The sequence below is a fragment of the Pezoporus occidentalis genome, unplaced genomic scaffold (assembly GCF_034315485.1).
Source record: "Pezoporus occidentalis ecotype Australia unplaced genomic scaffold, CSIRO_AGI_Poc_V1 ctg21, whole genome shotgun sequence".
In the NCBI taxonomy this organism is placed as follows: Eukaryota; Metazoa; Chordata; class Aves; order Psittaciformes; family Psittacidae; genus Pezoporus; species Pezoporus occidentalis.
This window is the reverse complement of record NW_026913964.1, coordinates 1839658-1961553: the sequence shown is the minus strand read 5'-3', so window position 1 is coordinate 1961553 and position 121896 is coordinate 1839658. Positions and strand designations below refer to the sequence as shown.

The following is a 121896-nucleotide window of genomic DNA, read 5'->3' as shown; positions in this document are numbered from 1 at the left end:
TCCCAAAGGCATGGCAAAGGGAGGGTAAGGAGCAGGAGGTGGGATGCTTGTTGGCTTCAAACCCAACAGCTTCCACCCACAGTTGGCCTCCACTGGCAAAACTCCTGCTGCTCCTCTGAGAAGGATCCTTCTTCTCTGCCTTAAGTGTATGCACATTTATATAGAGATAGACATCTGATAAACATTTAATATGAAAATAAATATTTCATCTGTGTGTTAAGGACCATCATCATTCCCATCTAGTCATCTCCTGCTATAATGTTACATCTCTTCTTGTCCATGACAGACTTGTTACCATTGCTTTTTCCCTATCTTGTGGACACCTCCTCCCCGCCTTCTGGGGCAGCAGCAGACAGAGGCAAGCCTCTTTCCTTCTTGCTGCCTCCAAAGTCTGGCTTATTATAGGGAACTTTATGAAGAAAATGTTTCCCCTTTCAGCAGCTGTTTCTTGATAGAAGAAATTACCTTCATCTTGAAAATACTTTACAAAGAGTGAAGTTTTAACATCCTCTTCCAGGGCTCTCAATTAAGAAATATGTTTCTAGATATCACTATTTTTATAGATATAGGCATAGTTTTTATTTATTTTTATTACCAACCCAACATTTCTATTTGCAGCCATTGATGTAATTCATGACACACTTTCGTGGTGGTTTGTTTGTTTGTTTTTCCTTAAAAAGAAATGCACTTCAAATGAGAAGGATGCCTCTTTGTCTGTCTGGTGTTCTTAACGGTACTCAAGATGATCGAGAAGTCCTGACACGGGTGGCAGCTTTTAAGCCCATGCCTTTCAATGGCCTCAAGAGCACCAGCGAGATGAGGGTGCTGTGAAAACCGGGGTACTAAAGGAGTGAAAGGACAGCCACACCACAGCTCGGGCAGGCTGGTGCTGGGAACACATGGGCACACTATCCCAGGTGCTCCTGAATTCATTTCCACCTCCGAGCAGAAGGACTGCGCAGCAAACCCACCGCCACCACCATTCCAAGGAGCTGGTGCTGCTTTCCTTGGACACCTCTCTCCTTGCAGGGGAGGCTATTCCTGGGTAGCCATTTATTTCTCTATCAGTTGAAAATGAACATAATTTTTCTCTCCCTGCAATATCACAAGCTAGAAGTTAATTATACAAAGAGAAATGCCATAGTCAAAATATACATGGTACGTATTATATTAGAGGGCTGGGGGGGGGGGGGGAGGGGTGTTCTCCTTTTTTCTTAGCCCAGGCAGGTGATTGAGATGCTACATGCTCCAGCCTTTGTCACTAAATGTGTGTCTGTGTCTCTGTATTAAAAATATATCAGTCTTGTGATGTTCTTGGAAAGAAATGGAAGGCGGCAGGGGAGGGAATGGGCAATAGTGAAAAAGTTCTTTGACTGTGTCATATTCTTGTGTGGCTTCAGAAAATACACATGTTCAATTCCAGCACTGACGGCAGCTCAAAGGTTCAGAGTTTAAATTTTTAACATTTTTCTGTTTAAGTAGTAAAAAAGGGAAACAAAAATGAACTCGAGCAGCGGCTCCCCCCAAACCGAAAAGCAACGAGCAAATGGAAAGAGAAAAAACCCACAAATTCCTCATCAGACTTCTGCAATTCCCAACTAGTGAAAATAAGAAAACATCTCCTTACAGCAGAGGGGTGCTTGGGAGGAAAGGAGACAAGCCCCTGTGGGGAGGTGGCCTTCAGAGATGACTTGAGGCTAGGTCATCTCACTGAGTGGGCTCAGTGGCTGGGTTTATTGTGGTTTGTTTTATTTCAACACTTGCCATTGTTGCTTCCTTTTCTTTTGTATCATTTTGGGTGGGTTTTGTCTGTTTGGTTGTTTCTTCACGTTGTGATGGGTTTGCCCTTCTTGGCACCCAGCTGTGTGACCGCCTGGGCAGTGGCAGCCTTCGATGGGCAGCCGTCGCCTCCCATGAAACCATGCTTCCAGGACCGGTGTCCAGTGAGGTAATGGAGGAGGGGTGTCCCTCCCCCTGGAGGCACCGTCCTTCCACTGCCTAAAACCCCTTGATGTAGCAATAGGCCTCCAGGGTGGCGAAGAGGATGTACAGCAGCCAGAGGCTGACGAAGAGAAACGTCGTGGCCAGCTTGCACCCCCGGGGGCCACCCAGCTCCCCCCCGAGGTGGGGCCGCCGGCGGTAGAGGAGGACACTGATGCAGATGAAGGCGAAGATGGTGAAGAGGGTGACAGAGAAGGCCAGGGTGCCCGCTGACACCTGGAACTCCTGCCCCTGCGACGCCCAGTAGATTGCTGCCACTGACCATGCTAGCCCGATGCCCAAGAAGACGTTGACAGCATTGCTGCCTGTGACGTTGGTGATGGAGGCATCGGCATACAGATCCTGAATGGCTGCGGCTTTGCTGGCGAACGTGTCTGCGGTTGGGGGAGGAGGGAAGGAGAAATCACTGGGGGTCCAACAGGATAAATGGTCAACCCTTCATGTCTGGGACACAGACCTCTCCTGATGCACAGCCCGCCTCCTGGGTCCAAGGACCCCATGTTGCCACCAAGCGGGGCACACACCTTGCCTTGGGACAGGGCTTTGTAGAGCCCCTTCCAGCCTGAACCCCATCCCATAACAGAGCTGCTCCCCTGCATGCAGGAGAGCCACCAGAGGACTTTCCTTGCACCCCATCCCCTGCCCGCGGCCACCCCACCTGGTACAGAAGTGCCAAAGGCGACAAAGATGACGGCAGTCACTGAGTCCTTGAGGCCAATGGTGCAGCCGAAGTGGGAGGCGAGGTCACCGATGACAGCTGTGAGCATGCCGATGATGAGGATGGAGACAATGAAGCAGGCCCAGCCGTTGCAGTACTCAGTGGGGGGCACGCAGGCAAACAGCACCTTCCAGAAGACGGTCAGGAAGTGCATCACATAGTCAAAGCAGGATGGCAGGCGCTCCTCACCAGACTCATCCTCATCCTCATCACCTGCTGCAAACAACATGGAAGAAGAGGTCCAGCACACATGATGGGGCAGGTCAAGATTACAGCCCCCCACCCCAGGGCTCTAGGGATGCTGCCCTCATGGGGCAAGGTGGCATGGTGCCAGCCATGGCAGTGGGCTCGGGGCATAGCAGGTCCCTCAGTGATGGGCGAGGCTTGTTAAGAGGGGTGCCTCCCAGGACACCTCAGAACCTGCAGGGCAGGGGAGAGGCACAGGGATGTGTTGTACCCACAAAGGGACAGCCCTGTCCCCATCCACAGGACGTTGCATAGGAATTAGTTAACCTGTGGAGGTCACTGCTGAGGGGCACCATGGAATTATTGTCGTCCAATAACTTTATGCCAATATCAGCCCAAAATATATATTTCTGGGGGGTGAAAACCAGCAGAAAGCTATGGAATTGGGAAACTGGAGAGACCTCTTGGTCTTCCTGCCCCACAGCACGGGCTGGTCACCAGCAGTGCCCCAGCAAGAAATTTCGCATCTCTGTGAGGGATCAGCAGCAGTGTTGCAGGCTCTCGGAGGAGTCTCCTTCTTAGCCTGGGGCAAGGTCATCCCCAAGGATGGAGGCATTGCCAGTCTTTGTGCTGATACAGGATAATGGAAGAGAAAGCAGGAAGGGAACACAGGGCAGATGCCAAGGGAAGGAGAGAGACATGAGAAGAGAGAAGCAGGCCTGGGAAAAAACATGGACCTGCCTATAATGTCTGCTCCACAGCTGCATGGCTCTGGAAGGGGTGAGCTCTCCCAGGCTCCCTGGACAACAGCTGGCAGGTCTCTGGGCTTTTCCCTCCACCAGCAGCTGCCTCATGGGAAAGTATCTCCTATCTGCATGTGGTAACCCTCTCCACTCCCGGAGACTCTACTGGCCATGGCAGACAGGACATCTTCCACCAGCAGGAGCTACCTGAACAGGACAACACGAGGCAGGAGCCAGGAGCCCAGTCAGGATGAGAATATGCTGCCTATACACAGCCCTTCAGACCACCGAAGCAGCAGGAGCACCACCAGCAAACGTAAAGTCTTTGAAAACTGGCCTTCTGGATGTCTCTGTGCCCAGAGATGGATGTCCTGAGCTCCTGGCTAATGCACCTGCAAAAGTCCAGCATACTTGGAGCAGAAAAGCTCTTTGAACTGGCTTTGCTGACAGGCACAACACACGCAACAGCTGAGCATCACTGACAAGGCAGATCCTGTCTCCTCAGCATAGACAGATCTCACCTCAGGCTGAATGAACCCTACAGATGCTGGTGTGGGTTTTCTGATGTCCCCTCACCTGCGCTGACGGTAATGGCCTCCATGAACTGGTCCCTCCAGGAATGTGTCCCTACAACCAAAGCCAGGTTTGTCTTCTTAATCAGCTTGTCCACAGTGTTCTGTTGGGGAAAGAAAGATGCACAGCAATAAACCAGCTGCTAGCCAGCAAAGCTGATCTTGCAGTCCTCGGTGGTCTCACAGACCCTTCCCAAACCGTGGAAGTGCCACAAGTACTCTCCTACCAGACAGATGAGGCCGTGACTGGAGTTGGACCCACCTTCTCCCTGGACAAGCTGACTCAAACCTCACCAGTTTGCCACCCCTTAATCCTTATGAGGCTCCTTACCTCACCCCTGCCTCACCAGAGACAGCTTTGTTCCTGCACTCTCCTGCACGCTGGCTGCTTCTGCTTCCAGCAGGGGTCCCTTGTCTTCCTCCCATCACCTCTCCTGTCACCAGCCACTTTCCCGGCATTTCTTGTAGGTTTCCCCTACCCTTTGTTCCATCACATACTCCCTTTCCTCTTCCAGCATCCCTTCCCTGCCTCCTCAGTCCTGATCTCCATGGCTGCTCTTCAGTGCCACATAGCTTTCACCTCCTGGAGGACCTCTAGGACAACTACTGACCTTGAACTCGTAGGACTCCTCAATGATGACCTCTAGTTTGGGATGCTCGCCGAGTATTGGCTTGCCCATCTCTGCAATCCTCTTGGCTTCCTCCTCTTCAACTGTTAGCTTCCTCTCAGCCACCTCTGTGAAAGCAAGGTCAACACAACTTTAGACAGCAGCTCTGGAGCATTGGGGCACCACGGAGGCTTGTCTGCAGAGCCTGAGCATGGGCTTCTGCAGCCCCTTCACAGCTTGCCAAACTCACACAGCAATATGGGGGCAGTGGTGGGGTGTTGGACCACAGAAATAAAGGGCCAAGAGTTTGGAATCTCAGTCACCAAAACCATACACAGCATAGTTTTAATTTATTAAAAAGAAACCCAAATAGCTGTTTCTCCAGCCTGCATTGGTGCTTTTGGATGGCATACACCCTTCCAACAACCCTGCAGCAGCCACATCTTTGGGGAGACCAAGGTACAAATTCATTCTGCCATTTGGCACAGTTGTCCTTTAAGACAGCTTTAATGCCCTGGCTTGTTTCCTGATTCCAGGATCTTTTTATTCCCCTTTGATTAGATCACTATCGGCACCCTGTGCCACTCAGTGCTTGATCTAACATTCAGACAGACACACACAGTCACAACCACAAGAGCACATTCCTAATGAACAATGAACAGGAAGAATTCAGGAAGCAAGTGGGGATTTTCTTTCGTATCACTGCATGTTTAGTTTCTTCTGGAGGAAACTAAACCAGGACTCCAAGTCATCAGCATGCCGAGATGGCCCTGTGTCAGGCTCATCTTGCTGCTGCCTCAGCAAACCCAGCCTAGGGAGGTTCTGGTTGTGTGGACGGGAAGGAGCACCCCAACTATCATGAAGGGTGTCCTGGCACTGTCCCCAGCCCCAACCTAGGTCTGCTTTCCCATACACCCAAGCACAGGCACATGCAACGGTCTCTCTGAAAAGCCTTGACATCCCAAGAAAGAAGCTGGATTTCCCAGATTTGCTTTCCTGTGCCTGACCAGTCAGGGTATATGGAGCTGCAACACGGGACCCAGCTGAGCCTGAGAGCAGAAGCTGCAGCTCTCCAGAATGTGGGGAGTGGAGTATCCAGAGGCAGAGCACCTTCTTGTGGCTAAGCAGAGGTCAGATGTTACCCAAGGTTTACTGTAGAGGTTACAAACACCCCAGGTAATGCCTAAGATGGGATGAATCCCTTGTGGGCTCCAACAGACCTCATACTCCACACTAGATATCACAGAAATTATAAAGTTCCAGTGAAATCCAGTTAAAAACTACCTTCTCTCCATCAGTCCAGCTAGATTGATTGCAAAAACTGTAAGCCTTGCCTGCAGAGTTTATAAGATATAGAACTCCTGTGGCAGGTGACATTATTATAAGCCATCACAGAAGCAGAAACCGCTGCATCCATCATTTGAAATCAATGACTTACATCAAAACCATCACTGCCTAGCTCAATGACAGTGTACTTTGGATTTAGGAATCCCAAGTTTACAAAAAAATGATAGATAGGGGAGCACAGCACCTGGAGGAGAAGAAGACAGGCAATGCAGGATGCTGAGGGATCTGGGACAACTGCAGGTAAAGTCAAGCAAGCACAGAGGGGAGGAGGCAGCTGAGCTGGAGAAGTGCAGAAACAGGGTGAACTTGGACAAAATGGCCTGCCTTATGCTACACTCAGAGGTATGAAATGATGGTTATCAAGATTCAAGTTACTTGTATTCACTTGAGCAGGTAGTTAGATGAAATCTGCATCTCTTTTTCCAAGACAGAGATTGACAAAGTCCAGTCTCTGCCTCTACCTGAAAGTGTATGAAGATGACAAGCTGTACCCATCATTGACAGTGCCAGTGTTAGCACATATAGCACATAAGTGCTTGGGGAGCTGCCTGAGCTTCCCCATAACCTGTAGCTCAGGGGAGGGAGATACCCTCAGCACTGCAAGGCCCAGCTTGGTAGGTGAGCTGAGCACATGTTGACGTATGCTGACAGCACTGAGCTGAGCTAAAGCAGCCAGCCCAGCAGGGCTGCAGAGCCCAGACGTGGTGATGGCCTGGCTCACCACTGCCTGAGCTGGGAAGTAACTGCATCTGGAAAGCTGCTGTCACAGCTGGCGGCTCAGTCCCCTGGGCTCTCGCCCACTGGCTGCAGTTGCACAGAGCAGAAAGCAATTGTCTGGTTTCAGAGGAGCTGTCTTGAAAATGGAATATCAGGCAGAATTTCCTCAGCTTAACAACTCCAGGAGAGCCGGTGCAACAAAACCTCAGTCCCTATTGCAACTGATCTGACAAAAACCTTTGGCATGGTAAGACAACATGGAGCCTCATGTAAATATTAACTATCTAGGCAAGGCTGAGCTGCAGGCAGGTCTGTAAGCACACACAGTGCAGAAAGCTTTCTCCTCACTGTAGGCAGAGGTATCCAACACAGCTTTACTCCAGAATCTGGCATCTCACTCGTGCTGGTTTATGTACCTGTGCCAGGCAGGACATCACACGACTTGAAACCCTCCTCTGTGGAGGAAGGTCTCCTGCATCTCTTATTACTGTGACCAGGTCCAAGGCTGTTAGCCATGCTGCATGGGAAGGCCTGCAGGATGTTCAGCTGCTAGCAGGTGGTTTTGTTGTCTCTGCAAGCCACACACATATCAGCTACTGATTTGATGAGCATGGCAATCACTTGCCAGGCAGCTCTTAGAGTAAATTAAGTAATACATCCATGTCCATGAATGGATAGATTGCTCTTGCAGCCTGACGCTGGATGCATCATGGGTATGGGCCCAGGCACTGCACCAAAGTGAAGGTGCTGGCACTTACCACAGCACTGAAGGGCGGTGGGACTCGTGCTATTTCAGAGAGCACCTTGCCAGCAGAATAAGCACCACCAGAGGCACCTTTAAGCCCTAAATAGGCCACTTGTGGTGAAGGGACAAGCTGATCAGCCTGCTGACAGCATATCCACCGAGACATGAATAATGGAGACCCTGCTGTCACCAAGCAGCTCTTCTGCAGCAAATACAGTGAACTGGGGCACAGAGAGAAGACACACAATTGCCCAAGAAGACACGTCAAGGATGTCCTATGGGGGCAGCTGACTGAATGCCACTGCCAGGCTACGCCTTTCAAAGTCAGCAGCAAACCACAGGAGAACAGGCATAGGCAGAGCGTTCAAATGGGTACCTTGGGGAAATGTTAATAGAGGAAGCTTGCAGATAAAGCAAAACTGAGGTAATTCCTTCATGCCCCATTAAAAAGAAGTCACAAAAACCTAACAAACTTCACAGGTGCATATAAAAATATTTAATCTGCCATTGTATTTTCACTGAGCCTCTCTCCTAACGTAGGAGATAAACAGATTAAGGCTCACATCAGTATTGTGCTCAAGCACTCATGCAAGTGAGACGTAGGTGCCAAATACCAGGCTAATGATGGTCCTCTGAAATTAAGGCAGTGGTATTTGTGGCAGGAAGGACAAGCTCAGGAGCCCAGTTGACAAATCTCTTGCCCCAGCCTATATTCACCCTACAGTTAAGGGGGAGACCTAAGCACCTCCAAAGAGCAATACAAAGCACCTACATGAATCAACCACTTCTCCCCACCTACCTTTTAGGACACCTGAACACTCTGTAGCAAGAGGCAATGCCAACCTCTGCAAAGCACTAAACCCAAATCAGAATCTGCTCCAGGCTTGCTGGATCTATCTGTTTCGATGGGATGCTGAGGACTGAGTTGAGCCCCATATGTGCAGACACAACAGCTGATAGGGAATCAACTCTTGTAACATCTCAGTGGCAGGGCACACTCCCGATGCTCCTGCCTTTCAGGGAAGAACTTCAGCCAGCATCCACGTGCACTAGCCTGCCTTTGGAGCCACAGGAGGCCACTTCAGCAAGCATGGGGCATGCTCTCACACCGTCTATGGTAGCCACAGGGCCCCACCTCCTGAGGGACCAGGTGGTAGGGCCAGGGACTCGGAGGGCTCTTCCAGGAAGCAGGGATAGGTCCTTGGTGAGGTGTGTCACCCTCCCCCCCACCTCCCCAGTGCAGTAGCCTGTAAAGAACACTACCAAGGGCTGTGATAAATAAAACACAAGGGGAGGGGAGAGACAGATTTTTATATTCGGAAGGTCAAGTCTGTCAAGGTGAACGCTGCCAAGCTGCAGCTTAATTATTAACTAGCCTGATTTCTGTTTGTATCAGCATCAGTACCTGCTTTTCAACACAGATTACACCCCAGGAACTTGGGTTGACAGGACTCCGTGCTAATTAAGCCTGATAAGGTCTGGCTATGCCCAGCAAGAACAAGAGCTTGCCAGGACATTCTGGGCTGCTGCCACTTCCTCCCCGGGAAGGGGAAAGTGGTGAGAGAGGGGTCCCCTACATCCCACCTACTCTGGCATATAGGTGTGTGCTATCAGCAAGTGCTAACAACCTATCAGGGCTACAGGAGCACACACAGGGCTGCTGTGCCAGGTGCTATACCAAGGTACTCTGCTCCTCATGCCAGGGAGCCCACAGGTTAGAAGAGATGCTATAAGCAGGGGAGACAACATCTGGTAGGATCAAAGGCTGGGTGGGAGGAATGAGAACGAAGTCTGCTTTGGGCCAGGCTGTAGCAATGGCCACAGCTGACTCTAGCACCTACCTGCAGGAGGCAAGCAGAGGGTTTTGGTTAAACCACTCTGTGTCCTCACTTTGCTTCTTTCAGGGTCAGTTCAGACCCTTAAAACTGGGACAGATAAGGGGGCCAGCAGCCCCCAGTTACAGTCCTACCACTGCCAGGCAGCGCTGGGCACATCCCTGCTATGCTCACTGCTCAGCTCTCTCAACAGCACAATGACTTACACAGCACGATGACTTACACTTGCAGCGCCATCCAGGGAATTGATCTGAAGCCGTTTTCAAAGTGCTTTCAGACCTACACATCATAGGCAGTTTCTTGGGCTTGAAATGCTGTAAGCAGATCTCCTCCTCCTTTTATTTCTCCCAGGAGAATGGGGAGCACTGAGCAGCATTCCCACATCATGCATTGCTCCTGCAGGGTACTTACTACATGGATGCTTGCCTATTCAACCTCCTTCAGACCAGGGGGACCAAATTGGAACTGGACATTGCATGTGGCCTCCAGGACACATCATATATCAAAGTTAGATAACGTGGCCACTGCACCCTTTGAGCTGAAACAGGCAATGGGAAGTCCCTGTAACATCATCAGAGAGGTAGATATACCCATCACCTAGGCAGTGCTGCAAGAATGCCAGCCACAGACCAGTTTGTATTCCCTGTCACTTGCTAAATAAATTGGATTAAAACCAGCAATATATTCATTGAAGATTGCTATGAAAGCCATTTCACACCCTTCTATCTCCATCCATTTCTAGAGAGGGCATGTATCTGCGTGAAGGTCACCCCTTCTGGGGACTGAGCTGCTAGGAAAAAATTAAAACAACAATTAAAATGGGAACTTTTTGTTGCTGCTCAATAAAATATAATCCTGACTAAACAAAGTAAGCAGTGAGCATGAATGAGTTCCTCTCTCCAGAGCGCTGTCAACCCGTCAGTCACAACTATGGAAGACTGCTGGCTAAAAGACATTTTGGCTTTTGAGGTTAGCATATGGATATGCCCTTTACTGAAACACATGCGCATTGCTTTAAAGATGTGGACTTCTTGAGCCCAAGAACTTGCAAGCAAAGACTCTACTCGGACTTTCAGTGACTTTTGCAAAGGTTGGGAAGACCACCAGAGCAGCTTGTTCACTGCTGGCAATAGCAGGGACAACTGGAGCAGCTATGGATTTTGGTATCAAATATTTCCCTGTATAAAGAATATACGGAGAGATCATTGCCAATGACAAAACAAAAGGTTATGCAACAGAGGAGTTAAAAAACCCAAACAGGTTTGACTCTCAAGTCATTCCACAGCCATTCAATACCACTGTGGTTCTCTGCAGCCCCAGCAGCAGATACTGGACACTTGGCCGACCAAGGCTTTCAAAAGCTTTGCACAGCCTTGCAAGTCTGGCTTGGAGAGCCTGTTTGGAAGAAGCAAATACTGAGCTGAACCTGTGCCAAAGGTACTCCCCTGCCCAGTTACTTTGCCTTGTGCGAAATTCATAGCCCTCTTTCCCAGGGAGGGTTCTACAAGGCAGGGGCGCAGAGCCAAGCTCTCCCATTTACCTCCGAATAAGGGCTTCTGGGACAAGAGGGGCATTTTCACTTGGGCTCGTCCACTGGTGCACCCCAGGGCTTCTGCCAAGGAGATGGAGCCACTGCAATGACCTGGGCCTGAGCCACTTGTGGTCCTGTGGGGGCTGCAAAAGAGGTGCCATGGGAGGGTGAATGCCCCAGGGCTGCAGAGGAGAGCCAGGGCACCCAGCATTCCCAGGGACACAGCCCTGGGGAAAAGGGACACTGCCTGGGAAAAGCTGTGGGAGCAAGGGGACGAGGAGCAGGACTGACAGATGATGCAGGGGTTTTTACCCAGATTCCTCTGTGCCTGTGTAATCTAAATCTAACATGACACAGACTAAACGAGGACATCACTTCTCTCCCCGCTGATTAGCTGTGATTGCTGCTGAGTGACACTCGCTCCAGCACGTGCCTCTGTGGCCAGCGAGTTCTGCTCACTGGCCGGCTGCTGGCTTGAAGCAGGAGCCGGGGCCAGCACCATGAGCTCAAACTTCAGGCCAAGCACACACTGCATGAACAGAGGGCAAACCAGGGCAACCCAGCAAGGGGGGCACCCCAGGGATCCTCCTCCCAGAGAGGACAGAAGCTTTTCTTTATTAACTGGAAAGTCCATAGCTGGTGACCAAGTCCTCCAATAAGAGCTGCCGAAAGCAATCAGGGTTGGATCACAACAGAGGGAAGAAAGGTATGTTATTGTAATAGAAATTATTTGATTTCTGGGGTTCTGATCAAATTAGGCAGCTACTGAATTAAAGCAATGAAATTACTGGGAAGGAGGCTGTGCTCAACTTATCTCCAGTCCTCCCAGACCTGAAGAAGTAACAAAAGAAAATGTCCACAGTTCCAATAAGTTCTCTGTAAACACCCTAAGCTGGTATTTGGGGAGCTGGGGATTTCTGCCTGCCACTAGCAATTTCCTAATTAGCCCAATATCCAGTGGGTTCAGACCATTCCCTGCACAGCAGATTTGGCATCCTCCAAAAACAAGCAGAGACTGAAGCTAGGGTGGCAGATGCTGTTCCTCTGATTTGCAGCACAGCTCAGGCATGATGAACGCTTTGGGTTCCAGCTCTGTTTGCAAACCTGTCAGACTCAAGCTCCTCTCTGCACCCTGCTGCATGCCCTTATCTTTTGACAAATGTTTCTTTAGTGCAAATTCAACTGTAATCGTATCAGGAATTGAAGGAATAAGAAAAATACAGTTGGCGTACATCGCACTGCAGTGGGATCAAGGGAGACTGGCGTAACTGGGATTTCAGGCAAGGAAGGGGAGACTCAGTATAAATGCATGTAAAATCTTGCCACAGGGAGAGATGAAGAGTGCAGAACCAAAGCTGAGGGTGAGGAGGGAAATGATGCTGGTGCTTGTCATGCCCTGGCAGCACTGCCCTGTCGCTGGTCACACTCCTGGGACCCCCATGGATGGGAGTTGGGGAGCACATGGGTGTATGCACTAAGGGGTGACACATGGCTTAATCCTCTATGGGAAGGGGACACCGTCACAGCCCTGCACCCTTGCCCACCCCAAGCAACACCATCCTGCACCCCAGCAGAAAAGCACAACCCAAGCCCCAGAGCTGCCCAAGGAGGGGGTGGAGTCATGGCCCCAGACCAGCCAGAGCTCCATGATCTGCTTTGCAACCCTGCCTGGGTCATTTCCTAAAGCCACAGGGAAGAATCTGGAATATGGGAAATGCTCTTAGATGTCAATCAATCACTGTCATTTCTTAATGCATTGCTCTTAACTAGTTCCTGCTGGACACAAATACCGTGAGCTGGGACTGTCTACAAATCAAACACAAACACAGGGGCTGACCAAAGGGGACAAAAATAGAGCCAGAGCAGGCAAAGGAAAGGAGAAAAAGCACTTACCTTGGGTGAGCAGCAAGGCTGTAGGGAGAGAAGAAAATAAGACAGGGAAAGAGAATAAAAGAGGGAATAAGTTAATATCCAGGGGGAAAAAGCTGTTTTGCAGATGATCACTGTCAGTGAACAATGGACATGGTGCAAGGCAGCGTGTGAGCTTACTGGGGCTGCATGTTGGGCACAGGCTGGGGAGCAGACGCTGCAGCAGTGAGATGGGGAGGAGGCTTGTGAGCACCAGGGTGCTGGCCCCCAAAGTCACACACACCCCCTAAGTGAAGGCAGAGGGATGGGATGCACGTGGGGATTAGTGAGGAGAGGAAGGGAAGAAGGGGAGGGGAGTGGTTATGCTTGCCATCGGGCCCAACACAACCCAAATTGACCTGAAGGCATAGAGCAGGCCCCAGCTCAGCCAGAAGTACGTGGCTGTGGTGGGGCTTGGCACAGTTGGGGAGCCCTGGTAAACCAGAGGATGGCTGAGAAGAGAGGGCAGCCAGGCGCTACTGGCAGCTCACTGCAAAGACCATCATCAGAGGAAGGTGTTGATAAAATGGGCACTGGCCTCCAGCGTGGAACAGGGCGTTCCCCAGGATGCCCTAGCTCACCTATGTCTATGCCACACACACAGGTACCAGTCCCAGAGGGTCAGGGGGAGAATAGGCACACATCACCGCTTTGAGTCTTCCTGGCTGTCTTTGCTCCGTCGCTGGCCTGCCCGACAGTGCTGCGCTGCACGTGCTGTGCAACCGTAATCGCAGCAGGATGCAACTGCCACCCAGGAAATGTGACCACATGGTCCCGTGAGTTAGGGAGGAAGGAAGGAGAATGGGCAAAGGTCCTTGCAAGGGATGGACCTTACCCTGAATTTCCACACCGGCACAGTCCAGCCCGCCAGCTGCTTTGGGCAGTGACCTCCTGGCCCTCCCCTGCCTTGATTTCTCCATTCCTCAGAGCTGTCACAGAAACCCAACTGGCTGGATTTCTCTTAGGCGTTACCCCTAGAAAGCCACAGCCTCCATCCCAGTCTCTAACTAACTACAGAAGGGTCTGTTGAGGAAAAAGTACCAAACTTCTTTAAGAGGTGCCATGCACCAGCTCTGTGCCTTACTTCTGACTTTTACCCGTCTTTCAAACAGCAAACCAGTCCCTAAAGAGTTGGTTGTGTGCAATCACCATCTTGTAATTAGTAACACTATCATGCACTTCTAGTCTCAGAAGCTTAAAACTCTGTAGAAAGACTGAGTCAGTATTAACAGCCTCATTTGACAGATAGTAAAGCAAGAAAAGAGAGGCTAAAGGGAACATTTTGCAAACTCAGAAATGGGCTGGAGTCCAAAAGGGCTCATTTTCCCAGACTTGCCAGTTCAGGCCTCTGAAAAGCAGGCACTTTTATACAGATACACCTAACTGTATCTGTGCTGTTTGAAAGTGATTTCCTAAGCGATTTGTCAAAGGTTGCACAGCACATCAGCAGCAGAGCTGGGGAAATTCCAACTTCCCTGCTCCATTGGGCAGCATCCAGGAGCGGAGATTTTCTTCCAGCCTGTGGAAATGCATTGGCTTTGTCAAGATCTTCATCCATCTATCCACCTCCCTAGCTGGACATACCGTGGGCAGTCCGGGAAGTCTCCCTTGCACAGATGGCAGATGGAGGTGCAGTGAAAAGGGAAGGGACAATGAAGAGGCTCCTTGCCGAGTATCCTTTCTATTTCAGGGTCGCTTCCTTTGGCGAGTCCAAAACTTTTGGGAGAACCATTCACGGATGTGTTCTGCAGCATGTACAGTGCCACAGAGCCATAAGAAGCAATAGGATGCTTGCTGTGTCCTCCACACGGTTGTGCCTGGAAGTCTGCTCCAGGTTTGTCACTTCCCCTTGTGGCATGAGTCTCCTTCTAGCTCTATCCTGCTGCAGCTCTATGCTGTCCTGTGGCTTCCTCACTATTCTATGGTCTTCTGGTTCTCCAGACAATGTAGGGAAATTTAATTTGCCTTTTGCAATTACAGGCATTAGTACAATGGGTCGAATTGGTGTTCAAATTTAATATAATGAATTATTACTGGGCCCCTAAGCTACTGTGGTTATTAAAAAAAAATGTATCATTGGTTTCTCATGTTCTTTAAAACCATTATTCTAGTGCTCTGGGATTTGATTTTATTTTTTCCCTCATTTGCTTTTCAGCCTGCAAAAGCTGGCTATTTTTCTCATTTTCACTTATGATACATGAATATTTGAAGAAGCCTATAAACCTATGAACGAAACATCAAGAATACAGATGCAGAAAGCCAAGGGATTATTTTATCTTTATATTTCTGTGTGAATGCTGTGCATGCAAGCAAGAAAATGATTTTGCAGACAAAAAATTTCTTCCTGCACATACATCTGCTGATGTGTCCTTAGCTCTGACCTGTAATATATCTCCGATCTGTAATGTTTCCTGTAGTCCATATCAGGATGCTGTACCTGTACCAGCCCTGCTGACAGTCCCCGTGCTGTTCCCATCCCACAAGCCTCCCTCCGCTTCCCCTCAGCCTGGGCTGTGCTCCTCTGTCCCTCCCCAGGGCACCTCTCCTGCTCCTGCACTCCTGCTCTGCATGACACACTTCCTGTGGGGCTAAGCCAGGCCACCTCATTGCTGTTGTCATCTCAGGTAGTTCCAAAGGCTTGACATGCATAGTCTTACAGGGAGCTGCTAAAATTAGTTCCACAATCAAATCCAAAATAGCAGTTCCAAGTATCCCTTACCTAATCCTTGCATGACATGAATGCAGACAAACCTGCATACCCACAGACGAGGTAGATGGCACTGACTCTCTCAGAAGACCCAAAGCCTTCATCTCTGGTTCCCAGTTTCATCCTTTACTGGGATTTCTCTGCCCTGCAGGCCTGGTTTTCACCAGGTGAAGCCAAAATTGCATGCACAAACTCTGCTTCCCCTACTACCCCTGGGACTGGCGAATTTAGACCTGAACTTAGCTACTAAAAGCTATTTACTAATAAAATATTTCATCTGCATGTTTTCAGTGTACTTTGGAGCCATATCCTGCTCTGACACCTGTGCTGGTGTGTGTTAAAGTTAAGGGGCTGAATTGCCTCCTGCTTTAACTCTACCAAAACCAAAGAAGGTTAAACCAAGAGGAACCAGGCTTGGGAAGGGAGCAGAACAGCCATTGGGGGCAATCCTGTAGTTTACAGCAACCCAGTGTGCTAAATGTGTATCTCAGCCTTTTTTTAGCCAGTGAAATACCTTTTTTTCTGCTGTTTACCTTGCAGAGATTTGACCATGCATGCACTGCATGCTTTATTCTGGATTAATTCTTCATTAACATAAATCTTTTCTAATCGTTATCCCTAAAGGCTCCAGGAAGCCAATGGGTAATCAGTGGATCCTTGTTAAAGGCCTGGAATTTACAGAGTGAGGCTGAAATGAGGAAGAGGAGGCTGGATTTTGATGAGACCCTCAGTGACACAGCAGGGCGGTCACAGGCAGCCAAAGGCAAGGAGAACACATTGCTTACTCTTTGCACACACCCAAAGGAGCTCAGTGACCAAGCAAACTGTGGGCTCAGTTCCCCAGAGAGGTAAGGTTCCCCCATCTTCCAGACATAACTGTCCACAGGCTCTGCCTCCACTCACTGAGGTGAGCAAACCATTTCCCTAATGGACTGTGAAGAGCTATAAACATGGTTTTTATAGGCTAAACAACACAGAGATTTTGCAGCATTAACCTTAATGCTGTTATTATTGCAGACTCCAAGAGACTTTTCTCCAGCAGGAGAATCAGCAGAGCTCAGCTTAATCATAGAGCTGTAAGCAAATTATTAAACCTTCGGGAAGGAGGTAACAGCAATCTGACATTTCTTTGCTATTCCCATCAGCAGCTGATGGAAGAAGGAAAATGCTAAGAAGCATCTGCCCACATTTCAGAAAACTGCAGCGCATGTGCTCATGTATCGATGCTGCTTAACTTTTACAGGCACTGACCTTTGTACCAAGTCACATCATTCCATCAATATTTGATACAGATAACTTGCTGGATCAATCCAAGCTAGGAATCTTTCTTCATCTGCAGTTTAATCCTCACTCTGTGACTCCTAGCCACATCCTTCCTCTGGAGCACAACGCCTTCCCATCAGGGGTGCTGAGACTGTGTTAAAAGGAGCTGTGTTGCAAGATATGTCCAGAGCAGTTGATTTGTGCTAGGAGGGCTGAGAGGACTTCAGACAAAATCTTCTCAAGCCAGGTCATGCCAGCAAGCTGTTCAACAGTGCTCACCAGCCATCTGTGCTCCAGTTTCCAGTGAAGTCGTATCTTGTGGGAGACATGCTTTCTGAAGCAAAATTTTGCATGAAGGATGTTGGTCCCTTTTACAAAGCACAACCATCAAGACTCAGCCTTCATGCACCAGCTCTGAGGTTGAACTGTCCACTGCTGTGCTGTGAGCTGAATTCTCATGAGCAGATGCCCAATTACCCTCATGAAACATAATTTTCCAATTTTTCACTATTGTCTGAAATCAAGTGAAATCTTCCGAAGTAGACCCACTTGCCATTCAGGCTTCATCAACACTAAGGTTAATCCCCGTTTAAGCAGCAGACTGAATTTACCCAGGTAAAGCAAAGCAAATTTTTCTCCTGTAATCCAGGACTGAAGAAAAAGTGTGAGAGCTGAAGTGTGAAGAAAATATGTCTCAAAAATCCTGCTGGGCTGACAGCAGCAAAATCCTCGTTCTGAGTTGTGAGCTGACACAATACCAAAGCTGCCATGAGAGCAAGAGTCAAGCCAACAGGCAATGTCTTGTCATAAAGCAAAAGACTCATTTCACTGCAGGAGCACTTTTAAAAGGTGCTGGAAAAAGGATGGCCAGGAAGGTGGCTCAGGGTGCTGGGAGCTTTCAAAGCTCTGCAGTGCTCAGGAGACAGGGATTCAGTTTATGTGACTGCACATACGGAGGAAAGGTGAGACAAGAAGGATTCAGAGATTAATTTCTTAGAAATGGAGAAAACAAAACCACCAGTAAATCTGGGAGATGGCCAGGAGGATACAGAAAAGAAACATCTGCCATCTTTGCCAAGCAAAGAATACGAGTCTCTGATTTCTTTTTACTCATTCACTTCAATATAACAAGCTTGCAGCAAGCACCATCTTTGCCAGGGCTCTCTGCATCTGATACACTGCCACCAAGTCAGTATTGGTCTTCATCACAGACTGGGCTGGCAAGATACCCATCTGAGATCTATTCTCATCTCTTTGAATTATTGGAGCACATCAACAAAAAGAGCTGCTGAAGTAAAACTACTTGATGTGATTTGTTCGGGTGATCAGAAAGGCTTTGAAAAACTCCAGCTGCAAAAAGCAGTTGGTGAAAAAGAATAAATGAGCTGTAAGACAAAGTTTGGTATTGTAGGTGTAGCACTTATATAACAGCAGTGAGTGGTCTGGTCTCCTTATGGCAAGGTTTAACAACCAAATGCCCCAAGGCTCAAAACAGCACAGCACTAATATAACTGGGGGTAAATAGCGAGGAGCAGCATCTGCAGATGGTGCAAGATGTGTCAGTGGAAAGGCTGTACCAGTGGCTGTTACATGTTGTGCAAGTCCTGAGCAACATGAAGACAGGAATTCATGTTTGAACCACCACATCCACCTTTCTGGGTAGAGATGTTTTTTTCTTCTGGTAAGGTGCTAACAGATGAAAACAGCAAGAGCAAGAGGATGAATTAATGCTGAGCTCTGGCCCTCACAGAGACTTCCCTGGAGATACAGTCTTCTGCCCCACAGCTTTTGTCAGGGACAAGGAGATGTTCCCTTGACTGGAGGTGCGTGCTTTTTATCGGCATGTGTATGGAGCAGCACAGTCAGCAATGCGAGCCATATGGTAGCAAACCCTCCTCTTGCCTGGATCTTCTTCTACTGTGTGTCTATCAGAAACCACTGCCACTGCAGCCAGCAGCAGCGTGGTACCCTCAGGGACAGCACACTGGATTTGAATAACACTGGGCTCAGGACCAAGTTCTGCATCTCAAAATAAACCACCCAAACTGTGCTCCTGGCTGGTTTGAAAAGCACCCATCTACTCATCCCTCCCTTCAGCTCTGCCTTCCTTTCAGGGCATTACATTTCATCACTGATTTCATCACTGCTACCTCACTTGTATCCTTAAGGTAAGCTAGCAGCTTCCCCCTGCATGCGGAGGTCCTGGGGCAAGAGCAGGCCCTTTGCACAAACCTATGGTAGTACAAGCATGACTGTGATGGACTGGCTGCATCTGCATGCCCCAGATTGTAGATTACTTCCAAACATGACAGTCAGCTGAGGTGCCCAACACTACCCTGCTCCCAACAGGGGCCAAAAGAGCAGTTTTGGGAAGAGCTGTCTGAGAACATCCAATACTCCTACAGGAACAGGCTAAGTGCAGCGTAACAACAGAACAACAACACACCATCAAGAAAATCACATCTTTTGTGGTGTTGGAAACAAATGAGTGGGTAGCTGAAACCCAGAGAGACTCTTCATCAGAAGTAACCTAGCCTGAACCTCCCAGAGGAGGCAAAAGCTGTGCTTTGCCCTTGCCACGAGTTGCTTGGGGTCCATTCACCACTGCAGCAAACCCAAGGGAAGTCCCAGCTAGGCACCTGTGTTTTGGGCTGTTTCCTCCATTTGTGGGTGCAGGGCAATGGCAGTACCCGCACACCAAGGTGGTTGCTCTGACCTTCCAGCCTGCAGGCTGTTTCAGTTGCATTCATGCTTTGCAATAAATAAACCATCTGGAATCTGCCCCTGCAATGGTGTGATGACAGCAAAACACATGTGTAGCAGTCAGCATGAGCATCCCTTCCCAGCACTGTACGTCAGGCTGCATGCTTTCTGATTGCATCCCAGCCTGCTGCCTCTCCGCCGGGAGCCAGCTGCTCTCATGTGCACCCCGTGAAGATGCTGGCAACAGCAGCTGCTCTCGATCACTCTTGATGGGAGCCTTGCATAGTTCCTTATTCTTCACCCCAGGCACAAGGTATGCTTGTTGGAGATGCCATGACATGCAGCACTACAGAGCTGGGGATCTTTCCAGATGCCCTGCAATTGGTGCAGCGACTGTGCCACCTTGTGCCAGCAACATTTACAAATGCGTTCCAATCTCCTGCCTCTCGGATTTTAATCCCACGGTGCTCTCACTCTGACTTTTCCCTTATGAGGCCAACCAGGGCTCTGCATCTCCTCTTCAGCATGGTCCTTTACTTCCTCCCAGTAAATAGGGTCCATCCGAGGGTGCACCCTGACCATCGGTGATTGAAGCTCCTAGCCTGCGGGCTCTGTGCTGCAGATCATTCGGTCCAGCTCTCATTTCCACTCTGCCTGTTGCAAATCAGGAAGTTCCACTGACTCCAGCTGATGCTGGTGTAAATGAGAGACACAGAATACAGCAATCTGGCTGTACTAATAAAAACAAGGACATCTTACAACTGAACCATGTTAGGAGCTATTTGGATTTTTTTCAAATATGTGTTTTTATTCAGCCAGATGCAACATGGCCTATATGGGAAAAAGAAATACAGGATTTCAGGGTTGGAAACTTTGACCTAGGTCTGAACAGATTCAAAGAGCTTAATCTCCTTAAACTCACAAGAAAACATCCAAGTGTAATATGGGTATAGTGAGCAGATTCTTCACAGAAGCTGTGGCATACCGTACAGTTCTGTCATCTGACAAAGAAAAGTAGGAAAATGACTAGAGGCTACAAGCCAAGGCCAAACAACTTCTACCTAGAAGCTGTGCTCACATGTTCACCCTTGAGGCAATTAACCGCTGGGATATACCCTCACTGGATATGGCAGGTTGGTCACTGCTTCCACTCAAGGGCAGTTGGACTTTGGTGAAACCTGAGGGCCTGTGCTCAACAGACACACAAATCCTAATGTCCCTCGTGGCCTACAGGCTTCCAGAGGCAGTCTAAAGGCATTAAACTATGAATCCTCTTTGGGTTTACATTTTACAAATCCAGGAGTGCTGTATGACATTGTCATGCTAATGCAAGCTGCATCTATCCCAGTTGTCCTGGAGAGCTCTGCATGGGAGCTCGGACTGGCCAGAGGGCAGCTGCTGTGCTGGCGAGATAAGAGATGGGAGACGTTTCAGCAAGAGAAAGCTGTGAGATGCATGAGCAACTGCCAGGAGCAGAAATCAGCTCACGGGTGCACACGTCTGTCTCCACTCTATATCAGACACTCAGAAGGTGGATCTGAATTCCCTCATGTAAAATGCTTCTGTTTAAAGTTTGGCCCTCCTGGGCCACCTCAAAGCTGGTGAATCCAATGGCAAGACCCGCTCAGGGAGAAAAAAGTCAAACACAAATTGTACAAAGACAAAGATATATGTAAGCAAGGCAAAAAACACAAGTCAGGGTTTACTCCCACTATAATCTTGCTCTGCTGGGAGATCCTGGGTCTCACCGCCGATGAAGAAGGACCTCAGCAGAGCCCTGCACCCTCCACATGACAGATTGCAATTGTTTGTGCCACATTAAGGGGGTTTTCAGTTGAAAGCCATGGAGGACCTTTTTTTTCTTTTTTCTTTTTTCTTTTTTAAAGCAAAACAAGATACCTCACACATTCCCTCTTCTCTCACGAGCTTTTCACTGCACTGAGTAGGCACCCAAGAGCACCAAGGCAATGCCCTGGCATGCAACAACAGAGGGGAGGACCGGGAGGGCATATGGGAAGAGCTGAAGGAGCAGCCATGCATTACACCCTTCTCTTGCCTTTCTCATTCCCCAGGGTCCTGGCAAAGGAGCAGGAGAGGGGAAAACAGCAGAGGTGTGCTCAGAACAAAGAAACATACCAAGACAAGGAAACCCAGTCAACATAATACAGCCTCTGAGGCTCAAGCATTACACAACAGTAGGATCATAAGTAAGCTGGGCTCTAAAAGGCAGAGATGACACCAGAACAGGGTGAAAGCAAGAATACAGGAGCACAGAGAGTAAAAACTGATCCATCTACAGGCGGAGGATAAAAGGAGGGAGGAGAAAGGAGGAGAAAGAAGGTTATATTTTCTGGATTTGGGGTTTGGAGACTTGACTTTGATTATTTCTTTTTTCATTTTTTTTTTTTCATAAAGGATCTCACACCTGATATTCCTCGTTCCATCCATCTCGGTTCACCAAGAGCAATGAAGAAATTCTCCTGCCTTTCGTATTCCTCCTCATCTACTATCTTAACCCTTACGGTCTTCCTGTAGGGACAATAAGAAAGACAACTGTGTACAGCAGGTCAGCTGGCCGGAGGTGAAGTGGCAGCAGCAGCAGCAGTGGCGGCAGCAGTGCAGGCTCCTGGCACGCAGCCCCTTCCCTGCCAGAGCGGTGCACGTCGGCCTGCCTCTTGGACACGGGGCATCCATCACAGCTGCTCCTTAGGGAGCGGGAGAGTGTTAAAAGGAGAGGGAGCTCATGAGGAGGTGAGGAGGGAGAGAAGGAAAGGGGGAGGAGGGCCTGGCTGATGGTTAGTGGAAGGCGACTTCTGCAATGCATTTGTTTTCAGTGTCAGATGGTAATGGAAAGGGTGTCGGCTGCCTGGAAATCACCAGGGACCACCCTGAGGTACCCACTGCATTTTAGCTGGAAGATCAATTGCTTCTACTACCCTTAAAATTAATAATAAATCTGTAGAGATTCTGGGCTGGAAGCCTGAAGAGGACAGAGAGAGATGGGCATTCACAGACACATTCCCCAGTGGGGTGAAGTGGGATTCTGCCAGCAGGCTACAGCTCTGTCAACTGCAAAGGAGGCTGATAGTTCTAATTTCCATTTTTAAAATGGCACATCTTACTGCTTTTTCTTCTTGATAGCATCTTCCTTTTCCCCCTGACATGTCCCACGGGTGAAGACACAGCTTTCCCAGGGAGCAGACAGCACTGCTGGGACCTGACAAGGGACACAATGGCACTAAAATACCTCTGAGGCTCAAACAGAAATACTCTGGCCACTGGAGTGGGGCTGGCCCTTCTCTAATGGCTCCCTCCAGCACCCCTGCAATGCACACAGCTACTGTGACCCCTCAGGCAAACCGAAGTGGAGCATCAGCTCTTCCTGCCCTCCCAGAGCCGCTCCGCAGCAGCTGGACTGAGGGCTGCACAGCCTTTGCAAAGTCCTTCTCAGAAGTTATAGGAGCTGCTTCTCTACCAGGCCTTGATTCCTGTCTTTTTCTAACATGGGTCTGACCAGGACACACCACAGGACCAGGGCTGGGTGATGATCTCCTGAGACGCTGGGTATGTTTCTAGCCAGCATCTTCCCACTGACACCATAAAATTTGCTTGGACCCTAGAGTGGGCATGGCAGAAGGTCCATCTTAAGCTACCACAGAAATACAGACAAGCAGGACTGCTTTCTGTCCTTCTCTCTCTGCACCCCTGGCCACTTTGCCTCTCCTACTCCCAGCATCACTCCCCCTGCCACCCCACGGGTACCATGTGACACAGTGTGCACGCACAGCAGTGTTTAGGGCAGAGCGGTTGGAGATAGAGAGACATCAGAGGAAGAGGAGGAGAAGAGGAAGGAGATGGAAAAGAAGAGGAAAGAACGTTAATGTTAGTCTGCAGGGCCAGTACTACACCTTTTTGTAAACTCATATCCACCATGCGGGGACTCATCAGCTCAATGAAGAAATTCTTGGTTTTTTCATACTCCTCATCATCAATTACCTTGATGTGAACTGTTTTGCTGTGGATGGAAAAATAGTAAGGGTCATAAAGAGGAGAAGGGAACAGAGAAGCAAAAGTGAAGGAAGGAGACGAATGGGTGCATTAGAGAGTCAAAGTTTTCTCACCCACTGAACAAGCTCAACATGGCCCTTGAGAAAGACTAAAGCCCCACTCCTGCAAGTGATACTGGCCAATTTTCTGTTTAACCCAAAGGCATGATGGCATGCCACACCGTGCAAAGCGAAGTCAGGCAAAAATATTGCTGATTCCCCAGCAAATCAGTGAGGGGCTCAGGAGTCACCAGCAATGAGGTCTGATGGCCAGCAGGGAAGCAGGTTTCCCTCGCCCTGCTACCCACCACACACACACACACACACACACACACACACACGCACGCAAAAGCAGATACACAAGCACACACACCCTGTGGGCACCATGCTGCTGCCTCCCTGACAGCAGCACACGCTGACCACACGGACTGGGAAGGACCCTGCAATCTGCAGCTCTGATATCATTCATGTCAGAGGGAACCCTAGGTGATGAGGGTTTATTAGCATCATCAATCTGCTCTGAGAGCTGCTGGCTGCTGGAGCAGTGGGGCAACATATCCTACATCTCTCCTTCAGCAAATTTCTTACAAGTTATTGAAGCATTTTGCAGAAGAGCTCATTGTGCTGTGGTTTCCTCTCATGGCAAATACATGCCTTATGCAGAGGTCCCCATCCCTTGGCTTTCACACACAAACAGAACAAGGGAAATGAGTTGAAGGCGCTGCCAACCTGATGCCTCCTTTCTGCTAGGGTTGCACTGACTGTCATGGGATGAAAGTGACCCCTGCTCTCCCTTCACTTTCTTGGTGGCTGCAAGGCTTCATTGCAATCTCACCCCTCACTTGTGACAGGAGGGGTTGATGTTTTTATTCTGGGCTGATCACACACCCTCTTAAATGCAGCACTGTTTGCACATGCGTTGATGAGCCCATATGATTACATACTGGTATAAATGCAACTGCTCTAAACAGGCATGTGCTTGCCACCTTGGGGCTCCTGGACTTCCAGTCAGACTCAACCCTAATCTGGAGCTGCATTTTTTAGACAAAACTCCAGTTCCATACAGAACACATTTCTCTTACCCCAAAACATGTGCCCCGATAGCCACCAGGCCAGCTGCCCCTCCTGCCAGTGAATACCCCCCTGCTTCCCACAGCTCTGTACCCATGCATAGCCATGTGACTGTGACCTCCCCTTGATCCCTGACCATCCTCAGCATTCAGATCATGCTGTGCACAACCAGTCTTGGCTGGGGATTGAAAAGAGGCGAAAAGCCGGACTGGCAATCACAGAGTCTGGAAAAATAGCCCCAAGCTTCAAATACCTATGCCCTTCATCCAGTAGCTCTTGGCACTTCAGAGAATGAGCAGTCCAGCCCTGTATCCTGGGGATGCTGCCACTGCCAGAAACCCCCTGAAAATCACCATTTCGCAATGGAGAATAAGAGAGTCAATTAATTGTCGTCACTGCAGCTTGCATTCCTACTGATACCGTTAATGACCAGAAAATTATCCAGTCATCCTACAATTTGATCCTCAAGTCATAACTGCTCCTGGAGTTTGACTGTGGAAATCCCATTCCCTGTACTGGCTCTTCTTTTGGTCTTAGTCCCAAAACCTGTCTTTCAACTGATGGCATACGGGATAGAGGGAAGACTTTGGACAAGCTCTGTTATATTCATCAGTGCAGGAATATGCAAGAAAAATTGCCTCCCATTCTTCTTTCTAAGCTAAATCAGCTTTATTTTTGTCAGTGCTTGCTCTAACCATACCCTGCACTAATGCTAGCAAGGCTCCATTCCCTGCTCTAGACCCTTTCAGTCTTCACTAATCCAGCCTGAAGGATGTAGGATTTTACATAATACGTCTCCAGTGTAAATGTTGGTGCTCTGCTAAAGCTTCATTGGGATGATTTTGTTGCATTTTCATTTGAGAGATTGACTGAGTTTGGCTTTTGAACCAGGTGTTGTGTGGTGATACTTCGGAAAGCTTGTTCGATTTGCTGAGTTAAACCTCCAGCTGATTCACAGCTCTGAGCTTTTCCTTGCTCATACACTACAAAACAAAAGGTGGGATTTTCAAAGGCAGCCTGTGCTTCCTGAACATGGGTTACTTTTTAAAATCCTATTTGTAATTACCGTTGCTTATGTTTTTTTCCATTCTAGGAGCTCCAAATTACTCAGTATTGTTTGTCTGCAAAAATGTGGAAAATAACCCCACAGACCCTGTTTCCCAGGAGCCAGGTTCTGTACCATGACAGAGCTATTCTCAGACTTCATGCAGTGAGTATCACACATGCACACCATTTGAGTTTGCTTTCATACAGCAACTGTCCTTTTTTTTTCCTTCCTTCCTTCTTTGCTTCCTCCCTCCCTCCCTCCCTCCCTCCCTCCCTTCCTTCCTTCCTTCCTTCCTTCCTTCCTTCCTTCCCTCCCTCCCTCCCTCCCTGTGGCTCTCCCATCTCCATGAGTGGTGTGTGCATGTACCAGAGCAAAGAAGAAATGCTTGTTTAATGAGAGGGAGTGCCCGGCCAATGATCTCCCCAGCCATGGGCTCTGTGTATGGAAAGCCCCTTACTGGTGCAATGAATACTCAAACCTGTGAAGGAATAACGACTCTTCTACCTGGCTCTGAAACAAGAAGTGAGGGACAGAACTTCCATAGACCAGAGCCGCAGGTGCCTTACACCCCTTGCCCAATCCGACTGAATCACAAAAGAGGATGTGCCCAACCACCTCAGCTTTGCTGAGGGGCTGTGAGTGCTCAGCAGGTCTACTGCAGCAGAAAAGCTTTGGGGACCTAAACGTGTGAGGACCTAGGAGCACAGAGGTGTGGGCTGCGTGGCAGTGGGAACCTGTGGTGGGGTGGTGCTGGATGGAGGGCTCCAGCCAAACCACAGCCACTGCCCACTCTTGCTCCAGAGCCAGTGCAGTGCCAGACCTCCCTGTGCAAGGAGAAAAGGAGTGTCCTTGTCCCAGCTGTCCCACACAATGGCCAGGGCTGATGGAGGGTGACTGCTGTGGCCCATCAGGCCACCCCTCACAGCATGCTGTGGATGGTGGGGGCTGCCCTTTTCCAGGCAGCCTAGCCACTGCAAGCATCTCTGTTCTTTCCAGGACTATGAAAGCAACCATAACTACAGCTGCATCCTGAGCTGTCATATATTGTCTGGAGGCCAAAACTCAGATTGCTCCTCACAATCTCATCTCTTACCTACAGCCACACTGAGAGCTACCTCCTCAGAATGCATGGAGAGTAGAGGAGATGGATGGGGAGAAGGGCTGGAATGTAACACTGCCCTGGGAAGACATCACGTTAATGTGAGAGATGTGACAGGAGGACACCGAGAGGCAGAGAGAGTGCAAAGCAGAAGGCTTGGGAACATTTTGCTGCAAGAACATCCTGACAGTTTCTTGAAATTAATGGAGGCAGAGGCAGACATGAGAGGGGCTGGAGGCGCAGCAGCCCTGACAAGCATGCTCAGTGCAATGGAAAATGAGAGATCTGAAGCCCACCTTGTTCAGCCAAGGAGCTTTCATTCCCCAGCCTCTGGTTGCCTTCCATGAGGAAAGGATGACACTTCTTAGCTTTCCCTTTTCTCTCTTGAGCTTGATCACAGCCAAGACATAACTCAGCTTGAAAGCAGAGAACAACAGGAGCCATTCAAAAGCCTCTTCTGGCAGCAAAAAGCCACTCTGCGATCCACAAAACCCCCACCACCAAGCCACAGCACAGTCCGATCTCAACCCCTGCATGGGTACACTGGTGGGAAGAGCTCTTTAATCCAGGCCTCGGTGTTTTCAGCAGACTGGGCAATGCTTTCTGTTTGGGCTAGGACACAACAGGGCAAGCCAAGAGCCAGGGTTCCCAGGGAACATGTGGCCATACAGAAGTCATGATAGCTGCTTTTTCTCTCCTTTTTCTCTGGGCTTGTTGCTGAGCTGCCCTCAGATAATGTCAGTCAGGACTCTCCTTTCAACATGCACTTAATGAAAATCAGTGGGTTTAAAACTTAGGGATGGGAAAGCTCCTCTATGGAGCAACATTAAGTAGGAGATTTCCCTGAGCAAGCAACAGAAGATGAAATGAATAGACATCGATCTTTTCCTAAAGGACTTTGTGCACATGATGTTGCTAAATTCCCCATCTGGGAAGTACAGAGGATAATCTGTAAAATCATTTTATTTGACAACATGTCCACTTCCAATGCATAAAGCAACAACTGGATGGTTATTTGATTAATGTGCTAGAAAATATAGAGTATCTCTCTGTGTGGAAACTCTCATTTGCAGAAATTATTGCTGAGGATGTTAAGAGGATATGTCTGCGTGACTTTGGAATGTGAAATAAGGCTCAGCATTAAAAACAGTGTAAGTCAGGAGATGTCACATAGTGTACAACACTGAAACAGGGCTGTGCAAGGGCAGGATTTACAGTCCCTGGTGGGATGCTCTTAGCCAGCGTGGAAAATAGCCAGGACAGCAAGGTAATCACCCCTGGGACAGTGAGAAGTACCAGGAGATCTTTAGTAACTCATTAATGTGAATCATTAGTACATACACTTTGAGTCAAGCCACGGTGTTCTTGACATATCTTGATATATCCAAATCCACATCTGATTTGCTGTAGCTGCAGGTCTTTGTGGCATGAAGTTCAAGCAGATCGTACCAGCCTGACTCTTACCCAGAGCTCTGCACTGGGCTGGGGTGTCAACATGAAACTACAGATAAGACCTATTCGCTCTGCCAGAAAATCTCATTGAGAAGTCAGCAGAAATGCTGACTAGGTAATATGCCAACATTTGAGGGGCTTAAATAAGTCTATGCACAGAGGGGAGCTGTCTTTGCCCAGCTCAACAGAGGAGATTTCCCTGAGGGGAGATATTTAACAGAGCAATGTGACAGTGCTGGCCTGCAAGGTAAAGAAGCCAGCAAGAGAAGCCCCGATATGATGGGCATGGTCATATGGAGTTGTGCATCAAGTAACCTAGACTGGGACAACCTGAGCCATTTTGAAGCAAAAGATTATGCTATCACATAGCACGAAACCAGGAGGTATTTGAGGGAGATAATCATTAGATCCCAAAGCGGATTCACTAAACACTCATATAAAAGAGATGCTGAGTGATCTCAGCTTCAACAGAAAATCCTGGTAATTTAAGAACCTACCCAGAGTATGACAAGACAGACAGGCTGCACATTTAGCTTAAGCTCATGCCCATGAAAGAAGATTTTTTGGCTCCCACAGAGTGGAACAGGTTATGAAGCGTCCAGCTGAAACTAATGGTGATGGTCACAGTTTGTTCTAGATGGAGGTTAGAACTGAAGATGCCTCTAAGGTCAGAGCAGACATTAGTACCAACTCCCTAAGCAGATGTCAACAGGAAAGACAAACTGTCAGGATAGCGTTTCAAACAGATCACAGGTGTGCAAATTGCTAATGCATGAGTTACAGAAGAAATGGTACTAACACAGAAACTGGAGACAAGCCATTGCAGGCCTGTTTCCAGGAACTGGCTGTGTCTTTCATGAGGATCTTGGAAGAACAGCTGTGCAAGAGCCATCTCACTTTGTGAAGCAAGCACAATGGGGAAGAGCCTGAACAGTTTCACTAGACCAGTCAGTTGTAAAGTATCATAGACTGAAGCCCGCACCAGAAACTGGATTTTTTCTCCTTTGTTTTCAAGTCAGCCTATGGGATAGCCAGTTGATAAACTAGTAATCATCTTATCATTAAAATAAGGTTCTCAGCAGTGATAATGACTATACAACCTATGTATTTACCCAGGCAAGCCTGAAGCCATCCGATCAAGTCATTGATACTTCTGTGCTTCAGTTTCTATATCCATGCAGTAGCTGTGATCCTTATTTCTCACATGGATTTGGTAGGGTACAGTCCCTACATGCTTTGAACTCCTAGTGTTGAAGTGTTACAGTGATGTAGCCATGAGAACAGTGAGAAAAGAGAGCTTGGTGTGGTGGTGGAAGCATCACTTATTCATGTATCAACTTATTCTGCTTCATCTGATGTGGTTCCCATTTAAGGGAACTGTGCAATTCTCTAGGGCACCTCCTCTTCTTTGCTAAAGTTCCTTTGCGCTATTAAGGAGCAAAAAAACCTCAGAAAATAGGGCTCAGAGCAACTGCTAGTACCCAGCTATCATTCTGCCTCTGGGCAGAGCCAGTCCCACCAAGTTAGTGCTGGATGGTAGGTGTTTGCCCAAGTGGTTTTTGAAAACTTCACAGTAGAGATGATTTTCTGGACAATCTTTCCCCGTATTTCAACTCCTTACCCTTAGAAAGTCCTTCATAATGTCCATCCAGACTGACAAGGTGTAACTTGCTTGGGAGGCGCAAGAAGCCTTTGGCGCCGGCTCCTGACTCACATAGCAAGGAGGGCTCCCTATGCCCCTGCTGTCCCACCTTACACTGGCAGGCTCTGGGACCTGCCCAGGTGTCCTAGAGTCCTTCTGCAAGCTCCTATCCCTGCCAAGTAAGCAGCACATGGGGAACCTCTGCTCCATTCCTGTGAGAGCCAGGGCCAGAGACATCCATCTCTATTGCAGCAGGTCACAGGGAGGGAGAAAGGTCCACTGAAGAAGGCACAATGCAAAAAGTGGCTGTACCTTGAGGTGGAGACAAGGGTGCCAGTCCAAAACCATGTGTGCCCTTCCATGCTCACCTCCCCAGGCCTGCATGGGACTGTCTGGGACCGTAGGAGCTCAAGGGCTGTGCCTGGCTGACTGTTGGCAGTGAAATTTGTTCACGTCACACCAGGTCTTTGTAAGGGATAAAGGAGAAATATTGACGAGAAAGGCATTTTCCCTTTGTGTATTCCCCATGTAATCTTGGCTAATTAGTAAATTGGCTCATGTTTCAATTAGAACTATTGAAAATGCTTTTGTAGCTGACACATGATAATTAAAGGGACATAGCCAAGACTAAAGCCATGCTTTTTAAGTCTTTACTTGCATTAGAAAACTTTAAAGTGCTACCAAGAAAAGATTTACAGTAATAGCAGGTAAAAAATTAGTCCAAATAAAAAAGATATTAAAATGTTAAATATATATATTTATATATTATATATTACATATATATAACATATTATATTATATATGACATATTATATGTATTATATATTATATATTACATATTATATATATAAAATGCTATAAAATATACACCCTGGATAGCAAAACTAAAGAGGTCACTTTGCAGTTGTGGTCATCTTCACTTTCCAATTTGGCTTTTTTCTTGCACAGCAGTTCAGCCCACACTTCCCACTGCCACCCAACCCTGCAAAGAAACATGAAATGATGCCTAGTTTTCCACACCTCCTTTATACTGGTGCAAGCAACTGCACCAGCAGTGAGAAATCAGAGCTCCTAAGCTGCAGGCAGGTGAGCCAGGCAAAACCAGGACACACTGTTATGCATTGCAAACCACAGCAACAGCAACAAATAGTACCTGTTATGTTATTCAGGGCAACTCAAGAGATGTGGTATAACCACGTGTCAGCCTTGGGCATTGGCACTGGAGCTAGTAGATGGCAAACGTCTCACACTCAACTCGGAAGCTGTGGAAAGCTGGAAAATCATGGCGGGGAAGCACCAAAGAACATTCCAGAAGCTTCCTTAATGCAGTCAGCCCTGCCAGACAAGCATATTTCCAAAGCAGTCTGAATTCCACTTTGTTCAAAGATGATTAAATGTTCTAATATGCAGGGTTCTTCAAGGAAAGATGCCACAATTCGGCTTTAAGAATTTTTGCAAAGATGGCAAAAACACAGTTTGTTAAACCTCCTTTCTCTGAGCTGCTGAACAGCTCAGCTGAGAAATTTAAGTTGAGCTTATGTATAAGCTATGTACAAGAGTAGTAGCACAGCTCCACAGGTTTTTTGCTTTATTAAATTTAATAAAGCTACATTTTTTTCCCCATTAAATATTTTCAGGTTCCATTGTAATCTTTAAGTTCCTCTTAAAAAAATATTATTTTTATATAAAACTTTTTATATATTTTTTTTTTTAATTATACTATGTGCATCACCTTCCAGGCTATTGGCTCCAAATACCGAAGCTGTGTGTACAGACACAAGCAGGCCCTTGCCTAGCCTGCTGCAGGTCAGCTTTTTCTTGCCAACCTTGTGAGACTTGATGCTTTAGGGCCAGGAGAGAGCAGACAAAAGTCTCAGCAGCCTGTGGAGCTATTTGTTTAGGTCAGTACAATAAGCACTTGTCTTTCGTGCAAATAATAATTCAACTTGGCAGCCCACAAAACCAGACAGTCCTGTTGGGTATCAGCCTGGTGTAGGTGCAAAGCAGTGCCAGCGCCCTGGGCATGGACCTTTCTCTCCTCCCTATGTTGGGCAGGTTCCCAGGGGAACAGCTTCCCTGAGAGCGTGCTGTGCCCTTTTTCCCTCAGAAAGGAATTTAAGAAAAGAGCAAAGCCTCAGCCACGACGCCACTGTGGTTACAGTACAAAAATTCAGAAAAAAGAGAGCGGAGAAAGAAGGAAGGGAATTCATTCCTTACTAAAGGTCTTTGAATTTTTCTGCGTCCAGCTTAGTCTAACACACCACAATGAGAGCCTGTGTGTCATGGTTGATGGACAAAGTACTGGAGATGCTTCTGTTTGCTCTAGAGAATGACTCTAAAACCTGAATGGGTGCAGGAGTGGGAGTGCCTTGGACAGGAGGGGGGTAGTCTGGACTACCTCAAAACCCCTTGAGATGTCTTATGCAAACATGAAACTGGCATTCAGCTGGATGTGACCTACCACAGCACTCCCAAATTCCATCCATAAGACATCCCTCACTGACTGCTATTAGCAGACCAGTGCTTCAGGCTACCACCCCTGGTTTTAGACATTTCACTGAAGGCATGGAGATTTGGAAGCTATATTTAGATGTCTTCTCTATTCTTCAGCAACAGGGTTGCCATGGAGATGCTGGCAAGGATGAGAAGGTGGAGATGGAGGGGGAGAGGAAGTTGAGGAACGAGAAGTGTCAGATTCAAAACAACCTTCACCAGTCCCAGAAGACTTTAAATTTCTCCTAGGGCAAAAAATTGCTGAAGCTTGTTAGCCCAAGGGAGCCCCCAGCACTGCCCATTGCTCAGTGCTTTGTCACAGCAGGTTTGAAGAGACCCAAGCATCTTGCCTTCAGGCACTGCTCCTCTAGGAGAACGTGCCTCCATTGACCTGAGCTTGCTGCCCTGGGATGTGCGCTTAGCACTGATCCCTGCCTCAGCTCATCATTCCAGTGAGTGCTGATAACAGTCTGCACCTTCAGGCCTTCCACCCTGCAACATCAGAAGACAACCAGCCACATTCTCCTCTCTGGGCATGGCTCTGGAGGGCTGTGTGCCACCCCCTGCTGTTTGTAGCTCAGCTGAGCTCCACAGTTTCTTTGATCTCTCTTCAAAATTCATTTCTCTGAATTCCCAAAGAATTTGCAAAAAAAACGGCTGACATGGGGTTCTCAAAACCAAACCTGCAGTGTTGTGTGGCACCCCAGGTTGTGGTGGAACTGAAGGTGGGTTACAGGCAGGGATTACAGTCCTCAGCCTACACTGTGCCAATCCTCTGGTGCCAATCCTCTGGATTGGCATCAGCCACAGTCACAGCCCAGATGTGCTTCTGCAAGCAGGGATTTGCACTTACTGCCCAAAGCACTGATCTTTCCAGCACAGACAACACAAGCAGAGAAAAAGGGCTCCTCTTAATGTGGCTGTTCTCAGAACTCTCTGTCCTACACTTACTGCACTGGCAATGAAATTTGGCTTTCCAAGAAAGGTCAGAGTAGTCCTCCCCCCCGCCCCACTTCCCAGCATGGGAGGTGGCATTATGTCAACACCCCATGCCTGCCTAGACCTCCCTCCTGTCTCCTGCACATGACAGCATCCCCAGATTTCAGTTCTCAAAGCACATCAAAAGCAGTGGGCAGTGAAGCAAATTTTTCGTCACAAACCTATCCAGACATCATCCTCACAAGTCCCTCTTTCCCCTCCCTTGCTCTGCTGTTCCCGCACATCCACCCCAACAGTGCTTTCAGCTCAGCAGGGCAGTGTTCAGCCCAGTCATTGGAGTTGCGCTACGTTCAACAGAGCAGCAAAGCAGCAATCTGTAGGAAATTAATGAGCTGCAAACAGCACTGTGCAGCTGCCAGCCTGAAATGAGCCCACTTTGCACGCTGCAGATACAATTATTATATTTGAACCAAAGGAGCTGGAGACAGAGCCAGAAATGGGGTGCTTTGGATTTGGTCACAGGCTTCTCGTGACCAAACTAAGGGAGAGCATGCCAAATTGCCACAGCACCATCAAAGTTGTATATCCTACCATTTACACAGAGCATCTTTATCCAAGGCCCTGTGCATTCAACCAGGCTCACTATTCTCTTCTGTACCACTAAAGACAGGGTAGAGCATACTCGGTTTCACCATTTCATTTCACTCATTGGGAGTGATTTAATTCTATATCTTACCTAATAAAAACACCCTGGGAAAACTGAACAGGACCATTCACTGCCTTCCAGTATTTAATTCCTCTGGAGGAGCTGCAGGTTCCAGGGAGAGGGCCAGCCCTGCTAGGCTTGCACTTCCAGAATCCAGAGCTTTGGACAATAAAAAAAAGCCACCTCCTTATTCATAAACTAAACAAAAATTATGTCATAAGCCAGCTTTCAGTGGAGTGTTTCAGAAGGGTTAAATATAGCAGCAGATAAACCTTCAAGCCTCACTTAATTTTGCCAATGACCCGGTTTCAATTCCCAAAGACCTGACTACTGGATGTCCCCCTACCTCACCACAGCCAGTCCCTTCCTAGGACAGTCTGGCTCAGCCAGGGACAGCAACAAGTGCTGCATCACCCATCAAACAATCCAAACACATCACAACCTGCACAGCCTTCATCCACCCAAGCGGGTCTGCTTTAATCAACAACAATCCTCTACCATCTTCCTGCTGTAATTTCCACCCTAACACTTAGCCCCATCTCAGCCTTCACAGGTGGATCCCACTTTGTGGGAAGTCCTTTTGGCAAAGCCTGATGACCGATTCAGGCTGGTCTCATACATTCCTCTCCATCTGTTTAGAACCGTAGCCTGATAACAACAAATAACCATTCTCCCAGGCTTGGTCTTCCACCCAGCTTGATGGTGGGTGCAACACCCTTCAACCCAGCATCAGTAAACAAGTCCTTGAGGGTTCAGTAACATGATACAACTGCTCTGAAAGCTAAAACCTTACTCAGACCTCTACAATGAATCCCTTGTGGTTTCAGATGCGTGGCTGTTTAATGACCTCCCCCTTTGTCCTCCCACCTTAAAAATGTAACTCCCTGACTCCATCAAGAGTCCTTGCCATCACAGCACTTAGACAACATTTTAGGACTTGAAATCCCAAGATAAGAGCTTCTGAAGAGAAAGGAAAAGCTACACTTGAATTTTTTTTTATCTGATTTTGATTTTTTCTGAAAGGAGGGCCCATCCCAGCTCTCTGCACAGCCAGAATGTAATTGGGTTGCAATGCCATTGGTGCCTGAGCATCACTCCCTCCCTGCTCCAGCCTCTGCTTTCTTCCAGCTTGCTTCACATGTGCCCTGCAGTGAGCGTCAGCACTCTTACAAGGAAACTGCTATACACCAGGGAGACTGTCAGGAGCAGGAGCGTTCTGCTCTGTTTACCGGGATGTCTGTCAGTGTTTATCAGTGGCTTATTCTATTTTTCAGACGCTGTCCCCAGCTCTGCTCCCTGCCCTCATGCTGCCCACCCCACTTCCTTAGCCACCCCAGAAGGGCACTGGAGTAAAATGTATGCTGAGAAATAGACTCTCTCTAGATGCTAAAAGCCTCCCGAACTGATGCCATTCACCACAAATTGGACCTGAGTGTGCAACTCATTGGTCTGAGGTTCTCCCCTGGCTTTACACTTGCGGGTAGGCAGTGCTCATCTTTGCTTTCCAAAAGCAGAGAGATGGTATTAAAGACTTACTGGGCTTCATAGATAGGAATCAGCTGCAGTATGTGGGAATGCAACACATGAGCAAAAGCCCCCCTGCCCCTAAACAGTCACCCAGTCTCCCCACTGCTGGGGAACACTCCTCGCAGCCAGGGCTGCTGCCTAAGCGATGCAGTGCTTGCTCCATACTGCAGCACAGCAGCTTGTTTCTGTCCTATGATCTATCTGCAGCAGCATTCCTGGTGCACAGAGGCTGCAAGAGCACAACAAGATGTGTCCTGGGCCCTCCAGGTCCCTACTCGTGACCTCCTGGGTGGCCAGGTGGCACCATGCTCACCAGCTTGGGTCATTGAACACAGAGTCAGGGCTTGAGCAAGAGTCAGAGGAAGACACTTAGGGCTTTCTGAAGTAGTCTTAAAAGCCCACTTGAGAGGGGTGAGACTTACAATCATGACAATAGATGAAGAGAAATGATGCTGCCTGGGCAAAACACCGCTTGTCCTACTCTCATAACAAGACTGAAGGCACGTTGCACTTCCTACAAGTGTAGAGGAGAGCCTGTGAACGGCTAAAAACTACCTTTTTCATGGTCCTAATGTTGAGAAGGGTCTGCAGAGCCAGCCCTGAAGCTGGAAATGCATGCCCATGGAGGTCTTAGAGATGGTCTAGAGCAGAGAGAGAGCCCACATCTGCAAAAGCTGGCTTTGTCAGGCACACTTGCCTACAGAGAACCAGGTCTCATTCCATTTCCAGCAAATTAGAAATTATCCTGGGTTGGGTTTTTTTAAATGTTTATGCACCGGTTGGTGCCTCCTGCAGAGATGGACTTTTGGAGATCTGTGACTGTGGAAAAAGGAGGAAAAAAGTGCTGCTAATGATATTGACACCTCTTTAAAAAGCAATGATAGTAACAGCCCTTACTAGCCTTCAGAGCTTCACATATGACTCTGCTCTGACGGAGTGTGACTGTGCAGGATGGCAGTGCTGGGCTCTATTTAATTTTAGCCCAAGTGTTCCAGATCAAATTTTCTCAACCTCCAAAGAAAGAGATGGCTTTTATTAGAGACAAGAGTTATTAGTTTACGGTCAAGCTGGACTCTTTCCTTTTCGTGCCTCAGCACAAATAACAACAGTTTTGAAGGCTAAATGAGGCTCTTCTGGCCATCTGTGAGACACATGGAAGGCTGAAAGATTGCCCAGTTGCAATTCAGGGTAAAATCTGGGGGGGTTGAGTATTTATCACTGCTGGGATTCAGTGCTAAAGGTGTATAGGGAGGACCACCCCAGGATTTGAGCCAAGAAATCCTAATAGTGCTGAGGCACACTAAACCTTCCTTTTTTTTTTTTTAAACCTTCCTTTTTTTTTTTTTTTTCAATGGCCAGCAAATCTGATTTGAAATGACACAGACTGAACATGTAAGATGGGGTTTTTTTGTTTGTAATTGTGGGGTTTTGTTGGTGGTTTGTTGGCTGTTTTTTCGATGCTTTGGGTTTTTTTATTTTCATAGTAAATGCAGATTTCACATTCTTTAGTGCCTCGTGTTCCTCAACAGGAGTATGGGCTCAATTCCAGTCCTTCCAAATATGAATTTAGGAAAGACAGCACCCAAGATGGCATTCACCCTGAGAATCTATGACAACATGTAGCTCCATTTCCTTCTTTTGGGGGCTATGCGCTTATATGTGGCATCACACTCCCCAGAATATTCATGGCTAGGAGTGCAGTGCTGGTCTTCAGCTGTGCTCAGATGAGTTTCTTCCTATCCTTCCAGGTGTTAAGGTTCTGCTAAAGTCAAGAGAGATTTGTTATCTTTAGTCTAATGTGAAGAGAATCCTGTCCTTTGGAGGCCCTGGCCCTCCGTAGAACCATGCCACAACCCAAAAGCTTGCTTGGTCATTAAAGACCACCTCCACATGCTGCATCTCTTCCATGCTCAGCTCTAGCAACACCAGGGGTTGCCAAGGGCTGCCTTGCCCAAGAGAGCTTTCCTGAGCAGGACATGTCTTTTGGCCATGGTGGCTCCTGGCAGGTCTCCATCAAGGCAAGATGTAAGGCACATCCTGGGGTCATCCTGCCCCCCCTTATGCAACCACTGCTGGCTAAAAATACAGCCACAGCCCCTGCCAGGCGAGATTCAGATTTAATGAGGCTTCCATGGCAACGGACTTCACTTCGGCGGGGACTGGGATGCAGGGCACAGGGATGCCTGGGGGGAGAGGTGCTCCTCAGCCAGGGGAGAGCTGCACAGTTAAAAGCTCGAGGCAGTAGGGTTTGAATTTTTTTTTCCCTCACTGGTGTTAATAAAACTGCCAAGCATTCAGTTCAGTTAGAAGCAGCCAATGAGGCAAGCTGTGGAGTATTTTTAACAGACAAACCTGGACCTATTTCTGTCATGAGGATAAATATTTACTAGTCAGCCTTAATTAAACTCAATCACCCACAGGCAGAAACCCTAAAATAAGGATAAATCAAAGAAGTCTGTTTCAGTCTACCAATACTATAAACCCCCTTTTCAGTAAAAATGAGCTTCTGCCAGAATTCACAAAATACGGTGGTAGAACTGGCTGATATGGAGCCAGGAAACCTGAGGACAGCTAAGGTCATGGAGGAAGTGGTACTGGTTTATGTTTCATGGATGATGTCCTCTGTGCCAGTGTAGGGGGGCAGAAAACCACTATAAAAAAACCCTTGTTGATAAAAAAATCTGGGCTAAAAAGATATAAGCCTGGCTTTCAAAGAATAAAATGGAGACTATTGCCTCCTGTCCTCCATACTGATCCTCCTACACTGTGTGTAAGAGTATACACACTGGCCAAAAATCCCACTTTGGTGTGCATAGCAATAAGTATTAGGTCAGCAGGGGCTGTCCTGTGGCTGATGGGTGTTTAGAGATCCACGGATTATTTCTGTGAAATGTGGCAAATACCTCAGAAAAGCTAGCCTGTTACTAGTCAGTTAAATTTCCTATTCAGAGGGTGACACCTTTGCTGGAAAATGCTCACTGGGATACATATCAAAGCCTCTGTTTCCATTATGAATGAACAGTATTTTTCCAAAATGCAGGGTTTGGCTTTTTTTTTTCTTCAGGAATTTATCCTTATTTCCTTCACAACCATGTACAGAGACACCACTTCCTATCAAAGGACTGAAAAGAATAAAAGCAACTCAAAAAATAAAGATAAATATTAACATTTTCACTGCAGTCATGAGAAACTGATGCATGGAAAAATAGCATGGGGAAAGGGAATGAACAGCCTTTGTCCAAATTTACATATTTGACACTGGGAACATAGAAATCAAGGCCCTGAGAATTGCAACTTCTTAATGAAAATTCTGGCAAAAATCAGATGCCTCTAAAATAAAGCACACCTAAAATAAAGCACCCCATCCAGGTGTCCAAACCTGGTTAGAACTCCCTAAATCTGAATGTTAAAATCAAAACCACTGTTTCTACTTCTTTTGGCTCAGGTTCTTCTATTCAGGCATTCTTCAATTCAGAGCAACCTACCCAGTACTCTTCTCTCCAGAATGAACCATTCGTGTTCATGCAAAAATTCATTACTTGGAGGCACTGAACCCTTATATAAGCTGATTCTGTATATATTAGATCCCATCAGTTATGTCTCTCCTGCTAAACCAGGTTCATGTCCTGTTATAAGCCTACTGAAACACAACGTGAAGCATTTCACAAACTCTAATAGAAAAATCACCTCTCCACCCCATGGAAAGTGCCTGCTGCTAGGATTAAACATGGCATGTGTTAACCTACACACAGTACCAAAAACGATGTCACAAGTTAAGATGCCAAAGCCACCAGGTAAATCTAGGGACCCATGCAGAAAACTGGCCACAGTGCTTGCTAATGCAGCAAGGTCTTCAGCACTGCAGCAGCCCTGGTCCTGACTTGTTGTCTTCAAGCTGGAAAGAAAATGCTGCCTGTTCAGGTATCCCATTTCCTTCCTTCCTGCTTCTCATGTCACAAGGCTGCCTGGCTGTAGCTTCACTATCAATATCCCCCCAAGCTGCACACAGAGGGGTTGGCCGAACCACCCTGCCTCTGTAGCACTGGATCTCACACCGGTTCAGTAAAGCCAGTCTTTGAAGCTCGCTATGGTACATGTGCCATCTCCTCTTTGGAAAGGTGATGGATGTACAGGTTAGCCTATACAGACCTGCTTTCTCAGTGAACTGTAGTCTGAACCACAAGGTTATATGTCCTCAAGATTTTTCTCCTTTCCCTTTGAGAGCTTTATAAAAATAACTTTTGATGTGAAATAGGCCTGGGCAGTCATTCTGCATTGTATAGCGATACAGTCGAAACCCCAGACTCATTACCCCAACGAGTTCTGAAATAAATGAGTGGACATCAAAGCTCTGTATGCCCTTCTCCGAGATGATGGATGGTGTTTCCAAGAAGGAGCTAGTGCAGCATCTTCTTGATCAAAGGATCCTGGGCTGTGGGAATGCAGCACTGGTGGGGAATGCGGAAGTCAGCCATATCCACACCTTCACTTAGATGAAGGGCAAGTTCCATTGAAAATTACAGCACGATCCAGTATCATTCCCCAAAATGCGGAGTTCAATCATAAATGGCACATAGTGAGAGCATAGGCCTCTTCCTTTCAAGCTCCTTAGCTTAACCTGTATTTCCTAATCAGAGGAATCACACTACTGTGAGGTGCCACCATTTGATCCTTGCTCTGCCTCTGCCAGTGTCCTCCTTCATGACTCCAGAAAAGCCACTACTTTTCCTGCTTGTAAAATGAGAAGTGCTCCTTTGCCTCTGAAGCACGTCATGAGCATGAATGCATTAATATTTCAAGATGCTTCAATATTATGGGGAAGAGAACGCTTGAAATGCATAAATAAACAGAAGTAAGGTTTTTTTAAGAAGAGGTAATACGCCTTACTAGCTCAACTAATCTTGCTGTATGAGCTTCTGAGCATAAGGGATTTGTGCCCAGAATGTACTCACTTTCAAATTTAGGTTTTGTGTTTAAGCCTGTAAAAGGGTTTGCATTGCCTCAAATTGCCTTTTCCTGGGAACTCATACCAATCAGCTGGGCTCATACATCCTCTCCCTAGAGACTTAGCCACTCTCATATCCTTAGGCCATCACAGTTTGCAACAACATAAATAGCTAATTAACTTTTTACTTAAAAGTAAGAAAGCAATCAAGCCAGCATCCTCATCAGCTTCTGGAAACATTTCAGCTTTCCGCCACAGCTCTGGCTTCAGACAACCTAGGATGCAACCTAAAATATTTGCTGAAACAATACATTCCTCCATTATTGCACCATATTTGTAGCTACAGTCATAAGGATGGCAGCACACAGAGACATAATTTGCCCTATAGTCACCCACCTCAATAAGATCATACCACCTGGTGAAACAAACACTAACTTAAAGGGAACGGCAAGACATGGTACTTACAAGGCCAAATCTTTAATAAGGTTCTTGAATATCTCTTCAGTCCTCAGCAGGACCGAGGAGAGCCTGCCTGAGAAAAGCTGTAAAAACAGACCGCAGTCTCACAGCAAGGGTCGATGTTAGCTTTTAAGAAATACAAAGGTGCTCCTAGTATCTTTAAAAGAGCAAGAGCCCAGGTGAGTCTACCAGGGACTTCAGAAAAGCACAGTATGTTTGGAGATGAGCAATCACACTGCAGGAACTGGAACCATGTAAGCCATCAGAGAACCCCCCATGCAGAGCCAGGACCCCACCCTGCAGAATGGAACAGAAGTTGCCCCAGAGGGAGCATCCCAAAGCACCACCTCTCCTGCCTGCCCTCCTCCAGCCATGCTGTCAAGCACTGTCTCTCCCAGACAGACTGGAAATCTTGCTTTGCTACATACACAAAAGAAGATAACGCCTTTTCTGGCTGCAAAGCAACTCTCACAGGCTTTGCACGTGGGCTGTTTTCACACCTCACAGTGAAGCAGAGAACTCTGGCAGGTTTCCAACTCACCAGGCAGCTCTGCAACTTGGCTTCACACATCCCCCATGTTTTTTGTGTTCTCCCCCTTTCCAGGATTTTTCCTTAGAGATGCTCTTAGCAGGGCAGTCTTCCTGCATACTGGCCCCATTTTCCTTATATTACCACCTTTCCCCGCTCTGCTCCCAGCAGTTCCTGTGCAAGGCTCTCTGGACCCCATGGAGGACCAACGTGGGACTAGACAATAGTGCAGAAGCAGGCAGGGAGCTGCCTGTAAGAGGGATGAAGCTGTCAAGACGGGATAAGCTTGGCTTCCACTGACATTCTCTCTTGGCTGGCAGGAGGGTATCCAGCAGCATGACAGGCAGGGACAAGTGGCACATAACCCAAATGGAGGCTGGGGTTGGCTCAGCTCCTTAGTCCATTTAAGAGTCCTGCTGCATCCCCAGATCTCACAAACCAAAAAGACAGCAGATCTGTCAAGAACGATAAAACCTATAAATGGATTCTTAGACCTCTGCTTGTTATCAGTTACAAAGCTCACTGGCAGATCTTACAGGCTTGCTGTGAATAGGAAGGCCACAGCTGTTTCTAGCAACCTGGTCTCTTCCAGGACCCCCGATGCCCTAATATCTCACACACGTTCATGCATGTATCCTCGCAGTGTGCCAACGAGACGGGAACCAAAGGAGATGAAGCTCTCACACACAGTGCACAACAGGACTCACAGAGCTCCTGGCCACCAGTTCCCATGTGGGGAGAAGACGCTCCCACAGACAAGGGGTGCTGTAGATGGCAGCTAGGAAAGGAAAAGGATACTGAACACTGCCTGGGCTTGATACATTCAGACAGATTATTCAGAGAAATTTCAATGTCTGGAACTCCAACCCCATATACAACAGAATCAGAGAATCACAGAACAGTTTGGGTTGGAAGGGACCTTCAAAAGTCATCCAGTCCAACCCCTCTGCAATAAGCAGGGACATTTGCAGCTAGATCAGGTTGCCCAGAACCACATCTGGCCTGGCCCTGAAAAGAAGGCCCTGTAAAAAGAAGTGTGCAGCTCCCCATGGCTGCACCAGCCCATCAGGAATGAACCAGAGTGAACAGGAGCATGTTGGCTCCTGGACAGAAACCTGGTGTAGCCAGGACCACCAGAGTCAGGGCTGATCTTACTGAATAGGCATGTCTTTAACACTACCAGCCTGCTTCTTGTCTGGAGCACTCTAAGCTGGGCCCAGGGCTTAGAGAATGTGCTGCAGTTTTGAACCGCTTGCAAATGTATCGCTACTACTTCAGTGTGCTTCAAAGCCTAGTCACATGTGGGCAAGGAAGAGTCAAGCCTTGCCTTGTATTCGGCCTGATTTTCAAGAGCTTGTAAGATAAGACTACTACAAAGATAAAGAGTAGCTGGTGGGTGGGGGGCTTGTCTCATGAATAGGCCCACAATCTGGTGTGCCAGCTGCAGAGGGAAGTCTGTAGTAAATTACATCCCTCCTTGCAGGCTGTTGTTGCATTTGAGTCAGGCAACAGAAATGGAGAGAATAAAATGATCGCACTTACCCTCTTCCCTCCCCCATCCATACTCTGGATTTTAGAGAACGAGCTACAGACAAAGCTTGCGTTAAAGCACACTTAACAAGCAACACTAGGGTGCACCTTATGTGTAAGTGATTCTCTCATCTGAGTCTTGATCATGTCTGGAGAACAGCACGCCAAAAGTACCAAAGGTGGCAGAGTTGTAATGTATGCCTTGCATAAAATCTTATTTTCTGCATAAAGTAACTAAGAGACAACGCCTAAACTGAGGCTTGTCTTGTTACCCAAAATGAAGACATTTACAGGCAGAAGAGCCCTGTTAGCTATTGTTTTGTGAAAGGGAAGGAAAAATTACCTCTGTGAAGAGCAGAAAATATCAAAGACTAAAGCAGCAACTGCACAAAACCTACAGGCTGAGTGACAAACAGGATTCAGTCTATGCAAATATGGCTCTCACCATATTCTCTTATCTCAGCCAGCTCAATCCTGAAGCTAGGGAGCAAGAGATTTGCTTTATTTTGTCCTTTTGGGGTTTGTTTTCCTATCTAACTGCTCAGGTTAAAAGGGGCACCATATATCTAAATTGTCAAAAGGAAAATCATCATCTTGAAGCCCTAAAGACAACACTCCCGAGGGCTTGTATCAGCTCCCATGTTACTGCTAGCTTCCCACCCCACATTACAGACCTAGCCCCTGCTTTAACATCAGATTCTGAAGAAGTTGAGCATGAATTCATGAAAGACACCCTGTACGTTAAGCTCAATAGGAAAGAAAACATCTCCCATAAATGTAGTGAAGTTGCAGCCGTTCCTACATACACCTAAGGAGCTTGCCACGCTCCCTAGAGTAACTTCTGTTTGTCGCAAGGTGGATCTGCAGTCTCTTTTCTCCTAAGTCTCAACAAAACAGGCTGCAAGGCTGAGTTCATTGCTCTGAGTGGTATCTTCTCGTTTGGCTCTAATCCCCTCCACTATATAGGCAATATTTCAAATGCTCTTGCAGAGATGGGACTCTTCCGAAGACCTGACATTTTTATAGTCCTGGCAAGCAATCCATTTCTATTTAATTTAGTTCTTGACACAAATAAATATATGCACTGAGATTTACATATGGGTAGGCTGGCCAATATTTTCAGGTTCGCATACTGCAGGCTGCATCTGTATTGCAATCACTGCCATAACTATAGGTGGTGTCAAGCTACTCATGTTGGCTATCATCAGCTAGACTGGGGGTTGATAGCAACATAGCTACAGCAGTACAGAGCTCCTCACGGGCTAAAAGCAAAAGCAAATCTGAGGGAAAAGTAATTGTATTGCTCTTCAAGATACTGCAATTGCTTTAAAACTCTCACGTCTCCTACAAACAGCTCAGATGTGTCCAGAATTAAAGGCCCAAAATAAAGGTGTTTTCCCCAGTCACACCCCAAAGATGCTGAAAAATCACAACTCTCACTTCATCTTCCTCTTCTTCTTACCTCTGCCTGAGTGTTTTAACTGTAGCTCTTCCAGACTGCTCACTAAAGTACACAAAACCCCTGCCAGCCCAGGATGGAGGATCTTACTGCTGTCAGGACCCAACTGGTGCCTACATCACTATGGCTGCCTCTGCTATCACTGCAGCAGGGGAAGGGAGGGCTGGAGCCTGCACCACTTGATCTCTCCCCAGCTAGGACCAGTTAGGGCAGTCCCTGACTGCTCCCAACTGGACTATGGCATGAAAAATAGCCTCCATGGAGGTGATGGGAAGGTCTACCCAACCTCTCCTCACCCCACAGGGTTGCTTGAACTCTTAGTGGGCTCTCTCTGGGTTGGTATTTTCATTTTCTGGCTGGATATAAAACTGTTTCTTCACAGAGCTCTCTTGTGATCCCAAGTGCAGAGCCCTACTGCTACAAGCTGGAGTTTGCCTTGTTGTTAGCAGCACTGTACTGCACAGAAAGGGACAGAATCAAAAGGAGGGTCATGTCTATATAAAAGATGGGTACATAAGTGATTTCCTAGGAAAAGTGCTAGACTGGCTTTGAGGAAAACCAAGGAGATAGAGCTCAAAGCTGTGGAAGCAGAAGTCTAATCAACATACAGATATCTCCTGTCCTGTGCCCTCATCAACTGTATTTAAGACTCTAGACGTAATCCCGAAATCCTGCCAGTGTGATTCAGAGCTGCCCTTCTCCTGCAGCTCCTGGGGAGCACCCTCCAGGCAGCAGCCTGGCATGGGATGACAGGCACTGGCTTGCCTGCATATTAGCAACTATTTCTTTGCTTTGTGACCTTTACAGAGCACAACAGTTTAGTGAAGGATGACCAGCTGATGAATACGTATTTCTTACACACTGAATGTTTTACGGTGGTGCGGGTAAATGTACTGACTAAGACTGAAACTGCACCTTGGAAGCAACAACCACAGGTCCTTGTACATGCTGAGGGTTGCCTGGCTGGAATGCAGCTTGGCAGAAGACAGCCTGGGAGTCCTGGTAGTCACGAAGTTGACCATGAGCCAGCAATGTGACCTTGTGACAAAGAAGTCCAATAGTATTCTGGCCTGGATTAGGAGGTGTAGTGCCAGCAGGTTGAAGGAGGTGATCCTTCCCTTCTACTCAGCATTCTTCAGGCCACACCTGGAGTACTGTGTCCAGTTCTGGGCTCCCCAGTACAAGAAAGATATGGACACAGAATCTTAAAATAGCTCAACTAGAAAGGGACCCATAAGGATCATCAAGTCCAACTCCCCTGCTCCTTGCTAGACATAAAGGACCCATAAGGATCATCAAGTACAACTCCACTGTTCCTTGCTAGACATACTGGAGAGAATTCAACAAAAGGCCACAAGGATGATTATGGGACTGGAGCATCCCTCCTGTGTGGAAAGGCTGTTCAGCCTGGAGAAGAGAAAGCTCAGGGAGGTCTTATCAATGTATACAAGTACCTGAAAGGATGATGCAAAGAGGATGAAGATGGGCTCTTTTCAGTGATGCCCAGTGACAGTATCAGAGGTGATGGGCACAAACTGAAACACAGGAGGTTCCCTCTGAACATCAGGAAACACTTTTTTAGTGTGAGTATGACCAAGCACTGGCACAGGATGCCCAGAGATGTTGTAGAGTCTCCATCCTTGGAGACAGTCAAAAGCTGTTTGGACAGGTTTGTGGGTAACTGGCTCAAAGTGGCCCTATTTGAGCAGGCGGACTGGGCCAGAGGACCTCCAGAGGTCCCTTCCAGCCTCAACCACTCTGTGATTCTGTGAAAACTGTGAATAAGCAGGATGCTAACATGCCAACCATTCTAGTAATGGGCAGTGTGAGATTCCTTTCTTCAACAGAACAACCATTCCTCAAGGAGCACAACAAACCCGAAATAGCACAACAATGGTGGCATATGCTGGGAGTAACTGTGAGAAAGCTACTACAAACAGAGTACATGCAAGCTGATGCTGTGTCTGGAACTCATGCAAAGGCCTATATGACTCAAGCTGATGACAGCAATGATGTCTCTGGCTGCAAGCTCAGATGCACTGGCTTGCATATGTTTAATCAACACATTGGTACTTACCTCCTTCAGTTCTGAAAATGCTTGGTGTCCCATTGGAAATGGTCTCTCACCTGCTCACCTGATTCAGTGACACATGCACAGGCGAAAGAGGTTTGGTGACCCCTATTCTGAGATGGGCTAAACCACGATCTGGACTTCCACAAGCAGATTAAGGAAAATTACTTCCTATCCCTCTGTTCTGAAATGAATATACACCCTGCTCATTATGAAGGCTGAAAATTGTTGAGAGAAGAGTCAAACCTTGCACTCCTGGGATCTTGAACTAGAACGGCCCATGCAGAGTGGTAAAAGGATGCTAAACATTTCAGTGACTGAAAGAACACAAAGGCCAAGTTATTAAAAATCCACGGTCTGTGGGGTACCAGTGGGCTGCAGAGCATCCCTACGTGGTCACCAGACTGGCTGCTGTCACAATGGCAAAGCATCTGTCACTTTTTAAACAGTGACCTGACCTGCTCTTAATACTCCCGTCCAAGATTCACAGTTTCCCAAGACTATTTTTGACCAGCTGGGCTAAAAGAGATCCTGAGCCTGTCTGCGCCAGGCTCTCCTACAGCTCCTTTTGATGGCTGGTTTGAAACATGTAAAGGAAGCCATAAAAGACGCCAGGCAGAGGACTACAAACCATACAAAGAGCACTGCAACTCACCTACCAAAGTGTCTGTAAAGAAAGTAAGCAGTGTTAGTGTCATATTGGGCAGGGTACTCTAACCAGGCATCTGTGCCCACTGCTCTGAGAAAATTCACCTCATACACTTCCTATGATGTTCATTAATATTTCCTTTCTGGATAATTAGCCTTGACATTGCGTTTACCTCAGGGAAGGAATGGGGTCAGGACCTACAGGCTGGAAGAGGAGAGAAAGATGATGGGGAAGCTAGAAATACCAAAAAAATGAGCTCAAGGCACTCCCCCAGCTGCCATCCTGGTGGATGATTTTCAAAAGCAAAAGAAGGGGAGCTCCCCAAAAAAAACCCTTCATTTTCAGCTCACTTTGAAGAGCTCCCTTACATGGTTATCTTGAAGAGAGGCATCTCTGATAGAAAAACCTGACCTGAAATCTTGTAAGAACAAAGTCTCTTATGCTTCTTTAACTTTAGGCCCAGAAAATCCACATAAGCAGCCTTCACCTATTCAGGGTCTGCAAGTGCCTTCTAGCCCTTCATTGAACAGCGTGACTAACGCCTGTCACGTGTGCTTTGTTATCACTCCCATCCTCCCCGCAGGCTCTGGATGCAGAAGGTTCTGGTTGCAGCACAGAGTTTTGTCTTGGTAGGGTTTAGAGGCTCTCTTTTCCAAAGTATTTGCTACTGGTGTGGTCCTGTCAGCTGCAGGAAAGTACCCTGTATTTGCAGAGGGAGGGGGCAATGCCTGGGGGAAGTCACTCCACTGCCTGGCATGGGCTGTACCTGGCAGACCAAATGTCACAGCACGTTCGCATTTACAGTTCAAGCCTGGGGAGAGTTAAGCACAGACATCATAACATGTTATTGATCCTGAGCATGGAATTAGAGTAGGATATGCTTCTTGGTAGGACACCTATACCTGACAAACCAGACTATGTTCCAGGATGCTGTGCCAAATAGCTCATGTGGCTAAGTACAAATGGCAGTGGGATAATCACACCTGGCACATCAAAACAGGTCAGCTCAATGTTAATTAATTCTTGAATCTCCTTCCTGATACATATAGTTTTAAATCAGGCATCTGAATGAAGTCAGGGCTGCTAAGAAAGGGACCTACCATGTGGGTAGCACTTTTACATGTTTGTTTTTTTCATCTCTGTGTGGGCAAACATCATTGTGAAAATCCCAGCTGCTTTGATTTGGTGACTGGAGGCACTAGGTGACCTTATCTTTCAAATAATCTTTGCAGTGGTTCCATCTCCCTTCCCCTCCATGCTAGGGATGGCAGAGCAGTGCCGCTGGCATGCACAGTGAGTCAGCAGCCCTGCAACTCCCCTATCATGGGAATGCTCCCTCTCCTGTGGCCTTGCTGCTCACAGCTTTGCAACTAAGACAGAGCACCCCAGCTTTGACAAAAAGATGCCTTACACAAAGGCAGGTCCTCTAACACAGCCAACATGCCAGTCAAAATGGCTCTGCCTGGGCCAGGATGTTTGTAGAGAGCTGGTCCTTACCGCAGGCAGCCTGAAGGAACTTCACTGCGGGTTTCCCTCTCCAGCCACCAGAGAGATGAGCCACCTTTCCTGCTGCTCACAGGCCTGCAGGGCTCTCCAGGCAATGGTGGGATGGTTGTGCAATATTTCTGAGAAGCTGAACTCGGTCAGTGAATGAATGGTGGTTTTAAGTTTCTCAGCCAATGCTCAATGTTATTAAAGCACAGGGAAAAAAAACGTTCTCTGAACTTTTGTTGCTAGCATCTGAACTGAATCTCACTCCTGGGATTTCAAAGGAGTTGCTTTAGCTTTTTAACTTTTCACTGCTCTTTGCTTTTCCATACCTGGACAGTGAAAAGGCTAAGTAGACTAACACTGTTGTCACAGTGTGTGGATCATGTTCAGCATCATCCTGGCAAGGCCATGCCTCAGGAAGTGAAGTTCCAGTCTCAGCCTCTTTGAAGAAGCCCGAGTTTGTTTAAAACACTCCAATTCTTGCTATGCCTTTAATCAAATCCTTTGAGATCACCTTTAGGGTTCACTGCCTTTGTTCTGCAGACAGGAGCACATCCCATGCCTTTATGCTGTTCTGACTTCAGTCACAGTCAGTGGCTCTTTTCAGAATGAGCAGCACTACCCAGTAAGGACCAAACCCAAGGCTTATGTATCTGCTTTGTATGATACCAGCTAGTCCTTCATATGAGGCCTCCACTGCACTTCTACCACAGCTCAGACACTGTGCATCACTGCTCCTTTAATGAGGATCTTTCCAAGGGGTGGGCTGAACTCTGCCCCATCACTGACCGTGGACCTGTGGCTTTTTGCCTACTTCTCTTGACATCCTCTGTTAGGTCCGGATGCCTCTAAAAGGAGTTGGCTCCCTGATGAAGTTCTATGGTTTCACCTCCTTCCCAGATTGGCAACCAGACAGTGTCCTTTATTGGCCACTCACCCTCTCAACTGCAGAGAAGTCACCAGGAAAGCACACTCCTTTGTATCTTGCACAGGAGGTGTTGAGAGTCTTGTACCATTGATTCAAGGAAATATTCACTACAGAATTAGACATACTACTTTCAAGTAATTTGTACTCATTCTTACTGACTTTGTCCACACAAGAAATTGTAGCGGTTTAATTAAATGGTGTTAAAATCTGATAGGCTTAAACTGATGCAAACCATAGTAGAGAACTAAGTAGATCCCTAGCTCACATACATATTTAAAGAAATTAGTTAAAAATGTGTTCCTTGGGGGTACAAGCAAGCTACAAGGCTGATCTAGTATTAACATCCAGATTTTCAAAAAGCAGTAACCTGCTTAAGAGTTATTTGTGCTATATCTGACTCTTTATCACCCTTTTGGATTCAAACAAAAACACATTATGATCACTATCAGTAGAAATGGATATATAAAACAAAAATATTAAAATATTCTCATCAGTCTTTAAAGAGACTGATTATATTTTTGAAATTCATATTGGTCTCGGAATTCAATTCTACATATCCATCCCCTGATGTAAATTCACTCCTGAAATCCAATCTGTCAGTAGTGTGGAGTTTAATTTGATCTTGTGACTTTCTCCAGTATTTGGTACTATGCTAACACATTACATTCTGGACAACATATTAAGCTGTGATATAACATCAGGGTCACACAGAAGTGAGTAAGAAGCAATATGAGAGCCTGTAAGTACTCTGATCCTTTTCTTCTGCCCATGCTTTGAGTTACTGACATTCTGCAAGGGCAGAAAGATGATACAGATTTCTGCTTAGAAGCCTGAACTGTGGTGTGATAATCAGATGCCAAAGATCAGTTTTAGTCCAGCAAAGAGGTGGCTGCTGAGAAATCACCCAGAAAAACTCCAACCTAGAGGGCTGGGGAGGAAAAGAGATGCACCTGGTGTTCAAGCACAAGCACTCCAGCAGGCTGCACATAGGAACCTTTGGCAGCTCATAAAAAGCAGTCATCTACACATACGCCTACTCATCCCTATGGTGCAGGCTTCCAGAAAAGAGGTGGTTCTCCTCTATAATACAAATGATAGGTGTGGAGATACGCACAGCCATGCAAGCTAACAGAGTGTACCAACACTGATACCTACATGCTTAAACATCATCCTCACCAGGAGACATGGGATCTCCTGCCTGCCCACACTATTTCCTCCAGGAGAGGATGTGCTGGTGTGCCCACCTGCAGCACCTCCAGTGGCAGCATCACCCACGGATAGGTGAAGGATAGGGACCAGTCTGGTGTTGGGGGTGAACTTTAGCAGAACTTCTTTTCTCCTTGTTCCTGTCCAGGAGGCCAGGGTGAAGATGATGTTCAAAATGACAGCATTTGCCATCCCAAGTAACCATTACACGTGATGAAGCCCTGCTTTCCTGGAGATGGCTGAACACCTGCCTGCCCATAGGAAGTGGCGAATTAATTCCTTGGTTTGCCTTGCGTGTGTGCAGCTCTTGTTTTACCTATTAAAGGTAATTATATCTGTCTTACTTCAACCCACGAGTTTTCTCACTTTTACTCTTCTGATTCTCTCTCCATCCCACAGAGGGGAGCAAGCGAGCAGCTGTGTGGTGCTTAGTTGCCAGCTGGGGTTAATCTGTGACAACCCCGCAAGAGGAACAGCATTCCATTCCCCACAGACAAGAGAGACGTGGAAGCCTTGTCCCCACTGCCTACATCAGGAAAGAGTTTGGACAAAGCTGAGTTATTAACGGCTCCAAGAAAAGGCTCCCAGAGGGCTCCTTCCACCAGCTTTCAATTGGGGCACCTGCCCAGGAACAGACAGCACTCATTCATGCAGATTGTTACTCCCTCTTATCATTTATTTAGGACTCTTCTTTGAACAACCTCTCTCCTCAGTCATTCAGAAAGGAGAGAGCCCACAAAGATAATCACAGTGCATTTTTCAGATGCAGAGACATACCTACTGGAAAATCAGAGACTGCAGATCTCATGTTTTGATTCTGTATTTCAGCACACGAATGCTCAGATCTGGATTTAGAGTGGCCAGAAACAGGGCTGTTTGTTTCAGCATTGCTCTGTTGGACCAGAATGTGACAGTATCTGCTCACTGCAGAGTGAAGCAACCCTTGCTTGTGTGGCACTGGACACTGCAACTGCTGGAGATCTGGGCCAGGCACCGAGAGACAGAAATGAAAGCACTCTCTGGAGCATCTGGCACCTGGAAGACTGAGAAAAAACAAAGTCTTCTAACAAGCTCCTTGCTAGCTTCTCCCTCTTGGACATTTTTGGCTCTCATGAATGTGAAATAAGCCTTTTCTATGAAGATATAGATAATGCAGCTAGCAAAATCCTTCCTTGAGCATGGGCAGGGAAAACTAAGAAAGCGAAAGAAAAACCATCTCCACAGGCTGCTTTAGTCTTTTTTGCATCACCCACCACAGAGGGTTTGGAGCAAGCTGCCCCACCTCCCATGCTCCAAGCTGGCCAGCCAATGACACCTGCTATGAATGAACAAGCAAGAAAGAGCCTCAACAGAGCCTCCCAAACCCAGCTCTCCTCCAGAGTCTCAGCTGGGACCTTCATCCTCTCCTTCATTGGAGAGCTGTCTTTCACCTAAGGCTCTTACCCCAGTCCCTGCCTGAGCTACGCTGCAGGTGTGTGCATTACGGCTGTTTATGCCCTGCCAACACAGCCTGGACCCCAACCTGCTCTCCATCCCTGTCTCAACACAGACCTCTCCTCATGCACATCACAGCTTTTCTATTACCAGGCCATGCTCAACCTGAGCAGCTGATGTTCACCAGTGACATTACACACTACCAAGCGGCTCTTCCAGGTCCAAGCACATGCAGGTAGCTTGTTCTGCCTTCTGGGCATCAGAAGGCAGAAAGCTAAAACACATATGGACACACATGCTTTATGCTGCATCCTCCCACATGCCCAGCCAGATGACCACCCAGAGCAGTAAGACAGTCCTTAGAACCTAGCCTTGATATTACTTATCCCTGGTTTCCAAAGGAGATAGATACCCAGTCAGGGAGTGAGTGATCCTAACAGGTAAGGTATCCCAAGGTGCCTTCAGGAAAACAGGACACTTATAAGACATAACTGTGTGGAATACCAACTTTATCACACATCATCTTGCTAGCTGCTGCTTGCTCACACCCAGGTAAACAAAGAAGCCAACTATGCGCAGCCATTTCATTTTATTAATTAAAGTGACTGGCATTTATACAGCACCAAAGCACTTTTCAAATCTTAATTAAGCTTCACAGCAGCCCTGCGAGGTGAAACGTGTTCCCATTTACAAACAGCAAAAAATGAGACACAGTGAAGTGAGTGACCTGCCAGTGCGCTCAGGAGATCAGTGGAAAGAAAACGGGAAAGAATCCAGGATCCTGCCACCTTCCCACCCCTTTCCCTAGCCACTGCTCCCCCGCAGCTCTAACCCTGACCAGACACCATGGGGACCTCTAGCTCAAGCAGCCATACGCAGGCGGGAGTAACACCAGCACAAAGAGCAGAAATGTTCTCCCATGCCTCAGAGATGCCTCAGGGATCTATAAAAATTTTATTATTTTTCATATATTGGAACAGGTGGAGAATCTACAGCCAAGCCTTCAGTACGCCTCCAGAGCTCATTTCACACCACCCAGGGCCACTGACTTTTATTGCACTAGCGCTGTAGAAGACTAATGCTGGGTGTCTGGGCACAGAGTTATTGCCCACAAAGAAACATCCGCAGCAGCCAGGGGGGAGCCAGGGAGACCCTGTCCTTGCCAGCTTGCCTGCCCTGTCCCAGGGGGAGCCCACGCACATGCTCCCCATGGTCACACCAGTGTCAGGGCAGCACCAGACCTTGGGGCTGCCTGCAATGGCCCTGCCCAGGCACAGCAGCCACCTTCAGCCATCGCCATCGAGGGGCAGATAGCAAAGGGGGTGGCTGAGGTACAGACAGGTATGGGGAAAGGGGGAAACCGACCACTTGAAACAGTGTTGGAGAGGGGGAGGCAATAAGCAGCTTGACAGTTCACGGCTGTGGCAGGGATCTGTACCCATCTCTCTTAGTCTGGAACCTTGCACTGGCAGAGCAGCACTCTGGAAGCAAATGTCTGCCTGAGGAAAAAGAGCCTGACAGCTATTTTGAACAAATAATTGAATTATTTTTAGATGCTCAACACATCCACTTGCAAGACAGCTAGCCACGCAGAGACAAACAGATCTCACAGCCCCTTACTAATCCATTGAAACAGCTAATCTCCTTAACCCTTGTAGCTCATAAATAATGACAGACACATGATTTCCTTCGAAAAGGCATTGTGCCTTACTACTTCTACCACAGACACTGTGCCCAAAGGAGAGAGCTGCAGCAGGGCTTTTCTTTTCCTTTTTTTTTTTTGGTCTGTTTTTATTTTATTGAAGGGAAAGGCAGGTGAAGGTAGGATGCCAGTGGAAAGGGACCAGGACTATGCAAGCGGGGAACTGCTCCTACAGCAGAGATCTTTCCTTCCCTCATTCCTTCACTGTTTGTTACAACTTGACATATGCACAGGCATGATTCATCCCTGCCAAAGCAAAACAGGGTCAGCAGCAGCCATCCCAAAAGCACTAAAGCTGCGTTGAGGGAGGAGAGGTTATTGTCCAAGTGTCTCTAAGAGCCCTAAACTTAAAAGCCAAAAGCTTGGTTTGGTTGAGCAAGGAAAAGAAACCCCTGCAGTCACCTTCTGTTTTTCTTTGACTTTTCATTACTTTTGCTAGAACAATCAGAAGCATCTTATTTCGAAAGACAGCTCTGTCTCGGTGCTCTGTGTATAGTGTAGTTCTGCCCTCACAAGGGTGAGGGTAGGATCCTTCACAAGACAAAGCGTAGGGTCTGATTCCCAAAGGCTGTATCATCAGCTTTTTGTCTAGAGTGCATGCTTTAAATGGCAGGTCTGTAAGATCTTACCACTGGAAGTAAACCTGAGATAAACAGCATATGGAAATAAAGGTCTCTAACTATATGCATATATATGCTTGCACAAAGCTCAGGGGAGACAGGGACTGTATCTTGGGCTTTCTTTTCTCCAGGACACAAAGATAACATCCTCATATTTCAGTGCTGCTGAGAAAATATCCCAACAAATATGAGTTTGGTTGTATTTCAACCAGCATTATCAGCAAACCTGCAAAATTCCTGGGATTGGGTCAAAAATGATCACACAATGTATTCACAGTGGCAAACAGACACTGCTGCATCCAGAAGACATGTAGGAATTTCACAGCCTTGGATGCTGGTATGGCTACATCAATTCTGATGCTAAATGCTTTACAAAAAACCTCCCAACTGCTGCAAAACAGAGCAAGTTGTGCTTTTCAAAAGCCCTCATTACATAATACTTCCACATAATCACATACCTGGGTGAATTTCTAGCACAGTTCGGGCGTAGAAGCACTGGGGGGAGAGGGGGCGGGATATTTCTATGTCTTATGAAATTTGCATAATGGATCCACAAAAGGCTATGATTTATTTTCACAACATGCCCCGACCTGAGCATATCCCTGCCCTGCTGCTGGGAGAACCTGTGCTGAGTTCAGCCAACCCAGCCTTGCAGTAGCACTGCAAAATGAGTAATGTCAGCACAGACCAGTGAAGAGGGGAAGGCACTTCCCAACAACTGGCCACAGCACCACAACCCTGCTTTATCAACAAACATCCACCAAAAAGTCTCAAAGTTGTTCGAGTCCATGCTCAGGCCAAGGTGCACGGAAGTGAATGCCAAGTTATCCCTGACTTCTGCAGAGACAGCATGAGAACCATAGCTGGCAGTGGGTCTGCAGCCACAAATCTAATTTATAGATTACTTTCCCAAATTCAGCAATATTTTTAACATAATTACAGCAGTACAAGGCTCAGTGTTCATGTCTTGGAAGATCTTCAGGAATCCTAGGATCTGTGTATGTCTACTGTTATCCCTGCTGCTGTGGAAAGTGCACTTTATGGAGGGCCTCTTTGCCAACAAGCAGTTTTACATACTCTGGAAATCTTGACCTGAAGAAAACCCTCTGAGATGTTGTGCTGACAAATTAAACTGCTCCCTCTGCAATGCTTACAGTTTTTCTCCCCTAACCAGGCGGGGGGAGAAAAGCCACTGCTACAAGACAGTGGTGAAGTATTTTTTAAAAGCTTTTCCATACTGTTCAAAGAATCATCAAAATGGAAGAACAGGCGAAACAAACTGCAGATTTTCCACCAGTTTCCAGAAGAGCACAGCAAAACATCTGCTCTGCCCTTCCCATCTCAGCTTTGTAAGACTAAGATATCTAAGAAGATTGCAGCTTGTTAGGAGTGCCACAGTAGCACCTCCCACCACCGCCAAAGTCAAAATTAAATATTAACGCTAATTTAACATTCAAGTAAGTTATTCTATTCCATGCTTCGCTGTTTGTGAGAAAAGCAGGGTAATCTCTGAGGATTTCCAGTCAGCTTCCCTTCCAGGGCATCTGCTAGATGAGAGCAGATACTTTCCAGCATTTGATCTTATTTGTAGTGTTTGTCAATCTGCAGCATCTGGAACACAGCCAAGATTCTTCTTCAAAGAAGTCCTTGCTTGGGACCTCTGAGGGGGGAGCACAGTGGGAATTATAGTTTTAATTTACAGAATTTGGAGCAAAGAAAAGTTATTTTTCCTGTTTGCCCTTTCCAGCAGCCTGCCCTGTCTGGCAGTGTCCCAGTGAGAGTCTTACTCACCTATCTGAATGCCTGTCCTGGCTCCCCACTCCCCCTCCTGCTCTACCTAAGCTGACACGACAAAAGCAAAGTCTCCCTACTCACCAACCTGCTCCCTGCACAAGGCTTCTTCCCACGCCTTCAACCCACCAGGGTACTGCTGACACCTTCTGACCTTGCTCACAGGCAAAGGAAATTGAAATGTAGAAGCTGTGACTCACGGGGATATCAAAATGTGATGCTGCCTGCAGCTCACTGCTTCCCCAGCCTTGGCGCACAGCTGGATCACTGGGGAGCAACGAACTAGACGTTTCCCTGTCTCTTTCATAACCAGGTGTCTCCCCTGTGAGACTGCAATATTTCCCCACTGGAAACCTTCTCTCCCACAGTGAGAGGGAATAGTGCCAGTGCACACCAGCCACTCTAGGAGACACTCTGAAGATGATGTGGCAAAAGGACAAACAGTCCTAGCCAAAAACAACGCTTGGTTGAAGCCATGCAAAAACCCCTTTCAGCATAACTGTTCTGCAGCATCCCTCCTGCATGCTGGATACCTCAAAGGCAATCTCACATCTCCCCTCCCTGATCCTGTTAGCACAGGCAGTAGTATATGTTTGTATATGCCCTCTTCCAGTATACATTCTCCTCCCAGGAGGACACCCTACCAATGCCAACTCAAGGACCCCTGCCCCAGACCCCCGTATCTCTGTGCACTGAGCCCCAGCTGCCTGTTCTGGCATGTGGCACACAGCATCTGCCCTGCAGTAATGAGACTGCAGTCAGAAACGAAGCAATGGCCTTTGACTGGAGGCACTGGGGGCCAGCTGGTCAAGCTGTGCTAGTGTCCTGCTGCACACTGACCCTCTTCCCTGCTGGGGAGAAGCAGCTCTCCAGAGAAGTCTCCTGCTCACACCCTTTTCCCAGAACTAGTGTGCAAGCTCAGGAAGATGCAAGGCCAAACCCTTCTCATGCTGTCGTAGCAATGCAAAGCCTCCTCCCTGGTACGCAGCATTGTCAGCGAGATGCCCACCTTCTTCATATCCCAGGTGTTCCCCATGAAAAGACCAACTGGTCAAGTCATCAGGGTTAAACAGCACTAGGCCACTAAAAGGTTAAAGCCAGAGAATGCATTGCAAAGGAGACAGGTGATGAGACAGAGCTCAGCCTTAACACACTGACGTGTAAAAAGGGAGGTTTTGCTGAAAATCCCTATAGCATCAACCCATCCAGAGGTCCGTGTCCACATATGTCCTGGGTTCAGCAGTAGCAGTCATGTTTCTCCTTCGTGGTAGCTGGTGCAGTGCTGTGTTTTGACTTCCAGCCTGGGAACAGTGCTGGTGATACCGATGTTTTCGGTTGTTGCTAAGTGATGTTTACCCTGACCAAGGACTTTGTGAGGCTCATGCTCTGCCAGGGAGGAGGGGAAGCCGGGAGGAAGCAGAGATGGGGCGCCTGACCCAGGCTAGCCAAAGAGGTATTCCATACCACAGCACGTCATGCCCAGGGTGGGGGATAACTGGGAGTTACCCGGAAGGACACGGGCTTCTGGGTGGGACTCGTTTCTTGGCCGGTGGTATCGTATTCTCTTCCCTTGTTATTTTCCCTTATCATTGTTGTCGTTGGTGGTAGCGGTGGTGATTTGTGTTGTACATTGGTTGCTGGACTGTTCTTGTCTCAACCCGTGGGAGTTGCACTCTTTTGATCCTCCTCCCCATTCCTCCGGGAGCGGGGAAGGGGAGAGCCCGGGGGGAGGGGGGGGGGGGCGGGGGGGTGGTGCTCGATTGCTCTCAGCCCAGCACCACTCACTGGGAGTGAACAAGCTGTCTGGCTAGGGTTTAAACCACAACAACATATCAGCTAGCAAAGGGGCCAGATGCCCTCCTTTCACTTGGCTGGCTACAAGGACATGTCTCCTGCAGCCCTGGGGAGCCCACAGCTTTGCCCCCTCCTTGATCTACTCTGTCTCAGCAGGACCCAGGTAGCTCCTATCTTTCCCTGCTCCCAGCTTTCCCAGCTCTGCAGCTTGGCTGGAGGCCCAGATTTTGCCTTCAGACTGCCCAGCATGGGGCACAGGTGAAATTTCACTCATTGCAACAGCTGTTAAACAAGATCCAACAAGGGAGTTCCTCTCACAGTTCTTTCACTCCCTCCTCAGCTCCAGCCTTCTTTTATTCAGTGGAAATAAACCTGCAGGGATCATTTCATTTACACCTGTCAGCACTACCAACTCAAATAATGTGATTCTTATTTGCATCACCAAGGGATGTAAATTTGCCCCAAAGATCCCATGATCCACCCACAAAACTGTCCCCTGAGCCAGACGGCAGAGTAGCAGAGGGAAGAAGATAATGGCTGGGACAATCTGGAATAACAGGGAAAAATCCCGGAGGAGAAAGGACCGTGAGGAACAGAAGCAGAGACAATCTGCAATGCTACCTCATGGATTCTTCAGGTGAAGCTGAAGAATGCCGTATTTCAAAACCCCCCCTGACTTGGCACACCTCTAGCAAAACACTGTGTTTTGCCCCTGGACTCCTGCTGCATTCTCAATAAAATGTGAACAAAAGCATGGAGAAGTGGCCTATGGAGCTGGGATGCTGGAGTGTCACAGCTCATCACAGGATGGAGAAAAAAAGCACCCCAGAGCTCTGACAGCTCAGCTCTGCATGTCACATCAGTGTCCATTGAGGAAAGCAAGCACAGGAAATGTCTCTGTAGGAAAAACACACTATACAAAAAACAGCCATGTCTGTGGGAGGAGGAAGGAGCTCAGGGGGCCAGTGGAGCTATTTCAGAGAAGAATTAAAGGTTCGGCTTCAAGCTACCTAGGAGATTGAAGTTAAAAAGATCATGTCTAGCTGTACAGCTTCCTATCAAAGACTGAAATTCCTTTTCCATCACATTTTCCAGTGATTAGTGTTGATGGCCAGAGTATCATGCATGATATTCGTGTGCGGCTAACGTTTCTGAGAGGTGGGGAAGCACTCAGGTTTGGAGCAACAGGCTCAGGTCAGTGTGCACATCTGAACAGAGACACCAAGTTTTTGTGACCCAGCCTGATTTCCTGAAGGAGAAAATGGCACGCCATAGGCTCAGGTTCACACAGAGCTTGCTTTTGGCTAGGAGCCACTGATATGGTGAGCGTCTTCAGCATCCCTTTTCTGCTGAATTGGAGCAAACAAACATCCCCTTTCAACAAAACAACTGAAAATGGATGCCCACAAAACCCAACAACGCATGATCCTTTCAGGACCTGATGAGGGAATGAACAGAGAAAAGCTAGTGCTGTTCCTCATCTCTTTCAATTTGGGGGCCAAACAGTTACAGGTCCATTGCAACATCTCTCCTCCTGACTCCAGCTCCTCATCTGCATGTGCCATTGCTACTACTATACAACATTGTCTCCTTTGAGCTTCAGGCATTCACCATATAAGAGGACATCCCGAGAAAAGGTGACTGTTTTCAGAACTGTTTCCAGGGCCTGGGTAATTCAGAGGGTTGCCAGCAGATCTGGGGGATTTTCGTCTTGAAGTTGCTGGTTCCTCCACAGCTTCATTAGAAATAGCTGATGGCCAGCTTTGGGCCCATCTCACACACAATAAATAACTATGACATCCCAGAAAAAAAAAAGAAAAAAAAAAAAAGAGCAAGCTTCAAAGAGGCAATAGACATGCTGAGAGTAACGAACATATGCAGCTAAAAATAACTAATGCTAGAAATGCTGTGTAAAGCAAACATTACACCAATCTCCAAGAGTGACATTTTAGAAGATACTTGTAGAAGCAGTCCCGTATATAGCCACAGTGAAGTTTCATGCACTTCCCTATGTCTCAGAGGGGCAGAAACAATTCTGACATCTCTGCCTGGTATTTTCTGTTGAGGTAATGTCTCCTAGAAGTGCCACCTGAGATCTTCAAAAAGACAGAGTGAAGGCATCCCAGGCAATCTCTCTACCTCTTCATCTGCTGTTGTCGTCAACAGCTGTGCCTGCTTTTCCAAGAGGAAAAGCCAGCTAGAATTCCCTACTTCCCAGAACACGGTAGACAGGTCCTGTCCTTACCCTACCTCCTGTCACAGAATAGCAGGTATCTGCCACATCGAGTGGGTAAACTGTTTGATCCACCCCAAACCCCTGGCAGTGCCTGGCTCCAGCTGTTTTGGGCATGGTGCCTGCAGCACACCCACCTGTGTTAAAGATCTCTGAACAGTCTTTGCTTTCTCCTGGCCCCGGCTGCAATTCTGTTCTTATCTTAAAGTTTGAGGACTCCTTTCATCCTAATTTGTAAACTGGTATTGCTATTGTTACTCAGAGAAACATGTAATTAATGGAAATGTTAAAAAATGGAAGTGAAAAGCCTTGTGCACTGGAGAAGGAGCTCTTATCAAATACAGGGTAGCAGATATCAAACAGCAGAGCTCACCTTCCCTTCCCATTGCAGCCCCATCTGTCATGGCTTAGCTACTCTGGTGCTGTTGTCCGACATATCCTACTCCCTCCTCCATATCTTTTTTTACTAGTTTCTTTCCTTGGGCTATCTCCAGTCCCCAGGCAGATCCACAGACAGATCTAACCCTAAAGAAGAGGGGAATATGGGAGAGGAAGTGCAACTTTCAGGCACAGCATTCAAAGATGTAAAAGACTTATCCAGGAACAACCAAAGGAAGAAAGGATCTGGGAAAAATGTATTTCCTCTGTCCCCAGTGGACAGAATAAACAGTATGAGGCTGGAGTTAGAGCAAGGCAAACTTAGCTTAAAAATTAGGAACCTAACCTCATGGGTTAGGGTAATGGAGTCTGAATACACATTGCCTAGGGATATTGTAGATGGCTCTGCTCCAGAGATTTTCAAGAACAGGCTGAAAAAACATTGGTTAGAAGTGACATAGGTGCAAGCGGCTCTGCCTTAGGCTGAGATGATGTTGCATGGTGCATCTTTGAGATGGCCATGTTCTGCCCATGTTTCTCAGTTGAGCAAACAGCCATTGTGCTTAACTGGGACAGCAACAGAGAGATACTCCTCTCTTCAGAGGGATCACCTCTTGACTATCCTAATGCTCCACAAACTGAATTGCTTCTCCCAAAGGAATCACCAAGAGTGTCCTTGCCTGCTTATTCTCCCCATAAGACAGGGCATTGCATTGACTGCAGTTGCTGGGAGGCAGGCTGGTAGTGGGGAAGTGAGAAATCTCTTCCAAGTTAAAACAAGCATTAATGGTGACTGTTGATGTTAAGCTACAACAAGCAGAGTAGTGGCATTCTTGTCTATAAATACCAGAGCCAACAGAGGATGACCAACAAAGCTAACCTCAGAACTGTCTAGCTGGAATAAGAAAAAGCTCTTTGCTTACCCAGCTTGACCTCAAAAAGCCAGAGCACTACATTGCATGCACTGTGGTAAAAATGCTGTCAATCACCTGCCCTGCCAAGACATTTGACCCCACTGAGGTGAGACAAACTATGAATTAAGGATGTGAGAACTGGTTTCACAGAGCTGAGATCCATGTCCATTTTTGTAGCATCACCAGTTTTAGAACATCATTAAGAATCTGACATTTTTAACATTTATCACCGATTTCATTTTCTCTTGCCAACAAACTGCCACATCCTGGCCAGAAATGCAGTCAGCGTGCTGAAATCTAATTTGAAAAGATAGTCTTGCTTCTAGCTGAATTACTGTAAGAAGCATACGAATTTCATGATAGAGACAGGAACATCCCTTCCAAGTTTGAAGCCTGCATACAGGCTATAGGGGAGAAGAAATAAAAGGAGCATAAGGGGGAGTCATAAACCTCTGTGTGGGTGCCTCCTGCCCAAGAATGGGGGTGTCAGAATACAAGGATGCTTCATTATATGTGCAGAGCCACATTCTGAAGGGTTCCTTAAGGTGGTAATTAAGAGACATTAAAGCCAGATAAGCCACATCAATAATTTTTATGCCATGAGTTATTAAAGCTGGGCTTTACACCTTAAGTAATAGAGAGTCCCTTTACTAGAGTTAGATTTTTGCTTCTACTGTTCATTTGAACGACCATAGCAAGAAGTTACTGTCATTGCTAGAGGGGCCACAAACACTTCTGTCACCACACTGAGCTGGGATTCATGCTCCTTTTAAAAGACAGCAGGGAAGAGCTCACAGAAGCAGAGAGATGGTGATTCTCATCTAACCTGAGGGACCTACAGCAGTGGGGTGGATAGGAAGGAAATGACATTCACTGAGAAATCCAAGGAAAAGGTCTCTTACAGGCAGATCCCTCTCTATTATTTGTCTGACCTGGACTGTAGGCTAGAGGTTCTATGATTTTCCACCATCTGAGGGCAGCAGTGCAGCCTTACCATGACAGCAAGATGGTGCTAGCTGTAGGGATCCCTGGAGTTCACCTGGTTGACACAGTTCTGATGGGCCATGGCAAAGCCAAAAGAGAGAAGACCTTGTCATTCTTCTCAGGCTAGAGGAATCCATGTGACACACACTCCCTACCATATTCTTACCAATGAGTCTGAGAAAACATCTCTGAAAGAAAATCAGAGGAGGTTGTAGTTACATATGCATGTGCTAAAGTTAAGTGTTACACTGCAGCCTTGCACTTAAATGTGATGAAGTGGGAAAATCTTCACAGAGAACCCTGATAGATTTACTGCCTAATAGCTTTTTCTGAAGAATGTTTGTAAGTATTTCAAATGCTATTTCAAATGTTTTGCTGTGTATTAAATACTTATTTACTACAGGATCATACAGTGTGAATGAATGTTGCTGGGAAGGACTGTTGACACCTATGCTCAGAGCTGGCATCCATGTGATGACCCTAAGCTTTGACTGCATTAATGCTTTCTGAAGAGATATCCAGGGGCTGTGTTCCAGCCATGGTGCAGGAGGAGAGGCACAGTGCAGCACTGTGCATAACTCGGCATCCCCTCTCTCCCACCCCTTCCGCTGTCCCGGCTGCACCCACAGTGCTCTCAGAGCCACAGCCTGCACCCTTCCAGGACACATGACCACTGATGCTGTTGACTTTGCTCCAGCTGTGACAGTGCCCCCTCCGTGATGCAGGAAGCACTGGTGCTGAAGGGCAGGAATCTCATGGGGGGAATCTGAGAGAGCCCCTTGCCAGCACTGGAAGCAAGCTCCTCCAGGCAACATGAATTTTACCTGAACCACTCCTTGACACAGAGCCATCTAATTGTTTTTTAAATCCTCCAATGATAGAGACTACACAGGCCCACAGGCTATTCGCTCTGGAGTTTAGACATCCCAGCAAAAGCTGGGGAAGAACAGAGATTTCACTGCCACCACCTCTAATTAGGCACCACTGTATGCTGCAACACGGGACTGCCGGGGCCAGCCCCATCAGGCTGTGGGGAAATTGTCATGCACCAGCCCCACCCACTATATACACTGCTTTTGAGAAACACAGAGAAGGATTTTTTAACAGGAAAAATTTAGTAAACCCAAAGACCAAGATAGTTTGGACTTTGGGGGTGTAGATTTTAGGAAAAACATACTGACTAAAATAACACAGCTGGCTGGTGACCCCCTACAAGCCAGGTATCCGAGCACCACACTGATGCCAGCCAAGACATTTCAGGGTAGGTTTTTCTTTTATCAGATTTATATCACTCCCAGAGTGCTGAAGATGCTCAAAGACACACTGACTCAAGTCCTGGAGATGTAGATGACCAGTCTCACGCAGCTGCACCAAAGCTGTAAGCCCAGATCTGTTGAAGCTGAGTTCTGTCTACCAGTGGACCTGTGGAGCAGCCATGATCCTCCAGAGACCAGGCTGGATCCCCACCAAGGGCTCAATGATCTGCTTATCGATGCCAGCCCACCTCCTGCTTCAGATTTACTGCTACTTCTGGCAGTCAATAAAAGCCTGCAATGCCCTAGGCAGGAAACCTCCCCTCTCCATCCCTCCCACTCTTCCAGAGAGAGAGATCCAGGAAGATTTATTACAGCAATAAAAACAAAAGAGACAGAAAGATCTGGGGGAGTCTCCGAGGAAGGCAGTGCTTCAATAAAGCCCAAGCAGGCTCTTGGGGAGATGCTGATCTCTGGGAGAGACCACACCAAGCAGAAGCATGTAATTCATCTGCTGGAAGCGGAAATGTCAGCCCACGCTCATGCGATACCCCAGCAGAAGGGCAGGAGAGATAATACAAACAGAAGGGAGTATTAGGCTCTGGGCTTTTAAAGCTTCTGAGTGGAAGAGCAACCAGATTGGAAGGGAGATGCTCAAGCAGAGGAGACAAGAAGCAGACACTCAAAAGCAATTCCACCCTCCTCTCATAAATGCATCTCGGACCCAGTCCACAGTGATAACCAAAGTTTCACCCTTCCTGCCAAGGCTCTTCACCCAAACACAGCACTGCCCACTCTCCCAGGGCAGGGTGGCTCTGAGGGGCTGCACTATCCCCATGTCACCATGTGCCTTTCACTGCTGCAGGCAGAGATAATACAGAAAATCTTCTGTGGAAATCTTTTACTTACCTCTGCTCCTACTTGGCAGGGGGGACACTTTATAAAACCTGAACTCCAGAGCTGCCTTTACAGCCCTCAGGGTCCATTAATGAGGCCCTCAGGTAGGTGGGACATGAGATCAGGTCTCCCTGGCTCAGGGTATGCAGCTCCTGGCCTCCCTTCACAAAGCCCCTGTAGGTCCACACGTTCCCAGTACCCACAGGCAGCCCAAAATTCCCTGGGAAACACATTCCCCACACAGATTTCCATCACCCTCAGCACCCAAATTAGCTCTTCATGACCAAACTGGCACCCACCAACCTGCTTCCTGGAGAGATGCCATATGTGCTGTAAAGCCACAGCAAGAGCTGTGCTTTTCCATTTAAGGAGAAGGGCAAGAAACCCTTTAAGCCTGAGAAATAAAGCAGGAAAGAGAAAACATGCTCTTTCAGGAGGACGGGTTATTTAGCAGAGAGAAGCCCTGGTGACCCTGGAGGCTTTGTTTCCATTCTTCATCTCCCCTGAACTTCATGGTTTAACCTCACAAAACTGTCTCCTTGTCTTAGTTTCATCTACAAATTAGGGAGTTAGATCTGTAAGGAATGCTAAAAGGTGCCACTGAAGATCAAAGTTACTGCTCTTATGCTGAAAGGCAGGCCGTCTCCCTGCCTGCAGTAGGGTCCCTGCTCTGCTGCTTCCCAGCCCACAGCAGGTGCCTCCACAGCAGGGCATCACACTGGGACTAGAATACTGAGTCCTTTTACTGCTTGGGATTTTCACACCCACAGAAACAGATGTTCCCTAAGTTTAGCCATCAGTTACCCTGAAATTGCTTCTAACTCAGGCCTGGATTTCTACTCAGTAAGGCAACATACAAATCTCAGTTAAAAGCTATTCTGTACCCCAAATCTTTCCCCAGATACAGATGTGCATTCATACCTGCATTTTCTGACAACATAGAAACACATAACCAACTTGTACTTCCTGAATGACTCAATTTATATAATGAAGTGGGTCTAAGCATCTACACTGGGGTTATACTGACCAGCTTCCCACCCCATCTCAGACTTCAAGATACAACTCCAGGACGACTGCATTTTAACAGAAAAGGAGGGAAGAGGTGGTACTTTGGAAAGCACAGCACTAAAATGCAGTAACCATTTCCAACACTGATTTACTTGATACTGTTGACTAGATAAGAACAACCACCAAAAATCAGTTAGAGAATAAAGGAGGAAGTGATTTTTCAGTCCTCATTTTCAATAACTAAATGTATCTGTGCTCAAAGCCTACTGTGCTCTTAAATAATTGGCTAATTCTTTCTCCCGTGCAAAGCTTTTCAGTTTAAAAGAAAGAGATGGATGATGTAGAGTCCAGCATCCCAAAAGCAAATCTCGGCTCCCCACGCAAGAAGCAATAATTCAGCACAGCTATGCTGCCATCAATCATGCTTCTCATCTTCCCAGTGCACCTTTCCTGTCACTCCTTGGCAGGGGGAAATGGATGGTAGATGCTCCCTGCTGTATCAGTTTTGGGGGTGGGAGAGATAGGAAAGGGGTGACCTTGCAAACACTGTCAGCAAGTCACACATGTCTAGCTCAGAAATGGCTGATGGTCTCCTTTGTTACTGCCTAGCTTTGATACTTAGATCTTCAAATGTTAGAAGGAAACATATTTAGCTCCCCGAGAGTGTGGTTAGAGGATGGTTAGAGGAACTAATTTCAGGGAGTTTTGCTGTTCTTGCTGGGAGATTTTTTGTTTGGGTCCCACCCCCCACCCACCCACGCTCTCAGTTACCATATGAAATAGGCTGGTTTCAACTAAAAAGATTGTTATTTTTATTTATTTATTTTTAACTACCACTTCTGCAAGCTCAGCCTAGGACCTGAAAGTCAGGCAAGGCCTTATCTGCTTTCCCCAGTAATAAAGGTCTTGTGATTATACAGGAAAGCCTGGTGCTGATCAACAAGCCAGAAGGCATCCCAGTCTATTTTTCACAGCTACCCTGTTTTTGGAAGACTGAGAATAGTTTATCCATGCTGTCTGCATGAACACAGGCAACTCACACAAAGAGACCAGGCTTTGGATGTAATCCCACATTAAAGCTGAGAAGCTGGTGGAGAAAGGGAACAGAGTCCTGTATCCATCATGTTGCTTGTGGCTCTCTGTACAGCATAGCTAGGGAAGCACACCATGCCATGTAGTCAGCATCATGTTGACAGCTCTCCCAGAGCCACCAAGCACACCTCCAGTGGTAAGAGCCCATCGCCGTAGTGAAGCCAGACACTGAGCCTGGAGGGCACCATCGCCCACCACTTTTCCAGCACTATTCACCTCGTGGAGAAGGGGCAGATCTCAGGGGCTGTGCCCTCTGCAGCAGGATGAAGCAGGACCCCATACCAAAAAAACATGCATACCAAAACCTACAGGGATTTTCACAAGGCTTCAAGTTCCTACATTAGTGTCTGCTTACCCCATCCAGCTGTCTTTTAAACCAAACACAAATGCAGTCCTTCAGCAAATAAATGCTTCTATTGATCAAGCCTCTATCTGAAGAAAAGGCTTTTCTTCTGCCTTTACCTCTGAACAAGCCCATTAACTTCATTCCAGTCAAACCTCAGGACACCTCATGCCTGTGGACATGTCTAAGCTAGGCAATATCTATGCAAGGAGAGTAGGGAAAATACAGATCCTTACAGTAGCACATGACCTTATGCAAGTGATGAGAAGTAGCTCAGATTTCAAAAATTATCTATTTTATTTACACACAGTGAGATTTTCAGTCTATTTTCTATAACATATGTAGGAACATTCAGACAGTTGTTCAAACACTTGTTTCTTTAAGTAATACAGTATTGAGATTGCTAAGCTGGCAATACCGTGAAGGTAAAATTTAAAAGATCTTTCCTTCCATCTGAAAGAAAATGTTCTTCTATGCTTAACATATAAATAAATACATTAGACCCATGGGTGTAATGCAGCAGGTGGTTTCACTCAATTCAGCCCAATGCCAAGTAATAGGTTTCTGCATTACTACTGAAAGATGCTAAGCTGTGAGCTAATGTATAGTTTGACGAATGTACTCGGAAAACCTATTTGGTCCCCGGAAGGAAGAGCTTCTCAGTCCTTTGTGGACCACAGTACTGAAGATGCCTGCCTTACATGAGTTTTGGATTCTGCATTCCCCTTATCTCAGCTCATGCTGCTACATATATGTAAGGATCTGATCCTACATGGAGCTTCACTGACGCCAGTCCCCTGCCATGCTAGCACCCAATGCAGGACAGATGCCTTCAGCTTTATCCCCATCTGCAGCTGGGCAGGCTGCTAAGGCAGCTGTCTCTTCTGTCTCAGTTCCACCTTCCTCAAAATCACTGACCCTTCTTACACATACCTTGTCAGGGTAGAGATGCTCAGTCCTCAGTCTCCCTGGAACAGAGCGGTGCAAGAATTGACTGGGGACAAGACCCAGGGCAAGACAGTTACCATGGTAATGCAGCATTAGGAAAGGTAATGGCTGCTACATTATCCCCATTTTGCATGTAGAGAAATTGAGGCACATAGCAGTGATGCAGTTTCCCCACAGCTGCACAGCAAACCAGAGGCAGGTCTGAGATAAAAAGCCAGCTCCCCCAGCATTAAGTGCTATAAAGGAATAGTTGGAAAAGGGAACCAGCCAGGCAGGTCAACAGTAGGCATAGGCATTTCAGCAATAGATTTAAACAGATCTTCCTGCTTGCAGCTGACCCAGGTGTCCTGTGAGAACTCCCAGCTCACAAATTCTAGCCAGTTGATGCTAAACCAAGAACCTTGGTCCTAGGTTGGATTAGGCACCCCTCAAACACCCCTTCACCACTGTTTTGCCACAAGGACTGCTAGAAACTGAGGAGAGAGACTTCCTAACTATTCCCCTTAAAGCTGTATAGTATACAGCTGTTAAGTACAACCAAAAGATACTCACTACCGGGAAAAAAACAACAGAAGTTATATCTAATCTAATCCTAGCCTACTCAGTTATGGCAAATGGACCCATAATAAAGGTGTGATTTTTGGTTTTGCCAGCAAAGGTGGACTTTGCCCTAGCAGCTTCTGGGAGCACAGCACAGCAGACCCATGTCAGGCTGAAATCCAAGCTGTCCCTGCACTGGGTGCCCTGCTGGGCACTGATAGCACTGCTGAACTGCTCCATAGTTGCCAGAGCTTGGGGGCCATCCTGGGTGCCCCAGTATGAAGGTACAGTCCCAGATGGTGGTTCAAGTGGCATTTGACAGTGGCATTTCTTTGAGGACTGCAGACCTGTCTGTTCCCCTTATCTTCTAGGTTTAGCAGGAGGAAAGACGGGCTTCAGACATCGTGTAAGAAAACTGTAATCCAGCAACACTGGAAAGGGCTTGTCTGCCTGAGGATGCTCCAGAAAATTAAGCTGAATTAATTAGGAATGGGAAGTTAAGGCATGAGGAAGTCCTGTGTGGACACTCATGCTCTGAACTTCAGTTTAGGCTTAATCTTCTTGTAAAAGCAATTAGACTAGAGTAAGGTCCCAAAAATAAGCTCATCCACAGAAGAATTTAACAGACTAAACTATCCTCTGCAGACAAACCCTCAGTCTATGAAACTACAACTCCAGCCTGGTTTTGAGAGACTTGAGTTTGACCTTGCTCAGTGCACAACCACCAATCTAGACACCAGTGGCACCGTGCTCCAGTTCTGTTCCAAGTTTTCCACAGTTTCTGGGCATATTTTCCTCTCCAAGAACCAGATATTGTAACAACTACTAGAAACTTCATGTCCATCATCAGAGCAGAGGCAAGAGCCATCACTAACTCTGGATTGCAGCATGGCCATAGCCTGGACTCAAACACTCCAAACATACTGTTGCTATTGATGCAGCTATGGGGTGCTTAAATAGCTGTTAACCACTGCAGTAATGCTGTACCCCACCAGCTCTGGTCAGCACAGAACATTTCTAGATGCCATCCTATCACTATCATTTGGATTCTATTTTATTATTCTGTTGCTTGTTTCTTGATTTCAATAGTAAATCAAGAGAAAGATAGATGTCTGCCCTCATCCATTCAAAAAAAAGATCCCCACTAAAAATCGTGGTTTGGTTTTGCTACGGAAAGTGATGCTTGAGTCTGCAGCCTTAGCTCAGCAGCATTCAGGCACGTATACTACAACAAGCAAATTAAAGGGCAATATCAAGAACACTATGATGGCAGAATTAATTTTGTCCCACGGCATGACAGAGATGCTTACCCAAATGTAATTCTTCATACACAGAGCAGACATCAACAACATAACCACATCTCATTATTTAAATACCACAAAGCCATATTATATTGGTAAGTGAATCTCTTTATGTACTAGAGACAGAACTCCTCAGAGTCATTCACAAGAGTTTAGTAGGCTCTTACACAACATACTAGAAATTAAATATAACAGCACATAATAAGAGAACCACTGCAGGCATATTTAGGCCACCTAAGTTTTGCAGCTAAAATAACTCCAAAGTTCACCATTTCACCCTCCAAAGTGAGTGCTAATGGACTGAATGGCATAACACACAGCCACTGACTTGGAAGAGATTTTTTGCCTAAAAGGCTTAAAGCAGCAGCTTTCAGCCTGCCATTTTGATGGCAGACTGTGGACTGCTCCTGAGGGATTCACAAGAGGTTACTATGAAAAGCAAGATCGCTATACACTATAAAACAATGTCAGATGTTTCTAAAGGGGCTTATATACATCCCAACAATATTTTGAAGGCACCAAAAACTGAGAAGGGCTGACAACCCCTGGTTGTGCAGGACAAACTCCTTATTTCATTTTGCCTGGTTTGCACCAGTGTAACTTTTAATGCAAAGGGAGCATCTTCCAATATATACCAGTGGCTCAGTAAGAATTAGAAGAGAATTAGGCATGGGTCAATTCAGCTACACGTCAGAATCAGGATAATTAAGCTGGTGAGAGTACAGTAGATGGCAAAAATGTGACAATTCACATATGAAGCTCTGCATGTAGAAGACACTGAGAGTACATTTGATTATCAGATAAACAGTTTGTAATTGTGTAATTAAATATCATTTTATAACTATAAACACTGGGGGCAGAATTAATGTTCTGCTTGGCATTTTTGACTTCTAGGACTTAATCATGCAAATGCAGCATTCTCTTAACGAGATTTTTTAAAATAGCCCCTCTTGGGTTTAAATTGAGAATGCAAGAGAAGAAAGGTGGTTCTCCTTCCCAGGGAAGGGTTTTGCACAACAATACCGTCCCTTTGATGTGCTATGTGCTCACCCCAGGCAGCTCTGCTCAGGAGGGACAGAGGTGCACCCCTACAGACCCCTTAGAAAGCTCCCACTTCGGGCAGCCTGCGCGCGCATGGGTTCTTGGGGCACAGAGTAGCCACACTCACTCAGTGTGGTTTACTACAGAAAAAAAGTCATCCTAAGAATGGAAAGGAAGCCTAAGGAGAAGCAAAGCGGGAATGGCTGCAATACATGGTGTTCATGAACATCTGTATTAGAAACCTAGCTTTGTCCAAAGTCTCTGCTTCATTCAGTTCTCATGGCTGAACGCAGTTCAGCACCCAGGAGTGCAGAACAAAGCCATGTTCCCTGCCTGATGCCAAAAGTACCATCAAATGTCTGTCCTGCTTACACATACTGAACATTAAACACTACTTAGCTAGGCTCAGCGATGTCCCAATTTGCCACTAATGGTCCTGCGTCAGGGTGCGGCACTCCGTGCTCTGCACAGATAACTTGTGATGGCAGGGAGTACCTTGGCCATGCCCAGCATCAAGCCTAATTGGAAGAGCAGAAGGCAATGCAATGGTCTCTCCTCTGGATTCCAGCTCCCAGCCACCAGAAACTTAGGGACCATCTGCGCTTTGGTCTGTATCCACCACAGTATGCTGAACACAGAGGGCTATGAGTGAGACTGCCCTTTCTAATCTCTTAAAACTCACTTACTGGAGGTGACATCAGCATTATGTATTACGTTCCCCAGCTTTTCTTATATTTGCATTATTTGCCAATCCTGGCTCCTTTCTCCAAGGACTTTTAAAGCACATGAAGTGAGGTGCACTTGGAGGCAAAACCACAAGTGAATTGAGAAATGAAGGAGGGCTACAGAAGAAGAGGAGATAAAAGATGCATATAGGAGTATACACAAAAAGAGAGAAAAGAATATGAAACTCCATCTGGCTTCTTTCAAAAAAAAAAAACGGAGGCTTGGTCCTATTCCCAACTGCACAAGCCCCTATTGTTTAATGAAGAATCAGTATTCCAAAAGTGAGCACAGTCAGCCCCATTGTACAATATCCAGTTGTTCTCCATCCTCCCAGAGCATATTTGATTGATTCAGTCAGTGCTGCTAACCTTAGGCTGGAGCGTGGGTGGCTCTGTCACTGGATGGCACAGCTTACACAGGGACAGTGCCAAAAGCACTAATTTCAAGACTGATCTCTTATAGCAGCAGTCTGACCGCAAAACATGCTTCCATGCCAATACCCAGTACCCAGAGCATCTCCTCTGGGATTTGGAGGCTGCAATTAGCAGGTGAATCTGCCACCTTCCCTGGGGCTGATGAAAGCACCTCAGTCCCTATTGATTGCCAATCAATAGCCACTTCACATATCTCCCTCTTAGTTTCTGCAGTAGCAAGTGTTAGTAATCAAATAAGAGTGGCAGGCTGATAAGATCCCGTTATCAGTGCACCAGCAAAATGGAATTAGAGATCTAATCTCCTATGTCACACTTCTAACCCTGATCACTGATATTTAACCCCTCCAATGACAGAAGTATGTAGCCACAGCTGCCTTGAGAGAAAACTTCACAATCTCTATCCAGGCCAAAAAAGGCAATGGAAGAGCCAAATTCCTGCTTCCACTGAAGCCCAGTGAAAGCAGAAAAAAATTGCAGGAAAGGCCCCTTACAGTAAGGATTGCCATTTACTGCATCTTCTCATTGCTTCCTATTGTCCCTCCAAGTCACCGAAAGAAACAAAAATGTCATGCAACCAAAATGGGTCTGAACTGCTCCTTTATTCAATTTTTCAAAGAAGCACTACCAAAACCAGAGGTTCTCAAAGAATATTTCACACTTTTCTTCTGAGCTTGTAAAATCTCCACACCCTCTCAGCAAGGAAAAGAAAGTCCCTCCACTCCATAGGGGACTTAAATATTTCAGTGCTTATTTGCACTCCAGTCCTGGCAGACCTTGGTTAAAATCTCGTGTAAATAGCCCCATTTCATGGCTATTTGCTGACATGTCCTCATAGCACATGGCCATCTGGAGACACCTGGACTGCCCGAGAAGGGAAGTTTTAAATAAATTGCCATGACTGCATGGCTTCTGCCCTTCCAACCGATAAAGTCTTAATGATGTGGGAGCAACTTTGCAACGAAACAGCAAATTCCAGTAAAGAGATGTTTAACATAACCCCCTCTCTCCGCTCTATGTGAGTCTTTATCACATATAAGAGGCTTGAGCTCAGGCCCTCAGAGGACTACTCTATTTAAAATTGAATGTTAACAGAAAAAAAGAAAAAGAAATCAGACATCGGGGTTGGAAAACAGCCAGGCTGGCTGTTGTGCTACTCCACATGAAATACGTATCTGAGATCTTGAGAAGATGGTGCTTCTCCCTTCCTTATCAGTAACACTTGTTTTGTTGGGGTTTTTTTAACTTGTTTCTGGAACGTTTCTCCTGCTTTTTCTCCATTACTGACAAATCTCTGACAAATCTGCTACAATGTTGATGTCTTGAAGAGAAACCTGCTCTGGGGTTACCACTGTTGGGGCTCCAGCCAGCATCACACAGTGGCATATGCCAGGGGTGCTTTCTTCTGCCCCACAACCTCAGTTGCACCAGACTATTAAAATTTACAAATACTGCCCAAAGGTCAAAGCAACAGATGACCAGGAGAGCATGTTGCTGCATGACTTCAGCCATTTCCAGCAGCCAATAACATCTGTGTACAGCTGTGCAGAGGGAAAAACAACACGCTGTGAGTACATGTCACACATGGTTATCATGCAAAGGGACATCCTCTAACACTACCCAGGGGTTCAGCAAGGAGGGCACTTGCCAAAGTGTTCTCCTCAGGAGCTCTGCTATGCATTTAGTAACCAACACCTCCGCTGGTCAGCATCTATGAACACTCGTCTGTTTCAGATAGGAAAAAGGCAGAAAATGGACATTGGGTGGGAAATCCTGCCTCACCAGGTTTGCCTGGACCTTTTCTGGAGCAGGGAAGAAGGTGGGTAGCCCTGGAAGACCTTCCTTTGACATCCCAGTCACGGCCAGAGCCAGTTAGATCTTTTCCAGGGAATAAACCTCTGCCACTGCTTGCAAATTCCCAAGTCAGTAGCAGTGACTTATTGGGCTAACATTTAAGATGTGCTATGCTTTGCATAGGGCCACCCTGGGCAGCAACAGCCATTGAGACAGGAGCACCACAGGGGCACGTAATTGTGTGTGTGAGCATAGCTTCTTGGGATCAGTTACAGAAGGGTGCTTAGAAAATTGTAGTTGAACATCAGCATCACATAGGTGTCCAGCACTTGTTTTCTCCACTGTGTTGCTGACATTGATCCTCCTTATAGAGTTCACTGATTGCTGGTTAATTATACATTGCTGATAAATCAATGCACTGCTTCAGACCTGATTTGGTGGACACTGCACAAACTGAGTCGTTTTTGCCCTGCAGCACAGCTCCTTCCCTGCAGAGCTGCTCCAAGCCAGCTGGCTCCAGCCTGCACTAGGGCAGCAATGACTCCAGCCCAGGAACCAGATGTGCATTTTTCTTGCCCAGCTTCCCAAGGCCCCTGCTGGCCACTTTCTACTTCCAACAAGGCCCCACAGGCCAGCAACTCACACTCCAGTGTACCAGCCCTCTCCTTGGACCATAGTCACCATGGGCTCATTGGACAGGGCTGCATGTCACCCCATCATTCGTGGTGTGGATGAAGGTGCTGAACTGTTCAGGTGTTATGCTGACTCCTCAAGGTTGTGACTAGGAATTTGCTACCCATTAAACCTCAAAGCACGGACCATTACCTTTTCAGCCTGACAGGTTTTTAATCCTCCTTGTAGCCACTGACCAAGGCCCCAATCTGGCTATAATTATGATATGGGAGAACACATTAAAAAAACAAAAGCCAAGGTAAATGACACCCACTACTTTTCATGACCACCAACTTAAGCATCATCAGAGAAAGCAATCGGGTCAGTCAGGCATGATCTGCTACAGTAAACTCAGGGTGACTGTTCCCAGTCACCTTCCTGCACGTACAAATAGCACAAGCTAACATATATCCACTTCACTGTAAAAAAAGCTTTTCCTTTTAGGTTCTCAGGCTGTTCAAGGCTAAAAGCAATTTAAAGTTGCTAAGGGACCCTAATTGTCTCTGGAAAGAAGCTTGGGTGAGTAAGGGCTTATTGCACAAGCTGAGATGGGCACATACCCATGTCACATATCCTGACATCAGCTAACAAGCAGCTTGTGAGCAAGACCCTGCCACCTTTATGAATGGGTCTTCAGTCTCCACAATTCACAGAGGAGCTCACCAGGGTCTGGGAACAGGTCTTTACTGGAGACAGCATGGGGAGCACAAGTGGAGAAGTCAGTGGCACCACCTCTTACCTACAGCATACGTGACGTGAGAGAGGGAAGGGAATGGTGTGCCCAGTTGTGGGAGACAGGTAAAAGCAGATCAGTATTTCCACAGCTGCTAAGGGGCTAGCAAGAGGTTGCTGCTTTAAATGCAGGGCTCTGGCGAGACACCACATCCCTGCAGGAGCCTTGCAGCAATAGCTGACATTCAGATCCAAGCCAGCTCTTTGAACAGGCCTGTGGAAGCCCGGGGTGGTGGGGGCAGCAGTGCCACAGCATGACATAAATCCACCAGACTACCTCTGTTCCCAAAGATGACCAATGTGCTGCATCTGGGCATAGCAACTGAAGCATCTCGGAGGTGACCCTGGACAGGCCACCCCGGAGATGCTTTGTCCCTCGTGCCTGGTGCTACTCAGCAGCCGTGTTGGAGGCAGAATGTGATTTCTGCAGCAGCTGTGCACTTGCTGAAGGAAAGTGTCCATTTTGAGTCCCTGCACCCCAGCTGTGCTGACCACCCTGCTCTTTAGAGCCTGCGCTTTCAACTGAGCGCTACACAATCTTCCAGCACTGAAGGATGCTCAGTGCCCAGGTGCTCACCCCTCATTCACTGCATGCTCCCCAAGAATGATGCAGCCTTCCTCATGGGACAGACACACTGCCGCCAACCATGCCAGCCTCAAACAAGGCCAGGACAGGCATCCCCTCACCTAGATCACCCCCATCCCATAGAATCTCACAGGACTACAGGCTGCTGAACACAGGAGAAACATAAATGCAAAGTACCTTTAAATCCTATGGGAAACTGCCTGAGGTAACCAAGTAATATTACCACAATGTTCCTCAGGCACTCTCCATGCGGTGTGTACAGGAGGTCAGATAACCTTGGGCATTCAACTGTCCCACCACCTTATTACAGAAAAAGTATGTAACTGTTTCTAAGGTCAAGTGAAGCACAAGCCAGCTGGTAAAAGGGAAGAGAAAACCAAGGAGTTACCACACATCGACTTCCTTCTGCAAATGCAGGCGAGCAGTGAAAGCTACTCCAGAGCTGAAGTGAAAACACAACCCTAATGCATTCAGGGAAGAGCTTGCTGTAACTGTTTGATCAAGTCTCCTTCTAGACAAGGATATGGTGTTTCAGAGCCACCAGGTTCTACATGATGGTTCAACATTTTCTTTCCTGCCAAATCTCTCACTTTTCTGCACTGTTTGGAGTTGGGGATCCTCATTACAGACACCTTCGTGCCAAGAGGGAAGAAGACGCGCATGGAGAAGAACACTGCTTCTCTCTTTGTTCCAAGCTATACTCAGTTAAAGGCAATGCTGCCTAAAAAAGATCAGATGGTTTCCCAGCATGACCTGAAGCATTCACTGGCAATAGGTAGTGGGAAGAAGTAGGTTCCAAAGTGCTATGGGTTTCTGGGGGGTTGTTTTTCTTTTTTGGGGGTGGGCTGGCAGGACAGAGTACAAACAGTAGCAGGAAAAGAGCAGGAAGCAGAAAACAATTCCTTTCCTCAGCTTGCCTCAGCAAGGCTAAAAGTTTCCTTCTCTACCAATTAGTGGAGGAGGAACTAGGAGATAAATTTCAACCTACCTCTAAGGCATACCTACTGACTGAGAAGTCCTGGCTGAAGTACTGGCCTTGCAGCAAGAAACCAAGCCCCACATTAGGGGAGAAGACTAAGGCCCCATGGCTCTCAGCAAGTAACTCTTCCATTTCTTTTTGTCATTCCAACCACATCTCTATCTGACTTTCTCCAGATTACTTAGGATTTCAAAGCTAAGCACCTTTGAGCCCTGGACATACCCCACCAAGGCTCCGCTGTCCAGTGATTCCTCATGTAATTGTCCCCAGGGAGACAACACCATCTGAACGCACCTCTGCTCCACGCTTGGCAATTCACCCCCCAAATCCTAGACAAGGACTTGCACTGAGATGCAGATCCACTGTCTTCAAGGTCAGCACAATCACAGAATCACAGAATCCTAAGGGTTGGAAGGAACCTCAAAAGATCATCTAGTCCAACCCTCCTGCAAGAGCAGGGTAACCTAGAGTACATCACACAGGAATGTGTCCAGGTGAGCCTTGAATATCTCCAACGTAGGAGACTCCACAACCCCCCTGGGCAGCCCGTTCCAGTGATCTGTCACTCTCACAGTAAAGAAGTTTTTCCTGGTGTTCACATGGAACCTCCTATGCTCCAGTTTACACCCATTGCCCCTTGTCCTACCACTGGACATCACTGAGAAAAACCTAGCTCCATCATCCTGACACTCACCCTTCACATATTTGTAAACATTGATGAGGTCACCCCTCAGTCTCCTCTTCTCCAAGCTAAAGAGTCCCAGCTCCCTCAGCCTCTCCTCATAAGGGAGATGTTCCACTCCCTTAATCATCTTTGTGGCTCTGCGCTGGGCTCTTTCAAGCAATTCCCTGTCCTTCTTGAACTGTGGGGCCCAGAACTGGACACAATATTCCAGATGCGGTCTCACCAAGGCAGAGTAGAGGGGGAGGAGAACCTCTCTTGACCTACTAACCACACCCTTTCTAATGCACCCTAGGATGCCATTGGCCTTCTTGGCCACAAGGGCACATTGCTGGCTCATGGTCACCCTCCTATCCACCAGGACCCCCATGGCCCCTTTCCCCTTCACTACTGTCCAGCAGGTCAGCCCCCAACCTGTACTGGTACATGGGGTTGTTCTTCCCCAGATGCAGGACTCTACACTTGCTCTTGTTGAATTTCATCAAGTTCCTCTCCGCCCAACTCTCCAGCCTGTCCAGGTCTCGCTGAATGGCAACACAGCCCTCTGGTATGTCAGCCACTCCTCCCAGTTTAGTATCATCAGCAAACTTGCCGAGGGTACACTCAGTTCCCTCATCCAGGTCGTTGATGAAAATATTAAACAGCACTGGTCCCAGCACCGACCCCTGAGGGACTCCACTAGTCACAGACCTCCAGCTAGATTCTGCCCCATTGACCACAATTCTCTGCCTTCTTCCTTCCAACCAGTTCTTGATCCACCTCGCTACCTGATCATCAAGCCCACACTTCCTTAGCTTATCTATGAGAATGCTGTGGGAGACAGTATCAAATGCCTTACTGAAATCAAGAAAAACCACATCTACCGCTCTACCATCATCCATCCACCTAGTTACTTGCTCATAGAAGGCTATAAGGTTGGTCAAACATGACTTCCCCTTGGTAAAGCCATGTTGGCTGCTCTTAATGACCCCCTCATCCTTGATATGCCTAGAGATGGTGTCAAGAATAAGTTGTTCCATCACCTTTCCAGGGATGGAGGTAAGGCTGACCGGTCTATAATTACCCAGGTCCTCCTTCTTTCCCTTCTTATAGACCGGCGTGACATTTGCCATCCTCCAATCCTCAGGCACCTCAACTGTTTCCCACAACTTACCAAAGATGATGGAGAGTGGCTCGGCAATGACCTCCACCAGCTCCCTCAGCACCCACAGGTGTATTCCATCCGGACCCATCGATTTATAGATGTCCAGATTACTTAACTGATCCCTAACCCAATCCTCCTCTACCAAAGCAAACTCCTCCTTTATCCTGACTCCTTCTGGGGCTATAGGAATCTGGGTTCCCAGGGGAGTCTGCAGGAGTAAAGACAGAGGCAAAGAAGGCATTCAACACCTCTGCCTTCTTTATATCCTCTGTCTCCAGGGCACCCATCTCATTCAGCAGTGGGCCTATACTGCTTCTTGTGTTAGTTTTATTCGCTATGTATTTGAAGAAGGCCTTTCTATTGTCCTTGACCCGACTTGCCAGATTAAGTTCCAAGGAGGCCTTAGCTGTCCTAATTGCTTCCCTACATCCTCTAACAGCTGTCCTATATTCCTCCCAAGTGGCTAGCCCCTCCTTCCATAATCCATAGATTCTCTTTTTCCATATGAGTTTGCCCAGCAGTTCCTTGTTTAACCATGCTGGTCTCCTGGCTCCCCTACTTGACTTCCTACTCATTGGGACACCCTGATCCTGAGCTTTGAAGAAGTGGTCCTTGAATGCTGACCAACTATCTTGAGCCCCTTTGCCACCTAGTACCCTTTGCCATGATACTTCCCTTAGCAATTGACTGAAGAGGCCAAAATTTGCCCTTCGGAAATCCAGAAATGTGGCCTTGCTAGGTATTCTATTCCTCCCACACAAGATCCTAAACTCCACCATCTCATGGTCACTGCAGCCCAGGCTGCCATTGACTGTCACTACTTCAACCAGACCCTCCTTGTTGGTGAGTACCAGATCCAGCAGCACTCCTCTCCTAGTTGGTTTGTCCACCATTTGCATTAAGAAGTTATCATAACAATATTGTTCTGCCTCCCAGCAGGAGCAAACCTCACTAGTCTGCTGCCTCTGTCATCTCTCAAGGGTCTCTTCCCTGCTTCCATCTCATATTCCAGAGGTGTCCAGCTCACTCAGAGCTTTGGTATTTGAGGGCAAAAAGGCATTTTGAGGCTGCCAGCCAGCAATGCAACAGCGCTCACAGCAACTCCTTGTGACAAGTAGATGGGTTTATTCACGTAGATGGACAAACTTTCTGGGAAAGCTGTCTGAAGGTGCTAAACTACAGCAAGGCTGGGGGCAGAACAGTCTCAGCAGTGCATCATCAGACCTGTACGGGACAGGAGTATCCTTCAATCATGAAGCAATTAATGCTGTTTCCCAGCAGACGATTTCTGTGATTTCTTTAGGTACCCAAAGTCACTCCAGACCCCCACCCCATCTTCCTTCTCTGGTTTTCTGCAGACTGATTTAAGCTGATGCCATTTGTGAGAAATAATTGGTATGACAGTATCCCATGGAAGTCCCATACATGATGGTCAAGTTTGGTGTTCTTCACTTCTAGCCTTAAACCATTTCAGATGCTGTGATGCTGCAGTTCACACCAGAGCAGCTTTATTTAAACTGGCACTACAATTATTTCTCCCCTCAGATCATCCTAACTTGTATCAAAATTTTACAGGGTATCAGCAGATAACACTACTTATTATGGAGCTAAATCCCTTCAGCACACTCTGTATCACAGATTATTACCACCCAACAAGGAGTGAGAACACAAGTTTAAAGAGTTAAAGAAAACTTCCTATCCTTCAAAACTCCCAGGAAGCTCCAGAGAGGACAGCAAGAGCAGAGGCAAGCAGCCCCAGATGGCGCGATCTGAGGGTTGGGAAGAAGGATGCAGAGGCAGCAATGCTCACATGCTGCTAACAGGTTTATTCCACTGGCAGGGATTCCCTTCAGAAGCATTTGGGTAAGTGCTGTACACTGCAGAGCTCAATCTGCGCTAAGCAGATTAGTTCCTTACTGGTGAAAGGTTCTGGGCAGCAGCAGAGAGTTGCTCACCATGTGATAGGAGGGGGCTGTCATTACGTTTCATAGATATGATATAATTCTATGCTCCCTGGAGAGTACTTCTAATTGAATTATAGGGTGTCCCACAAGTATGCTGGGCAACAGTTCAAGGAAGCTCTCACCACCCAGAACAAGACAGAGATACCCTTGAATTCTATTAGATGTACCCTCCAGGGAGAAGGAGGTTACTCTATGCAACAGTTCACTTACAACATAAATCGTCTCCCTCCCCTTGCCCCCCCCCCCCCCCCCCCAAATTGGAAAGGAGAAAAGGAGATACCCTTAGCAGAAGTTTGCTGTTGCTGCATACTCCATAAGCTCACAGCTCCATGAAACTCCCTCATCTGCTGCCTGGGACAGCCCTGCACCACAAGGGAGAAATCCCTTACCAAGGGCAGTTGTCATCCCATGGGCTCCATCCCCAGGGCAAGGCCAGAAGATACAGTACCACATGAGATGTCATGTGCCAGCTAGAGGTATGAGGAAGCCTCAGCCTCCTTAGGAAAGGCCCTGAGAAGCAGTCCCAAAAGGCAGGGCATTAATAGCCCCAAGCCAGTCCAAAGAGGGGCTCCCATCATTACAGCAAGGTTACCCCTTCAGCCTGCCCATCCATTTGTCCTGCCTTCAAACACTCTGGAGTCATGAACAGCTACCGTGGTCCCTCAGGGACAGCTGGAGCAATCCTGGGCAAGGCAGCTTGCTCCCCTGATGCTGGCCATGGTTCCACCGCTTGGGCACCCAAACCTATACTCCCAGAGGCCTATTTCAACCCCTGGATTTTGCTCTCCAGTTTAGCCTGGACTCATTCAGTTTAGCCTCATGAATCAGATCTTCCCAGGGAGCTGCAGCACCAGGCTTGCAAAATCCACTGCCCCACTGTACCAGCAAGGCCAACCTGTGAGCACTGTACTGGGGACTGGTACCCCCAAACTGCTCTGCACTATGGCCCCTCATCTCCTCAGGCTCCCTGCTGGCCAGAAGCACAGCACAGGAACACACGTGAAACCTTTTGCTCCCCGCAGAGCTCAGAGAATTAAAAAGCCCCATCTGACCACTTATTGATGCTCTCCCAGCACAAAGGCAGCAACTCCTTTGCTCTTTATCCTCTCCTCTGGGGCTGTGCACCAACGAAATCACCCTGCATTTCTCTTCTGCTCCACCACTGCTGCCTGCAGCTTACAGTCAAGCCTGGGGAGATGTCACATCTGTTATGCCTTTTTTTTGCTGCTCTGTACCATACAAAGGGTGGGATAATCAGGCCCCTAAGCCTATCTTTTTTTTTAAGTCACCTCAAGGGAAAGACAGCACCAGCTGCCCACCACCAAGTCTAATGACGTACTGAAGCTGCCATCAGCTCTGACTCCCACAGACCACATCTAGCTCTGCTCCACTTGTCAGGCCACAAAAAGAGCAAGAAACACAGCTATGCTAAAAAGTTGCTACTATAGAAAATTAAGACCTTACAATAAGCACCACGGTCACTACTGAGATAAAGCACACACACAGCTACTCATGCTTCCACGGTGCTACCAGCAATAGCTGGGCATCTGATATGCTCCACCCTGCCGCAGCTTTCAGGTATTGCTCTGCAGGATACAACTGATGAAACCCTAGGAGCCAGGCTGCTATGCAAGCAGTCATTGCTCATACATAGTCTGTTCACTGTGCTTTTGCATTATTCACAGCTCTGCCCACCTCCAATGGTGTCAGTAACAGGACACATCTGGGAAAAACTGCCAATTCACACATTCTCTCTCCCCAGCTCCACTACAGAGAGACAACACCATGCACCATCAAAGCTAACCACAGTCTGCCCCAAAATAGAACAGCATTGCTGATGTCTTAGGAAAGAGAGCTTAGTGCTTATTTATTCTGGCACAGTCATTATACTGGTCCTGGCACATCCTTCCTGAACAGCATCGTGGTCCAGCTGTCTTTATGGAGGGAGGTGGAGATAGCAGTATTAAGCCAAAACTCTCAAGCATATGAGGTAAAGGAGAGACCGACCCAGGATGCAAGACCCATAAAACAGAGATAGGCAGAGCAGAATTCCTACATCAAATATTGATGGCTTTATAGAATCATAGAATCAAAAAATAGTTAGGGTTGGAAAGGACCTTAAGATCATCTAGTTCCAGCCCCCCTGCCATGGGCAGGGACACCTCACACTAAACCATCTCACCCAAGGCTTCGTCCAACCTGGCCTTGAACACTGCCAGGGATGGAGCATTCACAGCTTCCTTGGGCAACCCACTGCAGTGCCTCACAACCCTTACAGGAAAGAATTTCTTCCTTATATCCAATCTAAACTTCCCCTGTTTAAGTTTTAACCCATTACCGCTTGTCCTATCACTACAGTCCCTAATGAAGAGTCCCTCCCCAGCACCCCTATAGGTCCCCTTCAGATACTGGAAGGCTGCTATGAGGTCTCCATGCAGCTTTCTCTTCTCCAGGCTCAACAGCCCCAACTTCCTCAGCCTGTCTTCATACGGGAGGTGCTCCAGTCCCCTGATCATCCTCCTGGCCCTCCTCTGGACTTTTTCCAACAATTCCATGTCCTTTTTATGTTGAGGACACCAGAACTGCACACAATACTCCAGGTGAGGTCTCACGAGAGCAGAGTAGAGGGGCAGGATCACCTCCTTCGACCTGCTGGTCATAGAAGGCCACCAGATTGGTCAGGCAGGATTTCCCCTTAGTGAAGCCATGCTGGCTGTCACCAAGCACCTTGTTGATTTTCATGTGCCTTAGCATGCCTTCCAGGAGAATCTGCTCCAAGATTTTGCCAGGCAGAGGTGAGACTGACTGGTCTGCAGTTCCCCGGGTCATCCATTTTCCCCTTCTTGAAAATGGGGTCTACATTTCCCTTTTTCCAGTCATCGGGAACTTCACCTGACTGCCATGATTTTTCAAATATGATGGCCAGTGGCTTCGCAACTTCATTCACCAGCTCCTTCAGGACCCACGGATGGATTTCATCAGGTCCCATGGACCACATTCAGGTTTTTAAGATGGTCTTGAACCAGATCCTCTCCTACAGTGGGCCCAAGGTCTTCATTCTCACAGTCCCTGCATCTGCCTTCCAAGACTTGGGTGGTGTGGTCAGAGCTTTTGCCAGTGAAGACCAAGGCAAAGAAGTCATTCAGAACCTCAGCCTTCTCCAAATCCTGTGTAGCCAGTTCTCCCGAGAGCTTCCTGAGGGGGCCTACATTCTCCCTTGTCTGTTTTTTATTTGCTACGTACCTGTAAAATCCCTCGCTGTAATTCTTAGCATCCCTAGCCAAGTTTAAGTCTAACTGGGCCTTAGCTTTCCTAACCTGGTCCCTAGCTTCCCGGACAACATCCCTGTACTCTTCCCATGCCACCTGTCCTTGCTTCCACTTTTTATAAGCCTCTTTTTTCATTTGAATTTTCCTTAGCAGCTCCTTATTCATCCATGGATGCACTTCCTTCTAGTTGGGATACAACACTCCTGAGCTTGTAGCAGGTGATCCTTGAATATCAACCAAGAGTCTTGGGCCCCCCTGCCCTCTAGGGCTATATCCCATGGAACCTTACTAAGCAAGTTCCCTCTTCAGAGGTCAAAGTCTGCTCTTCTGAAGTCCAGGGCAGTGAGCTTGCTACACGCTCTTCTCACTGTCCTGAGGATCTCTAAAGGATAAAAGCAGAGAGCACAGCACTCAGGTGGGGATGTTTTATGAGGGTAGGACACATTTGGCATGCTTATCTCATGGAAAGAAAACCAGAAGCACGGAAGTTAATTCCAACCCTATTTCACTTTAACAACATACTTCTATATGGAGCACCAAAGAGGCACAGCAGCAGATAAACTATCTGCAACACACTCAGCACAACAGCCACAGGACAGGCAGGAGCAACCACTCCTGGAAACTGTTTGGAGAGGCAAACTGGGGAGAGAGAAAAGGCTACTTTCTTCCCAGCACCTAAAAACACCAAAGGCAATTTTCCACTGTCTAAGAGAAGGATCAAGAGATCAGAGCCATAGCTTTTGCTCATATGGGGAAGAGCATCAAGTCCAGGCGGGCTCCACACCAGGATCTGGAAGGAGAGCAGCAGGACACAGTGGAGGCTGTCATGGATTTGATATCCAGAGGAGGTTTTCCAGCTTTGGGGCTACACCATGCTCCATGTGAGGCTGCTCAGGCTTCAAGGCAGCTCATCAGACATCTCCATTGGCCTCCTACAGACAAATCCCGCAAACCCTGGCAGAAAGAACTGGTCCTACCCAACGCTCAGACTTCCAGACCACTGCCCTTCCAGAAAAACACACAGGCAGCCAGGGCTTGCTCAACACCAGGACTGGCTTCAGCTGAAATGCTCACAGCAGTACATGCTGGCACCTAGGCAGAGACTTGAGGGGCCTCATGTGTCAACAGCCCATCTGCTAAGACAGCTGTAAATATGTACTGGTCCACATTCCTCCCAGCTTTAAATCTGCTGTTTTCACTGAAGCTAAACAGAGGATGAACTTTGTCCTCAGCACTCCTATTAGCTAGCATAGCAAATTCTTTTGTAACCTTTTATTGTGCCATGAGGTAAATAAGAAACAAGCCATGCTGCTAGAAACAGGTAAATCACCTCTTATTTGAAAGAGCTGCCACCTTCCACCAGGATCAACTGCTTCTATTTAGCCACATCAATAAACGTGCTGGAGGACCACTGGGCTGGGGAGATTTGACTCTGCTGTTCTTATCCCATTTAGAAAAGGTAAGTCCATATTTAACTCAGAAACTTTGCTGACACTCTGATCTGTTAGAAGTCACAGACACATTACAGTAATGCTGTAAGCAATGTGCCCGCTGTGGGTTAAAAAAAACCTACCATGTACTTGGAATGATATATGGTGTATCAAGCCTTGCCATCAGCATCTTTTCTTATCCCCTGAAGCTGCATCATTCAAACTGTGCCTTCTCCTCCTTCTTACAGGTGGGAAGGAAATATGACCTGTTCCTCTGCAAACTTGTCTGTAAAGGGCATATTGTCTAAGCCACTCATTGGCAAAGGTGGTCCATGCAGTAATGCCTGAGTAGAGGAGGTAAAGCTCACCCAAGCCACAGCAGACTTCTTGTATCTTGGATCAGTTCTTACCTGTTGTTTTAAACCCAGAACTTCATTGTGTCATTTGGCAGGGTGAATTCTCTAGTTTGTTTAGTGTAAACTAGGAAAATTACTGCCCTCTCTGATACCTCCAAGAACATTCCTTCCAAGAGCTTCCTACTTCAGGAACCCATGAGCTTCCCAGGGGCTTCTCTGCTAGATCAAAGCACACACCAGTTCTGAAGAGTCAATTTCAACTACATGCTTCTCTTTTGAGCTGAGGTCCTAGACCATCCCTGTTCAATGCTGTCACAAACTCATACAAGTATTTCCTTTGATGGGCAAGAAGTCACAGCCTCTGAGACAGGACGTAATTTGTCTTTCTTCATGGACGGATGGCAAGTACATCCCCCCCCTTACACCTGCCAACAGGACTATCTGGGAACGTGAAGGTCAGCTCAGGGCTCCTCTTCTCCCCAGGATGGTGTAACAGTGTCACTTTTCTGCAGACTGATCCTATGTACACTCCAGAACAGTCCCCTGATGCCTAAGCCTAATCCCCTGCAGGTCACAGCACCTAGAACTCACAGGGGGGCTACAGCAGAAGCCCAGCGGGTGCATTTGTGTAAATGACTTGAGTTAAACTAGAAACTGGCACCGTTAAGAACAGCAACATGAAAATTCCATTCACAGCAAGAAACAAATAAAAAAAAATCACAGCCTTTCACCACTGGCAACACAGTGGGGGAATGTGGTATTTGTTGGTTGGGGGGCTTTCCAACGGAGAACAGCTGCCACTGTTTTCCCTTAATCCAAATTAAAACAGGAATTAAGAACTCCTAATTTACTTGAAGGTGTAGGAGAAGAAAGCCTGAAGGAGCTTACCCACTGATCAACACAAACTGGAGAAGCGTTTGGGGATTCAGTCTCAAATTCTGTCTCAAGAAGGCTCTAGCAGGAACAAAGCCTGTCCTGAGAGAAGGATACCATCTTCCTCACACAACAAATTCTCATTGCCTGGAGTCCTACTAACTAGTCTCAATTTCTTGAGGGGTACTCTTCTCAAAATCCAAAGCCCTAGGGTCAGTGCATGGTATATGGGAGCTGTTGAATGAGGGTTCAGACTAGGTTACCAAAATAATTGTGTTATAACCTTGGTCATTAATTGGAGTCATCACAGCTGGTATAAATAAACTGAAGTCTGCAGATGCAACAGACCTCCATGTCATGTGATCAAAATTTAATTGAGGAAAATGAGCACCCAAAACCACAGTTACTATTGACAGCGTGGGAGAATCGCAATATGTTGCAGCTACTGCATATACGTGTACCAGCCTGATTCACAATGGCTGGGAGAGGTCAGTGAATCTGCATAATTTCACTGTGGTTCCGAGTAACAGGAAATTACAAGCGTCATGTGCACAGACCTTTTTCTGGATAGAGCACAGGCCAGCAGTTCGGGGAGATCAGGTTTATTCCTGTCTTTGCCTCTGACCTGCTGGGTAATCCATCTAGAGGGAATAGAAGTCACTTTCTCTGTATTTTTTTCCCCATCTGCTAAATGGGAATAGGATCTCTCAAACTTCTTCACAAAGTGCTATAAGATCTTCTGAAAAAAACACCATGCAAAAGAGCTAAGTATCATTAATAGCATTCCCCTCAGAAGGCCACAACCGTGACTGTGTAGGTAATCAAATTTAGAAATTAAGTTGATAGTTTCCTCAAGCGATAAATGGTGAAAAGAAAGGACAATTAAGTACTCCAAACGCCAGTGTGATGTCTTCCAACCAGAAAACCACTATTTATCTTTCTCCACTAAGCTTCACCAGATCTGCTGGTGGAAGCTAATGGCTGCCAGCATGGCAGGACCACAACCAAGGGGCTGGGGCCCAGATATCTCTGCATCCAAGCATGGGTGGACAGGACAGGAAGGAGGAAGGGATAATGACCTTCCCACCAAAGAAGGGTGGCACAACACGCAGGAGAGAGGGCAGCAGCAGCAACGTGTGGTGGCTGCCAGGGACAGTTATTAAGCACCAACCTGAGCTTGAACTAGACAGGAGCACCTGTGGCACAGCCATGAGCTGTGCACACTCCATGAGCTCCTGTGCCAGAAAAGGCCTGAAGCCCCTAATGGGAAGAAATGCTTGTGGTTTTCCACTGCTTAGTATGACAGGAGCACTTTGCAGGACCAGCTCCACGAAGGTAAATACAGCCCAAGGCTCACAGTGACCCTGTGGAGCAGCCACAGCCCTGCACACAGCAGCCTGGGGGCTTCTCTGGGGAGAAGCAGACAAGGAGAAGCAACGTGCAACTTGCACACAACATCCTGCCCAAACCCTAAAGTAAAAAATCTCACTGCCTATTAAGCCTTTAATATGTTTGTCTCCAGCAGTCTCTGAATGGAGGAGACAGCCCTTCTGTTACCGAGAGCTCTGCCTAATACGCACATTGGTGACTGTAGGTCTCCGCATGTTAACGAAGTTCAGCCATGCTGACTTTGCAAAGAGGATTTGCAGGACATTTAATAGCAGTTTACTACCACAGCGTCTCTCAACACCCATTTCCTTTCCAAGCCATAGACAATATTTTGAGAGCTACGGACTCAGGGCAGATGGCTACACCTCTAGGAACCTTCGGGTGCTGCAAGCAATTGAGCAACCAGCAACAAAGGCAAATAACGAAGTAGAGTTCTTGGCCTAAACCTTAACTGTGTATAACTGATGCAAGGGACGTTGCCACAGCAGAACTTGCCACTCAATTTTCTAGCTGACATATCAGTTAGCTGCTGGTAACTTGTATATCTTCCTAAACTTTATAAAGCAAGACCTAGAGAAATTTCCATATGAATTTAAACAGTTTTAAGCAGAGGAAACAGTTTAAACAGAAAATTTAAATTAAACATAATGACTTGCCTTTATTATGCAAAAAGGAAAACCTTTAAAACTCAATTCATTTTTTGCTGCTGACTCTTCATGATTTCTTTATTGCTTGGATATGATAGAGCAGCTGGGTCTTCTATGTTTTCATACATTTAAGAACCTAACATTTATTTCCATATAAAATCACTTAATAGAAAAGCATTTGGTCATCTTGAAAAAAAATAAATAACTAAGTCTAGGACTTGATTTTTTTGAGTTTCCTTTTAGTCAACAAGAGAGCTAGGATTCTGCTTCAAGCACTCAGGTTGTATCTGACCCTCATTGGAGCAGGAGTTCAGAAATAACCAGTGTATTGAAAAAGAGGCAGCATAATCAAATATTTGAGATCTGATCAATTCCTTTCTCAACAGATGGCAGCATTCAAGATCATATGGCTTGGATTTACAGCTATCCAACACCCATGCACATCCATACACACACACTGCATGGAACCGTATTTCAGTAATAACAGCATTGTTTCGAGACTCCTCATCTCAGCCTGCTTTCTCTTGTGCTCCCACCCAGACGTGAGTAAGGAAACTTTGACCGTGTTAGTCTAGAAAGAATCACAGAGGCAAGAAGCAAGAGCCGGTGGCAGGATCCATTTCCCTCACATTCTGCAATGTTTGCATCAACACAGCTTTTTTAGTCCCACATATTTTAGGGAAAGCCTCTTAAAAACAGCCCCAAAGTTTTTTATCTTGTTATATTTATGTGAAGACCCCTTCTCCATTTAGTTTTCAGGAAAGTATTTATCCTTAGCCCTACAGATTTGGTAGACAGCAGCAACTCTCCTATAGTTTAATCTCAAGGATGCTGTGTAATCCAGTGCCTCTCAGATTAATCTAGCTATTGCTACACTTCAGGAGACTGACCTACAAACTACTTACAGATTGCCTACCGCTGCAGAACACAAGCTGAAGTTTTTAATTTGGTGTCAGACAAGCTGAGAATATGAAGGTTTTAGTCTCCTCCAGTTCACACTGATCAGTGTTTCTTCAGTAGCTGCAGTTGTGTGGATCCTTAGCATACATGTGTGGCCACAGCAAAGTTTAGCACTGTTTTATGTGTCTGCAAGATGTTGTTAATTCATTTCCTTCCTCCATGACTCAAAAATCTTTTCAAAGTGACCCCATGAGGAGAATGACAGGGTTAAAGCTGTGAAGTAGGCAGGACACCATTCATGAGCAGCTCCTACACCAGCATGGAAACTTGAACCCAAGCTTCACCTTCCCTAAAAGAGAGCCCAATCAGTAGGCTGAAATGGGGAGCATGTAACTTCACACTTCTTCTCAACCCCCTGTCCTTAGCTTTATATACTGACCACTCTACTCTTCCTGCTTTCTCCTCTGCTCCACCAGGCTTTGTGGACCCTTGGTTCCCCCTTCAGTGCACAGGGGATGTCAGTACCTCGTGGTGGATTCCCCTCAGTGGCAAGGCATTTAAGAGGCAGGGCCTCAAATATTCAGCCAGTCAAGCCCCTAGCTATTTATTGACCCAGTGTCTTCATACAGCCTTGTACCAAACAACACCATGATCAGTTGCTCATATGCTGCCCTGTGAGTCAGCAAAACCATCCCAAACATCCTATCCACCCATCTTCCCTAACTGGGCTGATCAAAATCAGATAACATTTGTTAGAAGAGTAGCATTGTGGGTCTGAACTCCAACTTCACACCTGAATCACCTCAAATTTGTTTGCAGCCTAAATATTTGCTCAAAATTGTCTTTCTGCATTCAGATTTAGAAGAAAAGGAAGGAGATGAAACTGACTCAGAGATTAAACCAATCCATTACTTCCCCCGGGTTTCTACAGCTGCTTCCACCTGCACCTCAGAGAAGAGCTGGCAAAGTATAACAACTGACCTCTGTTCACTGAATTTAAAGGCCAAGGGCTGGTTACTGAAAACTACACCAACCTGTTTCCAGCCCAAAACTCCATTCCCAGAAGACTTGGATATTTAAAATGAAACCTGCTGGCTGACATGATCTTCCTGCTTGTTAGGATTATTAGTTTAAGTGCTGTGTTGAGCCAGCTATGCTAATTCAAAGGAAATTGATCTTTGCTAGCCACATGGTCGCCATAACCACTATGGCTAGCAGACTTTTTTCCCAGCTGTCTTCTGATGCAGAAGTGTAAGTCACATTAATTCATTAAGCACGAGCACAATTTTAAGTACACCACAAATCACAGAATCACAGAATCCTAAGGGTTGGAAGGGACCTCAAAAGATCATCTAGTCCAACCCTCCTGCAAGAGCAGGGTAACCTAGAGTACATCACACAGGAATGTGTCCAGGCAGGCCTTGAATATCTCCAACGTAGGAGACTCCACAACCCCCCTGGGCAACCTGTTCCAGTGATCTGTCACTCACACAGTAAAGAAATTTTTCCTGGTGTTCACATGGAACCTCCTATGCTCCAGTTTACACCCATTGCCCCTTGTCCTACCACTGGACATCACTGAAAAAAACCTAGCTCCATCATCCTGACACTCACCCTTCACATATTTGTAAACACTGATGAGGTCACCCCTCAGTCTCCTCTTCTCCAAGCTAAAGAGACCCAGCTCCCTCAGCCTCTCCTCATAAGGGAGACGTTCCACTCCCTTAATCATCTTTGTGGCTCTGCGCTGGGCTCTTTCAAGCAATTCCCTGTCCTTCTTGAACTGTGGGGCCCAGAACTGGACACAATATTCCAGATGCGGCCTCACCAAGGCAGAGTAGAGGGGGAGGAGAACCTCTCTTGACCTACTACCCACACCCTTTCTAATGCACCCTAGGATGCCATTGGCCTTCTTGGCCACAAGGGCACATTGCTGGCTCATGGTCACCTCCTATCCACCAGGACCCCCAGGTCCCTTTCCCCTTCACTACTGTCCAGCAGGTCAGCCCCCAACCTGTACTGGTACATGGGGTTGTTCTTCCCCAGATGCAAGACTCTACACTTGCCCTTGTTGAAATTCATCAAGTTCCTCCCCGCCCAACTCTCCAGCCTGTCCAGGTCTCGCTGAATGGCAACACAGCCCTCTGGTGTCTCATCTGTGCTCTAGGGCATCTTCTGTGGGTCACAAACCACAGTGTTAAGCAACCTATGCATACTTGTTTTTTGGACTGCTTTCATTTTCATTAGTCTGTGCCAGAAGGATGCACATGGTCCTGCTGAACGCGATTTGTTTTAACTTAAGTGAGCAACTATGTGGGTATGCTCTGACCTTCTGTCACAGTTTTCAATGACAAAAAGCCTTCTACCAGCTGGAAGATGAAAGAAAGGGACTACATTCTGGAGGAAGATGGCTCACGAGTTTATTCTCTGGTAATCCAAACCTGCCTGCCTTTCATTGATGGGTCTTGTTCAAGCAAGAAAAGTCTCTTCTTTCCAGACCTGGCTGAAGCAAGGTAGTAGCCATTATATTTTAGACAGTCTACTCATAGGAGACTAGAATCACACATCTAACATTCTTCTTCACTTTCTCTAGAGACGTGAGCTTGCAGCTCAATTAAGGAGACTAACCTGTATGGCCTATCTCCCTGAAAAGAGAGATGAGGACAGCCGATCCTCTTCCATCTCTGATAGTGGCTGAAGCCAGCCAACCAAGAGCTCCTCTTCCTTAAGTAAGAAAACGTACTTATAATCAATCATTGAGATTGTGGATATTAGCTGGATTAAATTGTTTAGTGGGGTAGGACAGAAGGTGCTCTTGAAACAGGGAATCCCTACTCCATAGCATTTAATACATTAACCTCCTTTTGGGTACTGTATCGGGAGGCTTGGTACAAATATTTCCTTTCCCTGGTACCACTTGCAAGTCTGCTCAATTCTTCCTTTGATGGCTCAAGTGATTAGATGTTAACAAGAGGAATTTAGGCACTTAACATTAGGGAGTTTTAGCACCAAGCTCACACCCATCTCCCTATTCAGCTAAGGGATTTTTCTCATTCCTCACAAATGTTAACAGCAGGTACTTAAAGCAATTAGACATTATCACCTCTCTGGTCTTTATTACTTCCTACCTTGTATCAGCTATTTTGTAAGCAGTAAAAGAGCTGAATTGACAGGATGGTGCAGGCTATTCTGCTTCCTTTCCTTATTCTGTATGAAAACACTGGGTCATGGAGGCACATAGACAGGCTGTGAGCTGCAGTGCTTTAGACCATTATTGCCAATTGCCATGGTGTTTTACAAGGGGAAAAACCACAGGTAGTAAAAGAACAGACATACAGAGATCATAGAGAAGGTAATGTGGAGAATATTGGTAGACCATAGGGACATAAAGGCTAGAAGGATTTCACAAGTCCAGCAGAACAGCTTGCAGCTGTGCCTATACTGTGAATTAGCTGCCACACAGACCTGCAAGTTGCACAGGCAGCCAAGGGACACAGGTATGATGTATTGCTCCTGTGAAAATAAAGCCCCAATGTCTTTTGAGCAGCTCTTGCTCGCCTAGGAATAACTTGTCAACTTTTCATCTAGGGATTGCAATAAACTCCTGTGTGCTCTACGCTTGGTGCTCAAAAAGAGGCTTTCCCGTATTTGCCCAGCAGGTAAAAGCTTGCTCTTTTAATTCTCTATCTACCTTAACTCTTCACTAACCCCTAGTTTTAGTACAGGACCTCAAAGAATGATATATTTTCTCCCTGTTCCCTTGAACCCCCAGTATTTCTAAGCCTTACTTTGTCATTCCCAAGAGGGAAGGGACAAGAGCTTTGAGCTCTTAAATCCTGCTGTCGGTTCTTGCCTGAAAGAGGTAGGGAAACAGATGGAAAGCTGAAGAAAGGAGCCTGTCCCTTGTCAGCATTCACCTGTAATGGATGCAAAATGTGGGGTTAAATACCAGAAGCAGACCCAGGACACAGAAATGAATTGGGTACTTACACGGTTTCATCATTCTTGAACTCCAGCTCCCCATAGGTGTCTTCAAAGTCTTCTCCACCTCCTTTTGCTGTCCCTTCTACTGTTCTAAATGGCACTATAACTGTACCCCGAGCACCTGATGTCCTTAGGACTTTGACTTCCATCACACCAATGCTCTCACTGACGTGTATAACATCACACTCAAATGTGAAGATGCCAGCATGGTCATCATCCAGTATAGTCACTGTGGCCACACAAGGAGAAGCCAATATGGCCTTTGGGTATGGGGAGTTACTGAGCTCTGGCGGTTCCTCAGTCTCCACCACACGGAGGTTACTGAGCCGCACAAAGAAATGCTCATCTTCCTCAAAGATGTCATCATCAATAATTCCCACTGAGAACTCCTTCTGGGTCTCTCCTGATTTCAAGACAACAGTCCCCTCTGTGAACTCATAGTCAGCACCAGCATTGGCAGAGCCATCCTCTGTTTTATAGTCCACATAGATGGTCTTGGACATGTCCCCTCCTTTCCGCACCACTGTCAGGAGAACAGCACCACAGTTCTCAAGACACTGGTAGGAGCATGGGTCAAAATAAATTTTGGAGATGAATTCCTCAGGTTCATCTGGCTGCACCTCATGCAAGCTGGTGCTCTTCTTGGCTTGCTCAGCTGCGTGCTTCTTCAGAATATTGCCAGCTCCTGTCATCATTCTGGTAGCTTGAATGCGATAAAAGGCTCTGCTCTTTTGCTGATGAGACAAGGCATAGTAGTTAGCCATCTCTACCAGCTGGTCCAAGTCCTTTTCTGGGTGCTTTTGCTTCAGGTCCTTAAGGATACGGATCATCTCTTTGCGAGATTCATCTACCTCCTTCCCCTCCACAGTCACTAAGTTTCCATCTAGAAAGTGAGAGTTCAACATCTTGCCATCCATCTCAATTCCCTTAGGGTGATCACCTTCTGATTCTATGATAATGCCCCTGTGCTTGTCAGTTCGGTACTTTTTGTGCATATACTTGTAGAAAAGCAGACGTCTATCTGCTACCCAAGCCAGAAGGACACAAAGTGGGAAGAAGAAAAGTGTGAGCAGACCTTCCCAGACCTGAACCACACCTGGAGAGAAGACAGCAAGGATCATGTACAACCAGATGTAAGCAAAGATGCTCCAAGCAGCTGTGACAAAGAAAACCCTCAGGTGTTTTATCTTTCTGGTTTCCCCATCAGGGATCACATAGACACAGATGGCAATGATGATAAACATATTGAAAGCAGCGCTGCCAACAATTGTAGATGGCCCCAGGTCTCCAGCTACGAATCCATGCCCACACACTTCTATCAGAGACAGAAGGATCTCAGGAGCAGAGGAGCCCAGAGCCATGAGGGTCAAGTTGGAAACAGTTTCATTCCAAATCCGAATGGTGGTCGTTGTGGTTTCTCCATTGGGTTTCTTAATCGTTATTTCTTTTTCTTGTGATGTAATGACCTCTATAGATGCCATGAAACGATCTGCAATGATGGAGACTCCAAGGAACATGTAGATCAGTGCTACAAAGTATACAATAACACGAGCAATTTTGTCCCCAAGGGATGGGTTTTCTGGGTACCATATTGGCAGGATAACACCTTCCTTGCAGTCAAAAGATCCTGAACACGAGCTGTTTTGTACTGAACTGGTTGAGTCTCCCGTCAGGCCAGCATCCACCTGCAAACCATGCAAAAACAGCACAAAAGTAACCAGCCCAAAATGGAGGAAGGCCGAGGTGACAGGCTGCAAGCTTAACCACGCCATACACAAGATGCAATTTCCACTGTGTAGATCCAAAAAGGCCGAGAACCTGAAACAAACAAAACAGAGAGGGGGGAGGGAAGCATGAGAGAAAAGGAAAATGCAACATTTACCCAAACGCACTTCAGTATCTCACCACTGAAGAGTACTGGTAGAGGGTTGTCTCTCTCTCTCTGTCACTTTGAAGAAGGTATTTAGCAGGGACTTTAACTAACCACAACTTTTACATGCCCTGCAGATGAAGATCAATTGCTAGAAAAGTAACTCAGTGAAAACACTTGACTCTATATATACACTCTATACACACCACTCTTGACCTAGAGCATGTTCAATAGGAGTACTGAGTGCTCAGCTGCCACTCAGCTAATGAACCTGTGGTGTTCCCCAGCATAGAGCACTTCAACTCAGCACAAGAAACCAAATCTAAAGACTCCCCTATCTCACCATCCAGGAGATAAGTCAAGGAATTACTTGAAGCATAAGAAGCACCATTTGAGGCCAGTGAGCAATCTCCAAATGAAGTCCATTTGTAGGACATAATTCAGTTATGAATTATGGAGTAACTTCGTGGCCAAACCTTCCCCACAGTCAACCCCTCTTAATAGGCTGCAGAGTCTCCAGTAGGGTCCTAGGGCTCCCGTAAGCTTCTGAGGCACAGGGTCTCCACATTAGGAGGTAAAGATGTCAGCCCAGAAACAGGGCAGAGGACTCTTGAGCTCAACAAAGTGTCAAAGGCCATTTTTCACCAGTGTTTCCATTGTGACCTGGACAATCACGTTACCTCAACAATCCTCCTTTTAAATGGTCACAGAAACCTGCAAAACCTCGACAGTTAGAAAAAGCTGTGCTCATGAACCCAAAAGACAGAGCAAAATTCATGTACCACCAACATCCCTAAGAAATTGATATATTTTCAAATACCCTCTAAAATTAACCTCTAACATTAAATACCATGCAAAACCAAAAAAGCTGGTCATCATATCACGTAGGTTTGGCATATTACTGTCCAATAATGCCTTCTATTACTTAGGGACTACTTTGCTGTGGGTCTTGCACCACTTAAAATTGGATTCTGATCACTTCAGTGTCATGGATCATACTGTTCTCCTCCCTATATACCAGGTCTCTGGAAGAATTTGGTCTCAGGCTTAAAATAACAAATCACATTTCTGAGTCCAGACGCAGCCAAGTACTTCACAGGAAACATCAAACTTAAGAGCGGCATTATCTACAACACTTGGAGGGTTCAAGAGTCTTAACTCCCAATGGCTTTCACTGAGGTTTGTACTGCTGGATCAGTAGGGCTGGGATTCGTTTCCCCTACTGTACCTAAATCTTGGGCAGTAAGTCAATGAAGTCACCTTGGCTCCCTTTGTCAGAGGAAAGACAGTTGTTTCCAGGGGATGATCCTTCCTGTCCCACTCTGTTCTGACCCAAAAGATGCACTTAAGACACACATCTCCAGAAGGGGTTTTGTCCCTTCCCATTTCTCTCCATGGTCTCAAGAGGGTGCCCAGTCAGCCAGCTTACAGCAGATACTCAAAGTTCAGATGGCAGCAGTTCAAAGAGATGAACTGGCCCCCAAACACTTGAAGAGATCCCTTCCCTCTCCCTTGCACTGTAAATATTTCAGGCAACATCTTCATGTTATCAGCATTAACAAATGCATCTCAAATGGCTATTTTACTATCATGTTGTGTCACTCGCCTCTTTCCAAAAGAGGGTGCAATCTTTCTGATAGCAACAAAAACATTTTCAACCTTCAGATAAAAATCTATAAAGACAAGCAAAACAGGAAGGAAAGCATGAACAAAGACTGCAGATGAACAAAATGAACAAAACGGCTCCTGACAAAGCATAGCAGAGGGGTGAGAATTGATTATGCAGTATCAGGATCACAAATCCATATCTGACACCCTTGATATGAAAAAACAATACACTTCTTCATGCTACCTGGACTAATTCAGAAGAGCAAGATTCTCTGCATTAGCCCACTTACCTTCTCTCTCCAGTGCCTACTCATCTGCCTGCTACTATAGCCTCAGTGCCTGGCTGAGCCCCTCAGCCCCAGCTCTAGCATTCTGGCTATGGGATGGTGGGAAATCCCTGAGGAAGGGCCAGTGAACATGTGCAGAATGATGATGAGCAGCAAGGCCAAGATCTCTGGGCTGCAAGGCAGATGTGTGCAGATGCACAGTGAAGTTGACATGCTCCAGGTGCCTCTGACTCAAGGTGTATGCAGAGACCAACTGCACAAGCACAGCAGCTCCAAAACACCCCAGGCACATCAGATCATCCTTATCTGTACTGCAATTGCTGGCAGGTATCCACCAACTTCTTGACATTTCCAGCTCCCAGCTCCTACTTAACTGTACAGCAGCCAGTAAGTGCCGTGTCTTCCAAGATCAGCCATGAAAAAATGGCTGACAGAAAGACAGAAGTAATTTCAAAAACATCTATGTGACTCAAGCACCTAAATTTGGTTTCAAAAACGACTTAAGAGTAAAGTATCACTTAAATTCAGAGCCTTTTCTAGGAATAGTACGATGACTAAACTGCCCTCTGAAATAAATCACTGCTACCAACCTCCTTCTCTGTGGGACAACCACCTTCTGTAATTAACACTATCTGTCTACCTTCTGTAACGCCATGATGGTTTCTATTCTAGCCTTCCCCAAATACACTCCAGGACCTTGCTGTTCTTTCTCCTATTTTTAATTTGATTTTAAGTTTATTCCTGAAACTAATAGTATATTATTTCAAAAGCAACCTCTACCAGGGTAGCCTCTGTTTATGTGTTAGGACCTCCAAACTCAGGCAATGGGTCACAGACTAAAATCTCAGAATTTGGGAATATGTTTATTCACTCTTTTTCAATTCCTTTGACAAACATTTTAACATTAAATGGAGGTCAAAATAATTTTCTAAAGTGTTACAATAATGACCTAATCCTGCAATTCTTTGACACACGTAAAACTCCCCAGTGAGATCAACAGGAACTTTGCCCACAGATGCACTGTCTAATAAAATCTTAGTATGTGTTCATTAATATGAAAAACATTAACCTAACTAATCTGAAAAACAGTGAAGCATTCCTACTGTCATTCCCCTCTTGGAAACTGATGCAAAAGTGCTTTACAACATAGAATAAAACTATTATATTTTAAAACTGCAGTTAATAAAACATTGTGGTAACAGTTTTAACATTCAGATGACAGAGGATAGAAGAGCTAAAACTCACTCTGTAGCTCTAGGTCAGCAAGTTTGTTTATACAAGCTGCAAGTTTTCACTCAGATATATCTACTAAACTCAGTCCAGAAATTACTGGAGGGGATCTACATAGTTCTGGCCTCCCCAGAGTGAAGCAGACACATCCCTTACCCCTCCTCTAACTAGCAGCAGCTGTGCTAACTGTGACAAGAGCCACCCTTCAGCACAAGTCCCACTCTGAGCCACCAGGCAGGCTTGCAGCACAGTCCTGAGTCACTGCTAGTCACCCAGGAGGAGGTGTCACTCCTCTGACGCCAGAGCAACAAAACGCATCCACATCTGGCACAGAGAGGTGTCATTCCAACAACGTCACTGCCCTGGCCCTGCGGGATGCAAATGACAGGAGAGGAGGCTGCAGCAACAGTGGAAAGTCATTTGGCATGGAGTGATCTTCGCCTTTATCCTATAAGGATCCTCATTTCCACTGATTCTTTGTTATCAGATGGGATTTTCTTCCACAGCCCTCTGCCCCACTACTGCTATTGCATTGAATGTGTGCAAGTAAGGGCATTAGTGGTGAGAAGACCAGACAGTCTCCCTACCTGGTAGGCTAAGTTCAATAGTAAATTTAAAACATTCAATCTATGCAAGAAAGAGACAAAATGCTGCAAGCATCAGTGCACCAGACTAAGCTAGCTTTAAATAGCAAGGCTCTGGGAAGATGTACAACAGTTATTTTAGCAGGGGCAGCTCCTTCTTCTACGAGAGTTAACAATGGCCATGTGATCCATAAATCCATAAACAGAACCCATAAATAAAGAGATCAGTTCTTGAAATACTTCTGGAGACAGTCCAGAAAGTAGGATGGACCACGGCTGCCACAATGAAGCTTGCAATAGAAAATTACTTTTAGGCAACTCTCAAGCTCCTTATGTCTTTTATAATAGCTGAATTTCAGAAGACTGATGGTTTGTCTGCTGTAGACCTATAGCAAGGTACAAAGCTGAGGAGGCTATTCTGATCCCTTATAATTAAGCTTTTTGTGTACAGATGTTCACATGACTCTAAAAACAAGGATATTTTCAAAGGATGCATCTCAAGAAATCAAATCAAGAGGCAGCATAACACAGTGGTGTTCCCAAGATCTCTCCTCAGTAAACACAAAACCAAAGGCAAATCTCTAAATCCCTATTCATTTCACATTTAGGCAAAATTCCCAGTAAGCTATCATCAAAAACTTCGGATTTGTCCAGCAAATAGGATTAGGTTGTCTGGCACCTCCTTCTCCTTCCCCTCTCCCTCACACCCCTCAAATAAATCAGACACCCGAGTACATCTGTGGCCGTATATCCTCTCTCCCCTGACTCTAGACTAGCCAGGAAAGGCTGCTGATGAGACCTGAGCAAAGGGTGAGCCCCATTCAGATGTGGACACTGCACAAGTGTCAGACAGAGACATCTCAAGATCAAGAGTTTTGTCGACCTGACAATCATCCATCCCAGAACAAAGCAAATGCAGTGCTGCTATTACTGTCCTCTTGAAGTCCCACTCCAAAGCTGGAGGAGCCAGAAATAAGGTTCAGCTTATTAACAGGACCTCACATTCCTTAGTTCTAAAGCACATAAAAGCTTTTGATTGAGTGCATGTGCTTGTTTTTATAACCATCAGCAAAACTTGAAATTATAGCCTTTCTGCCAAAGAACACAAACAACTGAGTTTTCACAGAAGAGGTATTATACCTAATTCACACTCCTCCCTCCCGCAAAATAAAAGCTTAACAAAATATTTAATACAAAACAAAGCATATTTTTCAATCATCTCCACTCAAATGTTACTGAGCCCTATGCTCATCACGACAAGAGTAGTACCCAGCGTGTAAGTTAAGATCAACCTGCAAGCCAAAAGCCAGATCAGTGTAATTAAATTCATTTTGTCAGACAAATGCAAGTTTCCAAACACAGACCAGGCCTTAAACCATCATACTGATGGCATGTGCCTGACCAGTATAAGTACAGCCAGGGACCCCAAGCTGAAGTTACACAGGTTATTGCACAGCAGTAGGTAGTTTAGCTACCTACTAAGCACCAGCTAGGTTTCATGAGGAAAAGGCACCATAATTCACACTTAGGCTATGACACGTCCCTGCAGTTTGGCTCTATGGAAAAGTTATGGCAGGGAGCCATAGGTGCTTGTTGCTTTGCGCTTCACAGTAAACATGTCAAAACCCAGAATTAGCTGCCTACAGAATAAACCCCTTGGTATGTGTCAAAACCAACCTTTTTTTCCCTCTCAAGATCATGTAAAAACCTACCATAAAAAAAAACATCTCTGGTAGCAGATCTTTCAGTATTTACAGGCACTTGTCTCAACTAATTTGAGCAGCTCCTATCATTCTAATGTTAATTGAGATAAAACCTCAAATCTACTCATTCCCTATAGAAATGCTGTGATGGGATCCAGTTACATTCAGTGATTGATCCCAGCGGCTGACCTAAATGGAGCGAAAGTCTGTGTATGGCTAGGACCAATCTCCAAACTCTCAATACAGTTACAGGCAACCTCCAAACACTCAGCTCGCCTCAGGAAACTGATCCATGACGTTTTTTTTTCTGTATTTTAGCATCCATGATGCTCCTGGAGAAGTAGTCATAAATAGCTAACCCATAAAGATGCCTGTACTTAGTTGTCCCCGTCCAGTACTGCACCGGCTGCACTTGACTGGCTGGGCATTTTATTTCCTCACTCTCACCCTAGATGAAAAATGTCTGTACAGAATACACTGATAATATATGGATATAGGTGCTGCGCTTTATGCTCTGTGCACAGACATGTAAAGGAAGAGGTGTCAGACACTAAAGGAAACACTTTGGTAGATGGCCACAGCCGTGCTCTTAGAGTCACTCTTACTTATGGTGTGGGCTAGCACAGCTTCCTTGGGAGCCGCAGTGTGCTTTCTCTTCCATTCCCCATACACATCTATCTATCTGAATTCCTCAGCCTAAGGGACAGACAGCATTATCCTTTTCATATTTTTCCCCCAGAATTGTAGCTTTTTTTACATTCAGAAAACAAAACCTGGTATTTAGGCTGTCATATAGATTAGAAGAGGCCATCCTCTGGCTTAAAACACAGTATTATATATAGTTGAGGGGTTTATCTTTTCATGAATATCATATAATCTCGCTGTTGGTTTTTCTGGGACTTTCAAGCAGCCAGTTCACACAAGGAGATAGCAGGGACCTTCAGAAGTCATCTAATACAAGCCCCCTGCTCAAGCAGGACCACCTGCAGCCACTTGTCTAGGACCATGACCAGTTGTTTTTTGAATACCTGGAGTATGTTTGTGGATGAAGGATGGAGTCTCCACAACTTCTCTGTGAAATCCAGGGCAGCACTCAGTCACCCTCTTTTCATCTATCTTTTCAGAGTAAAGAATGTGAAAAATACCAGGTAGCATGCCCAGGCCTGCTTGTGACAAGCATGTCCACATCAGTGCATGGGAGACCAGAACAAGCACACCCTGTGTACAAATGGCATCGGGAGCTCACTGCAGTGCCTTGGTAGCAACCACACTTGTATTTGGCAAGAAGTCACCACCATGACCTTTTAGAAGTCATTAGGAAGCCTCCATTGCACATTTAGAGGCTGATCTTCAAGCACTGGTCTTTTTATGGCATTTAGAAGTACTTTAAAACACAATTAAAGCCTTTAGGCACTTGAACACCAGTGCACATCTGAACACACCATTCTCCACAATCTGAACAGTTCCAAATTGAGAGGGAAGATACATATTTCCGACCCTTGATTTTATGCCTATGATGTGAAAGGCCCAGTTAAGAGGCTGAAAGTTCTTCCTTTGTGGTTTAGGAGGTTGAGCAAAATAAAGAAGTGGAGTTACTGGGTCATCCACTCAGTGGCCCCTCTCCCTCTTCCATGTCTCCATGCAGCTGATTGGAGGCAAGCTGGAGAGGCCACACGACAACACTTGGGCTTGCAACAGGCACTGACTCCTCCTCTGCAGCCTTTCAAGGCACTGGTTTTCATCACTCTCTGTCTTTCTGTTTTTAAAGAGCAGCAAACACAATTCGGGGAACAGGTGGGAAGGGAAAAAAAATTATTCCAGCGGTGTGAGGAAAACTTCTTGTCAGTAAAAGACATTTTATGTACTACCCACGGCAGCACACACAGTGTGTTATTTACTGCTCCTGCTTCACGGACATATTATACTGCTGGTTCAGGTGCCACCATCAGAGTGCAACTTATCACGTAGTGACTCACGGCATCCTAGAAGAAAGATGACAGAGGCAACTCATGACATTTCTTTAGCACTGTGGTGACAGATCTCCAACAGCTATAATCAAAGGCCCTAGGATTGTTGTCAACAGGGCACTTGTGCTGCACAGCCATCAATTATTTGTACACAGAGGTGGGCTAAGTGGTAAATAAGAGGGAAAAAAATGTTGTAGTCATAGCTCACCCTCTTTAGATACAGAATTAGTTAAGAAAAACACAAGTTTTCTGACAGAACATGTTCATTAGAGGCAAACAAAACAAACCATGCAATGTGCTGGATTTCACACAAGTATTGTCCTGGGTTCAGCAGTAGCAGTCATTTTTTTCCTTCTTAGTAGCTGGTGCAGTGCTGTGTTTTTGACTTTTGGCCTGGGAACAGAGCTGATAATGCTGATATTCAGCCTGACCAAGGACTTTGTGAGCCTCATGCTCTGCCAGGGAGGAGGGGAAGCCAGGAGGAAGCAGAGACAGGATGCCTGACCCGAACTGACCAAAGAGGTATTCCATGCCACAGCACGTCATGCCCAGGAGGTAACTGGGAGTTACCCGGATAGGCTCTCTCTGCTCGGTCAGGCTCGTTTCGGCAGGTGGTATCATATTCTCTCCCCTTGTTATTTCCCTTATCATTATTATTATCGGTGGCAGCAGCAGTGGTTTGTGTTATACCTTAGTTACTGGACTGTTCTTATCTCAACCCATTGGAAGTTAACAATCTTTCGATTCTCCTCCCCATCTCTCCAGGAGTGGGCTGAGGGGAACGGGTAGGGAAGAAAGAGGTGGGGGGAGTAGAAACTGCGTGGCTGACTTGCCGACAGGGCTTAAACCATGACAAGTAGCTAGGCAGTGAGCCCTTCCCTGGCTGGCTCATGGGCTCTTGGGATAGCCACCCGCCAGCCACGCTGGGTGCTAACCCCTGCAGCTGGGGCGCATGTTGCACACACTGCTCTGATCCTCTAGAACGGGCCCATTTATTTATCGACTTCTCCTCCAAGGAAAAACAGAAATAAAAGTTCTATTTTTTTTCCCCTAATACAGCAAAAACTATGTGTTTTACCAAAAATGCCACATCACACACAACAGAAATTATGTGCCCGCCACAAGTCTATTCAGAAGGGTTCATTTCTGGCTCAGTGAGAAAGAAAATATAAAAAAAGTGAATAGAGGCAGAAGCAGCACAAATGGGGCAGTGAGAGACCAGGCAGAAAACAGGGAGGAAAGAGGAGGAGGAGAAGCCTACACTTAGGAATCATTTTACCACTGCAGCAAAGAACAAGCAGTTGTCATTTGTCATGCTAGGCTGAAGACTTCTACACTCCTCTGTGACAGGCGCAGAAATGGGGTATGTAGGAAAAGCTCACACTTAGTCCAGTTAGCACAGGTTTCGCTAATTTCAGAATTAGTTAGACCAGAGCCAGAGAAGTCGTCTGGTCAATGCTTCAGGAGCCACTGCTCCATTGCTCCCCTTGAGAACGTAATTTCCCAGTACTTTGTCCAGCCCAGTTTTAAATTACCCAAGTGATGGCATTTCCACAACTTCCCACAGAGACTCTGCCACGATGTAATTTATCTTGGAGGTTTTAGCTGTCTTCCTTATATTTAGGATGAAATTAAGAAAATTTATACTGCTAGTTCTCATTATCCTGTCCTTGGAGTACTCTCAACCATTCTCCTCCCTGCCTGAGATTTACATGCTTCAGATACTTGTAAATAGCTGCTCTCCTCCATAGTTACTCTTTGGCCAAAGCACACAAATTTATTTTAATCCTTATAAATTAGTCCAAGCTGCCTTTTAATCATTAATCTTCATCTCGTCTCGATTCTCCATCTTCGAGGCAGTCAGAAGCAGCGGGGTTTCTGGGAGTGCTGTGCCTCACCACTTTCTCTCACCAAAAGCAGCAGCAGATCTGCTCATGTTGAAGCAGGAAAGCAGAGCCAGGGCAGGAAAGTCTCACCCCTCAGCTCTGCTGCACAGCAGGTTTTCATGAGGTACTGGGCTGTTACAAAGATTAAATCGAGATGGATGTACAGAAGCTCACCGTATTGCTCACTTTCAAAGGTCTCCGTGCCTGTTTGCTGCATCCCCAGCGCAGTGAGGCTTGCATGAGGAGCGCTGTGCTGACTGGCATGTGTGGAACAAAAACGGGAGATTTCCAGAGTTTCAACCAAAACGCCAGAGCCTCCAGCTGAGAGGAGGGAAATACACCGTAACGCACTCACTGCGTCTGCAGATCTGAGCACAGCAGGAGGCATGAGAGATGCACTGAGCTACGGGTTATCCTCAAAATACCTCCCACTTCACTTGGAAGGTGCCAAAACCTGTAAATTAACCCATTTGAATACAGTTATCAAATAAGATCTCACACAGCTCTCTCACCCTTTACTGACACATATGCCCATGTATCTCTTATTGACATTTTAGATATCTTAATCCTTCAGTGTTTTTTCAGCTGCTAATTCTGCACCTGCTTTAAAATAAAATAAAGCCTCACATCTACCATGATAATTCATTCTTCCTAAGTCCAGGCTGTTTACTGCTCTTTGTTCATTTATGCACTAGCTTGTTTACAGATTCTCTCTTAATATTAGCTCTGTTATTTGCTAGAGACTCAAGTTTTATTTACCATATGGTAATTGCAGAGATGACATGGACAACAAACAGTGGACGCTCAGCTGCTGCGGCAATTACAGCAAGTGCCAGCAGTCTTCAGACTATCTATTTGCTGCTCCACCTTCATTTCTTTCCCCCCCACCCTCTGAAGGCTTTCCTTGTGGACTGTATAAAGCCATATGCCACTCTGATTTCTACAGTAAAGATAGGTGGAGATCTGTCCTTCACTATGGCATTACCAGACAGGAATATTCACCTTTTCCCTCTCAGTCTGTGTTTCGACTACAGCTCTGCCCTGCTCACTGGCTGTCCCACTCTGTCTTGTTATGGGTAAGTAATCAGAAATCTGAAGCTAGTCAGCCACAATACCCACACTTTCTCTCTCACTGTTACAACGGCCCTAACTTTGTCCTCTGCTCTATCCATAGCCTCAACATCTCTCAGCTGTTTTACAGAAGGAGTCACAAAGGAGCAGATTCCACAGGGTAGTTAGAAGCTTAACAAAGCAGTTCTCTAACCTGCATGGATACCTGGACCCCACTGAAATCACAGGTTTTCCACTGAATCCACATGATTCAAAATTCCTGCAGAAGACCAAACAGATGACTACAAGAGGCCACTGCTGTCTTCTCCAAGGAAAGGTATTAGGTTTATTTCTTGGTTCCTGCCAAGAGCACTGGGCAGGTTCCACACCCAGAAGGTGTAGAGCTAAACCAGGTAAATGTGTGACTTGATCCTTCAAGGAGATTCAGAAACTCAGGATTACTTATATGTGTATCCCAGCTTGGGAGCAGTGCATACAACAAAGCTCCTTGTCTGAAAAGGATGAGGCTCCTCTCTTGTCATTTCCACTATGCCAGCAATGATACTCTTCTAATTCCCAGCAGTCAGCAAGTCTTAACTTAGAAGCTAGTGAGGAACATTTTAAAACTGAATGCAGGGCATTGTGTATCTGAAGAATTTCCTGGCAAAGTATATCATAACCATGCTGTTGTTCATCCCCAAGTGGAAGAGATAGGATTCCATTGAATTCAGAGCACTACTTACATCAGCTTCCGTCCCTTGGCCCTCCCTTCCAAAAGCCTCCTTTTACGCAAAGTCATCCTAAAAATTAGGACTATCTTTCCAGCCCAGTCAACCTGCATACCATCAGCTGGCAAGAGAGAAGCAAGAGAGGATCCTTATGAACAGATTTTCTCTGGCGTATACCAGCATAGGTCCAATGAGCCCAAGTCAGCAGAGCCAGCTTATTCTACTGTAAGAGCAGCCTGAGGAGCTTTTTGGCAACATTTCATATAACATAAACCTCCAAAAGGAAAGCTTCATCTACTTCCTCTTTGCAACTTGCACCACATACATCAGCTGAAGGGCATCTTCCTGCTTCCTCCACACCAAATGCATTCCTGTCCTTCCCAGCCTGGTTCCTCCCTCCTCCCAGTGCTCCATGCTGGCCATGGATTTGCTACAACTAGTCCTGCCAACAGGAGCAGCTGAGTCATGGGAGGTGACCACATCAGCCAGATACACTGAAATGAGACAAGGGAAAGAGAAAATGATCCCCGTATCACGTATCACCTTGGATCAGCATCCTCAAGTGCCCCATCCTGAAGGTGCAATGACAGGCTTAACACAGGAGCTTGGATAACATGCTCAGCCCATGCAGCTGCCCAGCCACCCACTATACGATCTATTTAAGCCACCAATGCAAAGAGAGAGGACAGCCTCTATCCTGTTTCTGAGGGACACAGCCTCCATATGGATGCTAGTTGTTCCACGTCTCCATCAGTTCTACTAGGAGCTTAAGCCCTCTTCAGGCTCTGCAGAAACTATCTTTCCCTCCACTTCTGCAAAGAGATGATTAAAACTGAGACTTAAAATTAAGTCCAAATCTCTCCTAAGACAAGGCTAAGGCAGGAAAATAGCAAGGTCTCTCTCTTGCTGAGAGTTTCAGTGGAGGGCTGACTTGAGCAACAGCTATGGCAGAAATGAACAATCTGTTTTCATACCCTTACTCCACACTCAGCGCCCATCGCCTCCTCCCTCAGCCCAGAAAGCCTCTCCTTGCCAACCATACATCTGCGGTGGTGCCTTGAACCCAGCTCTTCCTGACCATACTGGTAACAATAACTCCTGTCATCTTGGAAACCTGTCACAAGTGATGGAAAAAGCGCTTTGCCCAGAAGAGAAGCAACAGCCCCCAAACACCAGCGGGTGAAGAGCAGTGGGACAGGAAGAGCTTTACCCCAGGCAGAGCCACCAGTATACTATTTCATTCATGTCAGTGATGCGGACGGGTAAAAGAACAAGCACAAAAGGTCTTTGACAAAAGGATGGTCACTTTCAAAGACAAGCAGAGCCTTAAAATTAATCCATCTTACTGTGGGAACTCAATGAGCAGATAAATGAATAAAAATGGGTTTTCAATTAATTTGAGCCCTGTATCCCAACAACCATGCTGCAGTAATATCCTTCTTCAACCCATCCTCCCTGCCCTCTGCTCCCCCCTGCACACGTGCAAACAAACACTTCCCCATGCCCCTTCTCCTGACCCTTCCTCCCACAGCACCTGTGGTCCTTCCCAGTGACCAGCCAAGCAAGAGGCAGCAGGCACTCTTCTGGCCCTCTGTGCTGAGGTAGTGCTCTGGCCAGCCCATCAGCAAGCCATCACCACTGGCTAATGTTATGCTCATGAAGAGCATAAGAATGTGACACCTGAGAGACCACCACCCTTATACCCTAGGTGACAGCAGCCAGCCAGCAGTGCTTGACAGCTGCTGGCTCCCGTGCAGACACTTGCAAATTACGACCATGCCACCTTTTCATGCTCTCTTTGCAACAGTAAGCAGATGAGGTTTGGAATCATGCACAGTCAAGCACAACTCCCACATTCCTTTCCTCAGCCTTCTGTGGGGAATCAGTTTTTGTCTGAGGGACAGTACAGGCCAATGAGGTGAAAAGAAGTTCAAGGCTAACACCAACAGAAAGCTCCCAGACTCAGGGCATTTTATCTAGTGAGCACTTCCTAAGCTCTGTGCCACACATTTGTGCAACCTGTAGAACTCAATGCTATAAGAAGTAAATAATGTACTCAAAGACTCAAAGGAAAAATAGATGTGCATGGAAACACTCAAAATATTCATAGATTCACCACCCTCTGGATGCTTCCCTCCTCTTGCTCCAGAGCATATTTCAACCTCACCAGCTTTTGTGGAACTCACTAATGTGCATGTATGGTGAAAGCTGCAAAAGCCCTTCTTAACTGAGCATCTGCTTCTTGACCTCTTGCTTTGTCCCAGCAGTCAAGTTCATATGGACCTGACAGACGGGCAGAAAGCCATGGAGAGAGGATAAATAGGGGTTTGAACACATGAGGGATGCTGTTAGAAGACTGGGAAGCTAGAAGGCATGGACTTGTTGCAGGAATTGGGTACTTGGGGCAGTTACTGGAGAATCATGAAGAAATCTATTTATTTATTTTAGAAGAAAAAGCAGAGGAGGGAAATGGCCAGATCTGGGGGATGGAGGGTTGGTTGTGTCACACTGGGATGCACAAAGCAGCAAGGACACGGATCTAGCCAGGCAACAGGGAAGCCAGCAGTTTTCTGGGAGGGATGTAGGTGAACTAAGTGCAGCTGCGCATCTCACCTTCAGTCTCCTGGTGCAAATCCCCAGAGGGGAGGCAGCTCCACCGAGCTCTGAAGGTTAAACTGTGCCTTCTGCCTGGCACAAGAGCACAGTGCAGCTGATGGGTAAAACTGCCTACCTACTTAAAAGCAAACCCCAATTCTGCCAGGAGGAACGGGCTTTATTTTTAGCTGGGACACCAGCAGGGTCACTGCTGGTGCTGCATTGTCCCACAGAAGCCAGGGTTTCATAAAGTGTACTGTGCACGCAGGGTCACCAGGGGAAACATCTGTCAGGTCAGCTTTGAGGAGATGGATTAAATATTTAAGTTAGAGAAAAAGGAAACATTTACCAGAAGAAGTGAACCTGAAACTAATCTGGAAGATTAAAATGAAAGGGAAAAAATGATGTTTATAGAGTCAGAGCAGGTGGTAATTTATGTCAGGGCAAACTCTAGTGCATTCTCTAGGAGAATACCCCACCACATCTAACTCCAGCTGCATCTCCTCTGCTTGCTTTCTGTTTCAAAAAGCTCATTCTTGATCAGGGGGCTGCCAAAACAAAAGCAGCAGCATGCTATTATCCTTCATTGGGATCCTTTGCAAAGGAAAAGCACACACAGAACCTTGCCTTGCATCTTGAAGACAACAACACTGAGACCTCCACCTTGCTTTGGTCCCCATGTCTTCACACAGGGGCCCCCAGTTAGCCTTAAAGCAGGCAGCTCTCCCAGGACCCACACACTGGCCAAGAGCAGCACCCTCAGTGAGTGCAGGGCAGCAGCACAAACTTAGCCCGCTGCAGCCTTATGAGGACAAGGAGTCAGGTCCTTCCCTGCTAGTGGGTTCTGTGGGTGCAAACCTAATAAAACAGCTGGCACCACTCCCACTTGCACTGCCAGGGAATGCAGTCTGGAGGCTTCAACATGGAGAGATTGTTGCTGATGAAGTGCTGAGTGCTACTGTGAAGCTTTCAAGGGACTTGAAGGAATTGAGAGCGGAGAGGAAGTTCTCATTTTATCCTCTTCTTGAGGAACCTGAGTCCACTTGGCATGTTGGGCCTGTAAAACAGCTTGGCCTAGGCTTGCTGTTTGATTTTTCATTTTTTAGATCAGGATCAACTGCTGTGCATGTTCTTGGGAAGATTTTATATTTCAAAACACTTTGTCCTTTTTTTCCCTGCTGATTCTTGGGCCTCTTCATAGCTTAAGAAGCGCTTTGCAGACCCCATCACTCTTAGACTCTTAGGTTCTTTGCAACTAATTTGCATTCAGGACTATCCATCTCATCAAGGGCAGACTTCAAGGCTGAACCAACTCCAAGCCTTAACTGCTGCAGGCAATCCAGGCGGCAGCTTTACAGGTGGAAGCAGGGCTTCTTAAGCCAACCTGAACATCTTCCACCTCCAGCCGTTTGTTGCCACTCTTCACTAGCTCTCCCCTTTTTGTTAGCACAGCTGTTTGCATGGTTATGCCATGAATAAGGACCAGGAGCTGATCTGGCTAAAAAGCAAGCTGAACCCAGGCCACCCACGCCTCCATGCCAGTACCCTGCACAGGTAGGAGAGGAGCAGGAGCAAGCAGCCAGGGTGGGAAGAAACCAAGGTAAAAATGACAAGCATGGCAGGGGCAGGTTTGCCTCTTGCAACAGTGAATTCTGCAACACCTTCTGAGCCATTTAACAGCCTCATCCTGCTACACAAAGAAAGAGACACATCTTCACCTCCATTTTTCCCAACCAACATGTATGTTCAAGAGTCACTGAGTAATCCCAACCAAAACTGTGGAAGAGGATAGAGGATAAAGGCGCTTATTAAGGTGAACTTTAGGCTCAACCTCAAAATACTATTTCCCACCAAAGAAGGTCCATCTCAAGGTGACACCCAGGCCTCAATGTCCCAAACCAAAGTTTCTTGAGAGCAAACAGTATGGAGGGCAAAAGGACAGCCTCTTCACACAGATCATTACTCCAGTTTGGGTTTGGGAAGCTGTGTCCCTCGGGAAGGAAGCCAGCTTTCACCATCATGCAGCATGCAGACACATCTGCAGGGCGCTTGGCACTATCAACACTGTAAGCCCCCACTCACTCCTGGACATATCACCTTCAACATGACCTCAGCAGTCAGATGTAAGTGCCCTCTCACAGGTACATACCTACATCACTACATTTCTTTTGATTAAAACCGTATTCTGTGTTGATGCTGGAGAGTGCTTCCATTTGCTTTGAGATAGCCTCCCAGTACCAGCCTAGGAGAGGGTGACAATGAAAGCACTGGCAATGCAGTTTCATATGTCTATAGCTTCTAAAACTCTTTGACGCTTCCCTGGTTGCAAAACATGCCCAGCAGCACAGGATATTTAGTGTTTCTGATTGCTCTTGACCTGGCTGTCTCTGCTGCTCTCCTGAGTTAGGAGGCTTAGGTAAAAAGACAGCAGAGTAGAGAAGGCAGCAAACACAGCAAGTCCAGTTTTTCAGCCTTGAAATAATCTGCTACTGAATGGAAATGCTGAATGGAAACAGAAACTTCTCCCTAAATCTAGAGTGCTCTGGAAAAGCTCCTTGTTTTATTATGATGGAAAATCCTCATTGGAGGATTTCATTAGAAAACAAGTTATCATAAAAGAAATGTTAAGAGCCCTAAGCACCCCTCTCTCCCATGATGTCAACTGTCAAGAGACATCAACGACAGCTCAGCTGTGTGATCAAAGGCTCCAGCAAGCGGATTTAAAGACAGAATTGCCAGAAAACTGAGAGCTGAAGGAGCATGGGGGCATGATCATCACCTGCTTATAAATGCGCCTTATGGGGTGAGGTAATTACTTCATGATGCTGTACCACAGGAACAATGGCATCTGGGTCTTCTCATTGTGACACTGTCATGACAAGATAGGAGGGGGGTAGTACCTTCAGGATGACATGACTCATCCCTGCCACCTAATGTCTTGCTATGCCTGCAAAACCGTGTGTCAGAACTGCCTGGAGGGGAGACCGGGAGGCCACGGTGCTGAACTTCACACACAGACCTGTGACTGCCCTCAGCCACGGCCCGTGGTTTAAAGCACGAAGGCAGAAAGAGCAGAGGGGAAGGAGGGAAACCAACTACCGCCTGTATTATGTTAGTCCCCAAGTGGTGTAGCAGCCCACTGAGCCTACAGGAGGAATCATGTGAGGTGGCTCCTGGATTTCATCCTGGTGAAGCAAGAACAGTGAGCTCTTCACCCCAAACCCCACAGCCCCACCATCACTGAAATCAGCCAATACAGAATCACACTCTCAGAAGCACAGAGGTGTTTTAAGGTTGCCCTGAGAACAGCTTGTGATCTCGTGTATCTTTCAATGCATGGAAGACTCCAGGACAAAGACTATAATTTATTAGACATTTGAAACTTGGGCCCCCAACCAGGCTGATGCTTTTAGGAGTTTCCATTATCTAAACAGCAAATCAACAATTGTATTAATCTATGCCACAATACCTAAACACAGTGGGTGATGGTAGACAGAGTGTCACAACTATCAATTTCCGGGCTTCAGAGATATTTTTCTCCCTATTAAGAAGATGTTTTTATCTGTGTAATTTAATTTCCTTCATTGGCTTTTGTTTTCTTTTTTTTTTTTTTTTAACATAGAATCAGATATTACTACCTGAGTTAAAAAAAAAAAAAAAAGATAAAATTTTTGGCCAGCAATCAAAGCTTTTTTTTTAACTGCTGAAGCACATGAAAGGCATCTGAAACGCAATAGCAACAAAGAACAAGGAACTATTTGTCAACGCCACTTGGTCATTGGGGAAGCTTAGGGGAGGAGACTGATGCTGTTTGTTTAAAACAAGCAAACAAAAACCTGACAGACAGACCATTTATCTATATAGTGCTTCACTTGAAAATATTGGCAGAGGGAATACATCTTAACTGGGTTTGTAACAAAAAGTGCTGACACACTCCGTTATGGCACTTCCCTGCCTTGGGGCTAGAGATGCCTGTCACAGGGAGGACCCTGTGGAGCAGTGATACGCGTGGATCAGGCACAACACAGCAGCAGGTCATCCCAGGCCCTTAGCAATCCCTCGACCTGTCCAACCAGCAATGTCATAGCATCTGCCATGCTCAGACCAGCCTCATCTGAGTTCAGTCCCACCAGCTCCAGGGGAAGGCAAAGGAAGCAGGGAGGCTGGATTTGTCCATGCGTACCTCTTTCCTTCCTACAAGTCAACCAAGCTGGCCCAAGTGCCCTTCGACCACCATGCAGAACAACTGTTCATGACTCCCCACAACAAAGTCTGCTCCAGTGGGACGGGGCAGCTCTCATCCTCACACGGTCCCAACAATAGCCTATGGGGCACAGAGTGGTGCATGCCCCAGGCCATGCTCTGCATCCAGCTCCCATCCGTTCCCCTGTTCTGGGTACTGATGCTCAGGACACCGCAGATCATGCTTCCCGCACTGCCTAGAGTGATGGAAAAGACTATCCCACCTGCCAACAGCATCTGCTATCCCAGGTGCCATCCTGTCAGTGGCAGCTGTGCAGAGGAAGGGGGCAATCTCTCTGCCAGGCACAAGCGCTACACACAGTGGCATTCAGGTGGCTATGCATCTGCCTTCCCTCTCTCACACTCTCACCCACTAGTTATTGCAACCATGTCCTCACCAAATCCTCACACAGGTAGAAACATATCATTAACAATACAAATGAGACCCAGGGAGATGAAACAATGTGCCCAGCAGGAGCCTACCTGCATTTCCACTGCTCTCACAACAGGACCTCAGTGAGGGGTTACCACAACCTGTCATACCTTGGGCATTTGGGGAATGCTTGAACCACCCACTTCCTAAAGCAAGGCTCATATATGGCTTGGGAAAAAAAAAAAAAAAAGAAAAAAAAAAAAGAGGAGACTGCTGTACTGCACCTTATACCCAGGTGCAGTATCTCTATCCCAGTCTTCTCCTTCCCCACCCTGGCTGATATTACACCCTTTTATTTACAACAGGGGGCAACAGATCTGACTACCATCACATTGCACACTTGTGGCTGAACTGAGGGCTCCTTGCTAGCCCTCAGCAGTAGCAGGATGTGCTCTTTTCTAACATCACTATTTCTGCTCAGGAAGTAAGTCTTGATCCAGTTGACCACAGGAGACTGAACATAAGCACCAAGCATGACTGTCTCAGCTAAACCATGAGCAGGGTAAACAAACGCCTTCAACGCCAGTGGACAGAGCAGCATTAGGGACTCCCTAGAAATGCTTGTGCCGTGGGGGAGCGACGCCTTTCCCTGCTGCACCAAACCTACAGAGCATCTTCAAGGCATCTGTGTCTTAGCAGTCCCCCAAAGCCAGCTCTCCTCTCCTGAGCCTCCAGCCAGGCTACAGGGAGCACGGGATGATGAGTACTCTTGAATGGAAAGATGCTGCTGACTGTTACCTAAGTCTTCCAGCCCTGTCCTCTCCAGAAATAAAAACCAGCTCAACAAAATCACCCTTTTGCTCTATAAATGGATGTGGGGAATTAAAGGAACATACATATAAGCACGAGTAGTGAAGGATGTGCATAAGGCACCCCCTCTCACCCCCACTGCTCCTCCAGTGTCTCACCTTAAATCTGAAACAGATTTCTAGGGTGAAATCCCCAGAACAAGCCCAGAAACAAAACGAGGAGCCAGGAGCCCAACCATTACACTACAGATCCACTTGGGGTGTGGGTGTGGGGGTGTGTGTGAAGGGGGAAACGGCCATAGCCTCACATTTTTAAAATCACAGTTGAAAACCAAAAACCCCAAATACACTTGTAAGGGTTTCATCTCCCACACGGGGTGAGCAGTACTTCAGACACAGGTGAAATAAAAAAAGGAAAACCTGAAGCAAGGCTGGGAGGGAGGAAGAGCATGGAATAACCCAACATTTAGGTCAGCTCGTACGCGTGCATGCGTGTGTATTGTTTCTCCCCCTCCGCCAGTCGGGGGCTGCAGGGGGCCCCGCAACCGGCCCCGTGCCCTATTTAGAGCAGAGCCTGGCGCAGCAGCTATATTTGACACCCGGGATAAACAAGCTGGGCCCGGCGGACGGAGCGCGACAGCTGCCTGGGACAGCGGCGCGGCCCTGCCCTTCCCCCCCTTCCCCCCCCCCTCCCCCCGCATGCTCCCGGGAAAAGATGAAAATTAAAACAATTAGATTAAATAAAAAAAAATAACGGAGGGGGAAAGGGAGATTTATAGCACTGCATGAGACCCGCTCACCCCTCCCGGCAGCCCCGGCCACAGCCGCCTTCCCCCTCCCGGGCTCCCCGGCATCCCTGCGGGCCGCGCCGCACAGAGCCGAGCCGCACCGGGGCACCCCCGCCCGGCGGCGGGCGGGATCCCGGGGCCGATGCACACGGGCCCGCAGGTTAGGGCTGCTCCCACCACCCGCTCCCTCCTTCTCTCCCTTCTCCAGGCCCCGGCCCCGGCCCCGCAGAGCCCGGCCCGGCGCCCCCTCCCCGGCACGCATCCACGCATCCCTCCATCCATCCATCCATCCATCCATCCCTCCATCCATCCATCCATCCATCCACCCACCCACCCATGCATCCCGCAGCGCCCTCCCCCCGCAGCACACACACACACACACACACACACACGCACATACACACAAACACACGGAGCCGCCGCGGCTCCGCGAAAACAGGACCATTGAACCGAGCTGCCAGCGCCCGGGCAACGTTCAATCCCCTTGTGTCCGCCCTCCGCAGCTGCGAGAGGAGCCTGGGAAGAGCCCCTCGCTCCTCGGCCATCGCCATGCAAGGCGTGAAGCCCCTCTTGACAGCAGGAAACTTAACCGCCAGCCTAGCGTCTCCTACGGAGCAGGGGCAGCACCCTCTTACTTACCCTTCTGCTTGCTTTCCTGACTTTTTTGGAGGGTCGGGCTGGGGGAGGTGGGGGCTCCGCTCTCTCCCCAGTACAAATCCTTCCGGTTCCTAACGGGAGCTCATCGCATCTCCCGGTGATTCACCGACGGTGCGTGCGGGCATGGGGGGGTTCGCCTTTGCATGTCAGTCCAAGTTGCCTTGCTCGCTACAAAACCTGTGCTCTCTTTTGCAGCTGTCAGGGTGAGCGGGGAGGTGCATCTGGAAAAGGGGGTGAGGGGTGGATGTAAAATGTTGATAAATCCACCAGCCTTGATCTTCAGCTCCGTGCGGTGGAGTTTGGGGAGGGAAGGGAGGTCTGGCGGAGGGGGAGGAGGATGGAGATGAACGGGGGTCGAGGGAGGGGGAAAGAGAAAATGGATTGTACCCCAGATTGCCACTGAATGTGCCGGGCTTCCCCCGCTCCCGCTCTCACACCACCGGGGCTCCGTCCAGGCTTCCCAGCATTACGGAGCACGGCAAGGCGCTGAGCCGGGTTCCTGGGAGCCAGCGAGGTTTGCACAACTGCAGCAAGAAGCCAAATCAAAAAGCCAATCTGCGAGCCTCCAAACTCCACGTCACCCTATCAGCTGGGAGCGAGAGCTGCAACAAATTACAAGCCATGCATATTTATTCTCCTGAACCCAGGGGGAGATTTTCAGATCATTTAAAGAAAGGCAAGACGAAACCAGAGCAACCCCCTTCCTAAATAAATAAAGGCAGAGCATGTTTTGCATGTAGCATGCACACACTCACACACACACCTCTCCAGGAGGGCTTCGTGGGTATATATAGATAGAGATGTGCACTTACTGAGCGGTGATCACTCCTGTACCCTCCTAGTATACTGACTTGACTTCATGTATTGCAAGCAAGAGAGGGGAAGAACAGGTAGCCAAGCCTCAGAGCATAAGAAATTGCATATCTGAAATTTAAAGCATCTGCCAAACACTTCTGAGAGATTAAATATAGGCAGTGTAATTACACAGGCAGAGTTGGTCCTGGGATCCATTTGAAGCTGCATGCTTTGGTTTGTGCTTGCAGAAACCACCCCATCATTTTTTTCAGCTGAAGTCAAATAACAAGTTGTGAGACATCAAGTCATTTTAAGGTAAAAAATACATGTTGCCTCCAAAGCTGCTGTTTGACTTTGGCAGAAGACGACTGAGGGCTGGTTTCCGAGGCCATGGAACAGGACAGTAGCTTTATACCTTGCACAAGGCACATCAAGATGTTAGCACATAGGTTTGTCTCCACTCTGTCCTTGACACAGCAGTTACAGGCAGATGTGTGCCTCCAGGAGATTTACCTTCTGGCATGGCTTCTCACTTCTTTAAAGGACCTGCAAGCCTATGTACTATAAGGCAAGGATCCCCAGTACAGGGCTATACTGCCAAAGGATGGGTTGCTCCATTCCCCAGAGAGCAGCTGTCCCTACTCTGTTATCCCTGCTGACTCCCCTTACCCCAGGAGGTGATGAGGGAGCAGAAGCTTTCTGGTGAGACCCAAGCACATGCACAAGTGCAAACTATCCCTGTCAAAAGCAGCTGTGTAAACTGCCATGAGAAATGTGAGCCTGAGTCTCACACTGGGCAACAGCTTTTACCTCAGCAGCCCTTGGCTGCCCACCTCAGCAACACAGAAAGGATCCAGAGACCTGGAAGAGCAGTTACCCATTCTGGCCGGGCTACTTACTGCTGTTAGAGCAGGGCATGGCAACCCAGAGACAAAGGGGCAGGCAGAAGAGGCCACAAGGGGATTCAGTTGCTGCCAGGTTGGGTGAATGAGTAGGACATGGTGGCATAGAGAAGTGCAGAACATCCTGTGGGTCCTGGGCTCAGCTCTGTATCTCCTCATATGCTACCTGGCACTCCTGCTGTCCCCAAATAACCCAAGCAAGGCAATGTATGAGGTGGGAACATGGCATAGGATGCACATGGGCCAGAGAACAAAATGACATTGAACATGTGCTGAGGTGCCTGAGCTTGGGGTGCCAGCCAGCCCCACATAGGGCTGCATGGCTGGATGATGACCCTGTGTGACTTCAGGAAGGAGAAGGACTTCCAAGTGCCTCAGGGAACACAGTGCATGTATGGCCCAGGGCATTAGAATTCTCAGCAGTACCACTGGAGCTGTGGAAGAGCCCTTATGGACAGTTCGGCATCAATGGCTAAAACAAATGATGCATGCAGGGACCCTGATGCTGTCCAGTGTCACCCAATCTCCAAACCTCACACCCGTGCCAGGGGGCACAGACCCAGAGGGTTGCAGCTCTCCAGTCTTCTCCAGCACTGAGAAGAAGAAACTGCCCCGGCTCATTGTCATGATGGCAGTTCCAAACAACTGCTCATGTTTAAGGCTCGATGAGAGCAGGTCTGGACTCAAGGAATGGTGGTACCAACTGCTTGTGAGCAGGCACAAGGCCTGGGGGTGACACACAAATTTACAGTTGACAATAACTTAAAGGCAGAGCTCTTTATTGTACACAGAAGTTTCATTTCACTCCATCTCCTAAACTCAGTTTGTAAAATCATGCCTAATTTGTTTAAGAGATGCTCCCAGGCATTTCCCTCTTTCCTTTCCTTCCATATGGGCCTGGTCTTACATTGCTCAGCTCAGGTAGGAACTGTTCATCACAAGAGGAAGTATAAGAAATTTTTCGTCTCCTTAGTCTTAAAGGTGTCCTTGCAAGGTACTAAGCTAGGATGAAAGCATCAAAACCCTTTATATAATAATACTACAAAAAATACCCCCCCTTGTTTATGTTAGCTTTAGCAAATGAAATACAGGGATTTCAAACTCCTGGGCTGCTTAGCACAACCTTGCTAAGCAAGCCTGGATGTCAGTTTTTAATGAATACCAAAATCATTTGATGTTTCAAGCATTACCTCACCTAAAACCAAAACACTGGAAAAAAACACCAGATCACCAAAACCACTGGAAGACTATCAAATACTATATCAAATAATATATATATAAGGAACACACACCATTTCTTTCATAAAAGCTTTTCTCACTCCCTATGAATAACAAGCTTAATTAATAGTTTGTGCAGCAACAAAAAAAAAAAAACCAAATTTTTAAAGCAAAACCCATTCCCCTTCAGACTCCTCCATGATCACCTGAAACCAAAAGCTCAGGTAAGCAACGTCACTCATGAACCAGAATGGCATCACTTGGGTGCTTTTCCTATGAGCAATCAGGGCCTTAACCCCACTCTCAAACCTGTCTCGAGGCTCTTGAGATTTGGAGCAGAACAAGAAATGCAGGCTTTGTTCTTCCTTTCCTTGTCCATCTAAGACTAGAGAGGATTTTCCTAACTTAACCTGTGGTTTAAACATCCCACGTCTTCAGTCTTCTGCTGGCAACCATGCTGATAATAAAGATGAGGACAGCAGGACATATCCAGTGGTAGTGCTGTTGATAATATGTGTACCAGGCATTGGCTTGCTCTCAAAGGCCAATGTCATCTACTGACATAAAAACCTGCCAGTGTCCTGCAAGTTCTGGATGAAACTCTGGGAGCGTGTTGGCTGACTCAGAAGGAACTTCCTCCTTCCCTTTCATCCACCAGCTATGCACTTAGCTCATACGGGTAAGAATTTTACACAGCTGCCATCCAAAATGTCAGGTGGATACAGCAATATTACTGCTATATTAAGGCAGACATCACAAGCTGCAGGTTTGACTCCAGGTTTTGGAAAACTTCTAGCCGAGCAAGGCTATAGGAATTGTTTGCACCATATTGCTCTCCTCCTCTGATCTTTCAGCCCTTGTTTGAGTGACCCAAGAATAGCTGCAAACACTATTTACATTTGCCCTTGTTGCTTGAATACGTGCAGCTCAACTGCCCCTGACCCAAAGTCTGTACCTAAGGGCATGGCACAGAACCCTTCTCTCATTCAAGATTTGTTCTCGCTGAACCTGGGTTATGTGCCAGCCTGCTTTTTCATAGCTTTGCTTTTCCTCCCTCATCAGGTTTTATCAGGTGCCTGCTCACGTCTCTGTCAGAAGAGATGGGATAATGTGACATTTATTAGTATGATGCATCTGCAGAGCCTTGAAATGAAGTTCCAAGTCTGAGAAAAAATTAGTTTCTAGGGGAAAGAGGAAAGGAGCCACCATGTAGGAAGCAGCTTCAAGGCTGTCCATGATTACTGAGCCAATGAACACAGTTTAACTGTAAAATTCTGTGCTTCATTTTTTTCCCCCATAAAAGCCTGCTTTGGACATGTGACTACAGCTTCAAGAGCCAAACTGGGCTTTACTCACACATCCTCAACAATGCACAAGTTCCTATCAAACAAGCCGTGGGACACCTGGGACAGTCCATGCTCTCTTTATGGCACTTCCTGTGACCAGTGGGCAATTCCTCCACAAATCCTAGCAGATGTCTTTCTGCCACAGATGCACAATGAAGGATGAAGCATTGCTCATTCTTTGTGTACTTTGTGCACACTGATCAGAAAGGAGTGAAATATGGGTTGAAACTCTCTGACCCACTCTGTGGCAGACATAGGTTGTGGTAAGGTCCTCGAGGCTCATCACAGAGCTTCCCACGAGAGAAAGGGTCAGAGGCCATGTTCCTCAGGTCTGGCTCAGAAAGAGGGACATCTTCATCATGACTTTGTACAGAGCAGCATAGAGACACGCCCATGTGTAGGTGAGTGATACCACAAACATGTTCTGGTCTTGGCTTGCCAAGGTTATTCCATGTAAGTGAACACGGACCTAAAGGAACTTAATGCAGCATTCAGACACCATGTATAGCACCACCCCACCTAGAATAAAAAGACCTCAACTAAATATATTGAGAGTCCAGGGCAACTCAAACTCTTGAAACCTTTTGATAAGAAGTGCCCTGTTCCAAAGGACCCACCTGACAACGGAGAGTGAGAGCACACCTCACAACCAAAGTCGTGTTATTCAGGACATCATGTTCTATAATGATCATGTTATTCAGGACACATGTTAATTCCAAAGTTTCCATTTTAGTATTAGCTTCAGAAACTGAAGGGTGAAGAGAAAGTGGACATCTGTGGTGGAGCATACCCACTTTGGACAAACACTCTGGGGTGAGGCCTGACAAGCCAGTGAATTCTGGGTCAGGAAGCAAGCACTCATTCAAAGGGGTTTTTCCATCATTTTAAATGCCCCTGACCAGAGAGTGGTCAGGGGGACCTTCTCGGGTTGAGGAGCTCTGAGACTTTCCTTCTTTTGGGCATCTTAGAGCAACAGCTTAATACCAACTCTTTTACAAACTAGGTAAGCTTTTTCCAGCAAGGACCAATGGGATGTTAACACTTGCAGCACTGGAGTATATGACAGGACAAAGGGCACATCCAGAACGTCCCTTTCAACTACAGTGACTAGTAATTAGCAACCAGCACCCACACTGCTGGCAGTACACCTGTTTTCTCAGCTGCAGAACAAGTACATGAGGTTCAGATTACAGCAGTGGATTGGATATGCTCCTCTCCCCGCTCCCACTGAGGACCAAGGGGCCTGGTCTCAGAGGATGGTGTTTGGCATGACAGATGACAGTAACAGGTATTAGCATGGCAAGAAGCCTGCAAGCACATCAGCATGTTCTGATGGGCTCTCATACGTGTCTGACAAAGCCCTAGAAAAGAATTTGGCTCACGAAGTTGTTGATTTATTTAACAACTTCCCAAAATAATTTTGAATTCCAAAAATCAATGGGGAAAGTTTGTATTTCATTGATTTTGAAACCCAACAAAGACAAAAATCAATTGTACCTCCACCACTCTGGTTCTCCTGTTAAACACTGGCACCAGGACGTTTTTTCTTTATG

The 121896-nt window shown here is 46.9% G+C and overlaps 1 protein-coding gene across 10 annotated transcripts; it reads right to left on the bottom strand.

Moving 5' to 3' along the window:
* Positions 1-548: 548 nt before the first annotated feature.
* Positions 549-116697, bottom strand: SLC8A3 (solute carrier family 8 member A3). 10 transcript variants are annotated; one of them, XM_062619166.1, is made up of 9 exons: positions 116470-116688; positions 116065-116303; positions 93712-95523; positions 23493-23599; positions 12897-12914; positions 4832-4956; positions 4225-4324; positions 2660-2935; positions 549-2375 (listed from the first exon to the last, which is right to left on the bottom strand). In XM_062619166.1, exons 3-9 carry the CDS (start codon positions 95475-95477, stop codon positions 1999-2001), a joined length of 2769 nt encoding a protein of 922 aa, XP_062475150.1. In that variant the 5' UTR covers positions 95478-95523; positions 116065-116303; positions 116470-116688; the 3' UTR covers positions 549-1998. The 10 variants fall into 10 exon arrangements, with proteins under 10 accessions (XP_062475150.1, XP_062475153.1, XP_062475154.1 ...); XM_062619169.1 differs by having other exon boundaries at positions 2660-2932; positions 116065-116697; XM_062619170.1 differs by lacking the exon at positions 23493-23599 and adding an exon at positions 22010-22113 and having other exon boundaries at positions 2660-2932; positions 116065-116697.
* Between the last annotated feature and the right edge of the window lie 5199 nt (positions 116698-121896).

Coding starts and splice junctions, on each gene's coding strand:
- SLC8A3 (XM_062619167.1), bottom strand. CDS start 95,477: ATGGCGTGGTTAAGCTTGCAGCCTGTCACCTCGGCCTTCCTCCATTTT. Junction 23,600..93,711: donor TTCAAGAATGATGAAACCGT/GTAAGTACCCAA, acceptor TTCCATCCACAG/CAAAACAGTTCACATCAAGG. Junction 2,376..2,659: donor CTTTGGCACTTCTGTACCAG/GTGGGGTGGCCG, acceptor CCCCAACCGCAG/ACACGTTCGCCAGCAAAGCC.